At 45.3% G+C, this 144,179-nt stretch overlaps 2 protein-coding genes across 7 annotated transcripts; both read left to right on the top strand.

Moving 5' to 3' along the window:
• The first annotated feature begins 1,563 nt into the window (after nt 1-1,563).
• Nucleotides 1,564-23,266, top strand: MICU1 (Mitochondrial calcium uptake 1). 3 transcript variants are annotated; one of them, XM_089581313.1, is made up of 12 exons: nt 1,564-1,962; nt 3,230-3,407; nt 8,465-8,627; nt 10,369-10,406; nt 10,571-10,615; nt 16,210-16,318; nt 17,340-17,422; nt 18,015-18,209; nt 19,066-19,209; nt 21,550-21,658; nt 22,502-22,591; nt 22,943-23,266. In XM_089581313.1, the coding sequence occupies exons 1-12, from the start codon at nt 1,727-1,729 to the stop codon at nt 23,095-23,097; spliced, it is 1,545 nt and encodes a 514-aa protein (XP_089437439.1). In that variant the 5' UTR covers nt 1,564-1,726; the 3' UTR covers nt 23,098-23,266. The 3 variants fall into 3 exon arrangements, with proteins under 3 accessions (XP_089437439.1, XP_089437440.1, XP_089437441.1); XM_089581314.1 differs by lacking the exon at nt 10,571-10,615; XM_089581315.1 differs by lacking the exons at nt 22,502-22,591; nt 22,943-23,266 and adding an exon at nt 22,348-22,418.
• Nucleotides 23,267-30,749: 7,483 nt separating this feature from the next.
• Nucleotides 30,750-120,333, top strand: LOC149352171 (uncharacterized). Of its 4 annotated transcripts, none has more exons than XM_089581316.1 (22): nt 30,750-30,901; nt 34,037-34,340; nt 44,897-45,364; nt 47,173-47,281; nt 49,797-49,909; nt 51,400-51,481; nt 58,028-58,163; nt 58,325-58,378; nt 61,268-61,371; nt 66,561-66,652; nt 75,857-75,975; nt 76,069-76,141; nt 76,370-76,600; nt 78,782-78,875; nt 78,959-79,105; nt 82,950-83,043; nt 83,144-83,291; nt 84,809-85,020; nt 85,484-85,719; nt 99,631-99,929; nt 111,499-111,708; nt 115,919-120,333. In XM_089581316.1, exons 2-22 carry the CDS (start codon nt 34,152-34,154, stop codon nt 118,625-118,627), a joined length of 5,919 nt encoding a protein of 1,972 aa, XP_089437442.1. In that variant the 5' UTR covers nt 30,750-30,901; nt 34,037-34,151; the 3' UTR covers nt 118,628-120,333. The 4 variants fall into 4 exon arrangements, with proteins under 4 accessions (XP_089437442.1, XP_089437446.1, XP_089437443.1 ...); XM_089581317.1 differs by lacking the exon at nt 30,750-30,901 and adding an exon at nt 30,939-31,087; XM_089581318.1 differs by lacking the exon at nt 30,750-30,901 and adding an exon at nt 31,492-31,637.
• Nucleotides 120,334-144,179: the final 23,846 nt, after the last annotated feature.

Here is a 144,179-nt window from a genome sequence, read left to right on the forward strand (position 1 = left end):
CGCCGCCCTGTCGCTTATTTGCTCGCTTATCCTCTAACAAGTCAAAAAGTCTTCCTGTTGTGGCACGCCATCCATGGCTTACGACACCACGTCTGTCATTCCCCTTCATACTTCAAGCGTTTCTCTTGCTATGAAAGTATTAGCCGTTGCGGCCACCAATTCAAGCAGCGAGAAAAATTTCAGCGCCGCAGGATTCGTAATGAAAGAGCGCCGCTCTTGTTTCGATCAAGCCATCATCAATGAACAACTTGCATATTTAGAGTGATAAATCTATACCTTCATGCGTTGTGTCTTGTGTATAATCCCAAACTGTGATCTGGAATGCGAGGTCAAAATTTGAATGTCATTGAAATAAACTCATTTTCCTGAATTTCCCTTTTTGTGTCGTCGCCGCTTTGCAGGTCGGGCCGAGCACGAGCGTGCTCAGGGTCCTTCAGTGTCGGGCCGGGCTTCCTGTCAGTAGGTTAAGTCCCGGGCCGGGCGCGGGTTCGAAATTGCGGCCCGTGCACAGCTCTATTCAGAAACCTAATCACATTTCCTTTTGTGAAAAAAGAGCTATGTGCAGAGTTTAAATGGTGCAAGTATGAAGCTACAATGAAGTCAATTACAGACTTCTGTGCAACAGCTAGAGGAATTTCAAGAGCATGCTTATACGTGATGCTAGTTGCCTCAGTCACAATTGATGCAGTCAAGTATTATTTCGTATATTTTTTTTTACCCAACAGACATGAAATGTCTGAAGATGAATATGTACCAAACACATCGAAACATCAGTTGTGATGCCTGAAAAAAGATGTACTGCAACATATAAATACTCAAGTCTCGATAAGCAGGAATACTGAAGGGGAATAAAAACAGTTTTCTTTTGTTCGGGCTCACGCACCTGCTACAAACATATTCTTTATACATAGCAATAAAACTTGAAATAACGGTTTAAGAAGCCTTTTGGTCAATAGTATAGCTAAGTATGACTGAAAGGAGTCCGCAAGAAATGCACGGAAGCAGGCATGCAGTGTGACAGCGCAGCGCGACAGGTGCGCTTTTTAATCTCGCGCGCGCACTGAAGAACATGGGTTTATGGTTTATTGGGGTTTTAACGTCGCAAAACGAGTCAGGCTATGAGGGACGCCGTAGTGAAAGGCGTTCGGAAATTTCGACCACCTGGGGTTCTTTAACGTGCACTGACATCGCACAGTACACGGGCCTCTAGAATTTAGCCTCCATCGAAATTCGACCACCCCGACCGGGATCGAACCCGCGTCTTTCGGATCAGCGGCCGAGCGCCATAGCCACTGAGCCACCGCGGCGGGTCGAAAGACATGACGGGGACACGCCGAGGAGGCAACGCTGCAGTGCACGCTGCCTCCTCGCCTCTCGGCTCCTCGCGAGCAGCCCCGTCCGCTGACGAGCGGTGGCGGGGGAAAATCTAGGGAAAACATGCCTGTCCCCAACCGGACATGACGTCATTAAATATCACGTGACCTATGACGTCACGCGTATGACGTCATATTTTTTTGACCAATCAGCGTTTCCAGCCTGCCTACCCGCAAACGCTTGTGGAAAGTCGCCCTTGTGGGGCGATGTGTTGGGCTACAGCTTCAACTGCTTGCTGTCTCGGTTTCTTTTGTTGGAAATTACAAAACTTAGGTCCCACTGAGCCATTATGCGCGCTTATCAACGACTGCTGACGATCTTTAAATAACCGGGTTTGCCTTGAAAGCCGAAGATGTGGCCACTGCTTCGCAGGAGCCTTCCGATAGCTGTGAGGCTGCGGTGTTGCCATTCGTCTCGATACGTGTTTGATGCTCAGCGTATCCTTGCTGCGAACACCTCCATCGAGCGAAGCAGTCTGAGAGCCCACTATAATTTTGGGCATAAAAAGAAGGACACCCCCCCATATGAGAAAGCGTTCTTCGTCGTCATCGTGCTGATGTCGTTTGCCCTTTTCGTTGATTACGAGTGGTAAGTGCATTGTTAACTGCTTTGCGAACTGTTTTTGCTGACATTTTAAAGCATTGTGTTTTAAACTAAGAGCGCGCTTGCGTACACTGGCATTTCAGAAGTGTTGAGTCAAATATTTACGCGACGTGTTGGAACAGGCTGCTTGCCGGAATGTTGTATACGTGCTTCAGTTAAGGTCTTTTTTTATTATTATTCTGCGTGTGTAAATAGCTGCGTATAAGCCACGGAGCGCGTGATGTTTTCTGAAGAGCATTCAATACCACCTTAGAGAACTCGGTCGTTCTGGATGAACGTTGCGCTATTTTTATGGCTGCTTGGCGCGCACACGGTGACGCATTTCATTTATGGAGACGCAGATCATTGTTTGAAGCAGCAGCGTAGCGTTAATAAGCCTGTGTGTGGATGGAGAAAGGAAAAAACTCGACTGCAGTTATGAGAAAGTAACCCTGCACTGCAAACCGGCTGTACACGGCAACAGTCGTGATGTATACTTTCACATTGCACATCCCTAGCCTTTGTTTTTTTGACGTTTAGTGCGAGAGAGTTTCAAAAAGACTGGGCGTCGCTAAGCACATCTTCTGTCACCACTGTAAGTCAACAGCGGCAGCGTTTGGGCTAGTTGGTTGTGGAAGCGCTGAAAAAGACAAGGACACAGGAAGAGACGGCCGTACAGTGTGCACAATGATCTAAACCATTCTAAAGAATTACATACTGCAGAGAGCACCGTCATGTGGAAATGCTGCGACAAAGGTTTTATGCTGCTCATTGAAACATTACGAGGCTTATCAGGGCATGCATGCTTTCAGTGATTGAAGAATTTTAAGTTTCAGTTCTTTAGTTAGAGCTATAGCCGGATACAACCCAAGAACGAAGCGGCTTTTCATTTTCAAAGGACTCCCCTCCAGCCAGTGGCGTCTGCTGATTCTCATGAGCCTGCTATGATGACAATGCTGGGAGTGGCAGATGAAAAGGGATAGTCCCCTCCCTCCATGGTTTGGGATAGTCCCCTCCCTGCATTGCTGCGCCATTCCCTGCATTGTCACCCTAGCAGGTTCATGAGAATCTACCGACGCCATTGGCTGGGACGGGGTCCTTTGCAGGGGAAAAGCCACTTCGTTCTTGCGTTGTGTCCAACTGCAGTTTAAACGTAGCATCGACATCCAGGCATTTGGCAGTCGTCGCACGTTATATCCTTCTATACAACTGCACTAAATCTGTGTGCTGTGACTTACGAGGCCTTTTTGAACTTGAAATTGTACAATTTCAGGCTGGCTGACAAGATGGACGATAGAATCGAGGCAGTTAAAAAGTACTTTCGGGTATCCTCAGAAAGCAGTGTTTCGCACCCTAGTGAAAGTGAGGACGAAGACTCTGACGTTGAAGAAGCAAAAGGAAAAGGCAAAGGAAAGAAAAAGAAAGACAAGCCTGGTTTCCGTGACCGGAAAGTAAGTTGACAGACAAGTTAACCTATATATGCCGAAACATCAGAAATTTGAAAAGATTAAGACGTTTATTTCACTTTAGAATCGTCCCTTTATTGGTGGAAATATTTTTCCCAACAGAGACTTTTGAGCCAACCTACTAGGATACTAGGCAAATTTGCTACCTGTTATGTGTAGTAAAGCTTCAAACATTTTACAGCGACCTCAAAATCACCTTTCTCATCACACACGGTGGTTTTCTTGTGACGATGCTCAAATTTTTTTTTTTTTTTTTTTTTCAGAATCTGAATGTGCTCAGTGGGGTAAAGGTTAAAAATGGCATCTAAAGAAGACTGGCTGATCATGCTGAACACACAAAACACACAAAAATGAATGCACACACCACAACTCTTGCACAGGGAATGCTTAGAGCCTCTTGAACCTATGCCAGAGGGCGCAAGCTTCTACATGATAATTTTTTAGAGCTGCTACGCAAAAAAGCGGCGTCCTTATTTCAAAGCAAGTAAGCAAGGTAAAGCAAGAATTTCAGGCTTGCACGCATATTTCATAATGTCAAGTACCTTGTGAAGAAAGTAACGGGGAGGATGCGTTTCGAATACCTTGCGGGATGTGTGTAGTTATGTGTAGGAACGCACATGCACGTGCGTATACACGTGCACACACACACACACGCATGCACGAAAGTCTGTCAACAAAATGTATCCACCCGCACTGGTTTCAATTTTAAAAGTTTTTTCAGGTGCATGACGCTGTTTCGTAAACTGTATTGCCAAATAAAGGGGAACTGTCTGTGCTGCTGGCCCCACAAGGAGTGGCCCTGTACAAGACTGTAAATTAGTATGGAACTGATTCCACTCCAAAACTGTGGTGTAGGCCCCTTAAGCATTGCGTATTGGATTCGACATCTTTTTATTCGATGCATGTGGTTCTCGTGTATTTTCTCTGCCCTCTTCCACTCTTCCATCTTGTCCTAAAAGTCAGTAAGGGGACTGTGTCGAAGATCCTGAATTCTAGTGTCATTTAAATTTACTTTGAGTATGCCTACGAAGCCACTGGCTCTTTCTATGCCTTCATTTCCAATTGAGATCAAGGTGTGTAGCATTTGTTAATTATCCCACCATCGCCGTTGCACACACTTTTGCTATACCCTGTGGCCAGGAACATCAGCTTTTTTTATTTGATGTTCCTTGTGTTGGAGCTCATGAAAGTAACATTTGCTCTTATCGTAAGTAGAAGTTTTGTCATTGGCAAAAGTTGCCTTGTCATATAGATGGACAGGTCGTGTTGATGCATGGTGTGCCTTTATTTTCACGGAGCCAGGCACGCATGTGCCGGCTCGTCGGACATTTCGTCCAAAATAATAGGGAATCTCTGCATCCAGTTTTTTTAGATGGACACAGATATGAAAAACGGCACCTAATCTTTCTTTCCCGATGGTATGCTTTGACTGCATTTGGAAACCCAACTGTTTAATACTGGCCAAAGCGAAAATGGGAAACAATATTTTATGCTTAGAGCTCTGCCTTCCTTCATGCATAAATCCTGCTGGAATAGGTTTTTTGTGCTTGTGGGGAGTAATTCGGTGGAATTCCTTGAAAGTTATTTTAATAGCAATAAAGAAGTCTCAGCTGTTTAACCATGTCATTAGACTCCCAATTTGCCATTAAGTTTTCATGCTCACTACAAAATTCAAATTTTTTGTGGCAAAAGTTACATCACTTCAGCAACACCTACCCATACCAAAGTTGCAGGCGTCACTAGTTTGCTGACATGCATCGAATCTTCATATTTCGGGGATTAAGGGGCTTTAAAGTCTAGCGCATTTTGGAGTACCACAAGCACAAAGCACAGCTATACCATTTTGCACACCTTTTTGATCTAAAAGCTGGGAAAGTTTGAGCTAAGCATTTTATAAATCTGATGCCATGCCAAATTTCCATGAAATACTTTTGAAGTGTAGCACCCGCCGCGGTGGCTCAGTGGTTACGGCGCTCGGCTGCTGGCCCGAAAGACGTGGGTTTGATCCTGGCCGCAGCGGCCGAATTTCGATGGAGCCGAAATTCTAGAGGCCCGTGTGCTGTGTGATGTCAGTGCACGTTAAAGAACCCCAGGTGGCCGAAATTACCCGGAGCCCTTCACTATGGCGTCCCTCATAACCTGAGTTGCTTTGGGACGTTAAACCCCAATAAACCAATAAACCAAACTTTTGAAGTATGGCAAAATTCTGACTCCCTTTAGCCAGATGTATAGAAGCCATGTGAAGAAGCAAATGTATTCTTGTTTTTGCTTATTAAAGAAAGGTTACAAGCAAGAATATGCTTCCAAGATTTTTTCTGAGATTTTGCCTATGTGCTAACTAAAACGCGATCTCATGCACTCAGTTCGAAGTTGAATTGATGACCTTTACTCTTTTTAATGGAGAATATCCAGCAGTGGTAAGTGAATGAAGTATGGCCTGCATTAAGCCTTCAATTTTATAGTTTAAAACAACATAATACCACAATTTTACTTCATCTAGAATTGCCAGGTACCTAAGGTCTTTCAGGGAAATTTTAAAGACAATTGGCTGCAATGTTTTTTTTTTTAATCTTGGTCGAAGTTTGCCTTTTTTAATTTTTTCGAATTCCAGATGATTTCAGCACCTAATTAAAAATCATCTGATTGGTCTTAAAGTACAGTTTTTGTCTGATAATAGTACAAAGTGCAGATTAATATTTAAAAAAATATTTCAGCCCGAAGTTCTTACCCCTTCTTGTCCTATTAGTGTTCAGGCTTTGTTTCCAAAGGCTCAGGCTTTGTTTCCAAGAAAATGCCTGATGGTTCCTGAGTCCGTGATTCGCCGTGCGTTTCGAACAAAAGGGACTCCCGCTGGGGTAGGGGGGGTGGGCTTCACAGAAACAAACATACAGGCTAAGGATGCCACTGATGAAAACACTTATATGAAAGGATGCACTCGCTAACATGATAGGTGGTCGAGCTGACTGGGTCTCTCGATCGTTCAGTGTGTGAAGAAAATGCCTTAACGCTGTTTCATCATTGCTGTCGTACTGCATATGACCCAAAATTCAAGGAGGAGGATTCCAGGAGTTCAGTGACAACAAAGCAGCAAAAAATGAGGCCAAAGAAAAAATATTTATTCCACAAACTACAAATTGTTTTGACTAGGAATCTGAGGGCTTGCCTATGATTTCCTTTCTATGGGTGCCATCTCTTTGTCTTTTTGTACCCAGCCATTCAATGCAAACAAGGATGGTTATGTCATTTTAACTTAAGTAGCATTAGAGAGAACACCTACAGACTCCAAAAAGACACTCTCTGCAGTTTTGTGTCTTCACGCAAGTTCTTTATTTACTGGGTTCACTAGTGAACATGAAAAGGCATTGCAGTTGCAATATGAAAAGTGTTAAATTCATCTGAAGCGAAGAAATCTCTTCAAGGTATGGCACACTTGCAGGAAAAGCTGTGAATTGGCAGTGTGTATAATTGTGTACATAGCACCTGAAAGGGTTAGATAGGCAGTGCTGAAATGAAGGATGCTTTTATGGATAAGCATAAGCAGCTGACATGCCACTCTCGGTAGTAGTGATGTTTTGTGCCCCTGAAGGAAACCGTACAGCCTGCTCTGCCTTATTGTTCTAAGTCATCACACTGCACTGTGCACTTTATGAGTAAAAGAGAAGGAAATGATTGTTGATCATAGTAGCGCTGGTGGCATTAGTAGGTGAGAAGAGAGAAGGCAGAGCTTACTGTGGTTAGTAAAGAAAAAAAAAAGGCAAGGGGGCATTGGTGAGACCAGGTAAAGTTAAGCTCCATTAATTGTGAAATATGAGCTTTCTTGGTTGCTATGTAGCAAAATCATAATTTGGTTCATGGAAGACTATATAATGTAGTGTTGTATAGGATCATTTTGAGAGTAGCTAATGATTTAGGTAAAAGAGTGAATTTGAAGTGCAGTGGTGCCAGGATGACACGAGGGTAAAAGGCGTCATTGTGACAAACAAAGCAGAGCATGCACCACATAAATGAAACCTTACTTGCTGTTCTGACATTCTCTCTGAGCCATATCAGTGTTTTTCATTTGGTTTCTTTTTTAATCTGTCTTCTTTTATTGTTGATATTTTATTGTCTGGCTACCTCTCGCCTATAGTTTGTTATTAGTGCAAGGGTACTTATCATTCAAGATAATGCTGGCATGTGGGAAGGTAAAACAGTTTACTGCGCTATAGTAGATACAACTTAAAAAAACAGCAGTTGGTTACAATGGGCCATGTTCTACGGCATCCTGTATTACTCCGCTGAGCAATCGCAGCAGCAAACGAAATCAGCTTTTTCATGTTTGACTATATCAAACAAGCCAGGGGCATCGAAATTCTTGAGGTTATAGTAATTTTGGCTTGTTATTAGCCTCTTGTTTAAAAAAAGAAAAGCTTTAATGACGACTACTTCTTTTTGCGTGAGGAATTCTGTGTGGCAGTCCTGAATGTGGGCGGAGCTTCACTGCAGACTTAAGTTGTGTCCAACTGTAATACTTTGTTTAAAATTCAGCATTTTTAGAGCAGTGCTGCATTGATTGCTGCAGTGAATTTTGTAAATTTCTGGATTGTGACATTCAGAAAGCTAACTTGATTTTAATCATAAGATTATGGCTTTGCTGTGTATCTTGCTGTTTAATTAAACCTCAAAAGACAGTGACCTGTATTGAAGAAGACATAATTTCAAGTCAAATGCTGTGTAACAAAATTTCCCATGGATATAAAAACAGTGTCTATAAGAGAGTAATTTTAGCAACCCTTCCAGTAAAGTTCAACTGCATGTTCAAAAATCTGCTCTGATTTCATGAGGGTCTAGTTCTTTTATTAAAACCACTGAGTAGCAGCCTGTGGAATGCCTAATGTGGCTGACTAATGCTGTGAAGCATATGAAGACTAGACGGTGGAAATGTTTGATACCAAACGTTTTTTTTGGCGTGAGTGAGGCCTTTTTCTGTTTGTGAAAAAAAAAAAAGGCAGTTTTGATATATGTCTTCTGTTTGGTTTTCTCACTGTATTTCTTGAATACAGATTATTGAATATGAAAACAGGATTCGAGCCTATTCTACTCCTGACAAAATATTCCGTTACTTTGCAACAATGCGAGTCTACAATGAGGCTGGTGACTCGGAGATATTTATGTCACCTCAGGACTTCCTTCGTTCTATAACACCAGGCACCAAGCAACCTGAAGGTGAGTAAGCTCACTTTTTGGTAGCACCAACCAGGGTGGATGTATTAATTCTTACACATCTGAATATGCTTTACTTTGTCTCACTTGGGCGAATATACTGTATGGTTAGTGCTATTTCTGCAACTTGCAACATTGTTAAAAAATCTTTCTTGCTCACTACCTTGTCCTCCTTACTTGTGCTGCCCAGAATGATGGCGTGGGAAAGCATATTTATGCCAGCCTCATGGTAAAGGTAGCATCATGTTTGGAGTGGCTGATACGTGGGTGTTAAACGACACTATCAATTGCTCCTTGAAAGAGTTTTATGCCTTTAACCTCAGGCTCTGTTTGTCCGCAACTATGCGGAATTATATTGGTTAGCTCTTAGTAGCCTAGAGTAATATTTCAGGCACATAAGAATTGGCCACTGTGTCTGTTTGGTTATATGACAATCCCTGGCTGTATGTTTCAGCTTCACTGCATGGGAAGCTCCTTGATTTCTTTACTGCACTTAATGGGATTGAGAGAGGATATAGACCAACACTGTATTTACAAACATAAGGTGCGTTCGTGACGCCAAAGGTTGCCGAGGGTATCAGCGGTGCTGTCATCAGTTACGGTGCATGGTTCGCCTATCATGCCATTTGAGAACTGCCTTCCATGTAGAGTTGTCTACCCTATCTAGTTTGAATGACTGTATTTGTGAGCAAATGCAGCACACACAGCAGCACGGCGGACTACACAAGAAGGTTGTCCTGTTCAGAGAAATAAATGCTCAGCTTATTTAGCACCTAGATGGTGTGGGAGATATGTCTGGCATCATAGCACACATCATGACAAAAAGATATCACCTTCGAAATAACATTGTATGCTTTTCCATGCTTTTTTTTTAAAGTGCTTGCTAGCTGTTAACGAATGGCCAACTTCTAGGCGGAGTTTCAAAAGAGGATACTATTGCGGAAAGGTTTTTTTGCACGTGTTTCGATGGGCCACACTCCCACCTGATACCTCCACCCAGGAGCGATTTGCTCAAGCATCTTGGTGTATTAAAAATTTGTATCCTCTGAAATTACATTTCATACTTTCACGTTCAGTTCTGGATGTACTAAGACTTTATTCATGAAAGGGTGACCTCATAGGTACACTGAAATCAGTAAATAGACTTTCAAACTTTTATTTACATGTCTTCCTGTAGGGCATAACCGCAGCTTTTACACCCAGCCGGCCCGGCCAGCAATAGCAGCGCTATCTCATCTTGCTTACATAACAGATCGGTGCTGTTCTATGCATTTTTCCATCAACACGATCAGGTAGAGGAAGTTATATGAAACATGTGGCCTTTCTTTGGACGCCAAGCCCTGCTTTTTTCATTTTTTGCACAGGCAGGGGCTGCAAGCCATCAAAAAAACTTTGTGCTTGCCCTTCGTCCCTCGTCTGTTATCTCCTCTTTGTTTTTATACAGTGTTTTCTTTTTGACAGTGGATCAGCAGCTTGCCCAAACTCATTTCCTTTAAAGAAAACTTTCCTGTCTCTTGCAGGGTCAACCATGTTTTTTTGGCGGTAATTTGCAGGCATTCATTATCATACATATTTATGCATCTTTCAGGTTTATCGTTGTGCAAGCATCCTCTGTTTCTGCTTCTGCTTGCTGAGATGGCTTTCAGGTTGAAAAACTTGCAGTTTATTTCCTGTGATCCTTAAAATGATTATGCAATGCTGGGAAACATTGAAACTGTCTTTTTTTTTTTTTCATTCATGGTAGGCTTTGGACTTGACCAGTACAAGAGAATCGACATACGTGTGAGTAGGTTCTTAGGAGGCTGTAGCTTCAGCAGCAACTTGTTTGTGGCTGTCCTTGTAGCTCTTCTGCTACTAGCCTGCTCTCTGTGTAAACAAATTTAACAATAGTGTGTGTGGCTGCTTCACTAACCATTCTTATTCTTTTCTCTTTGCTTGCTGCTTAGACCGATAATGCTTCTGGAAATGGTTACAAGGTGTCTGCTGACATGGTGTGTTTGGCCTCTTTCCCTTTCCTTTCTCATTGCTTTCTTTGCTGTGAGTGATGGGCACTTACTGCTTTGCAGGCTTCAAAACTGAATCTAGATTAGAATTCGTGGTATTGTGGTTGTTTTCTAGCCAACATGCTTAGCCAACTGCAGTGCACGGTACTGCCAACAGCCAGCAGATGGCTCTAGTGCTGACAAGTGCAGTTAGTTTCTGAAGCAAAGTACCAAGACACCGAGAAAAGTATTATGTCTGTAAGTGTTTGCACGTGGACATGAGGAGGAAGTGGGAAAGTTTCTTTTTTAAGTCTTAGAAAATGGCTGTCCCTTATTTATATAGTTACCTGTGATGGTTTCCCGTTGTTGGTTGGATCAGGCAAGATTGTGGGAGGTCTTAGATTTCATTCACCGTAAGAGAGCACAAGCGTTTGAGTAGTTATGTAAACTGACCAGTGGAAGGGTGAAAGGTGGCATGAGAGTGATAGCATTTTTTTTTAGGCTTTATTTCTATGTCATTATGTGTAGCTTGCAACAACTTCATAATCATGTCATGTTCATTTGCTGAACTCTGCATGTGGGTGTGTAATTTGATTAGCTAGGCCTCTATAATTGGGGACAAGCTAGTCATCATTCTTTTGCAGTCAAGTTATGCTCATGGGAAATAATTGTGCATTGAACACTTTCTGTGTTTAATTGCCTGCTTTCTTTGTGGCCGTTTCAAAAAGTTGGCCCCTTGTGCTCTTGTTTTTTGTACTGTAGCCGATGGCCACTCAGCTTGTCACACCCATACAAGAAATTTGTAATGTAACAAATTAATTTTGTTGTTCTGTGTGACCATTCTGAAAGACAGATTTTTTGTTTTGTATTTTTTAGCAAAATATTTATTTGCTACATTTTCTACTTGCATGAACATAGCACACAGCAATAGTTTCGCATATTGATTTGCTTACACCAGCAGCCTTTCCAAGAAGCACAAGGAAAGGAACCCGGCAACCTGGGGTAGGTTAAATAATTAATGTGGATTCATTCACGAACAAATGCTAGACACAGAAGTGGCTTAAAGAGACCATGAAATGATATCTACTGAGGTTAGGAAAAATGCACAAGCGATCAGTATTCCATCACTTGTCACAAGGTTTAGCGCATTAAAGAGAGAGATGTATTTACGTATTTACTTTTCATGACTGTGCGTTGTTTATAGGAATTAATGCTGGTATGAGTGGAGTGAGCAAAAAAACATATTGCCTGCTTCCGTGAAGTTTTTTTGAAAAACTACTGCACTATAAAGAGGGCTTGTTCTACAGCGTTTAGATAAAATGTTAATCTTGGTAAATGCTGAGCAGTTTTTGGCTCCAGGATATAGTTATTCAGAAGCGGCGCTGTAAGAAAACCAAAAACGGCAAAACTTATGCAAATTAGAGGCTTAATGGCTGCCGGTCTAATTGACAGAACACAAGGATATTTGGCGCAGTTGTGGATAATGCATATTCATTAGGTGCACAAAATTTTTTTTAACTGTACTCAGTATTTCTGTAGTCTTCATTGTTCGAAGTTTACTGTCACCACGAAAACACGACCCACGGACGTCTGGGCACCCAGTACTAAGACACCAGTGGTTCACGTTTTTGTGGCGACAGTCAACTTTGAACAACAAAAATTAAAGGTACTAAAAGCAGCTCAAAGCAGTTTTGCACACTGAACGAAATATGCACATTCCACTAATCTACCAAATACTCTTGCGTTTTGTCAAAAAGAAAGCATTTAAGAGTCAGTTAGGCCAAAAGCTGTTGAGCCGCTAATATACATCATTTTCATCATTTTTAGAATGCCAGTTCTAAACAATTATACCCTGAAGCCAAAAACTGCTTATCATTTACTAAAGCTAACATTTCATATAAACACTGCAGAAGCAGCCCTCTTTCTGGTGTGGTAATTTTTCAAAACAACTTCATGCAAGCAGGAAAGTCGAACAGAAGTAGTATTTTATGCAGTACGTTTTTTGATTACTCCACCCATACCAACATTAATTTCTGTTGACAATGCATACTGTTGTGTTTGGATTATAAATGGGAGGGCCATAGCTATCACGCAAACATTTTGATAAATAGCCAGTGGCTGTACAAGCGTGGAACCCCAGCCTTAAAGATTGTTTTCATTTCCTTCAAGCAATTCTCCGATTTACGAAACGGTTTACAATTTTACAATGGTTTACAGTGCAACTCGGGTAAAAATCATGTTAGAATGTAATGGTCTGCTTTGTTTCATAGCTACTTGACTACACATTGGCACCAGTGTTGACACTGTCTTGGACTTATGCATTGCTTGCTTAAGCCCATTTGGCTTTCTTGCTGCAGGTCTTGCTAATTTGTACATCAAGGGAAGTCTTTTGCTCAGCCACTAGCCAACATTGATAGTAATACTATGTGCTGCATGGAGATAGTGCAGCCATGTGTATTTTGGGGTCAAAACAGTCAGACACAATTTGTCAAAATAAAGCACGTTAGCACTACAGCTTCAGCTTAATGTACTACGCACGTGCTGTTTGTAACTGTGACTTGCAGTTAGCTGCCCATCACTTTTTGTTCTCTCTTCATTGTCTTTTCTGAGCTCATATCCTGTCTTTGTTCCTTGCAAGGATTGACCCTAGGCGGCAACTTACACTGACTGGATAGAGAAAAAATAAGTGGTTGTGACAGCTCATTTGCAAAAAGAAAGCATTGTTAAACCAGCCATCAACAATACCATATGCATGCTTCTGTTGGAGTGTGCTCCACACAACTCTGTTGCTTGCTCCATGGCCTCCAAGACTGTGAGTAGAAGTACAGGCGCGGACATAAGTAAACGGAGCACGCTATTCCGTTTGAAGTGCAATCACGCCTTCTCCATTGGAAATTAAGAAGCGTTGTTTGTCTACAAGAAAGCCCACCAACCTCCGCTACCAGCATGCGTGTACCACTGCTGGAAATTTCCATTAGGTGACGCGTGAAAAATATTCAAGGACAGTTGTGTGCTCCGTTTACCTTTGTCCGCGCCTGTACACGTGTTAGCTGTTTCCGAGGCCATAGGGGGAGCGATAGAATCACCATGTCAAGTGTGTCTTGGCTGGAATGTTCATGTCATTGCATTCTTGATGGCTGGCCCAGTGATGCTTCCAGAATTGCACTACTGTTGAAAGAATTGCTACTTTATTTGAATGTGTTGTAATGGTGATTAATGTGCATGGTGTCTGCAGTTATGCAGTGACAACATCAGTAGTGTTGTAGCTGCGCCTGCTAGTGGTGGCTACAAAATTGTTTCCTTTTGCTTATAAATAAACCACAATAACATTCTGTGACATATCTGGTTTTACTTTCCATTTTGCTCTTCGTTACAACAAAAAAAATGTTGTTTAAGTGACTATAGTGCGTTTAAACATTGTTCTGCAAGTGGGAATAATTGCGAGCATTGTATCGCACTTGTTATCTCAACTAAACTGACATAACTACTTCCGCTGCTTTGGCCAGCCAGTATGCACATTGCCAAGGGTCAGTCCTCATGGTAGTTGTTCAGAATACAGCCCCTGCTTTGAATGCCTTGTAGTCGTCCTCTATGCTTTTTGGGTTGTTGCATGTATTTCTGTGAACACTGTCATTCAATAACCGCTCACCGTTCTGATGTGTCATTGCTATATAGCATGTGCTCCTAAAACAGGCTTGTCCAGTGAGTCGTGGCTACATCTTATTTCTTCTAAAATAGTGCTGAAAGAAGGTCCTTTACTTTTATCACTAACTGGCCAATACATTTATTGCACAAGAGTGCATACATCAGGGCATTGATGAAATGTGAGATTCATGACCTTCTCCGTACATCCTACTCCAGCCAGTTAGTCTAAAACAGGTTGACTAGCGGTGGGAACAGGTGGGAACAAATAGCAGGTGACATGTCTTAGTTTTCTTCATTTTTTTATGATATACTGTAGTGTACTGCGACCCAAACACTCACCTTTTCCACGCTTGTTTACACATAAAGCACACCATGTTTGACGTGTTTTTCTGAAGCTCGGTGCTTCTTTCAATGGTGGTTGGCACACAGGAAGCACTGCTGCCTGATGGAGGCGTCGGTCCCATCAAGGTGCTATAAAGGGAGGAAGCATCAAAGAACACCCTCTAGTTTTTTTGTGTTAGAGGGTGCCAGTGTTGCTGCAGAATAAGGTTCATGTTCTGTGCCCGATTTGCAGCCAACTAATGTAAGCATTATTGCTGATTACTTTTTCATGTGAACTGCCAAATGAACAGCACTGCAGAGGTGACTTAAGAACAGTGTTACAGCTGTGCACTGAACACAACAAAGTTGCGAGCGCATGCTGCCTCTTGCTCTAGCTGCTCTAGGATTCATGCTTACTTTTTAACTAGTGCCATCTGTAACTTGCAGACTTGTGTGGGTACTTCTATGCTTTTAGGCAGATAGGCAGTGGCATCCAGTTGGCTGTTTCTTGCCAAACATCCCACACCTAATTTTATGTAATTGCTTAGTCTGAATTTGTTTTAAAACCCATATTGACCTGGGAAGAACATTGAAAAGCCTCTCCCCCTAACCCCCTTTTTGTTTCTTTGTAATGGTTTGTCTGATTTAACTTGTTCATCGGGTGGTAAACACTTTGACACTGAGCCATTCATTACTGGTACAGAGTCAAGCAAACATTTTCAAATTTAAAGATAGAGCAAAATGTGAATTAAAGTGAGACAGAAATAAAGGCACATGTTGTTCCTACCTCTGAACTTCTGCCAAGTGCCACTTCATGATACCTACAAATAGTGAGCTTGAAACAAATTTTATGGGGTAGCTGCTAGGTGGCTTAAATTTAATTATTTGAGAAATTTGCAGAAAATAGGAATTTTTATAAATATTTCAAGTTAGCCTAATCTGCTTGTCTTTTAAGTGCTACAGTACAGGCACAGTGAAAGCTTACCTGCCTTGGAAGTGTTCCCCAAAACAATTATTGTAAAAAGTGTATCTCCTTGACATATGCATTGCACGCCCATTGGTGCTGGTGGTTGAAATGTTGTGCGTGTTTGTCAAGTACATTCCTTGTTAACCTGTCACAGAGCTATGAGGTTTTCTTTTTTTTTCATGTTGCTGAGCAATAAACATGAGTGTAGCGTCTCCATTACTTTTGAAACTGAAGCTTGTGAGGGCCACATGGAAATAGTGTAGTGTCTCTTGCATCTGTAAAAATTTATTAGTGCTCTGATATTTTGCACACAGACAATACAGGTTACCACCAGCAGCCATAACACGTAAAGAAGCATGTTGTCAATGCAACATTGGGTATGTTTGGCCTGAAACAGCCCTACAGTTGCTGTTAAGGTGAAATGTTTGAGCTGGGACCTTATGGCTTGAGGGGTTCATCAACTGTTGCATTGTGTGAACACTTGAACTCAAAAAAGAGACCATGTTCTACCGTTAAGGAGTGTGGCTGGTAAACGAAGCCAACTGGCTAGTTTATTTTAACTGGTTCGGGGCAAGGAAAGCAATACTATATCTAAAATTTGGTTTGCCCTATAGTCGTATTTGATATTTTATGGGCTAAAGGTGATGGACTTATTACACCTTTATTTCAGGATGAAAAGGTATTTTCAGGCCTTAGCGAAGACAGCATTTTTTACAAGCTGAGTTCATCTGGCTTGATCAGCTTTTCGGATTACATTTTTCTGCTCACCATTCTCTCAGGTATGAAATACATTCATAAAAGATCGTTTAGTGAGCTCTGTTGGCTGGTGGATTGTACTTGGTAGAAATGTTTGCATATACATGGAAGCAGTTTGCACTGCTTTCTTTGATAAAGTGTCCTCTTGTTGGCATGCATGTGAGAAATGCAAAGAGTTAAATGAATAAGACCAAAACTGATCTGAGAAACACAAGTTAAGTACATGTTAAATAGGGCAACCCTGAAAAAGTCACCACCAGTTGCTTTTTTTTACTTTTGCTGCTGCTGTTTTTGCAGTGCTTTATGATATAAAATGTGACAGGAGAGTAGGTATTGTTACTCATGGCTTAGTGACTTAAATGCCCATGTTTGCTTTTGGAAGTTGTTGGTCTGAAATCCATTGGTGATGTATTCCAATAAGAATGAGTATATATATGTGTGTCCCTTAGCACTTGGCTTTTCTTCAAAGTATGAGCTTGAAAGAAGCTGTTTGAATCTTGCTAACCCTTTTTTTTGCGTAAGCAGGACCCTTGTCCTCATCTTTCAATACCTTTGTCTTTTGGGTGCCATAAGGGCCCCAATATACAGCTGAGAAGCAAACTCTGTTGCTCGGTTACTTTTGGCAAAAGCGGTAAATCATCAAAGTTGCACTCGTAAGCTTGAGAGCTGCACATCAAGCCAATGTTTCTGCAAAAACTGCAAAGTCGTGTAACTGTATAGGTCATTTTTTTCTGTCTTCTTATGTTGATAGTGGTGCGTGGTATGTTGGAAGGAGGTTCCTGCCACCACCCATTCGGACTGGTTATTGTAGTATATTCAAAATGTTTATATTTGGACACTTTCCAAGACTTGAGAGCAGCAGCAGGTTGAAGCATTTGAATTTTTCAGTGTTCACGACCATAAATACCTGCAGAAAGTGTCATGCATGAACACTCCATTTTCTTCATGTGTCTGTGCTCTTTCTGACCATAAAGTTAAGGTATTCTAGAACAGGTGCTCTTTATCAATTTGAGATTTGTAGGCCTAATCACGTTTATATTTCAGCATCAAAACGTCAGTTCGAGATTGCGTTTCGGATGTTTGACCTGAATGGAGATGGCAATGTGGACTATGATGAGTTTGAAAAGGTAAAGTTATGAATTGTGGTTTGATTTGTTCGTTGGTGTTTACTTAAATCCTTGATTTGTAGGCTGTCTCGTTTCCCCTGCCTGGCTTACACTGAAGGTACCAGGGCAAATTCTTGCAGCTATAGCTGTATGAGGGACTTTCTACTGGGTTATCGGCATCAGCATCAGTGTGTTGTAACTGGAAATACCCCATGTCTACTTGCTGGACACCTGCTGGAGTGGGTATGTTTGTCAACATGAGCTAAGTTGGCAATGCTCAGAAGAAACGAACTTCATTTGATTGGTCAAGAATGAAAGGGAGGGGGGGGGGGGGGGGGGTGCTTGGTAAATCATTGAATTATGTTCCTTTTTGTCTTGCAGTAACAGTTCCATACAAGTTTTCTTTTGGCAGTTAGCAACTTCCATGTAGAAGCCTCGGAATGTTTTGTCCTGTTGACCGTCGTTAGCTTTGCAGCCGCCACTGTGTAATTAATGAAAGGCGTGCTACTGTTTGTAAGCTCTTTTGGTACCATGGCTGCTGCTAAGAGGGTACTCTTTCGGTCTGCTGAACATGTGTGAACATGTGTGATGTGAGCATTGTGCACAACCACAGGTGCAGACAATCATCAGACACCAGACCAGCTTTGGCATGCGGCATAGAGACCATCAGAACACGGGCAGCATCTACAGGGGTGTGAGCAGTGCCTTGTGCAACTACTTTTTTGGCCCCAAGCTTGACAAGAAGCTCACAGTTGAGAAGTTTCTGAATTTCCAGCGACAACTACAGACTGAAATCCTCACTCTCGAGGTAGGTTCATGGTAGCTTTCTGGCTCGGTCTTTTCGGTGTTCACTGGCATACAAAATGTGCACAAGTATGTGTGCTACATAGCAGTGCAGCACAGTGCATATATTATTCATTAAAATTTCAGCATGTAGCCTAAACAGTGATGGTAGTCTAGATTGCAATATGTGGCAATCAAAGGCAGCAGATTCCCTTTGTAAATTGATATTGTATTTATCCTGCTTGTATGTTACGTGTTAGTTGTAGTAAATGCATTACATAGTGCGAAAATTGTAGCAAACTGATCTCGTATCTCAAGCACGCTTTATTGGATAGCTGGCAAAGCGAACGATTCTGCCATATTGGCTTTTAGTGGCAAACTAGAATAAGTGTTGCTATCTTGAATCAGCCTCTTGGCACAGTTTATCCCAATGGCTGGTAATCCTAAGTTCACGTTACTTGCCTCTTGGCTTCCACTTCACAAAATTTGCCTTGAAGAACCTTGTGGACCTTTCGTTGTATTTAGCAGGCTGAAAGGGAGTGGAGATGAACTTCTACTGCTTATAATTCTGCTATTGCAGTTGAGGCATGGCTCAACCTCCTTGAGCTGCACTGGAATGGGTGCAGGTGCATACAGTTCTGCACAGACTATTGTTTGTGCCATGCCAAACATGAACTTCCATTACATGGAATGCATGCAGCAGTGATTCGTGCTGGTTTTTATGACATAAATATATAAGGAATCAAGTGCTTCATTCGCTCGTTTTTTTTGTGTGTGTATGTATGTGTGCCTTAACTGTGAATGGCCTGGCCTACTACTGCCTGTGGTTGCTTGGAAAATTTGCCATTGACCTAACTGTTGCTGTGACAACTTTCTTTCAGTTCATGAGGAAAGAGCCTGATGAACATGGCATGATCAGAGAATGGGACTTTGCTGACCTCCTCTTAACTTACGCTGGACTTAATGACAAGAAGAAGTCTCGCATGATCAAACGCATCAAGAAAAAGTTCAAGAACCAGTCAGAGGTTTGTCTTCCTCCATTTCAGTTATGCAGCACTCATCAGTGCAATACAGCAAGCTTTACATTACATTACACCAAGCTAGTGTGTAAAATTGACTCAATTAAAAATTTCGAGGGGGCAGTTTGGTGATCTAAAGGGCGATGAAACGAAAGCCTCTCCCCCAACGCTCTCCAGCGTCCTTACGCTAGACAAGGAGAACTGCATATGCGGATCTTTTTTTCTAGACTTTCACTACAAATGTAACGGACGGACGGACAGAGTCATGGCCGCGAGTATGAGCCATTCAAGGCTTTCGCCTTAATACAACCTGCCTGGCTATGCCTGGACAAGGGTTCAAAAGAAAACAGATTTGCAAAAGCTATTATGCACTCAAGCCTGTAACCTGCAATCACTAGCCTGGGTATCACAGGTAAAAGTAACCAAGATTTTAAAGAAGACTGAGCTTTCTACGGAGCAATCCACACAAGTGAAACGAACTTAGTCCTTATGGGAATTGCTTGGTGTAGTCCACGGTATGTTTGTTTCACCTAGATAATTAATTAGCTTAAATTAATTAGCTCAGTTTTTGGAATTTTGACTTCAGGATCCAAATGTCAACTAGAATGCTGTAGATTGTCTTGAAAAATAGCCCGCTATTGTGCTTGCGGAAAGGTACCGTTAACATAGGTCTTTTTACTGGCTTTAAGAGAAAGCTTGCGAAATGTAAAAATTGCTATGTGACACCGTCACTATTTCAGTGCTCCCAGAGTGCTTTCAAAAAAATCTTTTTCATCTCAAGAAGCGCTGTACCCAACGGTCCTTGGCATTTGTGGTGGTTGCAAGGTATGACCAGCAGCTGTAGAGTGCACGTATCACGTCAGTGTTGGGTGCAGAGTGAATGGCAGTGATGACAGTGCGTCGTGCTTCTGCATAGCATGGCATAAAACATGTCATTCTTTTTGAAGGTATACTCTGCTCATAAAATCAGGTTGGAATGCATGACACATAAAGCAAAAAAAAAAGGCTGGGGCCCAGTAAAATGTTTGCAATAAATTTTTTGCATGCAGACAAAGGCTGTTGTTCATTTCGTTGACATTCACAAATTGCTGCTGTCAAAAGCAGTGCACAGCACATCAAAAGTTGCTGACGCCTGTCTTGCAGCCACCACAAACGCCAAGGCTCGCTGGGGGCAGCGCTTCCACGATTGGATCATTCAGTGCGTCGAGGGCACTGAAACAATGATACTATCACATGGTAATTTCTTTCAAGGCTGGTCAAAGGAGTAATGTAAAGAACTTCGTTGTAATCACGCTAGCCAGCTGTTTTTCAAAATGACCTGCAACATTACAATCCACTTTGTTCCTGAAGCCAAAATTTCTAACAATAGCTAAGAAGTTTTTGGTAGTTGCCTAACTAGGCAGAATGAAAAAAATACTGCAGACTACGCCAGATGACTCCCAACAGCTCTCGGTTAATCTCAGTTGCATAGGATGTGCATTCTCTTTGATACCTTAATTACATTTAGCTTGGGACTCCCCGTATATAGTTGCAATAAAAACATTACTAAATAATAATAATAAAAAAAATCTGCTCTCTGGCGAAGCTTCCGTCCATAGACATGTTCTAATGGCTGGCATACTGGTGGCATAAAGAGAGGCAGGACTGTATTTGTTCCCTTGCCAGCATGGGAAAAAATGGCGTCAAGTTTGCCTTCCTAACTCTGCCAGGCCGCAGTATTTTCACACAGTACAGAAGGAACGATGACAAGGTGCTGAAATTTTAGTTGGCCAATATCAAAGAGGCAGGAGGGCGAAGCTTTTGTGCCATTTATACAGGTCAGAGGACGGTTTCATGAATTTCTGATAACGGTGTTAAGAAATGGCAGCTTATTTTGCAGACACGTGGTGTTTTTTCGGAATTAATTTTTTCCGCTTTCCATTTGTACTGGCACTCCATGCAACATAAACGTAGAGATTTGTTGAACTGTTCACAGAATGATTTCACTTGTACGACCTTTAGTGAGAATACTGTAAGGTGAAGCTGCCATGCTCGGAGCGTCAAGTTTAATTTTGATAAGAAAATGTCCATGCAAAGCGGCGCAGTATTGAAAAGTACATGAAATTATAATACAACAAAATAAAAGCTAAAAGCTGAAAGGCAGCCTGTGCTAAAGAATATTGGAGCTTTGTATTTGTCAGGCTTGGCTGCGCAACCAAATCATGTTGTTGCAAGAAATGAAAAAAAAAAAAAAAAGTGTGTAGTAGGTGTGCAGTGGACATGCTTATATGTTGTCTTTAACAAGTTTTTCTTTAGGAGGGTCACATAATGGTCTGGATACATATGGTTCTCTTCACTTTAAAACAGGGTATCAGCCTTGAAGACTACCTGCAGTTCTTCCACTTCCTGAGCAACATTACAGAAGTTGACACAGCACTGACATTCTATCATATTGCTGGAGCTTCCATAGATGAAGGTGTGTATTGATTTGATAAACTCTGCTTGAGCAGAAACAGTTGCTTTCTATCGCTAAAATAGGGGTCTGGAATTTGCCACCGTAGTGAGGATTGTTGCTCAGAGTTTACTGCCTAATGGTGCTTTTCACGATTTCATCATATTCCACTGCAAAACCTGAAGGTTATCTTCTCTCCGAGTTCAGTGACTTTCTGGGCTGCTGCCATAGGTGGTATTTACATGTCGTCATGGGCACCATTTTGTGGTACTGCATGCAGTTTCAGCAGTGCAAGCAAGAGCAGGTGGTGATAAATTGATGAGATATGCCTGCAGCCTTCTGCCGTGCTGCATACACCACAAAATGGCAGCCACTGCGACATAGGTGCATATTCCCTAGAACAACTCAATCAATGCTCGCATCATTGTTGATTTCTAGCTTATGCATTCAGTGTCAATCCACTCTCGTTTCCTGTTTGCTGGTGCCTTCAGTGTTTGTTTCAAAATGGTGTGTTTATTGATGCAGACTCGGTGCACAACACAGCTCAAAGCATGCATTTTTATGGTTACCCAAGAGGCATACATTGCCACAGTTTCATCAAGTGCTTTGCAGTAGGCAGGAAATCTTGCCCAGAAGTCTAAGGCTTTAGATAAATCTTGTGCTTCATTTATTTGGTGAACAAAAGTTACTGCTCTTGGTTTTTCGCTTCTTAGCAACCCTGAAACATGTGGCCAGGACTGCCACAGTTTCATCAAGTGCTTTGCGGTAGGCAGGAAATCTTGCCCAGAAGTTTAAGGCTTTAGATAAATCTTGTGCTTCATTTATTTGGTGAACAAAAGTTACTGCTCTTGGTTTTTTGCTTCTTAGCAACCCTGAAACATGTGGCCAGGACTGTTGCTCATGTGGATCTTAGGGACTATGTCATTGATGTCATCTTCACATTATTTGATGAAAACAGTAAGTGTTTGTTCAGTTTCATTGCTTCTTTTGGGATGTATCCATTACTACCTTGTCTCGTGCATCAGTGTATCTTGCCACCAAGTGCTGTCAACCACAACAGCAGAAGCATTGAAGTGTGTTATTCTTAATTTTTCTCTTTTATTAAGCACAAAGTGCCACTGTAACAAGTTCAGTTTGAAGGGTTGTAATGTTACAGCATGCATGCATATCACATACATAGGAGTGGGCAAATTATTGCAGTTCAGTGCTGTGAATGCTGCAAGCTTGGAATTTTGCGAATTAGGCTAGGCATATTGAAGTTCTACCTGTGCAATAGTTCAGTAAGAAATATTATTGCTTTCATTGCAGTGGATGGTCAGCTGAGCAACAAAGAGTTTGTTTCGGTGATGAAAGAGCGCCTTCACCGTGGCCTTGAAAAGCCCAAAGATACAGGATTTGTAAAACTGATCAACTCGGCATGGAAGTGTGCCAAATTGAAAAAACCAGTGCTCCTCGACATATAATAGAAGCTAGTTGTGTGCAAATTTAGTTTGTTGTTGCCTTGTGACAGATGCTGAAAAGTTAGTAAATACTCTGACCTGTAGATTGACTGATTTTTTTTTGAAGCATACAATTGAGAAAGCAGTTTGCAGAACGAAGGTTGTGTTGCAAAATAAAGGCTGATTCATCTTACTTTGGAGTGAACCTTTCTGCGTCAATTTTTATCTCAAAAGAACCTTTGACTGATGAGCTGCTCACAGGAACCATGTTGTTGTTTTGTAGTGTACTATTGTGAGAAAAGCCTCTGCCACCGCGTACCGAACTGCATATGGGTGTTGCTCTTGATGCAGAACTCCAAGAAAGGCGCAGTTCGCACGTGCGCCAGTCTCGACAACAGGAGTGCTGCGTCAGGTGCAACACCCACATGCAGTCTGGCACAGTTCGGCACGCGCTGGCAGAGGTGTTGCTTTTTCTCATGACAGTACATTTGTTTTTTTCCTACCTACATAGTTCCAGTTTGTTCTGCTGAAAAGGCAAAGCTAGATGATGAACACTGGTCAAGCCTTTCACACAGCAATTATGGATCAGAGGGCCTTTCTCTGCCGAAACAGCAGTGCCCTTAAAATACATTAGCTAGCCATTTGCGTTAAACATAATCGCTCTGCATTCAAATCGCTGTTGCTATTAGTTCAAAAGGAACTTATAGCAGAACATTCTGGATTGCATCTTGTGCACTTAACAGAATTCATGCCAGTTATTTCTATGCTAGCTTATCTAGCAAACTGTTTCTATCTAGATTGCAGTGTAGAAAGGTTAAGCATCATTGCTCTTCATGCATGTGTCAACCTGATTACCTAGCGATCAGAGGTTTGCACTGTTTTTGTGCTCCTGCTTAAATTCCCTCTTGCACTGCTACCAAACAGAGCTGCTCTACTTCAGTCTGTGAAAGCACATTTTGTACAGCTTCCAAATTTTACCTGATAAACATAACGGATGAAATGGACAACAAGCACTAACTATTATCATTTCAAAGAAGGCTAGACGACTTCAGAAACGGAGTCTGTGCCAAGTTTCATTCCTAGAAGAAGAATCTCAAGTGCTGCAATGACTCATGTGGCATGATGACTGAAGAATAAGGTAAAAGACCTAATGAAGTGCTTAAACACTACAACCAATTGTCCAAAGAAGCAAACCATATTCAAGCACATTCCATCCTGGCCGCAGCGGTCTCATTTCGATGGAGACGAAATACTAGAGGCCCATGTGGCATGCGATGTCGGTGTATGTCAAAGAACCCCAGGTAGTTGAAATTATCTGCAGCCCTCCAAAACAGCATCCCTCATAGTAGGAGTTGCTTTGGCACGTTGAACCCCATAAACCAACCAATAAGCAAGCACAGCAAGGTGACAAAATGGGGCAACGCTTGCATGCTAATATCAAGATTTAAGGTGTTCCATGCAAACTGAAATGTTGTCATTAATGTAGTAATCAAGGTAGGTCAAGTGGCTGCTGAACCAGTTTTGAATACACATAGATGTCTCAAGTGTTTAAACAGCAAAATGAACTCTGCAACAAAATTCCTACAGTCTTTCTAGGCAACAGAACAATGAAAACATTTGTAGACAAGCAGCTGCCTGCTACTACTGTAGCAAAAAAAATAAAAATAAAAAGCAGGTGGAAATATGCCTGAACAAAGGTGGGTTTAATCCTAGCGCACCAAGGAGACAACTTGCCCACACACTGTGCCATAGCTCGAATAATGTCGAAAGATCATTCCTCAGCGGGGTGCACATCAATAAAAAAATGCAGTTCCGTGCACCGCCCTGATGTTTGTAATTTTCTCGTCTAAAATAGTCTGACATCTGATGCCAGCTTATTTCTCCAAGTAAACACTGTTAGGGTCCAATTATTCATGCTTAATGTCTGTTCCATTTGGCACCATCATGACAATGGTCATCCGTGTTATTTTTGCTTTAAGCCTGCCCCAACGTAAAGGTGGTTTTGTGCGACTGTTGACAAAGGTTGGAGTAAATGTCCACACTGGAACTGAACTTCGAAATTCACATGCCGAATGTGACGAACTGGCAGTGTACAGCAATTCCAGCATTTCTCTATTGTTGGCTGCCTGCTTGTCAACCTGTGTACTTTTCTGCACTTCCTCAAAGAATGCTTTGTCTTTATTACCTAAACAATGATTACCTCTTTCTTGCATGTTTGTGGAGTAGCAGGCCAGGGCCATGTCGCCACCGGCTGACCTCTCCACCTTTTCCTCATTAAAATTCCTTTCTCTCTCTCTCTTTTCTTGCATGTCATTTTGAACAATATAATCCTCAGAGCTCAAAACTAACCCATCGCTGATACCAAGCTCAAATAGTTGCATAGGCACTACTGCTAGCCCAACAAGTATTCTGTTTATCAAAAGCAAAGAAAACCTACTGCTCCAGCAGGTCAACTGCAAGTGACGGATCACATATTTTTGTGTTCACTGAAAATGGAACAGCAACGAAACGCAAGCTGTAGTTCAAGTACTGTAATTAATGTAAACACATTACAAAAAGCATTCTGAAACGGTAGTAAAACTCGTGACTGAGATTATATTTTTGAAACAAAACCAATGTGAATAACGCATTAATTTATTGGTAGTCATGAGACGTAAGCGAAGCTTTTGGTAGTACTTACGAGCAAATAAATCGCAAAAACATAGCCTAGCAGTTATTCTGTCTGCAAAATGAGACTAAAAGATATATCTGGCATTAGAGCAAAAATATCACACTAGGAGCAAATTATTTTTAAAACTGCTTGAATACCAATTATAAGCATGCAAAAGAATTTTCTGCTTACTTTGCACAGGTAATAATTTTTCTCTTCTGCTAAAGCACTTTGACAATTACTGTAAAAAGCTTGCAAGATGTGCTCAGTAACCACTCCATTGTGTGTGTCCTGTATGCCTAACCTGACATCCACTGCTTGGTGTTGGTCTGCCTAGATTGCCTGTAGTAGTCGCCTAGTATTGAAACCATCCACAATCTGGTTCCTATGTCGCTTGGATGCAGTGGCTGCAATAATGTTTATTGTCTGGACCTCATTAGATCAGCAATTCTTTGTTCGGTTTAGTTTATGGTGGTTTAACGTTCCAAAGCGACTCAGGCCATGAGGGATGCCGTAGTGAAGGGCTCCGGAAATTTCAACCACATGGGGTTCTTTAAAGTGCACTGACATTGCACAGTACACGGGCCTCTAGAATTTTGCCTCCATCGAAATTCGACCACCGCGGCCACGATTGAACCTGCATCTTTCGGGTCAGCAGCCGAGCGCCATAACCACTGAGCCACCACGGTCGCCCTCAATCCTTTGTTCATTAATATAACCATCCCCCTTTCATACCCTGAAACAATATACACTGCTTAAAAAAAAATGTTTTCAGCAAGTACATAACTTTTTCAGACAATGTAGAAAATATATTCAATATGCTTAGAATTTGAGACTGCTTGATGCCTATGACATGCAAATTAGACCTGTTAATAGTGTTCATACCAACAATATGTGATTTATCCCTTGAGAACAGCTGTCTGTCATGGAAACTGCAAGCAGTGAAAGTAGGCGAGACTCATAAGGAAGAAGATAAATAGTATGTTAACTACTTTAGGCCACTTTATCCTAGTGCTATCAAAAGTAAAAAAGAAAGTCACGTATGTGAGGCCATATGCCTTTTTATACGAGCACTCCCTCATTTCAACAGCTCGGAACAGTTACCTAAAAAAACCTGCGGAAGTAAGAGAGAGAAAAAACATTGAACAACCCATGTCTGGAAGAGGCTCTTCTACTAAAGAATCTATTGACAACTTTGATGGCAAAGAACTTATGTAGTTGCATAATTTCACAACAGGGTGCACCATGAAACCTCAACTAAACTTGAATAGTGTAATCTGCATAGCAATTTTAATGACTCATTGCATTCAAGCCTTCACCTGCTGGATCACTGCACGAGTCCTTCAAAGCACAATTCTGGGACTTCTTTTGTTCATTAATATTGGGCATTTTTATTGTAGCCAACATGAAATGACCTTGGTATCCTGATGATTTTTTTGGATTGTAAAACGTTTATTGCCAACAGTCTGAAGGGCATATAGGCCCCCCGCCTAAACGACGGCCAGAAGGTCTTGGCTCCTGGCGGCGTCTTCGGCCAGTTGGACGACTGAAAACTTTTTGTAGGTCTGTAAAGCCAAATGAATGGTCTCTCTGGCAAATGATGTACTATCAGGGTCCAAAGTAAGTGAGCCACTCTACAATAGTACTTATGCAAGTGGCTAACTGATCAAGGAGTAAACATTAAAGTGTGAAAAATAAATTAGGGGGGGGGGGGGGGGGGGGGGGGTATAAGGCTACATATTATTGCAAGAAGCATAGATGTGTACAAGTAATGTAAACATTTTGCCTCGATAATGGTGAAATCAAATGGGATGTTGAAAGCATTTGTGATGAATTAAAATGGTTTGGTTTATGGTTTATGGGGTTTAACGTCCCAAAGCGACTAAGGCTATGAGAGACGCCGTAGTGGAGGGCTCCGGAAATTTCGACCACCTGGGGTTCTTTAACGTGCACTGACATCGCACAGTACACGGGCCTCTAGAATTTTGCCTCCAAAGAAATTCAACCGCCACGGCCGGGATCGAACCCGCGTCTTTCGGGTCAGCAGCCGAGCACCATAACCACTGAGCCACCGCGGCGGCTGAATTAAATTGAGTCGCCAGATTGCTAATCAGGTGTTGACCCATCCTACCATGTTTAAGCATGTCTTGTAATTCACAACTGTTATGAACAGTCATGGGCAAAAGTTTACGGGATGCAGATTTGCGGAAAAGAACTTATTCCTGAGTTGCGTCGCTAGCCAGTCAGTTGGAGCACAAATTTCTGCTCATGTTCCTATGGTTTTCATTGACTTGCTTTTCATGGCGCAGAAATAATTTTTTTTCTATGATCCTGCATCCCGTAAACTTCTGACCATGACTGTACATATACTGGATTACTGCCTCATAGCATATAGGGTACCATGTCAGCAAAATATTCACATTTATGAGCCAAAAACATGCTCTTCATCCAATTGATAATTTTTCGCATGCTGCTTATGCATCTATTTCAGAATAAAAAAAAAACATTCAAGGCATCTACTCAGTATTTTTTCCTGCCACTTACCACTCGCAATCAATACCACTCATTCTAGTGGTTTGTTTAATTTACATGGAACCTTTGGCTAAAACACTGATCATTATCTTCCTAGGTAACAACACCCATGAACAACGCTTTACTCCTCATAAAAGCCGAAGAGCCAACGCACACATTTTTACTGCATTTCACATTGGACCATTTCATGACCTACTAGTCCACTACCTACCCCATTGTTTTCTTATCTCATGTGTCTTTTATCATTTTATTTGAAGTGTCACTTTTCTGAGATTTCACTTTTTATTGAGCTGCATGTTTATTTAATTTCACTTTCTATTTTTGAAAGAATAGCAGATATGTCACTTTATGAGCACTCAGACCATTATCTCTTAAGGAAATTTTTTTATCTTAATGGTTTACTTTTCTGATCAATGTGTTTTTGTTTGGACCCACTACGGTGGCTTAATGACCATGGCATTCGGCTGTTAAAACCAAGAACATGGGATTGAATCCAGCCATAGCGGCCGCATTTCACTGGAGGCAAATTATAAAAACTCGTGTGTTCTTTGTAATGCCAGTGCACATTAAAGAACCCTGGGTGATCGAAATTAATCCATCTAGTTGCAAGATTGTAATGATGTATCTTAATTGACCGCTCTGGCTTATATCAGTGGACAAGGTTATGCTCTCCTGGTATTGCACACACTGCACTTTCCACCAGGCTACAGGTGTCCAAAGCTGCAATGAACAGCAATGTGCAGCTTTTTCACCATTGTCTCCTAAAGTTCCTGCAACTTAGCAAAAAAGCCCATAGAAGCCTACTGTTTCACTGCTCTGAAGCAAAATCTTAAGGCTGATAGCACATGGCTGTTATACTGGTTTGGTTTAGTTTATGGGGTTTAACGTCCCAAAGCGACTAAGGCTATGAGAGACGCCGTAGTGGAGGGCTCCGGAAATTTCGACCACCTGGGGTTCTTTTATGTGCACTGACATCGCACAGTACACGGGCCTCTAGAATTTCTCCTCCAAAGAAATTCAACCGCCGCAGCCGGGATCGAACCCGCGTCTTTCGGGTCAGCAGCCGAGCACCATAACCACTGAGCCTGAGCAGGTGCTCATCTGAACTGGTCGAATAGGGACACGCTACAGTTATGTGCTGCATCATACGATATGCAACTGCACTTGGCAAGTAACACACAGAAAAGCTGCTACCTAGATGCGATGAAATCTCGAATGGCTTTGCAAGGCTAGAGATGCCCCTGCCTTCAGCGCCATCGTGAAGCTGTCGTGAATTTTTGCAGGAACCCCTGCAAAAGAAAGTGCACAATACACGTGTGAATTCTGGCCAAAAGGAAGCTCGGCAGATTGCAACACTAAATGAACCAAACTTAATTTCTAGTTTAGCAATAACCCCTCCAGTCTACAAAAGAAATACTATACTCGAAAGAAAAATTTATAAGCAGCGACATCATGAAGCTCAAAGCATCTCCGCACCTCCTAATCGTAACTTTCAGGTAGAAAGGAACAACGTGCCATCAGTTTCTTCGCCGCTAAACAGCTTGTAGTTGTTTTTGCTGATGCACTGGTAAAGCGTTCCAGTATCATGAAACGTAATAATGGATTCTGACTGTTCGTGAAGGGCACACATCCCGCCTGAATGGAAATAGCCGCCTCGAAGGCCAAGCGCTAAAGGCGTTCAGTTGCGGTTCTCTCCTCCCAGCGCCGTTCACCACTTTCGCAAACCTTTACATATGTGCACTACGCCAAGTATCAGCCCTTACACTAACCACATTTGCTAACATTTTCAGCACCAAAGTAAGGTGCACTTTAATTGAAGCGACAGGGTACCACAGGGGAAACTTTTCTGCCTGGCAAAATTGTGCTTAGAATATGTTGCGGGATGGATGCACGTCCAACACCAAGCTTGCAGCACTTAACCAGCTATTTTCAAAGTTACATGACAAAGAATGCCGGAAGTAAAAACGCGGAAATATCGCAAGAATCCAGCAATGAACACAAACAAAATTTAAAGAAACAACTTAGCGTTTCGCACGCGGGAAACGCATCAAGCTTCGACACGCCTCGGAGGTCTCGACGAGGTCGCATGTTCTCATATAGTCGTTCTCAAAATCAACGTTTTTTAACCTTTTCCCGGAACATAACGGCACATTAAAATTGTGTAATAGACGAGTAAACAATTCAGCTACACATCCAGGAAAACTGTGTTTTCAACGGCACGAGAAACAACGCGAAAAAGAAAAAGCCAGCGAGCCCACCTGCTTCACCCAGACGCACGGTACGCACTTCGTCCTAACATTTCACTCCAACTTTCGAGATTAACATCCTTAACGCTTACGAATTGGCCACTTTGTATTGCATCTTATCAAATAACTTTCTAGTTCTTAGAAGCCATATCACCGGCAGCAATAAAGAAATTCGGGCGAAATGAGCAACCTGGCAAGCGGCAAAACGCCTACACGCGCGAGAAAATACATCTACGGCAGCGCTAACTTTTCCCCTGGTGCCAGGAAAGGAACATCAATGGCCTCGTTTTGATTTCTGATCAGCCATATTTACATTAGCTGTGTTTTTTCTTGAAGTATAATTGATTTGCGCGGCTCCATACTGTGCTACATTTGCGCGTGAGTTCAGGAATCATCAGAGGTAAGCCCACCGTTGTTGGTTGTGCGTGCGCCGCGAGGAACATCCTAAAAATAACTGGCAAACACAGGCCACACGATCCGGTCCCCTGCGCTCGCGGGTCGATGTTCGCGGCTTTTATGTCATAATTTGTTTTCGTGAAGGCACCTGATGTAGAGGATTTCACTGCAGCACAGCCGGATTTTTCGGGTGAGCCCGTGACAGATATTTTGTTGAGCTGGAGCCCTGTTGCCGCCATCTAACATTCATCCTCTCGTATGACTGTTGCCGCTGTCTGTTCTTTGTCCGCCATTTTCTTGTTTTAAGCCGCTGTGAGCACCGCGAAATTGTATGATTCGACTTGTTAGCGAAGAAAATGGAGCGCTGGAATGTGTAGAGCTGCGCCCAGGTCCGCTTTCATATTTGTGGCAAACATGAATGTGCATGGCATCGTTCTGAGGTTGGCCTTCGCTTGGAAAGAAAAATGGTTGGCGCTTTCTCTGCCGTTACTCAAATTAAGCCTATTCGTTGTTGCGCTGTTTTTCAGCTTTTCGCAGCGAGCAGCGCAAGAACGATAGGAAAAAATAAAAGTGAGAGGAGAAGCGACGTTTCGTGTCATTGAAATTGTGTGTCGCTGTGGCTGGCTTGTCGTCCATCTTCGGTTTGCGGCGTGGACGGAAATGTGCGGCTCGAGTGACTAGGTTTCCGAGACATCGACGGAGAAACGAGACCCGTTCATTCTCGTGTGGTTGACGCGCAGGTTCGTTGAAATACCAGCGGAGCGGTGGCCGTCTGCTGAAGGGCAGGTAGTAGCGGCGCGGATTTGCTACCGGTGGCTAGCGTGACCTGTCAGTTCGCGTTTGCATGCACTCGGAATCCGCGATGGAATCTGGTGTTTTGAGTCTCGGGGTGTTGCCTGTCGAAAGCAAGCGCGGTTTCTCGGCGTCTGCCTGGGACCTTCGCGCTCGCTTCCGTGCGGATGGATCGATTTGTCCGCTGGCGGTTTCGAAATGTATCACAGATTGAAACTGTTCTCGACGAGCGCTTTTGTCTCGTCGGCACGAAATGGTGTTGGCCCGTCTGTGCGCCGCTTCTGCATAGTCATCAGAACGCTTGGTGTTTCCCCGCGTTAGAAATCATCATAAAGGCCATATTGCTGGGGAACATTTGGCCGCTAACGTCGAAAACACGTCATGTACGCGGGAAAGAGTTTCCGACAACTATGTGGTGTGCTCCCGCCGTGCCGTGGATGTTTTTGCGGTTTGACGTTCAATGAAGGGCGCACTCGAAGATCGACCGAATCCGCTCGGTGCTGGGTTAATCTCGTGTCCCTATCGTGCGGCCTTCGCCTAGCAGTTTTCGTCCATCGTGAAAAGTTACGCACGTTTCACCTGTCTCGCTGGAGGCTTTTACGCAGTTGAATCTTGCCAAGGTTCACTTCCTCTAATTTCATCATACGAACGCATTGGGCTGGTTTTTGCGCATTGTTCTGATACGCCTTCGCCGTAAACTTTTGAGGCAAATGTGCTCTTGTGTAGTTTGTCTGCTAATCTTCGAATGTTGTGTGACTTAAAACGCTAGCTAAGACGTGACGGAATGCTTGTGGTTATTCCATAGGACACTTAGAATTTTACTAGAAGAGATTAGAACCATTTACTTACTGTACCGTCGTGCGCCGAGCCACACATGCCTTTCCCGCTTTTATGGGAATCAGTTTTGTGGTTGCACAGGTAATGCTTTTGCAGCTAGGTTTTGCTCAAGTACCAGTCATATGGTGCATGCTCTTTGTGGTGGTGCACGAAAAGGTAAGAATGGTAGCATGTACAAGGTTTTTTTTTACCACTTATTAACCAATAATAAAGAAAATTGGTGCTGTCAGTTAATCCTTTCTTTGCTCAAGTGCCATGTAAGTCTTCCTGAGTGATACTCAATTGTCTTTTGTTGCATGCCTTGGTCATTTAATTGCCTTTGGAACTTTTGTAATTCTGGATTATGCTGTGTGTACACAGTTTTCGATGTTTGTTAACGGATAGAGGAGTTTTTGTTTGTCGAGCTAAATTGTGTCCAATTATGGTACTTGCCACACTGGTAATGTTGCATTGGATTAGAGTTCAATGAATGCAGGCAGTGCATTTGAACTCATGTGTATACATATAAATGTAGACTGGGTTTGATGTTCTTAATTGCTGTGAAATGGAGATCCTAAGAGGTGTGGAGATCTTAAGAGGTGTTGCTTCATGAGAGATTGCTTAAGTGCAGAAATATGCGCATTACTAAACCTAAACATAGCACCTGCTCTAGCACTAAGGCAAGTTAGGTGGTATAGACTCCAGAAGGTATTATACTTCAGTTCAGTTTTACATTTTGGGCTATCTGCAGACAGCTGCATTGCAATGGGGGCAAAATGCAAAAACTTGCATGCACTATGTGTTGTTAGTATGTGTTAAACAATCCCAGGTGGTAATTGAGAGCCCTTCACTATGGCAACCCGTCTAACCCACATATGGCTTCAGGACGTTGAACCAGCCTCACATCACCATAATTGGGGATGTGCTGGTGGGGACAAATTTGGAATAAACTGTAAAGATAACATGGCCTGCCAACACATTGTAGAGCTGTATCGAGCAATAGACTTGGAGCTTCGGTGGTGATAATAAATGCTGCAGTTGTGTGAAATTTGCACAGACTCAAGACATTACTTAATCATCTTGACAACATGCTTACTTCTTGTTTGTTGCTTATTGCTAAATCATAAATGGTGGCAGAGCATCCATCTATAAATACCTGTCAAATAAGGATAAAAAAGCTCTGTACACGATAGCTAAGGTACTACAGTTCATGTGGGTTAATTATTGGTAATGAAAGCTCTAGCTCTTCTCTCGCTCGGTGCATGTGCACACGTGGCACTGAGTGTGTCACTAAAGGTCTTGTGGTCTTTTGTTCTGCTGAGTGCTTGAAGAAAATGTTTGCCTCTACATAGGTTCCATGGAAAAGTAGTAGTGCATTTCCTGGTGCCGTCTTGGATGAAGGTGAATTCCGGTTATCGTAACTGCACCGTAACTGCTTTTAATCTGTTTTAGTGAACCCTCTATTCCTTTTGAGAGTGGCATGAGTTTGAATGCAGTATGGGCCTTGATTTGATCTTTCTTACTGATGCAGTGTGAGCCCCGGACCTGGGGCATGGAGTTTGGCTAGAGTTAAGGTGGCGAAGGGACGCATCTCGCCGGGCCTGGCGCCTTTGGGCCATGCGGTGCATGCCAACTGAGTGGCGGCCATGAGGGAGCAACAAGACGTGGCCGGCCTGTCCTTGGGCCAGGCCCGGCGGCTGGTTGAGGCCATCCGCAAGATAAAGAGCCAGAAGCAGCGGCCCTCCCTTGAGCGCATCAGCCATGCTCTGGGCCTCCGGGCTGACCTGGTTGACCGCCAGCTGGAGCAGGCCATCACCAGGGGTTTCATCCTCAAGGTGGGCACTCTCGCCTCTCTCTCACCCACTCGCTCTTGTGGTCCAAGGCATGAATAGTGACAGAGGCATCCTAACTCAAAAGAAATACTTGTGTAAATATATGATGGGACTTTCTTTTTGATGACGCATCTGACTGGCCATTTTAAGCCGGCACCTACTTGTCTGAAAGGTTACATTGGCTAAATCTTCAGAAGTGTAGTTCATGATGCGAGTGGAGTGAATCCAGTGTTTACAATAAGTAATATGTGTGATACCTTCCGGTGAGGTTACCAAGCTGCAGTATGCATCTTCAGCATGTGTAATGACCAAATACTTTAGGGCAAAGTTACATAGCATGGCCCCTTGTGAAAAGCTTTGTAGGCTTCTTCGAAAAGCATTGGTTATGGCATGATAACCCAGGGCTTTCAGTAGTGCAGTAAGGTCATGCATGCTGGTTTGTAGCATGACCTTTCTCACACAAAGCCTCTCGTTTTAGTTTTTTTTTTATTTATTTTTTTGGCAGGAGTTTGCAGCTACATTTGTGTTTGTTGTGAAAGTACAGATATGGGACAAATCTGGAGCTTCTCATTATTTATGTGACATTTTGGCACTGAAACGTTGTTCCGAATGATGTTACCCTTATATTCAGTTATTCAAAGTAATGCAAATGCTTATGTATGGTGCCCATGCTGTTGTATCTCGTGTTTATTTAAATACACGAACTATAGCCACTTAAAAGGTCATTTTGTGGTAACTCGCTTGTCCATTGCAAGTGCTTGCTTGCCTGTCATTCATATTGGGCGTGTCCATGAGTAAAAATATGCAAAGGTTACTAAAGTATTTTCTGCATATTGAAGATGAGTGAAAGCTCAAAGTGATTTATATTTGTATTCGTTATTGTTAGTAATGCTGGCGTGCTTGTGTTAATGCTTTAATTTATCTCATAATTAACACCTTGTCTTCCTGACAGCCCATGTGAGGAAAGCTAGCCTCTGTCAGCATTATTGCCAAAATTCAAAAGGGAATTGTTACCTGTGCTCTCCCTGGTGTCATTGATTTTTTTCTTTTTCAGTGCTTAGCGTAGTGAAAGCTTCATTTTGCGAGTTCTTGGTGCTTACAATGGGTTATCTTGTCATTTGTTACTCCGCATGTTGTCGTAGCCGTATGTAGCCTCCTCCCAGTCAAGTCTGGTGTTACTGTCACACATGCACACATGTGGCAATATTTGCTAGTTCGTTTACATGTGTGTGTTGTTGGGGGATTTGTGAAGTGGATATGTTGGTGAAGTCCTGTGATACTACATTCTTTTGTTTTTAGCATCAAGATGTCTGCTCCTCCCTTTTTTTTTTTTTAAATGAAAGGAGAAATAAGCAAAATTAGTCAAAATACGGTATTCTGACTGAGGTGGTAGTGTTGGCTTACGAGGCATAATTTTTGCCATATATTTAAAGTAGGACCGTGCGGCTATTGAGTTCTATAGAAAGCTGTTTTCTAATGTTGGTAATTCACTGGGCGTTATACCTAAGTTCATATGCTGCTTCTTGTTATGCATTGCGAGACTCTTGTGGTTGAAACATTTTCGTACAGGCTGCTCTGGTGTTAATACAGATGTTAGAAAACACAGCGGTGGCCTTTTGGTAAATGATACCTGACAAAAAGCAGAGGTTTCAGTTCTCAGGTATGGTTATTAATAAAAAACAATAAGGGTTATTGTTTCAGATTTAGGGCTGTATGATGAAAAAAATGTATTGAAGCTGGGCAGTAGTTCCCCTTGAACAATTTCGTATTGTCTTCCTTAATTGCTATTGTTTATATATGTAATAACGAGATATATTGAAAAGTAGCATATTGAGCTCTTGTAAGTTTTTGTTAAATATAGGGGCCCAAAAGAGTAAAAAGTTGCAGGAAGCTTGCCTGTAGGTATGAACTTTGAAAAAAAAAAAAAATAGAAGAGGTAGGTTGTATCATGTGTTCTAAAATTTCTGGTCTCGGAGCACCTGGTGCAAATTTAAAAGTTCACCAAGCTTAAAGGGAATATTTGATGCTTGTTAAAAAGAACGCGGCCAAGGTGATATTAGGTTATGAAGTACTGAATCTGAATTCTCTTTTCTTTGGGTGTGCATGTGTGCGTGTTTTTAGGATAGTTGCATTACTATAGTCACGGTTTATGCTCTTTGGTTTTATCTGGAGACATCTTAGCTTCCTGTGCATGAACCATTTCATGGACCTTTTCAAGGTTCATATCAGGGGATGTGTTCCTCTTAGTTTCTTGCCTGGATAGTCATGTAAACCTTTTAACAACCTAGCCATGAAGGCATTGAAGAAAACAATAGTAACTGCGGCATTATTTTTCTCGTAAAGGCCAATTAATTTTTAGCATTTATGCGCAAAATTTTTTATAAACTTTCTGACGAGTTGGAAACCAATATTAAAACACCAGGGTTTACGAAATTAACACCCTAGGGATCATAAGATGCACATGACTCAAAGCACTGTTCTTGCATCTTTTCTTGAAACACATGCCTTTGGAATCATCTTAAAGCAGCGCGAAACACAGGACGTAGTGGAAGAAAACTGTGTCCTGTGTTTCACGCTGCTTTATGATGAATCCGTTCCAACTTGCCCAGTTTTCTGTTCTTGCCTTTGGAATGTCTGGAATGGGCCAAGTCTGACCACAATCATTGATTCCATTCTGGATTTTCCTCCCAAAAATAGCCTGTGAAAGTTAGAAGCACACCTTTTATAGCACTGATGTGCTGGCTACTCGGTTTTTTTTTTTTTTTGGTGAGACGGGCCTGAATTTTGAAATGCTTACTTTATATGTTCGCCTGCCTCAGGTGAAGAGGGCTGTTCATGCTTGTCTGAAAAGCCATTGAAGGGTGACAGTTAGTTTTAAAAGCGTGCATCATTGCTTCAATTAGTAGTGGCATGGGGAGGGAGGAACCAGTTCAGTGTTTTGAGAACATGTGTCTATAAGCAACTATACAATTGCTAAACGGGCGAGTTGGTAATACATTCTTAAGGGTAGCAGCGCAAAAGATAAGGACAAAAGTCTCGAGGAACACAGGACGAGCTCGTCCTGTGTTCCTTGGAACTTTTGTCCCCCGTCTTTTGCGGTGCTACCCTCAAGAAGGAACTATATCTGCTGAAGTGCAAAAGTGAAATAAGGAGTATAATTTAAATTTATTTTGAGGCTTTGCAATTTAGTGTGCTTGGTCTGCATTTTGCTCACAGCTTAGCTCAGTGGCTTTGGCATTGGCTGCTGAGCCCGAGGACGCTGGATTGAATCCCAGCTGTGGTGGCCACATTTTGAAGAAGAGGGAATACAAAGACACCCATGTGTTGTGTGGTGCCACTGCAAGTTAACAAATTCCAAGGGGGTGAAATCAGTCCAGAGCCCTCTTTTACATCGTTCCTCATAGCCGATGTGCCACTCCAGTACATTGAGCCCTACGTTACATAACAATGTTCTGCACTTTCAGGAGATGTGCATGTATGCGTGTGTAGTCTGGTAACAGTGGGATTGCAGCGAGCGTGTACAGCTACAATGCTTGAACACAAATATATGCCACAGACCAAAAGGCCTTCCAGAACCTGATAGGTGGTGGCACAAAAGCTGGCCCTCACACTATGTATCACCTGCAAAATTACTGCTGGAAAAATAGGTGCTTCACGACAAAACTGCAGGCAGTGGGCTGCTCTGTGAGAGGCACTCTGTAGGCACGTGGCTGGGCTTTCAGGGCATGATTCACTTGACGGGCACCCTGTGTTCGTACATGACCAAGCACATTGTTTTTAAGTGCCCTTGGCAGCATCCCAGCCTCCTTTTTGGCTCACAAGCTGGCTCCTGATTGTCTTATCAGTTCGCTGAGTAGCAATAGCTCTGGTGTGCTCACTGTAGCGTTAGGTTTCTGACCTGTCAATATGCACCAGCATTGAGCTGCTTACCTTGAAGACGCGAAGACGCAGGTTCGATCCCAGCCGCGGCGGTCATTTGCGATGGAGGCGAAATGCTAGAGGCCTGTGTGCTGTGCGATGTCAGTGCACATTGAGGGGGAATAGGGTCTTAGAAATAAATTTTTGCTAATTAAGTCACAACCATGAAATCTTTGGGGAACATGCATTTTCGCGCGCTGATTCCAAATACGCAGCTGAATTTGATGTACAACAAGTCCTTGTGCACTTATGCAATCTGTTGGGTAACTTTTGCCGAGAATTTGAAAGAAATTATACTGCAGAGAACTTGTTAGAGTGCATGCCATTGGATTCTCTTGACATCAAGCTATGCAATAAGGGTAAAATTATCAACCTGTCTGTTATAGAAGGTGAGTTATAGGATTTTGAAATCATCAGTTTCTTCCCGTTTGTGAAGTGGCAAATTCAAAACCCTGTAACTCAACTTCTATGATAGGCAGGATAATAATTTTGTCCTTATTCCATAGTTTGATGTGAAGACAAGCCAACGGCATGCGTCCTAGCAAGTTTCCTGCAGCAAAATTTATTCAAAGCTCTCGGCAAAAAGTTACATAACATATTTTATAAGTGCACAAAGACTTGTTTTACTTAAATTACACATTTACAATCAGCATGCAAAAATACAAGTTTATAGAAGATTCCATTATTGTGACTTCATTAACGAAAAATTTTTTTCAACAACCTGCTTCCCCCCTTAAAGGGGCTCTGAAAGGGGCTGTATAAATTTGCAGTATGCCTGGGATGATAAAGGATGCCGCTTCGCGAATATTTTCCAGCAAGAATTTTATAATGTGCTTTGTAGAAGCTGAGTTGTCTGTTGTCAGAATTTGAGTTTCAGCGTCTTCGCGCCTTTCCCTCTCCTCTCGTCACTTTTTGCACGCTGAAAGGTCGGTGCTGCTCCGCTGGCCCCACCTCCAGGGGCGGTACTTCCTGACCCACTGGAGCTACGCGGCTTACTGGCCACGGCCTTGGTATCTGCCTGATGTCTGAAAGAATTTAAAGGTCCACTGTAGAGGAATCTGAACTCGTATTTTTACCGCTGGAACTCGATCTACACGTTCCGAGCGTTTTTAGAAACTTCGAATTATTGCCCTGTGCGGCCAATTTCTCTAATTTAAATCTGATTAAGCACCCGGCTCCTGCCTTTTTTTTTTTTTTTTTTTTTGAATTCCCCACACACGGTGGGAGGAGTCGGCCAGCCTTTCAACCAGTCCCGTGGCGGCTTGCTGCTCTGCCATCGGCGGAGTGATACGTAGTGATCGGCGAGAGCAAAGAGCCCACGCGTATTTTTATTTTCGTGGGCTTAATTTGCAGCTATGTAGTCTCTGACTAGACCTATTTATTCACGGAAACAAAATAAAAGCGAAAGCAAAGCCGCCACGCGACTGCCTGAAAGGCACTCCATGCGTTGTGGGGAATTAAAAAAAAAAGGTGGTAGTCGTACGTTATAATCTTATTTATGAGGGAAATCGGCCGCACAGGGCAATAATTCGAAGTTTCTAAAAATGCTTGGAACGTGTTGATCGAGTTACCACGGCAAAAAGACTAGGTCAGATTCCTCTTCAGTGCACCTTTAACCAATAGCCACCTCTGACCTGTTATGCACAGATGCGAGCGTTGGAGAAGGGCGTGAGCATGAAAAAGTTGCCGGAAAGGGCTCGTCAACTTTCGCGCGTGATTGTGGGTCCTCTGCTACGTGTAGAAGTGTATTACTTGGCTCAGGTGTTCTGACAGCACAATGCAGTGATTGAGCAAGTTGATGAGCTCTACTCGGAAGGAGCCCCTTTAAAGAACCCAGGGGGTCGAAATCATCCAGAGCCCTTCACTACCGCGTCCCTCGTAGTCTGAGTCGCTTTGGGACGTTAAACCCCATGAACCAAACCAAACCTGTTGACACCACAAAAAGGAGACTTGAACACTAGAGCCATGATTGGGCAATCATCGTGCAGTAGAAAGTTTTAGAGCACAGCTGTAATCATCCGTAATCCGAGCACAGCCGTAATCATTGGCGTAGTTGTCAGCATCGGCTAACACGTCACCTGACAGATCACAGCTTACCCTGTCACCTGCCACGGCGAGAATTGTCTGTCAATTTTTTGTGAACCTTTTTTTCTGACCACTGAGTTTTCCCCTTTGCCGATTGCCTTTAGGGCAGGCCACAAGCTGTCGTTACCGCAATCATCAGCATGGGAATGACCAAAGTTATTTCTGTTGACACACATGAATAATTTCTGATTTTTGTTTCTGATTGGTTATTACTGTTCTTATTGAGCTGGAATCTTTCCATTCACTCAAGCATTGCTTCCTTCGGGAACTGATGTCTAGGGGAAAATTCCTTGCCATAGTACTCTTCCATCAGTTGTGCTCATCCTGCTAGGACTTCATTGCAGGTGAAGGGCTTGTAAGATCAGGATTAGTGTTTTGATAACTGTATGGCAACCATAGGTATGTATGTATGTTGGCAAACACTTATCAAAACACTAATCCTCATCGTATGTTGCCAAACACAAAAATTAATAGCTTGAAAAAATAACCTGGTGAAGTCGGCAAATATGCAGGCCTCAGACATGGTGGCTATTATGGGCACATGCACAGTGTGAATGAGCCTTGAAGCCCCAGGGAAGCCAGAAAATGTAATACCAGTGATACCACTTCTGAGTTGAGGTACTAGTGCCCTCCGAGGTACATTGCACACTGGCCTCAATTTGGCTAAATTTCACTTTCTCTTACACTGCTCACCTTCATTACGCAATGGTCGTGTATTGTCACAGATAGATGAAAGCAACATGAATAGTGTTGTTCTCATTTTCTAATCGGGCAGGATATGTGCTATGTGTATTTTCAGTCTTGTTGGATTCATATGCACTCATTTCATCTGACTGCATGAAAGCTTAATTCTCGCATGGTTGCATTTCGTGTAACCTTAATACCTGGCCAAACTACATCATCTGGTGCAGTGATCTGTTTGTTGCACCAAACTGTGCCAAAAGGCAGACCCTGCTTCGTGCTGCTGCATTGACAAAATGCAAGTGGTCTGCATCAAGCCTGTGCCAAATGCCCTGATTATTTTCAGAAAAAAAAAATGGGTGGTCCTCTGGCACAGTGTGTAGTACAGTATACAACAACGTCGCTCTAGCACTGCATCTCAGATGTTTCTTAGGCGGCACATTCTGCGATCCTAATTATCCCTAGAATCCATCATCTAGCCGTTAGTATGTGGTTGAACACATGTTGACTGCAGCACACCGGCATCTGTGGTCATGCTGAGGTGCAGAGGGCAGGCCAGCAACATGCGTGGTGCTAACATTCGTAAACGGAGCCGGTGTTGTGTTTAATGTCTCTGACTGCATGCTACTAATACTACTTACTGCGAAATTCTCAGTTGGCGTGGGTGTTAGGATTTGTTTCTCTGCCCAGCCTAAAAGGGATGACTGTGTTGCAGGTTTCAGAAACAGCAAGTGTTTGTGCTTACTGAAACTAATGCTGTTTCTTTTTTTTTATGCTGTTCAGAGCAGTGAAGAGGTGGTATACTTGCGTTTGTAGTGCTTTTTTCTTTTTCGTATTTGTAATTATTCAAGGCATGGAATGGTGCGAAGCTCGTTGGTGACTAAACCAAATGGAGCGAGAAAGCAATAGAATGTGCACGAAAAAAGCCTCGGGAGGTTGGTTAGCAGCTGCCGGGTCAGTCCTGTACTGGAGACTCTGCATGCATGCACGCTTGCACACACGCACATACGCACACACATTGTCTTTTTACTCAATACAAATTTTGCTTTCAAAAGCCATGGAGGCAAGGTAACTCGGTGTGATATTGTTTTGCAAGGCTGATGCTCCGTGACAGTTTGCAGGTGAATAATAACTGATCAACTAAAATGAGGTAATTCCATTGGGAGTAGACTGGCAAAAGTGCTAGAGGCTTTTCGTTGTTTTTCTTTCTTTTTAGTCTTTCTTTTCTTGTTGCTCTCTCTCCCCCCCCTTTCTATTTGTGTTCTGTTGTAGCACCTTCTTTCCAGTGCCAATAAATGCTGGCACATAACAATCGTTTATTCTGATGAAGACTGGTCCTCAGTCAAAATGTCAGTAAACTTCTGTAGTGTTTTTCAGCGTGTGTCAGTCTACTTTTAAACATAAACCTTTGGTTCATGATGCTTTTTTCTGAAGTATCTTTTAAATCATTACCTATATACATGATACATACACGCACACCCGCTCCAGATGTTTACTTAAAAAATTTTGGCTGCTCCAAAGTTACTTGGGCCGGGCCACTCACATCACTGCTGATGTGTTCACCTGTCACCTGTGTTCACCTGTCAACAGTCTGGCAACCAGTGCAGTTAGGCCAAGCCAAACTCTGCAGTCAAAAATTTTCATTGCTTCTTTCACCTTGCAGTTGACAGCACAAATACTTAAGGGGGGACACTGGTCTTGAAAAGAAAATTTTATTCATTTAGTCATAGTTATGAAATTTTCAGGGCACATGTATTTTTGTGCGCTGATTCTAGATATGTCATTTAATTTCATGTAAAACAATTCCATGAGCACTTATGCAATTTTTATGCAAGTATTTTGCGGAGAGTTTTCAAGAAAATTTGCTGCAGGAAACTTGCTGAAATGTATGCCATTGGGTTCTCTTGACACCAAGGAATACAATAAGGGTAAAATTATCATCCTGGCTCTCATAGAACTTGAGTAAAAAGGTACTGAAGCTGCCACTTCACACACAGGAATACACACTTTTCTTCTCATTTCTGAAGCGACAACTTCAAAACTCTATAACCGAAGTTCTTTGATAGGCAGGAAGACAATTTCACCCTTATTGCATTCCTTGGTGTCAAGAGAACCCAATGGCATACATTTCAGCGAGTTTCCCGCAGCAAATTTTCTTCAAAACTCTCCGCAAAATACTAGCATAAAAATTGCATAAGTGCTCAAGGAATTGGTTTACATGAAATTAAATGATATATTCGGAATCAGCACAAAAAAATACATATGCCCTGAAGATTTCGTAACTGTGACTTCATTAATAAAATTTTTTTTTTCAAGACCAGTGTCCCCCCTTAAGGGAGGAGCCTGGTCTTAAAAAAGAATTTTATTAATGGAGTCACAGTTGAGAAATATTCAAGGAATATATATTTTTGTGTGCCGATTCTAAATATGTCATCTGATTTCATGTAAAACAATTCCTTGAGCACTTATGTAATTTTTATGCATGTATTTTGGGAAGAGCTTTGAAAAAAATTTATTGCACGAAACTTGCTGAAATGTATGCCATTGGGTTCTCTTGACACCAAGGAATGCAGTAAGGGTAAAATTGTTTTCCTACCTATCATAGCACTTAAGTTATAGGGTTTTTTAAGTTGTCGCTTCTGAAATGAGAAGAAAAATGTGTATTCCTGTTCCTGAAGTCGCAGCTTCAGTACCCCATAACTCAAGTTCTATGATAGCCAGGATGATAATTTTTTTCGTCGTGAGCTTTTTTTTTTATACTAGTAGCAGCAGTTGAGCCTCAGGATGATATCAAATAGTCTGGTTTTAGTTTTGACGAATACTGAAGTGAAGGTTTTCTTTTGTAGCTGGAAATGTTATTACTGGTATGCAGCTCTATATTTATACTTAACCTTCAGTCACTTTAATGCAATTTTTTTTGGCACAAGTTACTTATTAGCCAATTTTTTTCTTTTATCATATTTGCATTTCTTTCCAAGTTTTGTTGTCATCTTCACCAGATTTTTCCATTTGACAGTTTTTCTTGTGGATTGCAATTGCGAATTTACTCTTTGAACATCTATCATGCAGGGGAGCATAAGTGTCATTAGATGTGCTTTTGCTAGAAAGCACGAGCACATCTAATGAGTTAAAATATTTTGGAAAAAATAGCTTTCGTAAAATAGCTTTCGTGCACCTCCAAAAAAGCAAACATTTTTCGTAGCTTGGGATATTTGTCAACCAAGGAATTGAGACTATCAGGTGCTTTGTGCAACAAAGCAAGCAACATTTTGTATATTTCACAATTTGGAGAATATTTTTTTACTTTCGTATTATAAGCCTAATGTTATAAATGTTTACCACAATTGTCAGCTGAGTTTTTATTAGACTAATAAAGTTTTGAGATTACTGCCTAATATTTGTACTTGAAACGAATGCTGTCAAATAGTACATTTATTTATCCTCATTTTGATATGCTGCATGTTAATTTAACGATTTTTTGTGTCAAAAATAAGAGAACCTACAAAAAAAATGCCCATTTCTGCCATGGCATGGAAAGAGTTAATTTTGAATGTTTGTTTATCTTGTATCTGGAAGCATGCCTTATTTTCATATGTGTTTTTCATTGCGATATAATCCAAGGGGTTTAACAGCTGCTCGAGAGCACCAGTTCTGACTGCGCTAAGCACTTCTTGGTCAAAACATTTAGCTTGTGTTGCTGCTTTACCATTTGTCTCACCTCGTTTAGGACAGCGGGGAGAATTGTGGCAGTTTTGTGGTGTTTCCTTAAGTGCTTAATGAAACTGCATCTTGAAACTCAACTCAAGCAGAGCTGTTGGTCCTATTCTGTTGGCAAAGCAGTGATGGACTTTTTGCTCTTTATTGCTGCCTGGCAGGTAATGAACAAAGGCCAATGCTCGTACAAGGATGCTGAGACGCTGAAGCTTGCAGTCAAGAAAAAATGTGCTGCTACCTCCCTTGTGTCATCGACGGCGGCTGGTGGGGGGCGGGCTCGTGCTGCAGCCGTGGCAGCTGCTGCCGCCATTGGGGCAGGCATCCATCGGCGCAAGGACCTTATGCACTCTGCAGTGGAAGCTGTGCGTGCCTTGGGAGAGAAAGGTGGCTCAACCTTCCCTGCTATTGTCAAGTTTGTGCGGCAGGCACTGCGGATGGACCCTGGCATACGTCTGCGATTGGCCATCAAGCGTGCGGTCTCGGCTGGCCACTTGTTGCGTGTGGGTCGTCTCTACCGGCTGCCGTGCAATGAAAGCAGGTCTGAAAGCGACTCTGATGACGAAGTTGGCACCAGTGACCGCCTGGGGGCAGGCAAGAATGGTGACTTGGCAGGGAGGATGGGCCACAAGGTGGGTTTGCAAGGCTATTATGAATCTCCGGTTCTTAGTTTTGTTATGGCTGGTGGTGGAACGTTTGGCATCTGCTGGTTCCTGCTTAGGGCTCTGCCGCACACATTAAATGAACCTGGTGTTCGTAAGTCACAAAATAGGAGAAACTTCAGGGAATTTAATGACAGAAAAGTGGCTTTATACACTGACTACTTCATAGCCATCTTGTCCACATCTCTCTGTTGGGCACCTAAGTGCAGCACATAGCAGAGTGGGAGATCGTTTGCAAAAATAAAGCACCAGTGTTCACATGACTATGTATCTTTCCTGTAACCAGTTTGTAGTAGCAGCTCTTTAAATATCCTGAACATTGTTTGATATTTTACTGAATATCAGTTCAAGATTTTTAAATCATTTGGTTCACTTTTAAGCCAAGCACAGTTTGAGTAAAGCATATTTCATTATGTGTTTGAGTGATTTGGCAGTGACCTTGGCTGTACGCAAGTAGTTTTTATTGCAATATAAAGAAATATATTGCTCGTTTTCAGAAAATTACTCATCTTAAGTTGTTGGCATCAGTTGGGGTGTGTTATTGCATTTCAATGTGCAGTCGAACCCACTTACAATAGTACTGGTTAGAACAATATATCGGATATAACAGTCGACAACAGCTGCACCGTCACCTTTACCCTGTGTTTCGTGGTAAAATAAACAGTTTATTACAGTGCTGTCATTGCACACTACCGGTTATAACAATTAAATCTGGTCACTGAGAGCCAACCTTGCATGAAACAAGACCACTGTAGCATTGCGACCAGGCCAGCCAAAGGATTGAGCCGGCGCAGCAAAACCGAAGAGAGCATGTGACCACACACTTGGAGACTCCAGCCACGTTGGGGGGGCTTGCATGCCAACGCGATGCAGAGAAGGGGAAAAGACAGATACTTCCGTTGCACTGAGGCGAAGGAGGAGTTTCTTTCCATGAAGCAGTCCATTATTAGCATTTCTGAGGGTGTGCCACTTGTAAAAAACTCACCGGCGGATGTTTGTTTGTTTTTTTTTCACGTGAGGGCTTGCAGTGAGAGCATGTGTGCTACCCCGTCCTCCCCTTTTCTTCGCTAACTAGACCATGCCTCCTGCTGTCCTGAGGGCAGGCGAGCTATTGTGTCGTTGCATTGGCCACGTGCTCGTAATCGGTCGGTGAGGTGCACACGTGTTGCCAGTGTGTTTTTCCTCCTGACGTCTGTCACTGTTCCCTGAGTTCTGCAAGCTTCTCGGATTTCCAGTCGAATATCGCTTCTGGAAAGTGGGCTTCGTTCGGGATGCCAGTGATGCAGAGGCTTGCAAAGCTCCCGCCGAATCGGCGACGGTGCTTTGGTCATCAGTGAATGGTGATGATCGCGGCGTGTCGAGACAATTTTTGCCGCAGTCGTGACAAATTAAGACTTCACTGACGAGGCGATCATCACAGCTCTCACTGGCACGGACAACGACGAACAGGAGCCTATGCAAATTGTGTTGTATCAAGAGGCCTTACGAGCAATGGGGTCGCTTCGGTGCTTTGTTTTTTCCAACGATCTCCCACTCTGCTATGTGCTGCACTTAGGTGCCCTGCAGAGAGATGTGGACAAGATGGCTATGAAGTAGTCAGTGTATAAAGCCACTTTTCTGTCATTAAATTCCCTGAAGTTTCTCCTATTTTCTTTTTGCGTATCCCGGTTATAACAGTTACTGTTTTTAACGATATTTTCTTGGCACTTCAATATTTTTGTAAATGCATTTGACTATATTTTCTCTTTCTACTTGTCTTTTTTTTTTTTCTCGTGCAGAGGAGATCTGCACACCAGGGACGCTGCTCGGTTTGTCATGGAATGCCAAGGAACAACAAAAGTGGGGTGGCTGAGGAACTCCTCTCTTGTCACTCATGCACGTTTTCAGGTGAGCTGCTAATGCATGCCACATTGTGTGATGAAAAAAAAAAAATGGAAACATTTAAGGGGGGACCCTGGTCCTGAAAAAAAAAATTTTATTAATGAAGTCACAGTTATAAAATTTTCAGGCCACATGTGTTTTTGTGCGCTGATTCTAGATATGTCATTTGATTTCGTGTAAAACAATTCCTTGAGCACTCGTGCAATTTTTATGCAAGTACATTGGGAAAAGTTTTGCAGAAAATTTGCTGCAGGAAACTCGCTGAAATGTATGCCATAGGGTTCTCTTGACACCAAGGAATACAATAAGGGTAAGATTGTTTTCCAGCCTATCATAGAACTTAAGTTATAGGGTTTTGAAGTTGTCGCTTCAGAAATGAGAAGAAAGGTGTGTACTCCTGTTTCTGAAGTGGCAGCTTCAGCAGCCGATAACTCACGTTCTATGATAGCCAGGATGATAATTTTACCCTCATTGCATTCCTTGGTATCAGGAGAACCCTATGGCATGCATTTCAGCGAGTTTCCTGCAGCAAATTTTCTTCAAAACTTTTGCCAAAATACTTGCATAAAAATTGCACAAGTGCTCAAGGAATTGTTTTACACGAAATTAAATGACATATCTAAAATCAGCACACCAAAATACATGTGGCCTGAAAATTTCATTACTTTATCTAGATTAATAAAATTTTCTTTTCAAGACCAGGGTCCCCCCTTAAAGATGTGGTAATGCTTGAAGCACTACAGTATAATGTATCCCAACATTCGTGGCTTTGAAGCATTGTGTTCCCTGGTCAACGAGTGCAGAATGCAAAGGGGGTAATTTTCTAATAACGTAGGCTTTCAGTCACCTCCCGGGTTGCACTGTTTCAATTTTAAGGGGGGGGGACACTGGTTTTAAACCGTTTTCCTTACTTTTCAACCAAAAATAGTGGAACTTGGCCTGCTTATGCAGTTATTATGCAGATTCCAAAAATTCACTTGTTTGTGTGAATCAGTATGTAAAGATAATTATAATCAATGTGAAAACAATAGGGAATAACCTCTTAATAAAAATTATTAATGTATTGCTGGATAATGGAAACAATGAGGAACACAATGGTGCAAGCACTTTTTTGATTGGATAATTTTTAATTCTATTGCACACTGAATCTCAGTGGTAAAAACATGTCAACGCAGTGGGTAGTACAAAGTGCCATTCTGGAAAACTTAAAGTGAAAATTAAAAAATCTTTTTCCAACTTGGTGTGCTCCACAAATTTGACTTCATGCTGAAAAAAAAAAAAAAGTTATTGCTCTATCTTCAGTAGGTGTTGAGGTATTGCATTTGCAAAGCTTGAGGAAATTAGAAAACAAAATTTTATGCAGTAAAAGCTCATGAATTCAACCCCCGTTAATTCGGAAATCAGGATTATTCGAGTCTGGGGTGTCGGACGCTTGTTGGTTCGGATGCTATGGGTCTGCAGTGGTTAATTCAGGTGGGCTCCCAAATAGAAGATGTGCCCAGGTGTGACTGGCACAGTAAGCGATTGACAAAATAGCCACACTCAAACCTGAATTTCATGCTGCAGAGTTGCCTGTGCACCTCTTGATGTGCATGCAACGGCAGGCATAGTGCAACCACTTAGTTTTGATTTTGCTTTTCTGAGCTTCGCATCAGACCGCAGGGACGGCAGTTAGCGGTCATGCGTCATCCGGCCAACCGAGCCCAGCTGCTCGTTTCCCTCTCTCCAATTCGCGTGGTTCTTTCGTTTTTCCATTGCCTCGAAATTAGTCACCGTTGCCGTCGCTCTCATCGTCATCTGATGCCGTCTCCAGCCCACAAATGAAGGGTCACTGTTGGAAACGAATTCTAGATCCTCAGCAATGCTGCTATCAGAACTGCTTCAAAAAGTAACTTTTTTTCTCAGGACATCACTGCTGCCGGCATTCTTCATGTATGACGCCATTATGGAATGATTCTTGTCGGCTCAAAATGCGTGCTTAAAAGCGCCAAATGCGTTTTTTTTTTTTTTTTTTTTGTGGTCAACTAATGCCATCTATTGTCAAAAAATTGCAAGCTACACAATTGTCGGCCGTAATTCGTCTGTGGTGGTCGGAGTATTTTTTATTGCAGAGTATTGCACATTTTGCACATGTTGCAGAGTATTTTTAAATTTGCACATTGTTCATTATTGTTATTCAGCGATTAATCTCTAGGGATATCTGGAAAGTTTCAACAGTTACAATGTTGTAGAGCATCAAAAGAGAACCAAAAAGGGTATAGTTTTTCTAGCTATAGCCTTATTGCAAGATTTTCTTTCGTGCGTTTCAGAAACCATCCAGATCTGGAATGTCTGTGGCAGGGGTGCATGTTTTGTGCATTCTGCACCTGGCAGTGTGAAATGGACTATGTGCCTGTGCATGCTAGGTAGATGATAGCAAAGCAGTTGATAAGCATTAATACAGCGAATTACTGGGTAAAACGAACTGAATGCAAGATTTAGTTGGTCCGTGCTTGATTCTCTGCACTCTGTTCTGCACCAGCCCATCCGTCCTGTCTGAAACACATGAAGGAGGTGGCAGCGGTTCGTCTGAACTCCAAATGGCACTGCCCCCAGTGCAGGACGTGCTCTCGTTGTGGTACTAGGAAAGAGGAGGTGAGTGAGGAGCATTGTCTATAATAACTTGTAGGGGTGTCAAGAGTGGTTCCATGGATTTTTTTCACCTGTAGCTTTAGTTAAAGAACGCTAGATTATTGCAAAAGAAACCTCAACTATTATTTGCAGAACAAAGCTTTACCATCTTTGCCCTTTCTTTTTCAAAGTCTCTATGAGCAAGGGACATGCTAGACCCTGTTTGCACAACCATTCTCTGGCTTGTGCCACTGTCGTCATTGTCGGGATGGCGGAGTGTTTGAGCAAGTGGTAGCAGTGCCTGCCTGTTACTTTTAAGGGGGGACATGGGTCTTAGAGCATTTTTTTTTTATTTACAGACCAAATGCAATGAAACTGCACAGACTTATTCAGTTTTTTTCTGCTGATTTCAAATATGCAATTTGTTTATTTCTAGACCAATTAGTTCCTGAGATATTAATATATATCATGCCATTGTCTGCTGAAACAATAGAAAAGAAATGAGCCACCAGAAATTTAATTTTAATGTGTGGGTAGATACTACAATGTGTGAGGAATGCAACGCTGGAAGCAGTTTTCAGTTTTTTGTCTGTGTGGACAAATGGGCTTAATAGTTCGTTTTCAAGTGAGTTGACCAGACATACAGTACCAGAAAACATGACACACATGAAACTAACTATTAAGCCCATTTGTCCACACGGACAAAAAACTGAAAACTGCTTCCAGCGTTGCATTCCTCACACATTGTAGTATCTACCCACACATTAAAATTAAATTTCTGGTGGCCCATTTCTTTTCTATTGTTTCAGCAGACAATGGCATGATATATATAATATCTAAGGAACTAATTGGCCTAGAAATAAACTAATTGCATATTTGAAATCAGCAGAAAAAAACTGAATAAGTCTGCGCAGTTTCATTGCATTTGGTCTGTAAATAAAAAAATTGATCTAAGACCCATGTCCCCCCTTAAATGGTAGCTGGCTGATTCATTGCTTCGCCAGGCATGGCTCTGATGAACCCTTTTCATGATTTGTTACCGATGTTGCATTTTGCGGAAATAATGGTGTCACTTGCCGTTAGTGGGTCAAGGATAAAGTGCTGAAGATGCATGCGAGTGCTTGACAGGTGCGTGTGGTATTGTCACAGGAACCACCTTGACATGCTCTATTCACAAAGCACACAACTATGGCTGTATAATTCATTTTGAAATTGTGCTCTCCTGCATTTTAGATGGGTATTTAATGTTGAGGTGAAGCTGCTGTAACATTTGTGAATGGATGTATTGGGTCGGTGCATGTTAACATTTTCTTTTGCTTCATCAAACTGCTAAAAAAAATTTGCAATTATGCGCAGCATGTTGTGCAACAGCCACGTTAATGTGCATTTGTGGGAGTAGTTACTAACATTGTTCTCAAGAGTGCACTGAATTTAGAGTGTGTTAACGGGTTATCAAGAAAAATATCTGAAAAATGTCGTATACAATACTGAATATATTTTGTGCTTGTTTTCAGGAGCATTTATTGTGTTGTGAAGTCTGTGATTCCCATTTTCATCTTGGATGCCTGAAGCCTCCCTTGCTCAAGGCACCGAAAGGTATGCTATTTGTTACATGGAAACATGAATATTAGACTTGAGCCAAATGCGTGGCGTAATGCCTTGTTTGTGATTTTCTGTTAGCAGTCTTACAGCCGTTTGCTGGGTCACATTTTTGGCTTTAGCGTCAAAGTTTTGGGGTTGACATTTTGGGATTGGGTTCTCTGTTCTCGGTCCCAATACAAGCACTGCCAGTGTGGCTAGTGAGACGTGTGCAGAAGTGAAGTGTTGTGAATGCACTATTGAGCATTTTTGTAGATTAAAAAATGGAATATTAGAATGCTGAGTTGTTTTGTTGCCACTATGGCTTTTGGTGCCCTTCCACCGATAGCTGCTCAGGCAGACGAGGGACCGTCACAGGGCATTTTGTGCATGCAGAGATCATGAGAGCCACAAATCCTTGCCAACTCATGAGAAGCATGTTGTGCATCGGGAAATAAAAAAAAAAGTGGCAGGCAACACTGATTTTTTCACCCGCATAGGTTGAAATAAACTGTTATTAAATCTAATGACACCGATGTAGTTTTCCTTGTGGTTACTATGTCTCCTGACTAGTACATTTTTCTGTGATCTCATGATAAATGTAACAGCGGGGTTCTAATATATGGGATTCTAGTCAGTAACCCAGTTCGATGTAGCCAGGCTGAGAAAGTAAGAAAGGGCCGTAATACTCATATTGACTGTAAACTTTCTTATCAGCAACTGAAAACAATGTCAAATAACACTTTGCAATACAAAGTTCAAACATAAGGCTTCGTTACTTACCAGTAATACCTGCCGGTTAGAAAATTTATTTTTGAAAGATGCATATGTTCCTGTCAAATGAGATCAGCTGTAAGTATCGCATGTGTTTGAAGCATGAGCAAGATGTACTTCCAAAATAGCTTTCTCCAGTTGTGGTTTGTTTCTTGAAGCTGCAAAAAGTTTCGTTCTCGAATCATTTCCCTGGTTTAAATAGGGAGCTGACTGGAGTTTTAATGAGCTCCTAGCTTGAGGAATGTTATGTCGCTACAGCCATGGTAGGCTGTTAGTGTGGTTTTTAATAAAAAAGACTGGATTCATTGGTAGCTGTTGTTCTGGAGGGGAAGCCAGCTGCAGTAGCCCCGTGCTACGTGCTCATGCAGACCACGAGCTGGTGCATTGCTGTTGTCTTCGTCATCGTGTGCACAGCAGACATAGCAGTCCTTTTATTCTCGGAGGAATTCTCATGTCGGTCTGGCAGATGTGTCATCTCTGGTGGATACAGTCTTCGCTTACTGTGAAAAGTGTCTGGTTGTTGTGGAAGTAAATCTGGCTTGAGCTTGCGTTCCAACATGCAGACACGCCTGTTCGAGGAACTGTAGTTGACTCAAAATGTTGCTATGGCAAACCCCAGTACATTGCTTGCAATAGTGCCTTTCTTGTTTAAGGGGGGACACTGGTCTTGAAAAAAAAATTTTTATTAATGAAGTCACAGTTATGAAATCTTCAGGGAATATGCATTTTTGTGTGCTGATTCTAAATATGTCATTTAATTCCATGTAAAACAATTAATTGAGCACTTATGCACTTTTTATGCTAGTGTTTTGCGGAGAGTTTTGAAGAAAATTTGCTGTGGTAAACTCGCTGAAATGTGTGCCATTGGGTTCTCTTGATGCCAAGGAATACAATAAGGGTGAAATTGTCTTCCTGCCTATCATAGAACTTAAGTTATAGAGTTTTGAAGTTGTCGCTTCAGAAATGAGAAGGAAAGTGTGTATTCCTGCTTCTGAAGTGGCAGCTTCAGTGCCCTATTACTCAAGTTCTATGAGAGCCAGGATTATAATTTTACCCTTATTGTATTCCTTGGTGTCAAGAGAGCCCAATGGCACACATTTCAGCGAGTTTCCTGCAGCAAACTTTCTTCAAAACTCTCCGCAAAATACTAGCATAAAAAGTGCATAAGTGCTCAAGGAATTGTTTTACATGAAATTAAATGACATATCTAGAATCAGTGCACAAAAATACATGTGCCCTGAAAATTTTGTAACTATGACTAAATTAATAAAATTTTCTTTTCAAGACCAGTGTCCCCCCTTAAGTTGTCTTGCGAATGTGGTGAAATGTGATTCAGTCTCGCCTACCATCCACTCCGGCCTCATCTGAAACTGCCTTATCACCACTCATTCCCCCTAAAAAAAGCTGCATGCTTCACTTTTCGGGCCTTGGGTTTGTCTGAATGCTTCCTTGGTCTTGGTCTTCAGATCAGATTAACAAGGTAAATCTGCTTAAGAATAGCTTTGGTGGGTGTTGTTCCTGTGGAACTGTGAGCCACTGTATGCTGCTGAAACAGGAACTAGGTGATTCGACTTTGTATCATGCCAGTTTCATCTTGTTGAAATGTCCTCATCAGCTCTGTGACAGTGTTCAGCTCTTCATGGGATGGTTAAGTGCTTCTGCACTCCATTGGGTGTGTAAAAATCTGATGTCTTTTTAAATGAACACTGACACAACTTTCATGGTGTGCCGAATCTCACGAAGAGGTTTTGTAGCACATCAGTGGTGGTTGCTGATGTTGCTTTTGACATGTGTTGTACCTCAACATACTTTGTGTGTGCATCTGCGACAAGGTAGGTAGGTTTGTCCTTCCTCCAAAGTCTGTATGCAGTGTGTGCCACTGTGTCTCGGAGCATTCTCAAAGAGGAATTTGAGCTTTAAGACAGGTTCATCTGAGTGGCTTGGCATTTGTGGCTGTGCTGCCCCGACTCTTCAATCTGGTTGTCAAGCCCTGGCCGCCATACCTAGCTTCTTGCAATTCTACATAGCTGCCATGCCTCTTTAGCTAGCATACGGCAACTGCAGGGCATGAGGGCATGAAGTGGTAGGAATACAGTAAAAGCTCGTTAATTCGAACTTCAAGGGACCGGGAAAAATGTTTGAATTATCCGACGTTCGAATTATCGAATGGCCTCAAAAAAACTGACAAGAACCATTTGCATTACAGTATATGTACCGTACTTACTCGCGTAACGAACCCACCCACCCTCGATTTTCGCCTAAGAACTTGAAAAAAAAAAAAGGCGTCGGGCGTTAACGCTTTCCTCCATTTCGCACCATCACGGTCCACAGCGCATTTCTTGGCGGCGCGCCAAGATGCTGCGCGGCGATAACATCGCGGTGTGTTTACTTGACGTTAGCTCCAGCAAGGGGGGAAGCGAACTTCACAGAGTGCCAGCGTTTGTCCGGCTGTGCAAGCCTGGTTTTCAGTACGTTCGCCTCATCGGGCCATGGGCGATTGGGGGCGTCTACTGCCACTCAATTATTGGAATGCGTGATAGCAGCAAACGCCTTTTGCAGCGAAAGATGCTAAAAGCCAGCGTCATGATCACGGCTGACCACGTGCTTCTGTTGGCAGCCCATCCTTCCATTGGGTGGAAGGATGGACGACACTCGCAAAGAAAAAAAGTTTTCCGCCCCTAATTGGTAGCGCCCGTCCGAAGTCAGCCTTTCGTGGGCGTTGGCTGGGACCGCGCTGACAGAACTTATCCGTATTTCCGAATTAACAGGGCTCGAATTAACGAGTAGTATTTAGTTTTCGGAGGTTGTGTGGAAAAGAGGGTAGGCAGCCGCCACCGTGGCCGCCAATCCCTACCCTCCGGCACCGCCGGCCGCCGCGCCGGTGATGGCACCATTTAGACTTTACCCACTCTTCCATGGTTTTATCTGGTTCCATCTTCTGTCCCTGTTTAGGACGTGCACAGCCACTAACTATGCGGAGGTTTTTTTGTTTTTTTTTGGCCACGTGCTGTGTGCCAAGCCGCCCAGACGCGGCGGCGCGTAGTTCGAATTATCCGTAGCAGAACCGACTCGCTTTCGAATTAACGAGCTTTTTTATACACAGATCTCTATGGAGCTTGGCCGTACCAAGTAGTGTAGTTCGAATTATCCAGAAATTCGAATTATCGAGGTTCGAATTAACGAGCTTTCACTGTAATAACCTGAGGCTCTCGGGTAAGGCATTCTCATTGCAATGCCATTGCTGCGTATCTCCATTAGTAGGGCATGAACACGTCCTCGTATGAGTTTTGTCACAGTGTCTCTCTGAATGATGGTGTAGAGCTCTCATAGCATGCTGTCTTGCTGTGTGTGAAATTCGCTACCCTTGTTGCTGTGAATGGTAGTCGTAACAAAGTTTCAAGCATTGATATGTCTTCAGATTGCCGTGGTTTGTTGTTGATGTGTGGTTGTGGCAGTTAATTCATTGCATAATTTTTTTTTTCCTTGCCTATAGATGATATCGCAGTCGTACATTGATAGCTTTGTGCACTATCTGGCCAGTCAAGGAAAAAACACTTGTGCTGTTAGTCTTCGGGCCCAGTATGCTTAGCAGTGGCTGATGGTCCGCGTCTAAGGTCACCTTTCTGTCCACAAATTCTACTGCTAGTTATTTTCTGTCTAGCTGTGCATAATTTTGCTCTGCTGATTCCATCGTCCGAGAAGCAGAATCGATCAGGCCCTTTTAGTCATGGTCTTCATGTTGCGAAAAGACTGCTCCCATGCTATAGGCGAAGAATTCCGAGATAATAAGAGCTCGTTCCCTTCTTCATATTGAGCCGGTACTGTGTGCTTGTGGAGCCAATCCTTTAGCTGCTCAGAATTCTTTTGTTGTCTGTCTTCCCATCTACATGCTTTTTTTCTGGGCTAATTGTAGCCCAGTCTTCCAAGAGTGTTGCTGAATGCAAAATTTTTGTAAACCATTTCAGCATCTATTTGTAGGGACAAAAAAAAAAAAAGTAAGGGATGTTACATAGCTTAAGTGGGATTTGGCATTACATGAATAGCCCAAGCACGTTCTGTTTTTATGGACCGTATTTTCTGGTGTATAAGTCACTACTATTTTCTTCTGGATATTTCGTCGGTGAGTCTTATAACACAGTGCGACTTAGTGCGGCAAAAAATGATGTGCCTACGCACGCCTAATTTTGCTGTTCCAAGCAACGATGTTTGAAAAGAAAATTGATGTGTAAAAGAAAAAAGAAATGTGTTATTTGACAGCTTTAGCACAGCGTGATTCACTATAGTGATCTGCTTCCATAGACACCCAGCTGTGCCTGTGTGTGCTCCTCGCAGCCATGTGCACATACTCGTATAGCTCCACGGTTCATGTTAGCAGAACACAGGCCCCGCCGCGGTGGGGCACTGGTTACGGTGCTCGGCTGCTGACCCGAAAGACGCGGGTTCGATCCCGGCCGCGGCGGCTGGAATTTCGATGAAGGCGAAATTCTAGAGGCCCGTGTGCTGTGCGATGTCAGTGCACGTTAAAGAACCCCAGGTGGTTGAAATTTCCGGAGCCCTTCACTACGGCGTCCCTCATAGCCTCAGTTGCTTTGGGGTGTTAAGCCCACCAGAACCAAACCAAACCAAACCAGAACACGGATCTTGCTGTGCTGAAACTGCCAATTTTTAAAATGTTGTTTGAGGGGTAGAAACACATAATCTCGCAATAACTGAATTGAATGTGGCAATGGCACGAAGCATATGCAGCCAAGTCCAGCAACATTCTCGAAGATTTCGATTTCAGCGTCGCATCCATATGGCTTCACATGCATCTTGCATTGTTCTTGCTCAGCATGATGTTGACTGCGAGGCAAACACGATGTGATGCAAAATTCGGGTTGTGGGCTGTTGAATATGCTCCGGAGAATGAAAACCAGGCAGCCGGGAGACATTTTGACAGGAACGAAAAAAATTATTTGGAACTGGCACTAACCTGCATGAGCACTGCTGTCCATGAAGGCAATAAATAAGGCAGGCCATGTGTTAGAGCTCGAGGGTCGTCTGTGCATGGCAGCTACCACAAGCATGGATTTCCGTTGCACCCTCCAACGAAGAGATCTTCAGCACCTTTTTATAATGCTTAGTGGATGAACGGTACGTCTTTACACTGGTGCAACTTATGTGTGATTTCTTCCGGAAAAACTGCCATTTGGAAGAGCGTACAACTTGTACGCAGGTGTGACTTATTTTATACACTATTGCATAGGTTGCTGGGGCAAGAAAATGGGTCAGGCAAACTATTAGTGTACCAAAGGCTTAATGTGTACATATTATGACTCCATGGCAGCTCATTGTTGAGAGCATTGTGGCTAGCTACTGCAGGTTAAATATTAAAATTTGTTATTTAAGATTATTATTTGTTGATATGAAGTAGCCTTTCTTGACAAGTCTTTAAATCGGATCCTTTCTCTGGCTGTGTTGCATTGATGGTATCAATCTAAAATATCAGCCTCCCATCTCTGCTGTTTTGCAGCGCCCACGAAACATGGGAGCTACATGAAAAAAAATTATATTTTCTTGTGACTGCCGCTCAGAGTCTGATTTAAAGGGGTATTGGATTAGTAGGATTTCAGGGTCAGGTTGCATCGTTGAATTCCAGGATGCATGCATGTGCTGGCTATGAGGAAGTACATTTATTTTTTTTACAACTTGCTTTGACATTGCTTAAGCGATGCACTTGGTGACAGCAGACGTTGTTAGTCACTTCCTTTGGCCTTGTAACACTTTACTGTTTTTTTTTGTTCTTTATAGGTTCTTGGAAGTGTGCATCTTGCTCAAGCAGGAGGCTGAAGAGCATCAACTTTGTAAATAACTTGGCATCAAAAATCAAGCAGCGAAACAAACGTTATCACAATGGCATGATGCGAAAACAGAGGATCACCACGCTGTGAGTACATGAAGTGGCATTTGTTTGTTTGCTTGCTTGTTTGTTTGTTCGTTTGTTTGTTTGTTTTCCTTGTGTCCTCCATTTCGTTACCCTTGGCATGTGTGTGATGGAAGCTTTGCCTGTCTCTTGCCTTCCTGCCTACTCTGTGCAACGCCTCACAGTGAAAGGCCTACCACAGATGGTGTGAAGGTTTGCCGCTCTAATTTGCACAAGAGGTACGTAATGCAAGCCATTACATCTTGGTTGCGGTTGTGAAAGGCTTACTTCTATAAGGCTAGTCCTTGTGCTGACCAGTATTTCTGCTGTGCTTGTCGGGACGATGGAGGTGGCAAAAGTAGCTGCGACGACCTAACTGAAGGCGGTTCCCGTGGACAACTTCCAGGGTGCCTTCAGTGATTGGGTGAAGCATTGGCAACAGTGCATTGAAGCAGTTCTGCAAAGATTGTGAACTAATGCTGAATAAATGATTTACAAAAAAAAACAATTCCGGAAACTTTTGGGACAGACCCTGTATGTGCACTTGTATTGCATACCAAAAGCATACAGCTCATTGAGCCATGTGGCCACTTTTGCAGTGCAGCAACCACTGCCACTGAGATCACCAGCGATGCACTTTTCCTTGAAATACATCTCTGCCAAACCTGCTGAGTGTTCCTACATTAAAATTGGGCCCAAAATTAAGCTCGCGCTAGCTAGCCTGATAGCGTGTACTCAACGAGGGTAGGAAACCCAGATAATCGTAGGTTAGCCTCATCGCATACCGTGTACTTTGAAAAAGTGTCATTTATATTTTTCAGTTCCTTAGATTTAGTTTTCTTGTTTTAAACTGCGGTACTGCAATTCTTTCCTTTTGCATTAGTGATAAGAGGTCAAAATATCAGAACCACAGAGAAAAAATTTGTTAGCTAGGTAAAGAGTACTTGCAAAGAAGGGGAAGGGAAGTTCAGAGCTTATTCAAGGAGTATGCTGTCGCGTTGATTACATTACATAACAAACAATCAGAAGGGATGGTTAAGCGTTATCAGAGAGTTTTAGAATAGTGTGACCCAGTCGGTTGGAGAAATAGGAGAATAGCAGGCACTAATGCGCATGCGCAGAGCACATGCACAAAACGCATGCGTAGAACACAAACGCCCCTTGAGTCTTTGTGTTAGAAGGTGGCACTAACCCAAAACCTGCGAAATAGCGTACACCAGATTGGGTTGGGCAACACAGCGGCGTCAGCAGTGGAGGCTGCTCGCCTGACTACCAGTTTGTCATTGCTGCTTCTCCATGCCTCCCGATCGCTAGGAATGAAGGGTGCATGAAGCTTTTTATTTGTCTCAAGGTGCCCGCACCAAAATACTGTAGTCATCAAACACCACAAATTTTCTGATCGCTTCTTGCTGTGGAGAGCAGCTAGGCTTAGCGAGTACGTTTCATTGCCATGGAGATGCATCGAAAAGTGCGAGATGTTGAAACAGGTTGATGTTGCTCACTTAAGAAAGGTTACAAAATATTAAATTTCACATAATATGTTGCTTTCATTATTTATTACTGCTTTTGGCTTATGCTGATGTAAAAAGTAAATAAAATTAAATTTGCGAGATTTACAATTTAGTGTTTCTCTCTAGCTGAAATGGCGCTGTGAACAGCTAATGTAATCCACATGTGGCCGGCCCCCTATCTAAAGCTCTCGCAAGTATGTACTGCATGGCTGCTGTACCCAGTGAGAATAGCTTGGTTCCCCATTTCTAAAACTGTTGCCTCGCATCATTTTCCTAGTCTTGTTAACTGGGGAAATTAAAACTTCATCTTTGCTGCTGGCGTGTACCTGTCATGTCAAGTATTGTCATGTCAAAATTGGTTAACTTCATATAGGTGTTTATATCATAGCCTGACAGATGTTTTTTGTATATTATAGATGCATTTGGCTTGTGTGACCGGCCCTGTCACTAGAGATTCTCTCACAGCAAGCAGGGATAACAGCTTGTGGTTGTTCTTATGCTTTGTGGTGCTGTTTTTGGCTGCCATTTAAATTTAGTGCTTGACACAAGTCAGTCGGGAGCACAGTACAGAGGAATAGTTTTGAGGACGGGTGAAGAAGAGTTAACTCTTTGCCCACCGCACCCATTGAACATCTCACTAGCGATGACTTCATGCACTGAGTTTGGAACCTTCGGCATTGCATATGGGTGTACAGCATGTCTGACTTGTAGTCAGAGAATTGAAGTTTCATTTTCGATGTAGTTTTCTTTTCCCAAGAGGCGGCATTTTTCTTTCCCTCAAGAGAAAAGTATACAACAGCTGTATCTTACCGGTACTCACCTATGGGGCAGAAACGTGGAGGCTAACAAAGAGGGTTCAGCTTAAGTTAAGGACAACTCAGCGAGCCGTGGAAAGAAAAATGATAGTTGTAATGTTAAGAGATCAGAAGCGGGCGAAGTGGGTGAGGGAACAAGCATCGGTCTAATGACATCGCACTCATACGCAATAATTTGAGTATACATGTAAAATAAGCCGCAGCGGTGGCTCAGTGGTTATGCCACTCGGCTGCTGACCCAAAAGACGCGGGTTCGATCCCGGCCATGGCGGTCGAATTTAGATGAAGGTGAAATTCTAGAGGCCCGTGTTCTGTGCGATGTCAGTACACGTTAAAGAACCCCATGTGGTCAAAATTTCCTGAGGCCTTCACTTCGGCGTCCCTGTATAGAATTGAATTTTGCACATTACTGTAGCTGGCCTAAGCTGCTTTAGCAGCTTTTATCTAGCTACTACATAGAGCAAAATTTCTTTACTGTCTTTATGACTGTGTTGTGGCGAGCTTGCTATATGTTGGGGCTTGACCTGTGACATAAGTGACATTGAAATAAATCTTTCCTCTCTTAAGCCTGTTTCACATGCAAGTGAAAATGCTAGCGAATCCTGGCGCCGCGGCGGAAAAACCTGTTTTGAGTCGCGGCAATGAGTGGAGAGGTTCCAACAAGTTGGAAATTTTCGCTGCGACGCGCCACTCAGTCGCTTGCATGTGAACCGGCCTTCAGATGTGTTCTTTACAATGGTGTAGTGCAGAGAAAAATAATTGTATGACACTTGTTCTTTTATTGTGCACATCTTGCTAACAGGAAAGATATCAAGCAAGTGGCATCATTGAGGGCTAGACAGCCTGCAAATTGTTTTGCTCCATCAAGGTCTTCCTCAAAAAAGGAAATTTCCAAGCCTACAATGAGTAAGTGTAGTCTTGACCCTATTATATTTGAGGGTTAAATGAGGAGGTGTGTTAAAACCATGTATTAAGTTGCACAAGTACTTTTTCTCTCAAATAAGAGACTACAGTATAATCTCAATGATGTGATTTCGGCTGATATGAATTTTAGGATGGTACAAAGTCATGAAATTCCCTGGCCAACTTGCATTGTCAACAGTGTGCAAAATTTCAGGTGTTGTGAACACTGTTCCTCACCACAACAGATTATAACCCTTTAAGGCGCCATTTTTTGTTTTATTGTAATCGGTTATTTTTTTCACCTAAGTATTATATTCAGGCCTCAAGAAAGGGAATTTGTTAGTTTTTGAGGGTGAAAGACCGGCGGGTAAGTTTTTACAACGATGTGGAGAATTCCATACAAAGTATCAGATTTGTTAGAAATAGTAACATCAAAATGTTCTCATGTGTCAGGTAAGCACCCTAGGGATCAGGAATCACTTTGTGTTTCAAAGGTGCACATTACGCCCGAAATTGAGCAAAAGCAATCCATGTTTTCACTTGCGACAAAATCCGTCTGCACAAAAATGGTGGACAAAGTGCTACCTAGCTCACTGTTGAGTGAAATATTATTTACTGCGTTCGCCACATGGCACAAAAAAACAAAACATATTTGCGACAAGAAGGGTGCTCAATTCGACTGAAGCAATGAAATCACTGCTAGGTGCACCAGTGTCAGAAAAAGCTGTGAGTTTGCTGTACAGTCCAACCTCGTTATAACGAAGTCACATTTTGCGCGGAAATTCGTTCGTTATATCCAATATTCGTTATAAAAGTATGCACTCAAATTCCCACAGAAAAGGTCGCTAATAAACCCAGGTAAAGAGTACTTTAAGATGGACAGCACAGGGTTGAAAAAATGCACTATTTTTGAATTTAACGCGTGGTATAAGCATATGAAACCTCGCCTTGCATTTCGTACTGGAAAGCAAGAGGAAAACTCACAAATCGGGCTGCTGGCCAGGTGCAAAAACTAATTTATTTAAAAAACGACGTAATCTTCGTTTGGCGGCACTTCACACTGTTTGACAGGTTGTATTTCTCGACGAAATCAACACAGAGCAGCGCTTTCCCGATGTCAGCTTATTTGGCCACAGGTAGGTTCCCGAAGTACCCCCTGAACTTCCTGGCCATGTCAGCGGCCTCGGTGCTGCTGAGAGCTCGCACTTCGCCATCTTCACATGCATCGCTGTTTCTAGCATCATTTGCGGAAACCACCTGATCAGCAATTTCTTGGTCGGTCAGTTCGGGCGCCACAGCCAAGTTGTCTGCACAGATGAATTCCTCGAACTTAACTTTCGGAATCGCCAGCTGACGCCATGTCGTCTCGCCGAAATTGTCCGCTTGCCTCCCAGTTGCATGCGGAAGCTTTCTGCCTACTTCTCGCAGTTCTCTGCGCCAACGGCTGCTTCTTCGCCAGACAAGACGTGGCAAACAATCCGATGGTGGTCATTAAATCGCTGCAGCCAGCCACTGCTTGCATGAGAGTCATTGTGGCCTCAGAGGGAAGTGAGACTTCTCACCTTCATTTGAAGGACGGCACCAGACACAGGCAGGTTACGTGCTATAACGTCCTTGAACCATGCAAACAAGGCATCTTCAACATCCTGTCTTGCTGTCATTCTTCACAGCGCCTGCAGAGTGGGCGTTTGAAATCTGCCTTGCGCTCAGGACAACCATCTTATCTAGATAGATAAGAGTGCTAGGCGCAACACCGAAGTCCGCGGCAATGACTTTTCCTTGCGCCCGCTGTCAACTGCCCTGAATATCTTTATCTTCGTTTCAAGCGAAACTGCTGTTTGTTAAGATGCGTTCCGCTACAGCGTCTACAGATTGAACTGCAGAGATAGCGCGCGCGGGGCGCGGGTCGGAAATTGCGACGGCGGGGGTGGCCGGGGAGCGGGGGAGCGGAGCGGTCGTCGGTTCGATCACGTGCCAGTCACGTGCTAGGCAGCCGTTGATGCTAGATTCATTCGCTCTCCCTAGATGGCGCCGCGTGCGGAAGCGCGGGTGATTCAAACACATTTTAGGTGCGCGCGCTTCAAAAGATCAAAATTTAGCGTGTTTTGAGATTTCTTCCTTCTTGTTTGCGCATTTTGAGCCCCGTGAATACAAAAACTGCTTCGTTATAACCGATACAGTGTCAAATTTTGAATTTTTCGTTTCGTTATACAGATAGAACTCCCTTAGAAATAAAGCATGTCCAACCAAACTTTTCTTTCACTTCATTATATCCGATAATTCGTTGTATCCGTGTTCGTTATAACGAGGTTCGACTGTATATACACGATTGTGTACAAAGCGCCTGAAAGGTATATAAGTGTGGGAGCCACAAATTAGTCAGCTGCACTCAACGTATACGTTCACCCTGTGAACCAGTGAGGCACCCAGTTTTAAATGCTGTTAGCCAGTGTATTGCAGGCACTAGCTCCAGTCTGTCCTTCATGGGTGTCCTTTGCAATAGAAGATGGACGCTGTCATGTCTTTTGCCACCGTGACAGAATCGGAAACGAAAGTGTGGTGTTTGGTTTGTGTCTACTACCCTCATACCACTGACGCCATGATGGCAGGGTTGCTGATAGCTGGGTTGGTAGGGGGATGTGGTGGCGTAGTGGTGTTGCCTACCCTACGAGCGGGCACTGCCGTGTCCACATGTGCTGCTGCCCCGATTGCACGATTCATGGTTTGAAGTGCTGAGCGGTCTTGGTAGAATCATTCTTGCTATTGTACCAGCCTGAACAGATAGTATGTACGCATGGGTTAAGTTTTGCAAATATTGTGAGTGTTTATGAAAATACATTAGCCCACTTGTACAGCTCGAAATTTTTTATGGTTGGCCCCATGAAAAACGATTGGAAGAACTGATGCGACTTTTCCGGGCATAAATAAAATTATGCATCTTTCATGCTTCAGCATATGAATGTGGTTCGTTTTTTTTATACAAATTTCAGGTTAATATTTTCGCAATCCTGTGAGGTTCATATCATCAAGATATTGCTCCTGAACATTTTATTCCCTTAGTAGAATTGGATTGTTGGACACTTTCAAGTTATCTTTCTCTTTGTTAAACACAAAGGGCTTTTTTTTTTTTAAAAAAAAAAAGCTGAGGAACTCGCAATTACGTAAACTGCCTTTTGTGCCACAGTGGTTGAATTATTGATGATAAGCATGACCGTTCATGATTGCACGTTGTGAGTGGGTTGTACTTCCAAGTGGAAAAGGACCACAGTGCATCATTGAAAGTTAATGCAGCTGCTTTGAACAAGTGAGCAAAAAGCAATACCTTGTTTTGTAATCCTATTGCTCGCAAATTGTGGTTTGTTATGGGCACTGATGGCTGTGGACAAAATGTGTGATCCTCACCAGCGAGACTGCTTTGCATGTGACCAGTGCAAGCTGTAGTGAATGCAGGATGTTTCTACATGGTTGAGCTTCCAGAGTAGTGGGGCTGTAGCGGCTCTCAAGTGGATGTGGAGCTCAAGCATGAAGCTTTGAGTGGGATGTAAGTGTGGGCGTCAGGTAATAAGCGCTGATAAGAACAAAGGAGCTCTGGAAACAACTGAACTCATTGTATGTGGAAGTGCCTGGATTGCACCTCGGCAATTTCTGAAGCTAACAAAACTAAGCTCACATGGATTATAACTTCAGTCGCGTGAAATACTAGTAAGTCTATTTCTTTCAGCTGTCTTGTGTATGGCAAGGAGGCTTTGAATCACAATGACAGTAATTGAGAATCGTACTCATTACATTGCAAACATAGCTTCTACAAGCTGGAGCCTATATTGGATGCAGTGTTTGATTGCACAGCAAATTCATTTTTTTTTTTTTCCCAGTGTTTATTCACGGCCTTAATCACACTTGTTCTGTAACAGCTGTACTTGAAAGAAACATGAAACTATTGGAATCGTACTCTAACCATGCAGAGCTAAGGCCCAAGACTGCAGCTTTTGTGACTACAGTAGGGGAGTCTTGTTCTCTGTTTCTCATGGCTTTTATGCTTTGCATTGTATTATTCAAACCTCAGTCAAGAAATACTATTCTAAGCCTTAGTGTCCAGTTTTCTCAAGCCATACATGCCATTTCTTAGTTTACAAAGCTCAGCCAATTGATTTGCTCATTGTAATGTTATCAACATCGTCACCAGTAGCGCAAATAAGTGTATGATGTTTCTACTATTTTTTTCATTAAAAAAAATCTCTATGCTGGTAAAATTTGAATGCAACTTTTTTTTTTTTTACATTGACCTAATAATAAGCTGTGCTGACTTAATATTTGGGTTTCTAGTCCCTGTGGAGTTTCACAGTAAACGTAATTGCTGGGCTTGCTTGCCTTTTTATGTGATGCCAACAGTGTTGGGAGTGTGGACCACCTTAATTGACTCGATGAAACTAATTCAAAGAAAGGTGTATATTCTGGTTCATATTGAATAGGAGAATGGTAAAGTTGTCAGCTGCTGGCGATACCTGATTCATGCGTATAATGTCGGGAGTGTATGAAGGACCCAGCTGGCATTGGCTTGTGGTGTGGTGAGAGTCTGGCCATCAATGTGTTTGGTACTCCACCCATGCAACTCTGGCAGCCGTGGTCCCTGTATGTTCTGTCTGAGACAAAAGTGGCCAGGGCACGCATGGTCTGGCCGAAGTGCAATGCTGTGTCACCTGCCAGTTCACCACTCTGCTGTAAAGAGGTGTGGTCGTATGCAAGTGTCTGTGGAGTAGTATTCTGTCATTTGGCTTGATGGAAGAAGTGCTGCTGGTGAAATTCAGGGAGTGAAATGTTGCTGATCTGAATTATTGTTGTCAACACCCTACCAGAATAGCAGCATATGCCAGGAGACTGTCCAGCTTCATTTTTAAGTTGTTGGGGTCTCTTCTTAACTCAGTTCCAGAGAAAGTAGAGCAGAGGCTTCTAGATGGGCACTCCTGTACTCATAAGATCATGTGTGGGATCGATTCAGCCGGTGCTCGCACGTCCTGGGAACTTTTGCTTTCTGTAGTGTTTGTAGAGGCTGTAGAGTGTAACACTATGCTTAGCAGTCGCATAGCACTAGTGACATAGCAATTTATTTCATAAGACTTAATGGATACTAGTAGTCATAATTGTTGTGTGCATAGGTAACCATCTGCGTTGTTAGTAATCGTGCTTTTTCTCAGGGAGTGCACGTGATACGCCATCAGATTTACCTCCATCTGTCTCGGAAAAAGATTTCAAAATATTCAAGAAGGCGCAGCAGAGAGCATTAAAGGTGAGTAATGAAATATTTCTCTTGTTGTCGGGCAACTTCACATGCCTCTTTACCAAGTAATGGTTCTGGTGATAGGTTTTCGTATGCTGAAGCAGCGCTCTGGGCTGTTGTGCGTGCTGTGATTGAGAGGTCTGAATTGGTTTTGGCCCTATAGTGTTCAGTAATCTGTACCACGGTCACAGTTGACGGACATTTTGAAGGCAAGATGAGGCAGAATTCATTTTTTTCAAAGGTATGGCCTGCCAGTTATTGATGACCTGCATCTATTCTGATGGAAAATTGTATTTTTGGTCTACAATTACAATACCTTTAGTTGCTATGATATACAGTCAAGCCCCTTAACAACAAACGCCATCACAGCTAAATTTCCGCTACAATGAAGTATTTCCGATTCCCCGTAAACAAACCATATGCGGCAGTGCAATTATTTCCCCCCACACCGAACAATTTTCAGAGCGAGGCTTTGCTTCAGCAAAATTTTTCCTAGTAAATGGCCTTATCTCATTAGGTTTCATCAAGAACGGCTGCCAGAGACAGTTAACGTACAGCTAATATTTCTGCAGGATCGGAAACGGCGTAACGCACCACTCATGGTGGGCTTTCAGTTGTCGACAACCGTCGAAAAGGCGCCAACAGAGCCGGTAGGCAGGTTTTAATGTGCACACTTGTGCACATAAAGATGCTTGGTTTAGGTTTATTGGGGTTTGACGTACCAAAGCAACTCAGGCTATGAGGGACGCCGTAGTGAAGGGCTCCGGAAATTTCGACCACCTGGTGTTCTTTAACGTGCACTGACATCGCACAGCACACGGGCCTCTAGAATTTCGCCTTCATCGAAATTCGGCCGCCGCAGCCGGGATCAAACCCGCATCTTTCGGGTCAGCAGCCGAGCGCTGTAGCCACTGAGCCAGCGCAGCGGGGTGCATAAAGATGCGGTGCAGTACATGACAGCCTGCAGCGGTTTTGCAGAAGGCTTGGACTCCGCACTTGTGAAACGTGACTGTTGATGCGAGGCAGCTTTTCGCTTTTTCGCTCACTTTACTGATGCAGGAACAATGGAAATCAGTTCTGTGTTCATTATGAAGCTGTTGTGCCGACGGAAACCAGTGAAAACATTAAGTTTTTATGAAAAGTGGAGGCTAGTTCCAAAGCGCTTTTTCCAAGGCTTCGTTGCGGAGCATGCTAGGCCTGGCAACACTGAACAAGTGGCTTGCAACGATCCGCAGACGCCCGGCGTGCCACTGGGAAGCACGTTGTTGCAAGAGTCCTGACGCCAACTAGTCGAGCTTTTGTACCGCAAGTGAGCAGTGTGACGGTGGTTCTAGGTGGAGTCTCAACAGTATGACATTCGACGAGTATGTTTGCACCGCGTGTCGTAAAACATCTTCAAAGAATCGGAGCAATCACATCTCTGGTACATCGTCTAAAGCGTCAATTTCGAGGTGCATGCGACCCCTGTTGAACACACAGTGACGCGAGAGCGCACGCTCCTAGTCCACGTCGAAATGCCTCCAGGCAGCGCAGTTTTGGTACGGGTACTCGCATGACTAAAGCAGGGGCACTTTTATAACACATGCAGAAAGAAATATTAGCTTTTATAGCATATGTAGCGGGTGCGTTTATTACACGAATATACTTCCATTGTTCGAGATTTCTGGAGTACCACGAAATTCGTGCCACGAGGCCGGTTTTGAAATGGCAAAAGACCAAAGGTGACAGAATTTTGGAAAATGTTGTATTTACTTGCTTAATTTGTGCACCCATAACTTGTTTACCCAGATTAAAAAAATATAATGATTATCTTTTACTCGCATATTTTCCCCTCTCTGCTGCTCCACACCACCTGCATGTACTACTTGGGTGTGCACAATGCAGGCTTGGGAACATCGGCGCAGCCACGTCACGGTGTGCGCTTGCGAAAGGTGCTAGTGGAAGGCACTAATTGTGCGCCGTTTGCCCGGCTTGCTCGCTCTGGTGGTCGCTTTCCCTGACGAACAGTTGCCTGTGTCCCGATTTGCTGCTGCTAGTCAGCGGGCCGCACGCGAAGGTGGCGTTTTATCATGCCCGTTATCTCCTTTGCCTCCCACAGCTGGCTTCGCGATTGTATCGTTGCGCGTGTATTGCTTTGAGCTGGCACTCGCTGACGTGCCATCCCGCGGGGAACTACCGTATTTACTCGCTTAATGATCGCACCCCTGAATTTTGTTGTCAAAATTAAGTTTTTTTTTATTCCCCGCGTAATGATCGCACCCCGAACTTGCCGCTGCGATTCGTCGTGTGCCAAGTCTAACCGACGATGATCGTATCATCTTCATCGAGGAAAAAAAAAAAGAGGAGGGAGCATCCGGCGACTGCCTTGAGGCCTAGTCATAAAAAGTAAAAATGTAGTAAAAAGGAGAGAGTCAGCGCAGACTAGCGCGGCAAACTGACTAGATAAACCTTCTTGCTGTAGACGCCCGCGCTGCGGGCCGCGCAGATGCGGGCACTAAAACATACCAAACCAAAACATAAAGGACTGACTGGGAGAGCTAAAATGGGGGAGGGAGTGGCTTCACGAGGACTTGGCTTTCGAAGGCTGGCCTCTTGACGTCGCACTTCATTTTTTTTTTCTCCATGACCTTGCTCTGTCAGCCGCCATTTTTGTCTTGGATGTCCCGCACGTTACAGCGGCAGCCGCCTGTTGGTTGACCTGCAGTCATCCTGCAAAAGAACGCGTTCCGACGCCTTGTACCCTTATCACACTGGCAGTAAAACGCGGTTATGCTGGTTATCCTTAACCGCGGTTCACCGTTGTCGCAAGGCTCGCCACCGTTCTCGATTGCCGTGCAACGAACGAATTGACGCGGTGATCGGAGCGAAGCAACATTTGCAAATGTCTTGCCGCGCAGTGTCGAGAGCATAGCTTCTTACTATTACCTAGAGGGAAAGCTGGCGGCGCTGCACTTCAGCTACCATGGACGCTCAAAGCATCACGGCGATCATGGGCTGGTGAGAGACCTAGTGCGGGACAGTCGGGATTTTTGAAGCGAAAAGCTTCACTAGGCTCGTCAACACCGCGCTTCGTGTGGGCCATAGAGTTTCTTACTACTACCTAGAGGGAAAGCTGGCGGCGCTGCACTTCAGCCAACATGGACGCTCAAAGCATCATGGGGCGGTGAGCTACTTGTTGCGGCACAGTCGTAGTTTTTCGGGAACACAGAGTGGCAGTACTAAGGCGTTTCATTCCGAAAACGTAGTTCGTCTGTGCGCAGACGACTTTCGCGCGAACGCAGTGTGCAAAAACCATAGTAGTGAAGACGCGACGACACACGACGCCAATAAAAGGTTTTACTCTTCCGAAATTAAAAAACCACTTAAAGTATCTAAACAACAACATTTTTTCTGAAAACATATTTACTTTTAAAAGTGCGCCTGTTAATTACGAAATATTAGTTTTTATAGTGTTCAATGCTTGGCCAATAGGAGAGCGAGTCGTCTCTTATTTTGGGCAAACTTTGCACTTAAATGCTTTTCTGCTCGTTTGTTGCAATCATTAGACAAGATATTGAATGTGAGGACGTTTGTAGCTATCAAACAGCTTTATTTTTTTATTATTTTTTGGCCAAAAGTTACAGTTCCGCAACAAGTAGCTCACCGCCCCATGATGCTTTGAGCGCCCATGGTGGCTGAGGTGGTCACGTGGGGTCTCCATGCAAACTCCCATAGACGGCTTGCCAGCTTTCCCTCTAGGTAATAGTAAGAAACTCTATGGTGTGGGCCACCCCTGGACGCCGCCGCGGCGCGCCCTTCCTCCTCCTCGCCACCCCCTCTCTTCTCGCCACCTGTTTACCCTTCGCCGCTGCTAGCGGTTCTTATCGCGTTATCGCGAGGCGTTGCGATAACGCCGGAGCGGCGGCGGCGGACATAAAAGAGGCCGCGGCGCGCGCTCCATCGCCACTTCTCCTCGCCACCGGTTTACCCCTTGCCGCTGCTGCGCGGTCTCCGCCGACGTTCCAAGAGAAGGTTCTTTCGCAAGGCGTTGCGAGAACGCATGTGGCGGCGGCGGCCGTAGAAGAGCCGCAGACATTCGCCATGAAAGGAAGAAAAGAAGACCCAGAAGTGGTAGCCAGGGAGTTGGCTCAAAATCTACACCGCTATCGTGGTGCTCCCAGTGCATTGTGCGCGAACTGCGACAGCCATGACGTCAAACGATTTCAAAGCATAACTGCAGCTTTTCGCTTGTATACCCAGGCTTAACCAGAGTAAGCCACTGCCAATTTTTTTTCGGGAACACGGAGTGGCGTTAATGAGATGTTCCATCCTGAAAACGCTGTTCTCCATGTGTGCGCGCATACGTGCTGCTTCAGAGAAGAGCCGTCAAATGGCACGCCTCGCGCGCAGACGACTTTGGCGCGAACGTATTGTGCAAAAGCCATAGCGAAAACGCAACAGGACACGACGCCAATAAAATGTTTCTCCTTTCTGAAAATGCCATTAAAAAAACCTCTTAAAGTGTTTAAGAAACAACATTTTTTAAAGACATTTTTCTTTTTAAAAGTGCGCCTGTTAAGCACGAAATTTTAGTTTTTGTAGTGTGCAATCCTCGGCCAATAGGAGAGCAAGCCATCGCTTATTTTGGGCAAACTTTGAATTTACATGTTTATCTGCTTGTTTGTTGCAATTTTTACACAGGATATTGAATGTTAGGACATTCTTGATTATTGAACAACGTTTTAATTTTGCATTATTTTTTGACCAAAAGTTGTGGTTCCGCAGTCGGTAGCGCACCGGCCTATGATGCTCAGAGCGCCCATGGTCGCTGAAGAGAAGCTCAACTTCCATAGACGGGGTACCAGCTTTCCCTCTACCTAATAGTAAGAAACTCTGGTCGACGGCGCTGTCCGCTGACAGGACTGCCTCCACAGCCGAATACATCGCCGCGCCGCCCGCAAGCCTTCCGTGCCAACGGAATACCTCTACGGCGTATCCCTTTCGCCATCGTCTGGAAACCGTGCTAAACGTTTTTGTTCTCGTGAATAATAATCCCTGGGATTCGGGAATGTCAACAATGAATCCTCCTTGAGGGTCGCTGACCTGTACCGAGTTGCTGGCAGGAGTAATAACTGCGATACAAGCTACTTTTATGTTCTCAGCCGCGTAGCAGCTGCCGCCCGTTGCAGCGCGGCTGACCCGGTCTACTTGCACGCCAGCTCCGGTGCGAAGACGCCGCTGAATTCGATCATATATCTTTCTTCTAACATGACGCAATGAGGTTGTCAGTAAGGCAGCGCCATCCGCTGTGGCTCTCGGAAACAAATTAGGCCTAGCGACGACGGGAGTAGCGCACCAGAGCAACGTCATCCGCCGCGCTCGCGGGCGGCGCCGTTGCGGCAAGCTCGTGGAGTCCGGTGTTGCGAGCCTACTTTAACGATGCGGCACGCACAGAACATTTTTCGGCGTAACGGCGGTAAAATGCGTAGCTTGAACACCGCGGGACGTTGCTGCGCCTTTGGATGAGCTCGAAGGCTGCATAAAAGCGCCGCGCACGGCACTGCCTGTTTTGATGCGCTGCTCTTGAAGCATGATTTAGTGCGAAGAAAGTACGTTCTTGAAGCGGGCCAGCTCGTTCGCTTTTCGCAATCGGACGCCTACGGGCATTTCCTGTCAGACATTTTTACCTTGTCACGCGGGCGTGCTTAACCGCGGTTTCGTGATAGCTATTGAGAGAATTTACCCGCGTAATGATCGCACCCATAAATTTGTGTCAATTTTTTTGAAAAAAAAAAGTGCGATCATTATGAGAGTAAATACGGTACGTAATGCGGCGGGGGGGGGGGGGGGGGGGGGATGCGTCTTACAATTGGAGTCAATTTTTTTTTTTTTTTTTTTGGCCAGTGAGGGTGCGAGGTGGGGGTTCTGCATAAAGGCATCAATATACAGTATATAGTATGCGTTATGACCTTTGTAGCATTTTTTTAGGACGTGTTCACAAAATTTTTGCATAATTTGTCCACTTCTTTTTTGAAGCCATAAATAATTCAAAGAAAAAAAGTGCGCAAATTACGCCAGCAAATGTGGTAAATGTTCATGAACTGTCCAGTACAATGTCAGTGTTCTGGTTCGATTTCACAGCAGCGAAGCTTTTACTTCGGCAATTTTTTCGCGGGTCCCATGAATTTTGATGTATTGCAAAACAACACCAATTGTGTTGATTTGGCAATTAGAATTGCTTTGACTGTTTGTCAGATTTGATCACACCTGGTGTGTGTGTGACTATTACACTGGTGTCTGGACAGATGTCAGCAGTAGTCATTGGGGTACAGCAGTAGATGTCCTCATGCTGTGATTCTTCAGATGAAATATAACTGCGCTTAACAGACACGGACTGAAAGATGGAGACACACACACACAGCGCTGGACTTACAACTGAATTTTTATTCGGGAAACACTGCTCTTTATACACACCAGCAGCTGATAAAAATGGAAGATGGTAACACCGGATGATAAAATCATCCGGTGTTCAGTTGTAAGTCCAGTTGTAAAATTCAGTTGTCTGTGTGTGTGTGTCTCCATTTTTCAGTCCGTGTCGTTTAAGCGCAGGTATATTTCAATATGGTAAACCAACTCGCCCAACTAACCACTCTGCTATTCTTCAGATGTTTTGGGCAACTTGTACGTATTCACTCCAGCATGTTCACAAAGGCCTATTTTGTGCAGTAAAGCCATTAGCTCTTGAACATGCATAGTGTTCACATCTATGTTATATTAGCATCTGTATATTAGCATTATATTAGCATCTGTGTGAGCATATCACCTTTATGTGGTAATATGCAAACTATTTTTCCAGAAAGAAATTTTCAAGAAATAGTCCTGATTAAAAGTAAAGGTCATTTACATCGCATTTCTCAGGTACTTGCTTATTGTGCTGCTAATTATCTCCCAACTCCTGTGCAGAAACAGAATCATTCTTTTTCTGCATTTGTCTGTGAACTGATTGTGGGAAGTGCTGAGGCTAAACCATATTTATCACAATGTTAGCCTTGTCTTAGATCGAATGTATTGTGAAACTTCCAGCCTTTCCTTTGGTGCACAACACCTACTCTTCTTTTTATTTTTATTGCTATAAACTGAAATCCTGTCGACCAAAGCCAAATAATAAAATAGACTTTAGCAGGCCAGAATATTTTGGCAGAAATATTGTGTAATGAAAAAAGTTCGAGGGGCAGGTGCATTGCTGCACTTAAATAATTACACTCATTTTCATACATCAGGTGCAACACTGAGAAGGGTAGAGTAAAACCTCATTAATTTGAAGTAATCGGAACCGTGAAAAATATTCGAGCTAACCGGGTTTTCTAATAAACTGACACAGCAGAAAAATTGGACCCAGGCAAAAATTTGTCTTGTGGGAACACACTGCCTTTATTGGACAAATTTTCCGATCACCATATACTGCCACACAAGTCCGACGCATACACCCCCTCCCTGCTTTTTCCGCCGCCATACATGGTGTTGTAGTTTCCCGAAGGATGGCGTTACTTTGTGCGCGGAGCTCAAAGCAACAAACATGTAATGATGCAATCACAAAGATAACTGCCAAAACCAATGGAGGTAAAAAAGAAAAACAAAAAACTACTCTACCCTCCTGTCTGCACTCACATATGGCCTGATGGACTAGTGGCAAACCGATCTGCGAAGGGTCCTGTAGTTTCGGATTCAGACGTGATGCAAGCCTCGGAGATTGCTCTCACGCTGCGTACCGCTCGTCGGAGCAAGCGACTGCCAGCTCGAACGAGCTTGGTGAACGGCGCACGGTTGGAACTTTTAGCGGAACCGATTTGCGTACGAATTAACTTTTTTTTGTTGTTGTTGCTGACGCCTGGAGTCCTATGCGTCCTGCTGGAAATGGATGGTGGCACGGGGCGTGTGCCGTCCTCCGCTTGTCCAAAATTACCTGAGACTCCACAAATAGGTCGTGTTGGCTCTGTTTAACAGCCCAAGCTGGCATTGCACAGTCAAGCCATCGCTTGTGTTGTGGATCAAGCGCAGGCACTCGTTTCGGCAGTCCACACGCCATAGCATAGACTAGTTTTTGTACTGGGGAGTGCTGGGGCTGGGGTGCTTCACATATCAATCATTGACATCGTCGTGCGGTGCCACCTCGTGGCTCCAAGGGGCCATCACTTCACCAGTTTGCGGCGTAATCAGGAATGAGCAATTCCCGCATAACACCCCAGATCTTCACATTAACTGGGCCAGTGCAGGCCGCCGCTTCGAATTGTCCAGTCATATTTGCATTAGAAATTACGGGACCAAAGCAATTCTTTGAATTATCTGGGAGTTTGGATTATTGAGAATTTACTGCACCGATGTAAACCGCATGAAAAAATAAAGGGAGGCGTGTTACTCTGTGCTTGTTTTGCATCTGAGTGTTTTAAGGTAGAAGAAAGGCACAGTGTGCCATCCATAATAAGAGCGCATTTAATCAAGCTCGTGGCAAATGTATCATGAAGTAAACCTGCAGGCAAAGCATTTATTATTTTTCGCTCACCACAAGGGGCGACTACTTTTTGATCTGATGTAGGCAGCGCAAACAAAAGTGGTAGCCTTGACAACATTGCACCTGATGCATGAAATGGAGTATAGTTTTGGTATACTGGCATTTATTTTTATTGTCTGGCTGCAAACATCCTTTGAATAAAAATGCAGCTTTGCCTGTTGCCCAAAACTTCTGACGCAGCTCGTAAAATATGAGCACCTGTCTTGTTTTATCTTTTATCTCTTGCTTTGGTGGGATTGAGTTTTTATGTAGGGAAAGAATTCATTAATAATTCCGTAAAATTAAAGTTCGTGGGTAACCGATATTCATATCAGGATTCAGGCTTACGCCAAGTAATGAATTGGAGGTTGACTGGCAACGAGCATGCTGTTTGAACTTTTTCTCTTACCCATTGCAAATGTGTGGTAAATACAGTCAACATGCTAAGCTATTGCCTTAGAAGTGTTCTGCATAGGTTTTGCTAAGGTTACAGTTTGTACAGATTTTAGGCTGTATTTGAGCAATGCATAAAAGATGTGGGTGAGAGCAAACGGGACAACACAGGCACCTTTTTTCAACTGAACGTTGATTTGAAGCATGTGGAATTAGTGTACAGAAGATAGAATGCTTGAGTGAATGATGCTGACAATGTTGCTCCTTTTTTTTATTATTATTATTATTTCTAGGAAATGGGCCAGGACCTGCTTGTGCCTGACCATCAGACAAGGTGCCCTGCTGCTATTGAGTTTGGCCAATATGAAATACAGACATGGTACTCATCCCCCTACCCTCAAGAGTATGCCAGGTGGGGCTGATGCACATTTGAAGACAATTTCTCTTTCTTCTGCGTGTGCTTTTTGGCTTATGTGCCGTTCTCTTTTCCCACGTGTCACTTTAGACTTCCAAAGCTCTTCCTCTGTGAGTTTTGCCTCAAGTACATGAAGAGCCGGAACATATTGTCTAGACACATGGTAAGGCCTTTTGTAAGACGTGTATTTTCTTTTTGTTCATTTTCATCTGTTCTTTACTGTATGCAGCAACCCCTCTGTGTGTTACTGAAATGTGTGTTATGGTTAATGCAGTGTTATATTTGTACATAATACAACAGTGGCATCTTACAGGAATTTGATATTTTTAGCCTACTTAAATCTTTTGACTTGAGCTGTCTGCTTGAAGTGAGCCAATATTCTTGTGTGCAGCGCAAGTGCACCTGGTTTCACCCACCAGCCACGGAAATATATCGGAAGGGCGAGGTGTCTGTATTTGAGGTGGATGGCAATGTGAGCAAGATCTACTGCCAGAATCTGTGCTTGCTGGCCAAGCTGTTCTTGGACCACAAGACCCTTTACTATGATGTGGAGCCCTTTCTTTTTTATGTGCTGACCAAGAACGATACAAAGGGCTGCCACCTGGTGGGGTACTTCTCCAAGGTATGTAATGTACCGCTGTGGCATACAACTTTCCTGTGATTTGCTGACTGCTCAGATTACCTGGTGCAATTTTCAAAACAACTTTGGATACCTCATAATATCTGTGAAGTGACTAAGGTGTCAAACCACTTTACAATATATTATAATGGTTTTACTGCTCGTGTATTGGCGATTTTCACTACCTATCGGAGGCACGTATATTGAGCCAGTATATGGTGGCATTAAGGACTGCTAAGCACCTTGGTCAGCCTAGGTAGAACCGTGCTTATTTTTAAATGACACTATTTACGTGCACTTCTTTGCTGATGGTAGCAACCTCTTATGTGCCAAACAGTCTTTCATTGCTTAAGGGTATAAACTATAAAGGAATAACTGGGTGAAGGGATAAACGAGAGGCATGGAAGAAATCGCTTGCTGGTGTTTGAAAACTTCTGATATGAGAGCGGAGCAGCAGGTGGTTGACGTGCGCTGTGGGAATTCAAGCTCATTGCTGTCGATGCTTGTGCAGTATGCGAATAACAAAATGAGAACCTCAGTTTCGAGCTTCATTGTAGAGGTGAGCAAAAACCAGCGATTGTCATGTTGCTTGCTTAGAAAACGAGCTAAAACAGTTTGCCTGCCACTATCACTAAAGCTGTGCCCTTTGTTGTTCACACTCATGATTGTTATCACCCTAATGCAACTGAATATTGGTATAGATTTCTAATCTATACTCTATATCTATATAAGCGAGAAGAATGAGGTTGCCTTTTTCGGAGCAGCCATGCCATGCAAACTCACTTTGTCCATAAGGATTGGAAGGAAGGCATATAATGAATAAGGGTTTATACCGGGTGTCCCAGCTAAATGTAACCAAGCTTTTAAAGAACACGGGATGTCCTAGCCGTCTGAAACCAAATGAGGGTTGTTTAGAGTTGCATGACCTAGTCTGCAGTATTTTTTTCACTCTTCAAGGTTGAATAATTAGTTAAGCTTAATTAACTAACTTTTTAATTATTGACTTGAGGAACAAAGTGTCAATGGAAAAGTTGTAGATCGCTTTGAGAAACAGCTTATTGAGACATTTGCAGCAAAGTAACATTTACGTAAAGTAGTTTTTTGACCGGCCTTTAACCTTAACAGAAATAGCTTCCACATGACAACTGTGCCACTTCCACATCCCAAGACGCGCCTTAAAGAATAAAAGTCCTCTCCTCGATGAGACTTTAGGTGCACATTGGGCCAGAGAAGTGAGCAAGCATCTGGTCACGTGATCACTTTCTTTTAAGGCCAATAAATGAAGCTACGTAAATCGTAACTTGACGGAAACAGCACTACTAGCGGTTTTTCGAGGCGATCTAAAACTTTTTCATTGACGCTTTCGTCCTGAAGTCAATAATTAAAAAGTTAGCTAATAAACTTAACTACTTAATTAACTTTGAAGAGCGAAAAAAAATACTCAAGACTAGGCCACGCATCTATGAACAAACCTCAGTTGGTTTCACTGGACTAGGACACTTCGCCTTTTTTAAAAGTTTGGTTACATTTAGCTGGGACACCCGGTATAATGAATAAGGGTTTACTGTGAATGTTTGCTAGGTCTTTCTTCTATGCGTATTTTTCATTTTGGCCTCTATTCTGCACAGTCCTTTCAGATTTTCATGTGAAAACTGGATGTAATGAAAACCTGCATGTAACGAAGAATTGCGGACTTTTCTCGATTTCGGTATATCCCGGTTTATTTTTATTAGATGAAAATTAGCCTTCAGGGAAAGCAATCTGCATTGAGGTAATCTGTGGCATGCCACCTTGTCTTAATGAAAAATCCTGATAGCTTGTGGAAACCAGTGTAGTGTGAAAACTTCCTGTTCCCAACACTCCGTGTCGCCTGTTCTTAACAACTCATGCAATAATACTTAACAGCTCTTCAGTCTTGTTACTGGGCAAACATCGATGTAAGAGCGCTTCCGTAATTAATTTTTACTGCAAAACTCTGATAGCATGACCAGTCGGACCAGTCATGGAATGGATGGAGCAGGTGACGTGATTACATGTGCACCAATCCTCCATGGACTAGTTTTCAGCACTGCCGCAGTGGTGTTGGTTTCATGAAAATCGCCAATACACAGACTGATTGTGCATGTCTGGTATGTATGTCCGCGACTGACGTTACTTTTGCGACACGTATCTGTGCCTTTTTAGGAGAAGCACTGCCAGCAGAGGTACAATGTGTCATGCATCATGACCATGCCGCAGTACCAGAGGCAGGGGTTTGGACGCTTTCTCATTGACTTTAGTAAGTGGAAGTTCTCTTGGCAGTGTGCAAGTGGTGGCGCCCCCTAAGAGCATTTCCTTGAGATATTCAAACTGCTTGTGCAGGCTACCTGCTGTCCCGGAAGGAGGGGTTGACTGGGACACCCGAGAAACCCCTCTCTGACCTGGGCCGCATCAGCTACATGTCTTATTGGAAAAGCATCCTCCTTGAGTTCCTCAACGACTACAAGGAGACCGACATCTCCATTCAGTGTACGTGTCTTGTGGTGAGGTTGCTGTGCCAAGCTAACCCTGCTGCAGGTTTCTACATTCGGGTGCTGCATTTTTTTTTTTATTAGATGTTGTTTTTGCTCCACTGATCCTTACTCTGACATGCTTGTAGTTGTAACAGCTGAGAGAAGAAAAGTCATGCGCACATTTTAAAACCAGGTTATCTTGCAAGGCTGCCGTTGCACATTATACTTGTGAGCAAACATTCTTAATTCTGATTGTTCATATCCTAACAGCCACTTTGTTGATAGGCCTACCAGAATTTCTGCTATTATTTAGATAATGCTTAGTTTTCATTGGGTCACAGTGTTGTAGAGTGCCTTGGATGTCATTAAAAGGATGCTTTAAATTTGATCCGATTTTGATTCTGCAGTGTAAATTTATGAGAAGCACTCAGATTCCTTTATAGGCATTCGAAAACTGATTCACTTCAGTTTGTTATACAATAAACTCCCATTAAGACAAAGTTGGTTAGGACAAATTCTTAATTCTTGGATAAGGTGAACTACGTGAGTTGGTTGGTTTCTCATAGATTCATTGTAAAAAAAAAAGGATCTTCTTAAGGCGGTTGTTTCGTGTGTATTTCGGACGCGCAACCACTAACTGCGGTGACCCCCCAAGACTGTAGTCATAGTGCATATGCTTGGCACTGTTGAGGAACGAAAATATAAAGTGTTTCCATGCAAGAAAGTGTACACCTTCACATGGAAGTGTCTTACGGAGGTGCGCTTTCTTGGAGGGAAGGTTTTTTTGCCGGTACGGGTAAGGCGGCACTCCTGCTGAGATCTGGTATTGCCAGATCATGCCATCTTGCGTATTTCACGTGCCCAGGGGACTGAAAGGCGCATAAGCACAGGGAGCACCTGCTTGCTAACTTCAGGCTTAAACTGTTGGGCGCACAGTGTTCAGCCGACGCTGTGTCACAGCACGTTATCGCAACGCAGAGATGGTGAGATACTGCTGTGTGCTGTGCTGTGTGTTCAGCGGAAGCCGCTGGACATGGTGGTGGCCAAGCAGCGATAGTCTTAGAGTTCCATTTTGGCCTTGTTGCCCTTCCAAATTAGCTAAACTGAGGCTGTCAAAATGCTGGCACTAGGTGAATTGCTTTTGGAAAGGGACATTCGCGACATAGCTTGCAGGAATGCTGCCACAGTTGCGACATAACAGTCGAGTTTATATTACATGGGTTTCGATGAGAGCTTGGACAGGACTGGCTCACGAAAACGTAGCCACCGGGAAAATGCAGCACCGAAGAATGTAAGAGCAGGGTTCTACTGTAATGATCGCAGCGGAAAAGAGAGAGAAATAGAGGCAATGAAAAATGGAAACTAGAATAGTAGTGTCTTTTTCAGGTAGCATTAGCGAGCTTCTCCACGCCTTCACTGTTCAGCTCACTTGATACATAGGGTAGTAAATATTCCTTTTGTAATTATCCTTTTGCTGAAGGTTCGTTGTATTCATTGTTTGTGCGTAAAATATATTCAGACACACCTAGCGTGCTTGCATATATTTTTGGGGGGCATTTCTTTTATGGCAAACTTCTGATAAGATGAAACAGATTTTCATGGTCCTTCAAGTTAGTAAGGAAGTTTACAGTATTCTGAGGGAAAGCCTTACTAGTATTTATTACCGTATTTACTCGCGTAATAGGCGCACCCCTAGTTAGGGCGCGAAAAATCAGATTTTTTTATTTCCGCGCATAATAGGCGCACCCCGAACTTGGCACTGTGATCAATACTGTATTTACACGATTGCAAGCCGACGCCTCGCCACCCCCCCCCCCCCCCCCGCTCCCCAATCTTTATTTTAACAAAGTTTTTGCTGAACTGCCGCACTTCTCGGCCACGTCGTATTTTCCGACCTGCCGCACGCTTGCCGCGTTCGAGAGCAAACTCCCAGCCATGTAGCTGTTAAGGTGCTTGCCCGTCGAGCTAAAAACATCAACGCTCTCCGCGGCAAAGCCATAAACCACGATAACTATCGCGCTACCGCAGATCCCGGCACTTGAAAGCAACAAAAAAAAAAACGAGCTGGAGATGCTGATGGCGATATAGATAGCGAAAGCTCGCGGCGGAGGAACGCGATGATGATGATGATAAGCTTGGCCTTGGGCGCCCTCCTGGGCGGCGTCTGGAAGCTCCTGCCCGCGTGTGTGGCCTCCGCGATCAAGCGCCCGTTGCGCGCAGCCGGAGCCGATCGCGGAGGCCTCGGCGCGTGCATTCCTAAGGCTATTCCCGCGTGTGTCGTGGAAAGTTTCGGTGCAACCCTTACACGGATCTTTTTTTTTTTAACATTTTCTTCGGGAAAACGGGGTGCGGCCCGTACACGAGTGCGTTTACGCGGTGTGTTCAATTTTGCGAGTCGAAAAATTTCCGGAAATTTTACCCCGCGTAATAGGCGCACCCCGAACTTTGAGCCGGATTTTCTGGAAAAAAAGTGCGCCTATTATGCGAGTAAATACGGTATTACACCTTGCCCCGATTGTTCATGTGATTGCCGTTCATAGAAAGGACTAATTTCTGTCAAACGTTGGTTCCATTATATAGAGCACAGCGTGCTTTCAATTAATTCTGGTGCAGTGAATTATGCTCAATAATGAACTCCTACAGCAGTATGAAAACACTGCGTTGCTCGCATTACGCTTGACTTTTGCACGTTTTCAACTTGGAGCATGTTCTGCTTCTGCTGCTTCCAAGGTGCATCTGCTTTTCTGTTGTCTTGCTTACGAGCATATCCAGAAATTCGGGTGTTCATTGGTGTTGCCCGTTGGTGAAATTCTTGAAACTAAATTCTTGATGAAACTAAGCTAAGCAAGTGCACCCCAAATTATTGCTAGCTCTACCTGATGGTATAGGCTGTTGTCGAAGTCCACACAGTGTGCATATGTCGTTCCTTATCTACTGGCCTGCTGTTTAATGCACCTGTTTGGTTCAAGTGGGGCAAGGCTGCACTGCTGCGACCTTTTGACAGAATACAATGGAGTGTATTTATTTTAAAAAGGTTAATGTTAAAATTTATTGCAAGCTCAAACTGTTCAGGGCAACCATATTGCTACACGCTACGTGTAGACACAGAGGAGTCTTCCATGCTACCAGTGTTGTTTTAGATGGAACACAAGAGCAGCTAAGCCCACGCACGCGGTGGCAATTGCCACCACCTGCAGTTTTCATATCTTTCACCAGTTTTTTCCTTCCCCTCAGCTTTTTCATTGCCTTCTTTCTCAGTGGTGGCCACTGCCTTCGTTTGATATTCATAGGTACTCTCTTTTGCTCGTGCATGCTATCCACTTTGTCTCCATGGGCAGAGGTTGCAAAAAAAGTTGCCTTCTCCTCGCAGTGAACAAACCTGGTGATTGAGCCATCTTGAAGAGCAGTGAAAGAAAAAAAAAAGCTATTTTCTTATTTTGGTTCTGATTGTAATGCAACTTGCATTAGAAGCAGATGATTCTAGAAAAATAAATGTAAAGCTCACTGTATATTTGAACAAATACTGTATTTAGCAGTACAGTTTAAACCACACGCTTACTGCTACATTGTGCCACATTTTTTTTCAATTTTGTTGCTTGCCAAGGTATTCTAAGCTTCAGTTAGTAATCTAATTTGTTTATTGTTATGTGCCGAGCAGTTTGAGCTTGATTTTTTTTTTTTTGCTTTTGTATATCCACATACCTATGACCAAATCTTAAAATAGAGCCAAAAAATGCATTTCTTCCCATTTCTGGAAGTGCTTCGCAGCCTTTGCAGTAATTGCTTCATTGTTCTCTTCCTGTATATTTTTTTTGCTTTGTCTGAAGAGTTGTGTAAGTTGTTACTGTTTCTTTTTTCAGGTCTGTCCTCGTCAACTGGTCTTAATATCCATGACATTGCAACTACCCTGCAGCATCTTAACATGTTCAAGAAAATGGGCTCTGAGAAAAGCCGGTATGTAATCTTTGCAATTACCCGCAGATTTCCTGGGAAGCTAGCATTTGAACAGTGCTCAATAGCTAGCTGCTTCTGTGCCTCTTGCATGCTGTTCCAGCATAGTCATCAGCGTTGACAAGCAGATGCTCAGTGAGCATATGGCAAAGGTTCACTCTGGAAAGGACCGGAGGATTGTCTTGGACCCTGAGTGTCTTCGCTGGACACCCCTGGTCACTCAGCCACAGTTCAGGGATGAAGAACCCGAGGTTTGCCAAAAGTTTTACTACGGCTTTTCTCTCAGGTTTTGTGGCGATAGCTGTATAAGTGACTTTCGCTGTGTGAATGGGGATGCTGCTTGTGTTGGCATCGTGTGTTAAATGGCAAACTTACGCATTCACCTTCTAGCCAGTCTGTATGTTGTCCAGGGTGTCTCACGGGGGTGTGCTGTTGCAAATTATAGCTGGGTGGTGATGTGGTTCAGCTAAGCCTTTCAGGGAGCTAAAGGGGAGAGGATTTCTTTCGTGGGAAGGGATAGAATGTATCCTGCTCTCACTTTGCTCGGAAGGAGGTTGAAAAGTCTGCAAGTTTGTATTAATTGCTTTTTCTAAGTTAGTGCAATTAGTGGTAGTGTGAAGTTATTACACAATAAGTTGCATGCTTTATTTTTCAACAAAAATTTGCTTTCTTGTCAGCTTCTATGCAGATAAAGGCTATTTTAATAGCTTCTGTGTGCATGGCAGCTAGAAAAAGTATCACGTTTTTTGACATCATGGCTATCAGCTTTGATTGCTTAATATTTGCTCGCCATTCTTACAAGAGCTCAGCATATTTGTGCACTTGAGGCATACTGTTACTCTTGCGTCATTGTTGTTTCTTTGCAAAAACTGTGCATTTTAGCATCATTAGTAATTTTAACTTAATAATGGAAAATGTGGATTCTCAGTCTAGGACAGGAATGCAGTCGAGCGAAGGAGCTGGCTGATAGGAGAAGAAAACTTGGTTTATTTACATATTGTACATACAGATTTCCCAAGGAGGGAAGTCTGCATCAACTGCACTTGTCAGCTTTTCTAAAAGGGTTCACATTCCCTAAGAGTCCCTAGAGGGAGGTCAGGCTTGCTGAGAGAGCATCCAGTATAGTTCGTATGATTAAATGCTCACACCCACTCACACTTTTAGACACCCTAGCGAAGATTTGAACTTGCAGATGAGGATGATGCCGTTGATGCTATGCAGAATGCAGGTCAGCACGTACTTCCAAGGCAGTCACTTCGTGGTCGGTATGTGTTCGACATGCACATGATGAGCGCTCAGCCAGGAGAGGTCCTTTTGTTCCTAAACTTTGGTGCAGTGTTTTTGGGGATAATAAAAGACTGTGCAGTGATGAGGCCAGACACATCTCTTGTGGCGAGATTGCTTTCAGCTCCTATCCCGGTGGTCCAGTAGGGCAGCTCACAGCTGCATCTTCATTAGTGTGCATTCGGGCACTAAACCTCATGCTTGTTTTCCAGGTGGAAAGGGCGTTGGCGCCTTTGAAGCGAGACTCCATAGATACCATTCTTAATAATATTGTAACTCTTCTGTTCAAAGCTCTTGCAAGAGTAAATATGTTTTCTGCCTTGTCAATTTTTGACTGATTATGTAGACTTGCAATGCCAAATAATGTGTGGTATGTATGGTGACATGCAGTGAGGTAGCTACCCACAATGCTAGGCTGCAAGCAAGCCTTCATTCTAATGGCCACAGTTCTCATGGGTGCACAACTTGTCGTGATTTTCCTTAGGAGGAAGAGCAGCAGCAGCAGCAGCAGCGTCACCATCAGAGGGAAGCACCTGTGGTTGAAGAGGTAAAGGAGAAAAAGCGACCTAAGATGCTGTCGCTCGCTGCTTCTGTGGCTGCTGAGCAGCGCACGCAGAAACAACCAGCACCCGTGAAGAGACCACATAGACGACGCAAGCGCAAGATACCTTGGCTAAACAGGAAGCCAGCCAGAAGGTAAATGTTCTGCCTTTTTTCTTTTCTCCCCTTTTTCTAGCGATAGTAGCTGTCATAACCAAAACTCACTTGTCCATGTGCAGGTAAATTGATTCAGTCGTGTTATTATTCATTCTCTTTTTCGTACCACAGGGAAGAGCCCTGCATTTTTTTTTGTAAATTACAGACTCCTCTGTGAAAGGCCGGATAGGAAGGCTGATGTTAAAGGCTGTTTTTTGGCAAATGTGTTTTGAAATGTTTTTTTCTAATCTTAACTGGCAAGCAACAATTTGCTGGGAAGTGTTTGACCCATTTGGTTGTTTCACTGTCAAGGTTACATGTCTATTACTATGCATGCGTAAGCAAAATATTCAAAAGCCTTCGTGAAGTAAAAAAAAAAATAGTGTCCCTGTACAATCAGTTTTAGGTGCATTGTCCCCATGTAATAGGTTCGTAGTAATCGTTCTTATGATTTTCTGCCAAGCGCACCACGGGTACCTCAGGCTGTTTCTAACGGCAAAGAGGAGAGCGGCTCCGAGACTGCAGCAGTTGTCCAGGAGGTGCCTCGGCCTCCAGCCCGGAAGTTGAGACGCCTCTCGGAAGCAGCCAAGGCCGCTGAACCAGATGCCACACGGGAAGAACCACCTGCACGTAGGCTGAGGACTAAGGAGCCTGCCCAAGCACCCACTGCAACTGTTGAAGTTCCACGATCTGCATCTGGTAAAATCCCAAGTCACTCTGCTTTCTTTGTAGAGTTTGCACTCGAACCATTCGAGATTACAGCACCATCCAGGCGCAAAATTTTTCGATTAAGAAAAAAACAAAACGGTGCTTTGTGTTTGCAATAAAAGCAGTTGGTTGTGCCCGTTTCCCTTCTGCCAGCCTGCAGCTCAGTCCACAACTGATCGCAGTTTTGCCAGCCAAACTGCCACTAGGTTTAGAGAGCCATGTGATTTTTTTTTTTCCTGCACTGTTTTTAGATGAGAGCAATCGATATGCCACTTGTTAAGGAGAGCAGATACTGTTTCGATCATATCATACTAAAGATTGAAGTTGGTTGGTGTTACCCTATAAGTAGGCTTCAAACTTCTCACTGAACCAGTTATGTTGTAGCATGAATGCAACTTTTACTGCTAAATACATCTTAGGATCAGAAGCAATGCCGTATTTATACAATGGTAAGTTGGCCTCTTTTTTTTCTTAATTTGAAAATCCGAATTTGGGGGATCTCCTTGCAATCGAAACCAAAGCGTGACACTATAAATAAAGCGAGACAAATGAGATGTCGGGGACGCCACGCCATGGTTGCGATTGTATATTTGCTCTACGCCTCAGCATTCGGCTATTCTGTGCACTTTTAACTTCACACTCGGCACTCATGACAGTGTCGATGGTTGATGGAAGGACAGCTGTTCCAGTTGCGGCAGCACTGCCACTCAAAACTGCAGCGCTTCCGGGGAGTGTCAGTAGTTGTTGGAGGGCCGACGCCACTCATGCATTCTATTTGATGCATTTGACTTGACTGCAGGCCATGTTTATCAGTTTTGACTGTCGTGCTTGGCCAATTGTCATTAGTGCTCCGGGTCCTCGTTCACAGCTATATTCAAGATGGGTGTCGTTTTTTACGCCGTAGAAACTAACTGCGTGCTGGGCTGCAAGTCGGCGCTTTGGGACGGATGATGCAGGTGTGGTAGCTGCAGCGAGGCCAAATTTCCAGCAGTTCCCTGCCATTGTGGCGCAGTTGTTTGCGAAGTGCAGGACTTCGCTGGATGACAGCGTTAGAACAACGTGCGGTGGGAGCACAGCAGCGATGATGATGGCAGCACTAGCATGGCCGTTCAATTGGCACTAGTGAGGATGATGGCACAAGTGTAGATGAGTAGTCCAGTGACTAGTAAAAGGTCGCTAATTCGAATTTCAAGGGATGGCCTCGATAAAAGTGACAAGAACCGCCCAGATGCGGCAGCGCATAGTTCGAATCGTCCGTAGTGGAACCGACTCGCTTTCGAATTAACGGGCTTTTTTATACACAGCTTTCAGTGGAGCTTGGCCGGACCAAGTAGTGTAGTTCGAATTATCGAGGTTCGAATTAACGAGCTTTCACTGTATTAAATTTTCATTGTGGAATGTGCCCACAGGCACGCCCTTCTTTTTTTTTTTTTTCCTGACATGTGGTATGGGGGGACAGTCATGTAAATACGGTACATTTTTACTCCCCCTTAGACAGTGCAAAAAGAGAAACCCTCTGCAAGGTGCTTAATATGAGCTACTATGTCGTGGCACATAGAAAGATAGGCACATTGAAAGACGTGACCACTGTGGTTTTTTGAGAGAGAAAAAGACGTTTGGCTGCAGTTATGGTTTGTGCATGCAGCTCACAAAGCTACAACTTTGCAGAAAATACTAGTACCATAAGTTTGTGTATGTAGTTCACTATTTTATTTATTTATTTATACATACTGCAGCGCAATTATATGCGCTATGGCAGGAGTGGGAAAAACACAAAGTGCAGCAAAATGTACAAAGTGAGCACTACAAAAAAGTTAAAATCACAAACGAAATATCAAACAAGAAAGGAACTGTTAACGACAGGGTAAGAATACACAGCTATTATGAGTCTTACACGGCAAGTACAAAGTTTTGAAATGGACAAGAACGAATGGACCCAGGTAGAGAATTCCAGGCTTCTATTGATTGGGGGAAAAAAACTGAATTTGAACAAATTAGCATGCGCAAAATACGGTATCAAATTAAGCTCGTGATGACTTTTTTTGTAAATGATAATGGTGCAAAGTTAATGTAGTGGTTAGCTGAGAGCCTTACTGAGGAATTGACGATACAATGTAAGAATTGATGATGCAATGTATTGGGTGTTTGTATGTTTACATTAACAATACAGCTAGACTGGATGTGGCAAAGGTGTAAGCAGAGGGACAACAGCAGAGAAATTGTCTATTGCCACATATAAGTAAGGTCTTTATTATGATTATTTTTAAAATGACCAAATCAAAAATGGGGTGGTTGACCTATAGGCAGAGCCCACCTAGTTGCACAATCTAAGGTAGATCTGACCGAGCCATGCCTTGTGCTGGTGCCCGTTCCCAGTAGGATGCATGGAGCTCCACGTGTAAAAAAAAAAAAAAGTACCGTAAAAACCCACATAATAGTACGAGCTTTTCATCCAAGTTTTAGCTTGTCAAATTTCCACCTCGTGTTATCATCATCATCAGCCTGACTACGCCCACTGCAGGGCAGAGGCCTCTCCCATGTCTCTCCAGTTAAGCCTGTCCTGTGCCAGGTGCAGCCACCGCATCCTCGCAAACTTCGTAATCTCATCCGCCCACCAAACTTTCTGCCGCCCCCTGCTGCGTTTGCCTTCTCTTGGAATCCACTCCGTTACCCTTGCTGTGATGGCGTAGTGGTAGAGCATCTGCCTCGCGTGCAAGAAGACCGGGGAGGACCGTCTGAGCGTTTCGCGCATGCGCAGAAGCACTCCCGCTTGCTCTCTAAGCTGAGCAGGTGCACAAACCCGCTCTGCGAGCGCCATCACCATCACGCTCTCAGTGAGAGGAGGCACTTATCTAGCGGTGGTGTAGGTCAGTAGTTGCCATTACGATGCCACTTCACTACACTGACCTTCACTACGCCCAGGACAATTGCACCTCGCATGACATTCAGACCGCGAAAGCAACACTTGGCTGCTTTTAAAAAGAAAGTAATCGTTGCTGTTGAAAGCATCGGCATTGCGTCAAGCACTGCTAGATTGTCTGTACGAGGTAGGGAGAGCCTACAGTTACTGCCGCCGGACACAGGCCTCTCCAACCACGCTATGCATTCGGATCGCAGACGCTTGGGCCAGCATTTCCGAGGAGCTTGCCAGTAGTTATTTCAGGAAATGCAGAGTATCTAACGCGCTCGACTGTACCGGTACACCAGCTGGTCACGATCACCACTGCTCTGACGGACACTTCCAAAACATGCACGCCAGCATGTATGCCGGAGCCGGTCTGCTCATACTCGTGGCTTAGGACGTGGTGGGTGCCAACACGTATGCTGAAACTGGTCTGCGCAAACTTTTAGCGTAGGACGCGAGTGAGCGCGAGCGCGGCGCCTCTGTGCGTGCCGCTCACGCTACACACATCATATCCGGTGCACCGGCATTCACAAATAATCGGAGGGCATTCGGCTTCCGCGACTTCCGGTTCGCATTCGAGCTGACTGCCCTTCCTTACTCAAGCATTATACATGGATGAAAACTTTTTTTACCATTTTTGCTATCCCCAAATTACACCTGCGGGTCCTTATTATATGTGGGTTTTTACAGCGATTCATAGAAAAGTCAGCTTCATTAACGAAAATTCGAATTGTGCGCTATTTACCCACCTCTATTGTGCTGGTGGCCATTTTCCTGGAAGGGTGGTAGTAATGCAACTGTAACCTCCAAAGTGTGCGGGACTGCTTTGCTCTGGAATTTGAAACTGCAGGATTTCTAGAGTTGCCAGCTTAAGGTCAGTGGGGACACAAGCGAGTGAGGAAGGAGCACTGTTTTATTGCCTTTCATCTACATTTTCCTGCAACTTGCGTTTGCGTCGTTGGGCGTCTGGTGCATTGAGCTACACGCTGCCATTCTGCGAGGCACTATGTAACAAAGAATGCGCTGTTGACACGCAGTTTTTGTCAAAAGTTTAGAACCCAGGAGGTTTCCACCTAAGCCATGTCATGGGGCTTCTGTACCATTCTTGAAAGTCCTTCCCATTGGAGGAGACAGGACCAGAAATGTTTTTACATTCAGGAGATTTGGAACACTGGGAATGTATTGCAAGCCGCACGGTGTGGCTCAGAACAAAACCCCCTGGGCCTTAAACATTTAACAAAGGTTGTACTGTGCATTTGTTCGTGGCTAGCTGGGGGGTAGGGCTTATACGCAGCAATATATGGTACTATAGTCTGATACAACTTAAAGGGACACTGAGGAGAAATTGAAGTTGGCTTGTATCGACAAATTACCCGCTCCCGATTACAAAAATGCCACTCATACTGACAACAAAGCTCTTCTAACGTTGAAAAGAGCAAGAACCAAATTACAGGTATCGCTGCCACAGGCCAAACTCGCATGTACAAGCGTGATGATGTCATAGGATAAGTGTTGCTAGAACAAATCGTTCTAGCAACAGAGGGACACGAGAAGCCACGAATCACTGAGGCTGACAAACGAAGGTTGCGCAGTTGAATAGCGTTGGTTCTAGCAACACTGGTACACGAGAAGCCACGAATCACTGAGGCTGACAAACGAAGGTTGCGCGGTTGAATACTGAAGTGAGTTTTGTTTTGAAACCAATAGTGTGCTTTTATCACACAAGGAAGACCGACAAAAGACAACGTGAATGTTGTAAGCGAAGAAAATCAATACTTAGCGGCGCCACAGGTGGATGAGTTTCGGTATATCATGGCGCTTCGCGTCTATGCGCTCTGCATGCCCGCGTGGTTTTGACGCGCCTAGATTTACAAGTGCGGAACAGCAGAGGAACTCCAAGTGCCCCTCCAAATGCTAGTTAACTTTCGAAGGAGCCTGTTAAGGTTGGTCAGATGATCGCAACGGTCGATGGAAAACTATGACGGCACGATTTTCGGTGATCGTACAAGGCAGTTTGCAGTGTAAAGAGCACCTTGAGTCTTCATATGCTCGCCCGGCGGAACATTCCCGGCTGTGCCAGTCAACTTCCAACTAAGTAAAAGCTCATTAATTCGAACTTCAAGGGTCCGGGAAAACTGTTCAAATTATCGAATGGCCTCGAAAAAACTGACAAGAGCCATTTGCATTATGGTATATGTACTGTATTTACTCACGTAACGAACTCACTCGCATAATGAACCCACCCAACCCCGATTTACGCCTAAGAATTCGAAAGAAAAAAAAGCGTCAGTCGTTAACGCTCCCCTCCGTTTCGCACCATCACAGTCCACGACGCATTTCTTGGCAGTGCACCAAGATGCCTTTCGACGTTAGCTCTAGTGCAAGGCGCAAAGCGAACTTGGCAGAGTGCCAGCGCTTGTCCAGCTGTGAAAGGCTCGGTTTCAGTATGTTCGCCTTATCGAGCCATGGGCGATTGGGGTGTCTACTGCCACTCAATCATTGGAATGCCCAATAGCAGCTAACGTCTTTTGCAGTGAACACTTCTAAAAGCCAGCGTCATGATCACAGCTGACCGCGTGCTTCCGTTGGGGGAAGGATGGACGACACTCGCAAAGAAAAAAAAAGTTTTTCGCACGTAATGGTAGCGCCAATCCGTAGTCATAGCCTTTCATGAGCGTTGGCTGGGACTGCACCGACAGAACTTATCCGTATTTCCGAATTAACAGGGCTCGAATTAGCGAGTATTTAGTTTTCGGAGGTTGTGCGGAAAAGAGGGCAGGCAGCCGCCACCGCGGCCGCCAACCCCTCCCTACTCTCCGGCGCCGCCGGTGATGGCGCCTTTAGGCACTCTCCCATGGTTTTATCAGGTTCCATCTTCTTTCCCCGTTTAGGACATGCGCAGCCTCTAACTATGTGGAGGTGTTTTCTTTTTCTTTTTTGCCACGTGCTGTATGCCAAGCCGTCCAGACGCGGCGGCGTGTAGTTCAAATTATCCGTAGCGGAACCGACTTGCTTTCAAATTAACGGGCTTTTTATACACAGATCTCTATGGAGCTTAGCCGGGCCAAGTAGTGTTGTTCGAATCAACGAGCTTTCACTGTACTTGACGCTCTGTGGGGCTGAGGTCACCGTAGTGCAGGCCGAAGTTATTAGACACTTTTAGCATACCGTGTACCCGTTACCGGTATCAGAGTTCCGGGAGCCCGCGCGCAGCCAATGCATGCGCAAATCTCCTTGACGTCGCCAGATGGCGCCACGTACCTGGCAGCTATGCGCGCGCCTGCAGCATCGAGACCAATCAGCGCCTGCTCACCGGCGGTAGGTGGGCTCCCGGTACTCCGCTAACAGTAACAAGGTACACGGTATGCTAAAAGTGTCTATTTGCGAGAACTTCGTTGACGACTTCTGGAATGGGATCCATCATAACGCTGGCAGAACGCTGGTGCAAACGTAAACGAAGTGACGGTAGCGACGGCCGCAATAGCCGATAGATGCCTTCAACGTGCGGCCGGCGGTAGCTTTCATTTCGGCTGCTGCTAGGCCACACCGCTAGCCGCCAGAAATCAAGGAGCCTGCATTACGTCATGTGCATGTCATGTTTCAAGTAACGTAGTCCTGTGTCATCATAAGAGAGTCCCAAGTTTGAATCAGCGGCGGGAAAAACTTTTTCAACTTCAAATCCAATTTCTTAGGAATAAATGCATCTTTCGCTGCCGGCCAAGTGGCAACGAGGCCATGAAATGCCGAACTATCGGATTTTGCTATAAAAAATAATATTAATAGAGCTCTCCTCACTGTCCCTTTGAGAACGAAGCAGGAAATGACACTCAGCAGAGGCTCTCCAGCTAATGGCCTCGATTGATTCTCATGACGTTGTGGTTAATCTTCTTGGACCTGTTAGCATGACATCGCAAGGGGTGGCAGATAAAAGGGAATCAGCCAGATGACGTGATTAACGCAGCATCATGAAAATCTGTCAGTGCCTTTGGCTGGAGGGCCTCCTTTGAGGGGTATCTGCCGCTTTGTTCTAGAGTTTGCATCCGACTGTAGTTGGTAGTTAGCATTGCTGTTTTCCCTGCGCGCTCCTTTCCAGACACTGTGCCTTTTAGCCAGCTTCAGGTCTAAGAGCAGGGTCCCCCCTTATATGAGCTGTTTGGGTAATAGCTTTTTTGCCTTGGAACAATCTGAGCCAAGCCAAGTTCAGCTTGTAACAAGCATGCATGAAGCTGCACCTTCATGTGAGTGGGCAACAACCACCACTGACATTCGTATTGTCACAAGGCGCTGTGGTGCGAGAGTTGGAACTATGGACATGCTGTTTGCGGAAGAATACAGAATAAACCACTTGCACTGCGGTTGCCGCAGTGGCTGGTCGTCCCTTCCTTTTGGGCCACGCAAGGCAAAGTGTAGCATGTATTGCAGCATATTTTCTCTTTTTAAGAAGTGTAGACGCCTAAGCTTAGTTGCGAGTTTTCTTCTTTGTAATGATGCACAGAACATTACTATACATGAATCACTGCGTAATGTTCACCAACAACTCTAAATAATTTGCAATCAAATTTTTCTCTCACCTGTTTTGGTTTCAACAGCCAAGCGATGGCTGCGACGTCATCAGAGGTCATGTGAGGCATTAAGAATACAACAATATCGCTGCTTCGTACGATATCTTAACTTGGAATCATGTGACGTTTGCCAGTAAAGTGATCTAGCAACCTGTTTTACTTAGTGCGGGGAAGTCGCTCTTGTCGTCGGGTGCACATTCCATCATCCATAACTTAGGAGGGTAGATGTGTAGGCCAGTTGGTGAGACATGAAAGAGCTAGACACCACAGCGGACACGGGACAGAGAAAGAAGACGACACAGGGCGGTACTTGCAACTAAAATTTTATTTGAAACTTCATGGCTTTATAAAGACGGTGTCTAGCTCCTTCATGCCATCATCCATAATTTCAGTGCCGCCGCGGTGGCTCAGCGGTTATGGTGCCCGGCTGCTGACCCGAAAGACGCGGGTTCGATCCCGGCCGCGGCGGCTGGAGTTTCTTTGGAGGAGAAATTCTAGAGGCCCGTGTACTGTGCGATGTCAGTGCACGTTAAAGAACCCCAGGTGGTCGAAATTCCCGGAGCCCTTCACTACGGCGTCTCTCATAGCCTCAGTCACTTTGGGACGTTAAACGCCATAAACAAAAAACAAACCATAATTTCAGTACATTATGTATTTGAAGGATTCACTGGTACTGCACTAATTTTGCGTGAAAATGCGCGTTTCAGCATAAAAAAAAGGGACGCATAATCGGGGCTTCGCTATGGTCGGAAAAATTTAATGGAAAAATAACAAATGCCGGTCCATTGTAAGGGCTGTACCCCGTCAAAATCACGAAAGAGAAGTGCAGCTTTTGCACAAGTATATACAGTATTATGAGACAGTTGACTGATAGAAAATGCTCAAAAGTTCAACAATTTTTCAAAAATTTTCCCTGCCAAAATGGGCTGCATCAAACTGTACACCTGCTTGTGAAACACACACAATACCAAGGAGGCCTATTACATGGAATATAAAATGATTTGTTTGAAAGTTCTATACTATTCAGCTCACAAGATTCGGTACATAGGAACACTACTGTCTGTTTGCTGGCATGGGACAACATGCGTCCCACTATCTTACAAAGTCTATCATCCAGAAGCACATTTATGTTACTTCATGTGCTCACACTTCCTAGCATTTTCCAATAAAAATGCTCAGAGAAAAATATTGCTTTTCGTAACACATAAAAGAAACTGCTTTTTGAGGCGGCTAACAAGCAAGAAAGCTTCAAGCGCTTTATGCAATGAATCAAGCGATAGTGTGTATTTTAGAATTATATTTTTCTTATTACAAGCTGAACTTCAAAAACAGCTATAGTGGACTGTCTAAACAAAACTCAAGGGGCTAGGAAAATATGTTCAGTTTATCAGGAGTTTGTTTGCAGAAAGTGAGCAGATTGGCGCATTATCAAACTTGATGTAAGAGGAAGGCGGAAATTTTTCAGTTGTGCAGTCACTCCTCCACCTGCGAAATAGCGGAAATAGCCATTTCCAGCTGTGAGAAAAGATTTTACATTTGTTTCAGCTCTCACAGCTATTTTTTCAGAATGGTGTCATCCATACATGAGAGGTTGCGCATAAACAATTATGAACCTTGCTGTCAGTGAAAGCTCTTAAGAATCTGTACTGCCGCTTCTGCCTGTACTGAAAAAGGGAAGCCAGAAAAAAAAACGAAAATGGAAACCAATAACAATGATGCGTAACGTAGTGGCACTGAACTTTCATTATTGCCGTACTTACCTGATTCGAACACATGCTTTTCTTTCTTTCTGAAAACACGAAAACCGGGCCTCGAAACAGCATGTGCGTTGCAGTGGATTTCAAAATCGAAACCATGCTATGACCAGCTGCAGCATCATTGCCATCACAAGATCGGGGTTAGGCTTTTCTCTTGGCATGTGGGAGGTGTTTTTCTGTAGGCATAGTAAGCAACTTGTTGATGTTAGGCCCCGGCTGCATATACTGCCACGTAAAATTTATCCCATTTTTAAAAAAAAATCATCAGAAATTTGGTGAGCGAGCCGCGGGTACTAAGCCTCCCGTACTGGTGCCTGCTCCCGCCAGGACTGCACCCTTTGTCAAAAAAAAAAACACAAATATGTGTGCAAATTGGTTCAACTAACGAAATTTCAAACTGCGCGTCGTCTGCTCGCTCATCGTGGCGGTCATTTTCCCCGACTAGTAGCAGATAGCGTGCGAAAAAACTTTCGGTTAGTGGCTGCATTTGGTAACCTCTGGAACCCGCAGCATGTGTTTGGGCTGAAATCCGGCACATGTGATAAGGAAAGCTTGAAAGGTGCACTATGTTATCGTCTTTGATCTGTATTTGCCTCCGACTGCTCGCGAATGCTGCTTGAGGTGTACTTACCGCAATGACAGCAAAGAACTGTCAAGAGAGCAACAAGTAAAGCCTGTTTCACTTGTAAGCATAAACACTCGCGATTTCTGCCACCGCAGCACAAAAACCTGTTCCGAGCGGCTGCGACATCTCGAGTGGTAGAGTAGAGAGATTTCAACAAGTTACAAATTTTTCACCGCACCGTGCTATTCAGTAGCTCAATTTGCAGAATTGCTTGCATGTGAAAGAGCCTTAACGCGCATTGGGGGCGTATTAGTCTCCCGAATTTTGATTACATCTCCCGATTGTACGGACGCGACCTCAAATCACCCGAAAAGTGGCCGCCACAGCGCAGTTTTTTTCTCTAATTTTTCTTATTCTTTTCTTGCACGCTATAGCTATAATCCCATAACGTTCTATTATATAACCATGCCGGAAAGCAGCACGCGAGCACTCAGTCATCAGCATGCACATTGAATCGAGGTAGCGGCCGCCGGCACCACCGCGAACGCGAGCAACCGACGGGAGCTGCCATATTGAATTTTCCGGATTGGATCATCTCAGGCTGGCTCGCGGATTTAGCAATCCAGTTGTTATATGATGGTAGGTGCGCTAGCCACGCTAGGCTTCAGCTGGCTTTCTCAGGTTGTCGAGTGAAGTGCGGAACGCCGAACTACTCTCTGTGTTTCCCCGAGAACGGGAAACTACTCTTTGTGTTTCCCCGAGTTGGAACGATCGATGGCGCTTTCAAAAGCCAAGAAGAACTACTTGCAAGTATTTCGGAAATCGTACACAACTGAGTTTCTGCGCTTTGTCAGTTCGCGAAAAGGTGACAAGTATAGATTCTGTACCACGTGTGCCTGTGATGTGAGCGTTTCGCACGGCGGCAAGGACGACATTAAGGTACACATCGCTTCACAGAATCATAAGAACTGTGTTCGTGTTGCAGAAGTGCAGGCATCGGCAGTTTCTTTCAAAATAATGGCGAAGACAGTGTGATCCGTGCAGAGTGCCTTTTCACGGGATTTCTTGTGGAACACAACCTGCCGCTAAGCGTGAGAGATCGCGCGGAACCGCTATTTCAAAAAATGTTCCCGAAATGAGACAACGTGAAGCGCTACGGATGCGGACGTACCAAAGCAACTGCCATCGTCGGGGAAATGGCTGCGGACGCCGAAAGGTTAATGCTGGAGTCTCAGAAACACCGTGCTTTCGCAATTGCTGTGGATGGAAGCAACGATAGCGCGTTGCAAATGTATCCCATCGTGGCATCTTACTACGCCGAGGAATCGCAGCGTGTATCTTTAGCACAGTTAAGAAGACGAGAACCGAATTCCGGTCTTCCCTTTCCAACGAAACTCTCGGCGACCTCCTCAAGGTGAAGGGTCACCAAACCGGACTTTGTTTTGAGCAGACGTATTCTGACAAGTTCTTGAAGCTTGCGAAGTCGGTGACTGCCAGGTCCCTGCAGTCCTGCAACAACACAGAGATCAGTTCAAAATAAACTATAGTGGGCCACAACTCTCACCTCTTTCCGATGTTGTCAGCCTCAATAATTCCCGGATTGCTAAACTACCCCCCCCCCCCCCCCCCCCCCCCGACTTTTTTTTTTCACGGTATGTGGGCTCCAACAGCCTCTGTGCATTTTGACCCTGTCCAGTGTCCGAACAGCAAGTTTCTGTATTAATGAGGTTTAAATACATTGAAAACATTCACTCCCCTGGAAATTGTCTACTTGTCTGTGGGCAGGAAATTGTAGTCTAAGGGCACGTTCACACTAGTCCAAAAATCCGGCGAGCAAAGCGGATTCACTCGCTGGAAAAACTAGGACCTGTTCTCATCTGTTGACGCCCGGGCGAGGCCGCGCCGCTGCTATTTCTCACTTTTCCACACCACATCACCACTCACGGCTTACACAGATATAGTGAGAAAAGCGCATAAATTTACGCTGTCTGCGTACCATAAGCATATGCGTATAAGGTAAACGCAGGCGCATTCCCACTTTCAGTTCAGCGTATGCTAGCAGAGACGCAATAATAAACTCAGCCTAGTGGCGCCATCTGGTTGTCAGGACAGGAACCATTGCTGTCAACAAACCGACTCTCTTCTTATGCCTAGGAGGGGCAGAATTATCACTCTAAATAAAAAGTAAAGCAAATTTATCACTTGCACATTTTCTTGTAGGCGAGGTGAGACGAAGCGAAAAACCGGTGCCCCATTTATGGCCAGTGAACGCACTGAAAAAGGCAGAAACAACGACAGAATTCAGTCCGAAGCGAGGGATCGAGCTTGAAGGGTGCCGGCATGTTTGTCTCCTCAGAATTTTTCCGGCAGCGGAAATCGGTCTGGACCGATCGGCCTCGCCGTGCCGCTCTGAGCCCCGGTTGGCTTCAAAAACGGCTAAATCCACTCGCTTGCCGGATTTTTGGGCAAGTGTGAACGGGCCTTAACCCTTTAAGGCGCTTTGTACACAATTGTGTAGACAGCAAACTCACAGCTTTTTCTGAGAGACTAGTGCACCTAGCAGTGATTTCATTGTTTCAGTTGAACTGAGTAGCCTTCTTGTCGCAAATAAGTTGGTTTTTTGTGCCATGTAGCGAACGCAGTAAATGATATTTCACTCAACAGTGGGCTAGGTAGCACTTTGTCCACCATTTTTGTGCAGACAGATTTTGTTGCAAGTGAAAAAATTGATTGTTTTTGCTCAATTTCGGGCGTAATATGCATATTCGAAACGCAAAATGATTCCACAATTGCTAGGGTGCTTACCTGACACATGAGAACATTTCGGTGTTACTATTTCTAACAAATCTGTCACTTTGTACGGAATTCTGTACATCGTTGTATAAACTTACCTGCTGGTCTTTCACGCTCAAAAACTAGCAAATTTCCTTTCTTGAGGACTAAATATACTACTTAGGTGAAAAAAATAACCGATTTCAATAAAACAAAAAATGGCGTCTGAAAGGGTTAACAGAGAGGCTTGATAGAAATTAAGTTCGACACTGTAGCAAGCTATCGAAAGGAAAACGATAAGTTTAATGTTGAGATAGGAAGAGAGCATAATGGTTCAGGTAACAAATGCAAGTTGGTGATATCCTCGTTGAAACCGAGAAGAAAAGGGAAAGGTGCATGCGAAGACAAGATAACTGATAGGCCCTTGGGGTAACAAAGTGGACTTGGATTTGAAGAGAATTTAAGCATACCAGGGGACAGCAGAAAGTCTGATGGGTGGATGAAAAAGTTTGTGGCGATTAATTAACCATTGTGATGTGACAGCCAAAAACAGTTTAAATGAACCTCTCTGTCTGTTATGTTTGTTTATTGGGGTTTAACGTCCCAAAGCGACTCAGGCTATGAGGGACGCCGTAGTGAAGGGCTCCGGAAATTTCGACCACCTGAACGTGCACTGACATCGCACAGTACACGGGCCTCTAGAATTTCTTCTCCAAAGAAATTCGACTGCCGCATATGAAACATTGACAAAATGTAAATCCAAAACATGCTGCACAGTGGCAGGCACCGTTGTAAGCAGCTGCACGAAACGTGCAATGAGCTTTGTTCAGTGTATTAGTGAATGTCTTTTGAAAGAATTTTCAGCTTTTGAAATGTCTTGTAGTCTGAAAATGAAACACTTTTGCTGTGAAAAGGAATTGTAATCAGAGCTTAACTATACACAGCTCAGTACAGCACTGAATGAAACACAAGGTAGCACTGTAACTGTCCATGGATCACATAATGCTCAGTACATACATTTTTTTGTTTCTCATGTTTTCTTGTCTTCTATGTCCACTTGCCTCTGACTGTCTTTAACAGTTTTTTAAGTAATCTGATGACTCAGATTTTCGGATAATTTGAACATTTTTTTCGTTGCGTTGAAATTCGAATTGACAGGCTTTTTACTGTAATTAAATGTTTTGGCCCTGGTGTGGGTGCCTTGTTAACAATTGTGATCGCTGCATAATATCTTTCTGCCGTGCCTGCATTGCATGCCACGTGATTTAGTCACTCATCTTGCTTATGGATTCAAGTGACATTACATTGAAGGTGTTTAATTTCTTTCTCTCTCAACTGTAGAAACGGTGTACACCCACCCCAAGAGTACTCCTGGTCACAAGGGCATGGTGCTGCCTCCAAAGAAGTCTCGCCGCGGTGTCCGCCTGATTGGCATGGAGCCCCAGGAGCAGCAGGAAGCACCTGCTGTGGATCCAGTGGTGAAGGCTGCAGCCAATTTGGGTGCCCAGGAAGCAGAGCAAGCCGCCACTGCATCCTCATCTGCCACCCAGCAGCAGCCAGTAGGAGCCACGACCAGGCGCAGAAGCAGTCGTGTGGAAAGTCAGCCACAACTTCGGCCACGGCGTACCCGCAGTGTCGAGGCAAGTGTCTCTTTTTTTCTTTGCTTGGTGAAACCCTGCGGCGCATGTGGGGTCTGCTTTATTGTGTAAGTTTTTAGGTGCATTTCAGGAGGTGTACAGGCCACACATGGGCCTGCAGGTGCACCTATCTGCAGCCACCTGTTGCTGATGGATCTGTCATCTGTCAGCAAGTGGTGGTTGAGCAGGCGCCAAGTGCATGGCCTCTCGGTGGAGGCTACTCACCACTTTGGCCCTCACTTCTAAACAGCACCCCTGACCTGACCCAAACAGAAAAATCGGCTGTCCTGGGCGGTGCGGGCTGGGCAACATTATTTTTCTTTCGTTTTTTCTCTGCCCACACCAATATACGTCACCTATTCCTGTCATCCCCTTCGAACTTTTTATTTCCCATCTTCCTTCCTGAATCTTTCCTCTCTCCTTTCTTCCTGGTTTTTTTTCTATCTTTGGCTATCTTTGGCAGCTAAGGGTAACTTTTTATGGCATAACCAGCCCTGGTGATGTCATATTTGGCTATAGCAGTGATGTGCAGCTGGCATGGGTAAAACTCTGAAGTTTTTGTCCCACACCTTCGTTGGGTTCCATTAAAGGGGCTGTGCAATAAATTGAGATTACGTAAAGCAGACGAGAGAGGCATTCCGTCACTCGTCACCCGAGCGCAAGAATTTTTCAGTTAGCATCAATAACAACGAAGATATAGACGATTCAAAATTGCGCTCCTCCTCTCCTCCCCTCAACTCGTACATGCGGGGCACCAGAAAAAAATGAAGAAAACAGCTCTGGGACTGGGCCCCACCCATGAATACGTCATTCGCTGACGTTCGGTTTGCGACTTCCGGTTGTCGCGCCCAGCAGCAGCATCGGCAGCGTCTCTCCGGTCTCTCTTCGCCTTCCTGGATTATCGCGAGTGGCTCCCGAACTCCCGACAGAAAGAGGCGGCAGAGGTAAATTGAAACCATAAGTGTGAAGGCAATGCACTGGCTCGTGCTTGCTCGAAGGGGTCGCGCAGCGGCGCAAGCAGATGATTTTCATGGCTACCGGAAGCGTGCCCATGACGTCGTGGCTGCCGTGGCTCCAGCGAATGGCAGCGTGTGGTGGCCTGCCGACGTCACGGGACTAGTGACGTCTATTTTCACGATTTTAGTTTCAGAATCGGTCACTACGAGGACACCAATCGGTCCGCGAATTTTAAAAATTTATAATAAATTGTCGGCTCAGCTCCGAAGACTCATACTTGGTGTGAATGCTTCTTAGCATCATTTCTAAGCATTGAAAACATTTACAAGCGGCTTTTAATTCATTCCATAGTCCCTTTAATGGGCAGTTGGCACTGCCATTGAACAAAAGGTGAAGTTTTGGGGCTCACCTTTCCTTCTCCTTAAATGATCGTCCTTCCAAAAGAGGGCATACAGAGACAGCTGTTAAATTCCTTGTTGTGAACAAGCACAAATTTCCACAGTACCAAGTGGTTGATCGCAAAAACTGCAAGCAACAGCACTACTTTCTCACCTTTTGTAGTTGCAAAAACCTTAATGCCATAGGTTGCTGCTATAATATTCAAAAGATAGTGACCGGCGACTGTCTTTTGGAAGTCCATGTAAGTAGCAGTGTGAAAAACTGTCAGGAATTTCATCATTTAGAGACATTCTAGTAAAATTGAGTTTGGTGCACTATAGCCTTAGTTACCTATGTGCTCTAAACACCCAGTGCAATACGACACATTCCAGTAACAATTAGCCTAACCCCTCATTGAATACTGTTTGTGGAGTTCATCTCAGACAGTGATCTGGAGTATAGTGGAACCTCGAGTGTACAACTTCCAGGGGAGTGGTGAAAACTGTTGTACAATCCGGGCGTCGTATAATTGGAAACCTTGAAAACAATGGACGCATTCGCGCAATAAACACACCCACTACTCTGGCTGCTATATTTTTTTCTTGCACATGATAAAAGAGCCCTCTCGTTTTCATTTTACGACATTTAGTACTGAGACCACGCTCTTGTCACTGCATGTTAAGCAGACATCACATGTGCCTCGAAAACGTTGATTTGGACAATGCGGCAAAAATATTATTGCTCCGACTCTTCGAAGTCATTTTGTAACATGCGGTGCGACCATGCCAGCGGCATTTCTCTCTGCTGAGACTCCATCTAGAACTGCACTCACTCCGCTGTTTGTTTTTTAAGCAGCAGGCAGCAGTGCCTGCATTAGGTATTCACACGCAAAAAAAAGGGGGACAGAATCGCGGTGTTTGCCTGTGGCGCAAATGCCACGCTGGAGTGCATCCATGCTGGCTGAGTGCACGCTACTCACTTGGTGTCACTAGGCCTAACGTGCTCCACGCTGAAGCTGCAGTGGGAAGTGCTTTCGGACTAGCCACCACTGATCAAAGAAACGTCTCATCTTTACCACCTGCACGATAACTTCCTGCTGGTATGAACATAACGTTTTTTGCTGTGAAGCGAGTGGAAAAGCGAGCGTGACAAGAGCAGTCTTGCATTGACAGCCGCAGGTCGCACGTGCGAATTCTGAGCCGTCCATAGAACAGTCATTACAGGCCGTTGTGTGCTGATTCGCATTATTCCGCGCACATGCCTCTTTGATCCGATTTGGAAAACCCTGCGGTGACGTGACATCTGCCAAAAAAAGTGCTCTGCCAAAAGAGTGCTCCACCAGCCTCTCATTCTGTACAGTTCCCACTACTCGTCATATGATGCGGGCCGTGCATAATATTCCGTCGTATAATCAAGGCTTTTAATGCATTGTCTCTGGGGGATTAGCCAGGCCCACTCCAATTCATTGTAAAATGCGGGTTGTTGCATGAACGAGGGACGCATAATCGAGGTTCCACTTTACCTGAAGAGTTTCTGCAAGGACTTAAAATGTCACTAATCTCCAAAGAATTAAAATTGGGTGGGGCAAAAGGGAAATACTTACATTGCACCTTGACCTTACCTTTGCAACCAGCATACTGACTACCCCGCAGGGGGGCGTCTGCAGCATGCAGACGTCGGTGAGTGGCGACACCACGGGTTCCTGAGCATCCGCAAGGACATCCCCGCAGGGGGATGATGGTGAGCAGTGTATCACCACGGACCTGAGCATCCGCGCTTAGCCTTGCGTGGCACCGCCGTGTCTGGGGAAAAGGGGATCCTGGTGGTTGAACCGATGCCGAGCATTTGGACCTTTAAGGCCCCTCGGCAGAGGCAACACACCACTTTGGCCCCAGCTTTTTATAGATGGCACTTCTGGCCTGACCCAACTGGGGGGAAATCAGCAGTCGCCTTTTCCTGTCCTCTACATCTTTCACTTTCCTATCTCCTTTCTCACAACTGTCCTATCTTCTACTCTCTTCTTGGTTTTCCTTTTCCTGGCTTGTGTGGCTGACAACCCTGTGTTACGCCATATTAAGTTATAGTGGTGATGTACAGCTGGCGTGGGCAGGGCTTCTTCTAAGCTCCTGTCCTGTCCCCTTGTTGGGCTCCATGGTGGGTGGTTGGCTCCATTTCTGAACAACATACCCATTTTATGGCTTCCAATTCTGCAAAAACTGATTGCCCCGACAAAAGAAGGCGGACCGAAGTTACTGCAGATTTCATGCAAAAAGCAAAAAAAAAAAAAAGCCTTAGCTAAATATCATGTAATACACTCTGAAAACCAGCCCGAATCTTGTCCCCTTTCCAAAAATGTCTGACTGCCCTAGGCTTAAGGTACAAAGTGAGCAAAACAGGCAGAGGAGACCTGCTACTCAAACTGGATAATGAATCACAGCAAGCAAAGCTCTTGAACATTCAATCTATTGGGGATGTCCCAGTCACTATCTCTGCCCATAGATCGATGAACACCGTTCAAGGTGTAATTTCTGACCCTGACTTCCTCCACATCACTGAAAAGGAAATGTTGGATGGTCTCTTTGACCAAAATGTGGTAAATGTCCAGCGAATAACTATCCGTAAAGATGACAAAGAAATCCCTACTAAGCACCTGATCCTCACATTCTAAGCAAGCACTTTACCCGAAACAGTAGACGTAGGTTATCTGTAAATTAAAGTCCGTCCATGTATACCCAACCCCCGCAGATGCTTCAACTGTCAAAGATACGGCCATGGATCAAACAGCTGCCGCGGTCACAAAACCTGCACGAAATGTGCCTCGAAGGAGCTCGCAACAGAGAACTGCGAAGGAGACCATCCTGCATACTCCAGATCTTGTTCAAAATGGAAAAGAGAAAAAGAAATTATAACACTGAAAACAAAAGAACACATAACTTTCAGAGAAGCCAGGAAAAAGCTGGCACTCCCCAATCCATTTGTATTCACTGCAAAGACAAGCTTCGTGGATGTGGTGCGCAGGAGCGGAGCACCACGCCCGGCTCCGGCCACTTTCGAGGCAAAGCCTTTGGCAGGGCCATCCCCGCCCCCGGCAGACGCAGCGAAGGCTGCCCTGCCACTCCAGAAAAAGGGCCCACCGGCATTTCAGCCGGTCACGCGCAGGGCGTCCCCCAGTTGGGAGAGGCCTCTAACCGGACACCCGCGGGCTCCCCGCGGCCGTCCAGAGCCTCTAGTGAGGCAATGGACACAACACAGAACCCGCCCCCAGTGCAGCAGCGGCACAACTCTCATGGGTGAAAAAGAAAAGAAAGGACCCCTGTAACATGACCCTCAAAACCGGGAACTTAGGTTTTTAACTGCACCCCCAAACCTTATCCAACATGGCGTTCCTAATTGGTTGGAACTGTCGGGGACTTTTAAAGAACTACAGTGACGTGACGGATCTTTTAAACTCGCTTTCTCCTGTGGCTTTATGCCTACAGGAAACTAACCTAGGTTAAAGCATAATAACATCTTTAAAAAATCTCAAGTCTTTCGGTGTGACCGAGAGCAAGCGAGTAGGCTCTCTGGAGGTGTTGCGATTATCATCCAGTCCAATGTTGCAACCCGTGAAATCAAATTAAAAACCAAATATGAAGCTGCCGAAGTCACTGTTATCCATTTTAAAACTATCACAATATGTTCCATATATCTACAGCCGCACTTAAGTTACTCTTAACGACTTAACACTTCTAGAACAGCGAGCCATATCTATTAGTCGAGGATTTTAATGCCCACTCCTATTTCTGGGGAAGTGAGGAAACTAACATGAGGTCGCATTTTAGAAGCTTTTATTCTATGCAATGATGTCTGCTTACTGAATTCAGGAAAAAGCCGCCGCGGTGGCTCAGCGGCTATGGTGCTCGGCTGCTGACCCAAAAGACGCGGGTTCGATCCCGGCCGCGGCGGCTAGAATTTCTTTGGAGGAGAAATTCTAGAGGCCCGTGTACTGTGCGATGTCAGTGCACGTTAAAGAACCCCAGGTGGTCAAAATTTCCGGAGCCCTTCACTACGGCGTCTCTCATAGCCTTAGTCGCTTTGGGACGTTAAACCCCATAAACCAAACCAACCAATTCAGGAAAACATGTACTACTCCCCAAGCACCAGAAAAGTGAGCTGTTTAGACTTATCATTTAGTACCCCATCTGTTTTTACTGATTTTAAATGGGATGTTCTGGATAACCCACACGGAAGTGACCATATACCAATAATTATTAGCCTGTCATCCTCAGCGCCAATCATCCTGAGCAAACCTCACCGGGTGGAAGTTGCACTTGGCTGACTGGGCACTCTTTCATGAAAATGCCAGTCTAGAAAAACTTTTCTAGATGATCTAGGCATTGACGAACTGAATAATATGTTCACAACCTGTATAATTACTGCAGTGTGGTTATCTATTCCTCAGTCTTTGGGCGTAGTGAGACAAAATCATAAGACATGGTACTCAGAAGAATGTAAAACAGTAATAAAGAAACAAAATAAAGCATGGGGAATTTTCCGTAGATACCCAACATACGAAAACCTTGTAAATTTCAAAAAGGCAATAGCCAAAACGAGGCATATCCGTAGAAACACTGAAAAAACATTATGGAAAAACTACATATCATCCATAAACAGTTCAATCACATCAAAGAAAATGTGGGAGCAAGTGCACAGAATAAATGGCAGCTATTCCCCCTTCACAATACCTTTTCTCACGGCCCCAGGTACACAAACAAGTATTGAAGAACAGGTAGACGTTCTAGCGGAACATTTTTCTACAATTTCTAGTTCAGTGCATTACACAGTCATTTTTAAAGTACAGAAACACTGCTGAAAAACAGACTTCCAACTAGTGGCAGTTCGAATGAGCCATATAATAACTTAATTACACTCGGAAGAAATCCGTACAGTACTGTCGGCCGGTAAAAAGGCAGCACCCGGCCCTGATGAAATACATTACGAGATGCTGGCACACCTTTCCGAAGCTTCAGTAGAAGCACTTTTACAATTCTTCAACAAAATATGGAAACTGGGAAAAATAGCAGACGCTTGGAAAAGAGCAGTTATTGTGCCATTCCTCAAACTCGGAAAGCCCGCTACCTCTGCTGGTAGCTACAGACCCATATCCCTCACAAGTTGCCTCACCAAATCTTTAAAAAGTGCATTGAATATTAGGTTAATGTTTATTCTTGAATCCCGTGAACTTCTTGACGTCCATCAATGTGGCTTTAAAAAAGGATGTTCAACAGCTGACCATCTCGTCCGTCTTGAAAATACAGTACGCGAAGGATTCATACACAAACAACACTGTCTGGCAGTCTTCTTTGACATAGAAAAGGCTTACGACACTACCTGGAGGTTCGGGATTCTCCACGACCTAGCAGATCTCGGTAGCCGTGGAAGGATGCTTGACTGCTTGAAAGATTTCCTGTCTAACCGTTCATTTCAAGTACGTCTGGCACTTTCTAAAAAATTCGTTCAAGAGAATGGAAACCACAGAGGTGTATTTTAAGTACAAATGAATGAAATGAAATGAAGTACAAGCGCAAAAATGAATTCGATAGCAAAAATAATTCCCAAGACAGTGATGTACTCGGTGTATGTTGACGACCTTCAAATTGCATGCATATCATCCAGCTTAACAACCTGTGAGAGACAGATACAACTCGCATTAAACAGAATAGCAACTTGGGCTGACAGAAACGGGTTTAAGTTCTCCCTACAAAAAAACAGTAGCAGTCCTTTTCTCGCTCAGAAGAGACTTGCCGAATGACCCCATCCTACACCTAAATGAAACGACACCAATAAAGCAAGAACATAAATTTTTAGGCGCGATATTCGATAAAAGACTCACATTCCTGCTGCACATTAAAACACTGAAAAAGAAATCCTCCCAATCTCTAAACATACTCAAGGTGCTCTCAAGGAAGCATTGGGGCTCTGATAGAACATGTCTGTTGGACATCTATCGCTCTTCGGTACGCTCCTCATTAGGTTATGGGTGCATTGTGTACGGTTCAGCAAGACCATCATACCTTAAAAAATCAGACCCAGTACACAACTCAGGCCTACGCCTCTCATGTGGCGCATACAGGACATCCCCCATAGCAAGCCTCTATGCAGAAACAAATGAACCCTCACTAGAAATCAGAAGAACTGCTTTAACCTGTGCATATGTCTTTAAAGTAAAATCTCTACCAAAACACATCTGCTATCCAGTTGTAACGAAATGTCCTTCTAGAATAACATTCACCAACAAAACCCATGCAACCCGGCCACTAGTCTTGCGTTTCAAAGAGATATGCCAGAACCTCAATATACAGGACACATTGCCTGACATTGCCCAAAGACAGGATCGACTACCTCCACGGTACAATTTTCCTAAAGTTTGCGACTTCACTCTGACAGAGTTCCGTAAAGAAACAAACTCCGCAACAACACATACAAGAATTCCTTGCACTCCAAGAAAAATATAGTAGGTATACGGAATTTTGTACTGACAGTTCAAAAACGGATGTTTACATAGGAGGGGCAGTGGTGCGAGGGAATTGGAAAGAAACAGCAAGACTTCCACAGTGTGCATCCATTTTCACTGCCGAATGTTATGCCATTTGTGTAGCTGTAGAAAAAATATAAACGAGAACCTCATGAACAGTATCATTTATACGGACTCCCTAAGCATACTTACAGCTCTTAAATCTATAAATGCAACCACTCCACTCCTATACTTGGTGACACCATACACAACATAGTAATAATAGCCACAGCTCAAGGACAAAACATAAAACTCTGTTGGGTCCCGAGTCATGTCGGAATAAACTGCAACGAGAGAGCAGATTTATGCGCTGCTCAGGCTCATGGCAAGGAAATAAAGTAAATATGCCGTTTAAGTATTGCGTGAACTTAATACAGCGTAAATTAAGAGAAAAATGGCAGTCATCTTGGAATAATAAGATAAATAACAAACTACACTTGTTAAAGCCGGTTTTAGGTGAGTGGAAGTCGTGTGCACCAGGAACGTTTCAGGGAAGTGATTCTCTGCCGTCTCCAAATAGGCCACACACACCTTACGCACAATTTCCTGCTAACCAAACAAGACAAACCTGTTTGCAAAGAATGTGGAGATGAATTAACGATTAACCACATCTTATTCTCTTGTGTGAAACTTGAAAAACTAAGAAGAAAGTACTTCATTCAATTTTATAACGAACATATTCCATTTCATCCAACACTGGTTTTAGGGGATAATGCAATCATTGACATGTCTTGCGTTTTTAGCTTTTTAAGAGAAGCAGGATTTCTCAAGAATCTCTAAATTCTGACCAGCCGCTTTGCTCGTATTTTGGTAGACCTCAGCCACTTTCTCATTCTTCAGAAGAAGGCTGAGCTCCTTATATGGGTCGTTGGGAGCCTCGACATCCTTGCACAGCCAAGGGTAGCTGCTGAGGTTACCCGACCCTCTTTTAAGCTTTTACTAGTAGCCATTTAAAAAATTCTCTTCCATGTGAACACTAGGTAGTACTAACGTCTTAGGCCCTCTACACCACCAATGATTTTTCACATCTCTATACAATTCAGCGCAGAAATTTTTCATGCATACCTTGTGCTTGGCGCATGATGGCCTAAGTCGCCTATGTGCCATAAAACACACACACACAGCACACTTACTCTGTGGAAATGGGGTGCACAAAAATCCAGCTCGGAATTTGCATACCAAAGCCACATTGCTGCTACAAGTGTCAGAAATAGAGCCATGGATCGCAGAGCTGCTGGGCCAGCATGTGCCAGATGCACCTCTCATGACCATCCTGCATACTCGTGATCCTGCCTAGCATGGAAAAAAAAAAAAGAAAAGGGGAATTGTGACACCAAAGAGTAAAAAAAAAAAAAAACATCATTCAAGGAAGCATGAAAACATCTTTCATTTGTGCAAAAAGTTACGGCTCTATGGTGCGACAGGGCGTAGCAATACAGTAACCTTCGGAGCCTGCCCAGGCCTCACACAGTGAGCCACCCCCCCTGTGGAAATCACTGTTGCTACTCTGCCACTTCCAAAGCACAGCCAAAGCAGGCTGCGCAGGCCCCTAGGTCGGTGGATCTCAAGGCCTTTCTCCACAGGGGGAGGTCTTGCACAAGACTACAGGCGCCCTCCGAATGGTTTTCGAGTGCTTTTGAAGAGGCGAGGTTGTCATCTTTAGCAATTTTGTCCATTGAACAAATGCTCAGAATTTCTAGCGTTATGAGTGTAACATGTATTATTTATAACGAAGTACGTTGGATATATCAAGCTCTGAGCACCCGCAATCTGTCGCCAAACACTCGCCGACACGCTGCAGTGCCGCCGGCCCCGAGTAGTCTTTGGGCAGCCACACTGCCTGGCCATGCATCAGTAAAACTCGTGAAACGGAGGAGGAGCGGGAGCACCCCTTTGAAATTCGTGCTGTTGGCCAGCCTCGCTTTGCAGCGCTCCTATTCACCAGCCACCTGCCACATTCACATAGACGCGAGCAGCTCCGGACCTATTGCGCTGACTTGGTGAGAAGGCAGCCCGGTAGCCTACAAACACTATGAGACGTCATCCTCTATGCTTTCTTTCTTTGCGTTTTTGAGTCGTGCCGCTGTTCTGCTTTCTCGACTCAGCTGTGCCTGCATTGCTGTGCACTCCAGCTCTTCATCCTGCAAGATGACAATGAAACAACGGCAAGCCCTGCAGCTTTCCGAGAAACTTCATGTTATTTGCCGCATAGAGTGTGGCGAAAAAAGGTGGTCGTTGCAGCGCATTTCAAGAATCCGAGGAGCATGCTAAGTACTGTTTTAAAAAACAAGTCTGCTATCCGAAGCAACGTGCAAGAATGCCCAAATGCTGTTGGCTGTTGCCTCGTGCCTGGCAAGATGGTGACTCGAGACGCAATCCGGAACTGCTTCATCATGCTTCATTGCCACACTGTGGCAATGTCACTGTGGGAAGAACTCACTGATGTTCCAGATACTGAGCCAACAGAAGTTGCCTTAGAGGATTTTTTTACTGTTGGCGATAGAATAGCTGTGACAGCGAGCTTGTTGGACTCAGAAATTGCTTCCAGTGTGCTGGCATCTGGTGCCTCTAAGGAGACCGAGGAGCCACAGCCGGAAGATGATCGCCCTCGCCCAATGCTTCATGAAGCCCTTTCTGCTACCGATGTGCTGCGACAATACTGTTTGTAAATAGAGGGAAGTGGTCCGGAGTTCATTGAAATGATGTCGTGTCTCGAAAATTTGATTCTCATTTAGAGTTAAACATAGTCTTCAGGCAAAAAACACTGCCTGCTGTAAATAGGTGTACATTTGTCACCAATAAATTACTTTTGGAGTAATTTTTCATGGTGAGTGGCAAGACTTTTTATTTTGCCAGTGCTTTTTCACTCTACTGTTCACAACCCCTGTATAACAAATTTGGTACTGAAGTTTACTAAGTTCATTTTAAGCAGGTACAGGTATATTGAATTATTTCATATATCGAACAAATTGCATAGAATCACTCTCTTCGTTTTAACTGAGTTTGACTGTATACATTCTTATGTCATGCACACCACCAAAAAGAAGAAAGCACGCAATTAGTACCTCCACTTGCACCACCAGTGTTTACTTTTAATTATTTTCCCTGGCTGGTACAGAACCTGAATGTGGGGGGAAAAAAAATCCCCAAAGAGTAGAAAAAAACGGGGCTGAAAGGGTTTATGCACGTGATACAAGTAATCGCGATTAAAGCGTTTGCGGCAACTGGTCACAGGTCGGCCACTTCATCTCCAGTCCTAAGCAAAAGTTGTGAGGGTGCGGCAACAAAGCTAACGCAGTGCACATGCAAGCAGAATTTACTCTCTTCGATGTACATGCTATCTGCATGCAGCAGCAGAAAAGGTAGAGAACCGATTAGACCATGTCTTATGACAGGTTGGACCTGCAAAGCATACCACATGACTTGTATTCAGACTTCTCGAATCATTTATTGGTTGATATACTGACCGTGTGCTGTAATTTTGAACGCCGCCCGCCTCGCACCCAAAACGCTTTTGCTTCCATGTAAATGCTCGGCCCAGCCAGCACACACACCAATTGACTTCATAACCCGCTGGTGTGCTTGGCTGGCAGTTAACTACAGTTACAACACCACCTTTCTTTATCGTTTTTTTTTTTTTGGAGTCTCCATATTCTTATGGGTCCATATTCTTGTTTTTTGCAGGTGTCTAAAGAGGAATGTGCGCCACCTGTCCTAGCTCCAGAGGATGCCCCACTGCCCGCTGTCAGGGCATCCAAAAGTCCTGCTGCTGCTGATGATGCACCCAGGCCGCCAGTGTTGGAGGCATTTGAGAACAGCGGCTCCACCGGGCCAGCCACACGAAGGGGTACAAAGCGCCTGAAGAGGGTGCAACGAAGAGGAAGGCCTCCGAAGGTAACTTCTGCATTTTTCAGGTGACATGCAAGCTGGTGCATGGTTTCTACCATCCTTATGAGCTCAAGAATATCCACTCCCTCATCAGATTGGTTGTTCATACCTGTCTCTAATTCACCTATAAATATTCACACCTCTGAATGAGTTTATGAGCACCAAAGTCACCGAAATACATGGTTAATGAGGGAAATCTTGCAGCCTCCAGCAGCGACTTATCTGGACAGCATGGCAGTCATGAAACATACTGGATGGAAAAAGGAAGGACACAGTGTCATGAAATAGAAATTTAATCTAATACTGTTTGCTTGTTTGTTTGTTTATTGGGGTTTAACGTCCCAAAACGACTCCGGCTATGAGGGACGCCGTAGTGGAGGGCTCCGGATAATTTTTACCACCTGGGTTTCTTTAACGTGCACTGACATCGTACAGTACACGGGCCTCTAGAATTTCGCCTCCATCGAAATTCGACCGCCATGGCTGGGACCAAACCCGCGTCTTTCGTGTCGACAGCTGAGTGCCATAACCACTCAGCCACCGCAGCAGCTATAAATCTGTCATTGCACAAACGGTTAGTGTTACCCCAGTCGTTGCAGTGGACAAACATTTATTCTCATGAATAAATTACATTAGCCTACAGTTCAAAATGTCTGTTCAGCTGAATAAAGCATACTGTAGTCTTATTAATGCTTATTAATTCATGCTGTTTAAGACAAGAATAAGTAGCGAATTTATCCAAGTCCTAAGTTGGTGAAGCATCAGCAAGGTGGTAAAATGAGATGCCATGACTTGCCGTACAGTGTGCTTGCATACATTTCTGCCAAACCTCAAGCAGCTGCAGCTATATTTGTTGTCTCTAAGATACTGTTAATCAGGATGCACATGTCAGCAGCGTATACAGAGGTCCTTTAAGACAGCAAGGCATTCTGCAGGCAGCCTATCTAAGTATGTACTATCAGCGTCAAATGAAATGCGAACAAAACAACTGAAACGCGAGCAGAAAAAATCAAGCATATTAGATGCTGGAGGTGAAATACAGTCGTGGGCTATTAACATTTCAGAAGAGTGGTCTTTTCGGCTTCAATGGCGAAATCAACTGCTCATGTATTTTGCCTCCCTAGTATAATATCTGCGAGTTGTGCTGTTCGCGTTTCAATTGGCTTGTTCGCGTTTCAATTGACGCTGATAGTACATACATTTAATGTACATAAGCGGGAGCCACTCTTGTCAACGAAGAGACGTTCTTGTTTAGGCCTTGGAACAGCATAATTGTCTCTTTAAATAAAAAGTAAAGCAAATTTATCGGTCATATGTTTAGTTATAGGCTAGATGAGCTGAAATGAAACCCCGATGCCCATTTATAGCCAGTGAACATATTGGAAAATGCAGCCACCATGACGAATTTACTCAGAAGTGAGGGATTCTGCTTCAGAGCATGCCGCCATGCTAGCAACAGGGTTTTAGTGTACGGAAGAACCACGCATGCTAAACTAATAGTGTACGCTAAGGCTGAATTTGAAATAGCATTTGGTACGTCCACGCTACGGAGCATGCTATTTATAGCATGCGCTATCTTGCGGCGTTTGTCTGCGTACACTATACTAAAACTGCCTAATTTTTTTAACTGCTTCCTTTTTGCATGAAGTTTTTGCATACTGCGTTTCAACTAAGACAATGTAGTCCTCATCACATAATTTTTCACAAGGATTTACTGAATAATCACGATGCACTGTGGGGCCCCATTAGACAAGTATAGTCAATCAAATCAAGTACGTGGCTTTGGCTGTACCACTTTGGCTGTACCACTTTGGCTGGCATTGCAATTGGAGCAGCATATTGAAAGTTCACAACATGAGAGGAATGCAGCCAGTATTGATTGCAGTGACAGTCAGCACTGCTCACTCACAGCTAGACATTGGGCACACACATAGCTGTGCATCTGTGCTCCGCAGCAACGAAGAAAAAAAAACGTGATGCACTGCTGGCAAAGAAAAAAAAAGGAAGACTATAATCCATGCTGCAGAGTCTGCATTAGTGCTAGTGTTCCCCCTGACAGTCGTGGGTGGCGTAATCCTTCCATCAATCCCCATGTGACACACCGCACCCCTCTCCCCACTTCCCCCCCTGCCTTCTCCCTTCTTTGTCCTTCCGTCTGCTCTCGTTGACGGACGATTTGCGGGGTTAGGCCAAATGCGAAGTTTTCACTTCAGCTCCAGTGTTCGGATCCATTGTCACGAATGAAAGTTGTTCGGATAGTGATAATGGCTTAATGCCCATATATGTGGAAACTGTCATTCTCCACTTCGCATTCATAGATTCCCGGGAGTCCCCATGCCACTCCTAGCATTGTGGTGCAGTGGTTAAGCGATGCGCCACTTCCCAGTGAAGGGAGAGCCTGCCATCGGTGGGGCTTGTGAGCCCCACTTTGCTCTTTCCGAACAACCTCTCGCAGCCAATCATTAATTGAACTGCCACCTGCCATGGTGGGCAGTATATATATATGCAGGTTGCCAACAACCCGTTGGGCAGCCTGCCACAAAGCAGGCTTCAGACAGACAAAAACACACAATGGCTAAATGCGGGGAATCACCACTATAAGCACTGTCCTAAAGTTTGAAGTGCCATTATCATGAGCACCTGACGATCATTGCAGCCATCCTGCCACCTGGTATTTGGTGGTTTAGTATTGTGAGCGACTTGGCACCGGTTGAATTAACCATTTGTGCCAGGCTCCCTCTGAATAAGTGGCCAACCTTCACTTTCTTATAAGCACAGGCATTGATCAAGCTCTGATTCGCTTCTTTTCATGCACACATAAATGGTGGTAAGAGCGCAATGCTAGAGGACGCAGCCTTTGGCTGTTGAACGTGGCCCTACCTTCTCACGGTTCTGCTATGGTATGGTACATGGGGATAACAAGCTTTTCTTGTAGAGTTGTGTGAAGAAGGATCCTTTTGCAGTGTCGTCTGAGAAAAGATTTATAATACGCAGAATACACTATAGCCTATGCGTAGGGATTGGACTTTTCAGCTTGAACCGGTAAAAGTACGTCGAATTCCCTTCGGTTTTAACCGAAGAGGGTCAGTATTTTTTTTTGGCTTGCAAGACATAGCTAGCTGGCTGCTGAAGGCAAGTTATACTCACTTAAAGTTGAAAATTAACCAAGTAGGGAAGCGGGGGGCATGATGCAACGATGGTATTGCACGATAAGCAGCGCCACTGTGCGACTTCGACGTATTGCTCCGCTAGCTTACACGCCTCTGCAGACCGGGAAGCATCATATCCTCGCCATCTTCTAGCTAAGCACTGTTTCTTCACTATCATCACCTGCTTAGAGCAGATAGTCGGTTGATTAGGTTAATCAAATACATGTAGGACATTGACTCGAAACCGTGACAGGGCGTCACGAAAAAGTGTGTTTTGGCTATCACGACAATTGAGCGGCAGTTCCGTCGCTGCCATCAACATGCAGACCACGTGATACCCCGCCCTCGCGCTCTGCCTAGAGTGACAACCCAAAGATAACATGTCAACCTGCTTCATAGAAGTAATTCCACTCACGTTTTTGTCTGCCGGCTATCTCATTTAATTTGAGTTACTCTTTTCATGAGCGCAACAATTTTTTCTATAAGTACAACTCCAAGTACTGCCATTTACATGTTGATTACTAGTGAAGAAATTGTTCCAGATGACAGAAATACCGAGACAGACTTTAAATTACTTTTGATCACACAGAATTGCTCCATTAAGCCACCAAAAAAGAGCCGGTATTTCATTCTTCGAAAATAATGGTGAAAAAAAACCGAAAGCAGTGTCCTGAAATAAAAACTGAAAAAAGGCCGCCAAATTTAAAAAAAAAATAACAACCGAAAAGTCCAACCCCCCCCCCCCATCTATGCATCAATAAATGCAGAAAACTAACATATTGCCTTGCATTATATGTTCATGAAGGATGCAGCTCTTTGGAATACCTTGTCTGAACTCAAGCAGAGCCATCAGAAAAACCTTCCTTTTGTGCCTATATGATACACTTTGTTGTGCAGTGATACCAATTTGTAGGGCATTCTTCTGTTTTGCCTGTAACAAACTTATTGGCTCGGAGCGCATGGGAAAAGGGAACATATTTTGTTTATAGACACACGCAGCACTAGAAGGGTAAAAGTTAATTCCGTTTCTGAAATTTTGTTTGCACTTATTTCTTTTTTTTTTTCAGAAACAGTACATTCCTGTTGAATCTCCCAAGCCAGATGAAGTTCCAAACACTGAGAACAGTGACACTGAGAATACTGAGAGTGGCAAGCTGGAGGAACCAGCTGAAGAGAGGCACATACCAGTCGCCACTGAAGAAGGCAGTGCAAGTCCTATTCCACAGCAAGTTTCATCCAGGCCATCATCACCTGGGGATATTGCTGAGAAAGAGCAGAGCACCGAGCCACCTGCCATTGTTGTGAGCGCAGAGACCAACAGTGAAGAGAATGAAGTGAGTATGGACGCCAAGGAGCAGCCTCCTGACCAGGATTCCTCTGCAGATTCTGAGGTGGTCAGTCACAGTGGGCAGTCAGAGGAGGATGTATGCAAGGAGGAAAGTACAGTTGTCCAAACAGCTAAGCAGGACAGTAGTAACAGTGAAGCCCTTACTGAAGTGGACAGTGCAGAGGCTGAGAGTGCTGCGAGTCCTGTGCAACCACCTTCTGAAGAACCGAGAGAATCGATGATAGTCGAGGGGACCCAGGACATTCCTGATTCAGCGGTTACATCTGTACCGGAGGTACAGTCTGAGGAAGAAAAAGAAAGTGAATCATCAGTGCCCAAGCAACAGCAAGAAAGTGTCATCGAAGCTTGCCAGTTTGAGCAGAGTCCAAGGGAAAGTGGCAGCCACCAGGATGTGCCAAGTGTGCCAGAATGTGTGGAGAACGACCTTGTGGACTCTTTGGAGCCTCGTCCTCAGATAACACTGCTTCCCAGTGACGCAATAGCAAATAATGCATCTGTTGTCAGCACAAGTAGCCAAGAAAGTCAAGACATTGTGGTAGACAACCCATCACCACAGGTGCAGATGCCTCCAACGCCCATCACCCCTCAGACACCTGGATCTAACCCGCCATCTCAGCAGACTTGCCTCTCAAACCAGTCCAGCTGTGGTGTGGAAGAAGGTGCCCCCACAGGCAGTTACGATTCCATGCTGGGCCATAGTCCTGCCAGCATGATGGGCTGCTCCCCTCATGACCTCTCCATGGACGCCAGCAGCCTTAAGGCCGCCCCTCCCGTGGAGCCCCATCGCTACCAGGAGCCGCGGGAGGTGACCAGGGGCCCCCGGGGGGAGCCCATGGAGACGGCGCGCATGGAGATGATGCGGCCAGGCCGGCTGGCTGCCCCATCCAAGCCAGATCTGAGCTGCCTTGGGGTCTACACTCCAGACTCCTCCAGCAGCAGTGTAATGTCCAGTGGTGGCTACACTCCAGTTGACATGGAACAGTTGCGCGAAGCTGGCCAGCTTCGTGAAGTGAACCAGCTGCGTGAAATGAACTCGTTAAGAGAAACTAATCAACTGAGGGAAGTCGGTCAGCTGCGGGACGTCAACCACTTGAGAGAGGCAAACCAACTGAGAGACATGAACCAGCTGAGGGACGTTAGCCAACTGCGTGATGTAAATCACCTGCGTGATATTAATCGGCTGCATGATATTAACCAGCTGCGTGAAATGAACCAGATGCGCGAAATGAACCAAATGCGCGAAATGAACCAGATGCGCGAAATGAACCAGCTACGCGAAGCAAACCAGATGCGCGAGGTGAGCCAGATGCGCGAGGTGAGCCAGATTCGAGAGGTGAGCCAGATGCGCGAAGTGAGTCAGATGCGCGAAGTTGGCCAGATGCGCGAGGTGAACCAGCTTCGTGACATGAACCAGTTGCGCGATGTCAGCCAGCTGCGCGAGATGAGCCAGATACGTGAGGTGAACAGGCATGAAGTGAACCAGCTGCGCGACATGAACCAGCTGCGAGACCCATTGCGTGAAGCCGGTCCCTTATGTGATGTGAACCAGTTGCGGGAGATGGGCCAGCGACGCCTGGACTCTCCTGCAGCCTCTTTGGCGGCTGGGGAAGCCCAGGGGACCCTGGAGCACTTGAGCAGCCCATTTGCTGACTGCACACACACGCGGCCCCCACAGGCACACCACCGGCAGCAGCCGCAGCCCCACCGTCAGACACCGCAGCAGAGCTACTGCCGGCCGGTGACGAGTGCACCCCTCTCACAAGGGGCCTTTGTGGCGGCCCAGGCGGCCGTGGCTCAGGCCCAGGCGCAGGCCTCGGCCGGGGTGCCTGGTGTGATGCAGAGCATGGTGCTCATGCCGCCGGCTTCCAACTACATGAGCATCTCGGGTCCGGGGCCCGCCCCTTCCTATGTAATGGGTGTGCCCGTGGGCGGCATGATGGCCGCCTCGGGGCCCCCGCAGCGAGGCTTTTCGCATGGCTATGCCTATGGGCCAGGCTCCAATGCCTCGTGCAGCCTCGCCAAGCTGCAGCAGCTGACCAACGGCATCATGGACATAGCACCGGGCTCCCCGGGGCAGAGTGCAGCCGCCGCCGCCGCAGCTGCCGCAGCCTGCGCCATGACGCCTCCAACCGCACCAGCTGCCTCACGGGCCTTGTCCCAGTCCTATGGATCCCCGACAGCTGCCCCACCAGCCGGCTCAGCCAAGTACGCCCCACGCTACCAACGTGGGCCTCTGCTCTCGGGCTACCAGGGGGCGCTCAACGGCTACCGGCAGGGAACGCCTACGGGACCCTACCTGCAGCAGCCGGCCCCCATGCAGATGGTGCAGCCTCAGTACCAGGAGCCCTCCCAGAACCCCATGTATACCTACGGCTACCTGAGTGGCAGCCTGCCCCCCCAGACACTCAACTCCATGATGCGCCGCTAAGGCTCTGTACATAAACACCTGTGATTTCTCTCCTGGCCCCTTCAGTGTGCACGTTGGCATAGATGTACATAATGTAGATGTCTGCTTTAGTGCTGGTTGAGTTGGCAGCTTCGGATGGACCAACCACCTCCTCTGTGTGCTTTGGGTCAATTCCATATGGGAGGTGTGGCGAGGAGGAGGCTGGCACTGGTCTGGCAGAGAGCCAGGCACCAGTTTCAATTGTGTGCATTTTGCGGGTAAACAAGCTGTCCACTTGTCAGACAACTTTGTTTTAAGACCAGCAGTGGTGGTTGACATGGTGGGGCCCTATTGCTAAGTATGTTGCCCTCTATGCTTGCATTGTTTTGCACTGTAGTATGCTAACCAGCTGTTATTTCAGCCCTTTTCTTATTTACAAACTGTAGTAGCAACATTTAGTGCTCTTTCAAATTTTACTGCTTCGTTACTTAAGGCATACGATTTTAGTTTTCTTCTGTGTTAGTCTTGTCCATAATGTATCAGTCCCCTCAGAAACAGGCACTTGAAAATTGTGCATTTTTTGTTAAGGTCATAACACTATCATGCATTCTATCACTTCTTGATTAGCAAATGGTCTGGTGGGTGATATCTACCTCTGACTGACACCATAGTGTCTCAGCAGAATCCTGCATTTCAAGATCTTACAAGGCACCTTGTTGCCACTCACTTTTCATTTCGCTTTAATTAAAAATTGGGTTGGTTGAATTCGATTCTCTTCTGTTTTAATTGTTAGTGGTACATTCGTCACTCGCTAAAAAAGTACACCACAAGTGCCTTGTTAATTTTTTGCAAGTAAAGCCTGGTATGGACAAGCATGTTGTCTGAGTTACATTTCAAAAGGTCATAATGTGTTTGCTTGCAATAGTTGAGACATTCTCTGGCATCTATACCACATTAATCTCAGTGATGTGTGTGAAATGTGCAACGCTGAAAACATACATATTCAGATAGCCTTGTGGTGTCGGATTTAAGGGGTTCAAGAAAACTGTAGGGAACTAACCTGGAAGCTGAGTTATGCAGGATCTATATGTTTATATTGTTACAGTGGTGATTTAGCGCACCATTCTAAGTCGAGCACCTGTTCTTTTCTGTTTTCTTTTTGCAGACTCCGTGAACCTTATATTTGTATATAAAAAAAGCATGCTAGCCATAGAGAACAGTAAGCCAAATTTTGACATGGCAGATGGTTGGTCCACCTAAGGAATGCATAAGAAATTTCTTTGCATGTGTATTTTTGTAGACTGAAAGTGTTGAAATCATTGCTTCTCTGTGACTTATTTATTTCGCAGCTGTCGTGATGCTTGTAGTTGGCTTGCAGTGATCATGTAACCACTTTCGGTTGCAATTCCTTTATAAGTATAATTTAATACTTCTTACCCTGCTCCCTTAATTACACTGTGACTGTTATCATGCTGTAGGGTGTACTGGAAGTATTAATTCTGGGACAAGAGAGCATAGAGAGTGTCAAGTTGTTGAGAAACAAGTCTAATGGAATGGCTGTCATGTCTGTCTGTTTTCAGTGCAGATCTGTTATTGAGTGTCATTTGCACATCTGTTCTAGACAGGTTCTCCTCCTCACTCATACTTTCAAAAAGAATATTGTTGCGTCGCCTGTTTCTTATACCCGGGTTTTGCTGTAATAGCACGGCTACTACAGTTCAAATGAATAAAAGCAAATGAGGAAAGCAGCTTTTGTTTGAAAACATTTTTGCATTTGAATGCTTTGTGCGGCCTGTGTGCGATAAGGGCTCATAAAATAGGTGCAGGTATGTGAGCTCAGTTCGCAGCCGCAGGTGGGAGTGGGGGGCAGAGTGCCACCAATTCCAGTGCAAGACATTGAAAAGCCTCGTAATCAAACAAAAGGCTGTCAGTGTTTCCTCCTAATGTAAAGCCGCTAAAGTTTGTTCTTCCTGCATAACCCTGGTACTAAGTCAAGGTGTGCTGAGTCTGCAAGAGGTGTCTTCTGCACAGCTTGAAGGTCATGAAAGCCGAGGAGAAAGGGCAGTGAAATCATATTGATGTGTGCTTGCTTTAAAAAAAAATATGCGCTCGGCAAAGGCACCTTAGGTCGGTTACACTACTGCCTATGGGCTTGCACCTGACTCTTGGGAAAGTTTGCTCTTAAGAATTAGCCAAGTGCCGCATATTATGGTGGCATTCAATTTTTTGTTACGAGGTCAGATGGGTTTCGTTTGTATAGCATGGCTAGTGATGACTTGCCATCCTAAAGAATATGCAGTCCAGTTCCAAGAAACAACTTTCATTTAAGGCTACAGAAAAGCGGATAGCTAAAAGAACGGTCTTGCATGTTTCGTGGCTGAACACCCGAGTGTCCCTTTTCCTGCACCACTCAAAATCGTGCCCTCCTCGGCTGCAGTGCAGGGGCCCTTCCATAGGTCCGTTCGATTCGCCTGCACTACGTGAACTGGTTCTCGCGGTGCTGTACTTCACCATTCGTTTCAGCGGTGCAAGATCGCGCCGGCTGCACGACGCCATTCATTTCAAAAAAGTGCAGACGTTGTGCAGGTCTAGTTCAGGAAAACTGTGCACCCCCTCAGTGGTCGGTGCCGAAATGGTGCAGCTGCAGCCGCCATGGAAGCAGACGACGGCTTGCGCAACAATGGCTTGCGTTCTGCGTTAAACGGCCGAGATCCTCAATTTATTCCACTCGTCGATGAGAACGGTGCCCCACACCAGCCAGACTCTGATGGAAAGTGATTGGTCACCCGAGAAGGCAGTGACGGAGGTGGGGATGGTGGCCGGCCCTCGCTGACACGTACCGTGCACCTCTCGACCACCATGCTCTCGAAAGACCCGTTAAGTTATAACAGTACTTGAAGCCGGTTATGTAAACTAAAAAGTATGCACGTGCATGCAACATTATGCACATTGTTGCAACAACCACTTAACATGCAAGTCGGCGCGCGCACACCTAAGTATAGTGTTCAGTAAAAGAACCCACGTGCGTTTTGCTTAGCTGCCGCGAGGTCGCATTGAGGCTGATTCATGACAACACTTCGCTGCGATGTTCTGTTTAAAAATTATTCACATGGTTCGGGATGCTGGCAGCCGTCGATATATAGGCGCTACGCTGCTGGCTGCAATTTGGTGGTCACACCAACGCCAACAGGCAACCAGGCCTGCACTTGAACTGCAGGAACTGGCGCTGCACGCTCGCGGCACCGCCGTGGAACTTTACAGAACTAGTGCAGGCGAATCGAACGAACCTCATATCTCTTGTGGGGTGTTTCGGGTCCCACTGTTCGTTCTGTCACAGTTCTTCCTCTAGCCGCCCCACTCCCTCTGGCATCTTTGCTTGGGTGGCAAGCGATGCAGCCTACATTAATCTCTGCATTCGCCTTGGATGTTCACAATCCTAGAAGTTCAGACATTGGCAGTGCGGTGGCCTAGAGCAGCCACCGCAGAGAGTTTGCGGGTGCCCTGCGTTAATATGTGATAGCATAGGAGCCTCACAGGAGCAAAAAGCCGGCGGCGATCATCCAGCGTTTTATAGAAAAACACTGGTTAGCTAGCGGGCAAGTGATGTCGCTAGAGCGAAGAAATCCCACTGGAGGGACCTGACGTCGCCATACCAGGTTCGTCTGTGTGAAGCCTCTACCTGCCAACCGTGGCAGGCGGTTTACGGGAAGAGCTCCGTGAGAGCAACCTGGGTCTCGCAAGCCTCACCATTCCCTTCCGGCAAAGGCATCAACAGCTTCGAATGATATCGCACTTGCCAAAACAGTGGAAATGAGTGTCCCTGTGTTTTTTTTTTAAGACTACAGCTTTAAGGGTAGTTCAGCAGCGACCCCATCACGCGGCATGTCGAGAAAAGCAGGTCCACCTAGGTTACATGACCTTGTGACATCACAACCTGCCCACCATGGCAGGTGGCAGTCAATGACCGGTAGCAAGAGGTTCCAAGCCCCACCGGTGGCTGTGTCAAATTTGAAACAGCCACCTGCTGGGGCAGTGGCACATTGCTTAACCGTTGCACGAGAAGTGGTATGAAGACCCCGCGATCTACGAATGTAAAGTACAGAATGACCAATTCTGCATATATGGACGTGTAGGCAGAACGTGGGCAACAGAGGACGACTTGTGCGGGAGGGTTCTCTAATGTTATCGTATCACAATGTGATAACATTGGAGATCCCGCTTCAAGGGTCCCTGAAAAGGGCGTTTGAGGTTGGCTATAAAATGCTGTAGGCTATTAGGCTAAGTTTAGGCTATTAGAAGCGTAACATTACACTATGTGCAAGAGCATAAATACTTAGTCTTCAAGAAACAACGTAACCTTACCCCCAAAAAGGTGTCAGCTCAGTGACAAGTGACTTACCCCCCAAAAAGACTAAAATCACTTTTTTTTTAGAGTGCACATTTACGACATTCTGCCGTAATGCGGGAAAAAATGCGCGCACTGGTGACGGCGGCCTTCAAGCTTCTCCGTAGCACACAGCACCAAGTGGGGACGCAGGACGACGTCATGTATGGTACCGGTACATTTACACCACTTGCTTCAAAGGAAGAAAGTAAAAGCCACCGAAGGCAAAGCCTGATAAGCGTTGCTTGACAGCATCAAACGATACACGCCAGTAGTTGACTTAGCAGAACTTAGAAATCTGATCGGCCATGACGTCACACCGAGCGTCTCCGCTCTCCATCGGTGCTGTGAGGAAGCCTGGAATCACTGTATTCGATCCAGTTTTGAAAAAGTATACTATTCGCACGTGCACCCCTAAACACTAGTACCCGCACTGAAGTCGCCGTATTGGTCTCACCGCCTAGAAAATGTAGCTAAATTTGTGAACAGATCTCTCCCTGTCACCTACAACATTCTTTCACCAAAACCAGTTTCCTAAGTGCTCAAGCCAATGCGGGCTGGAGAAAAAATTGGTGCGCGTTGACGAGGCTGACATATTCGGTTGGTGCACCAATATCTAGCTGCGTCAAAAAAATTGGTGGTTTTTGAGGAAAGGCAATGGTGCAGTAACTGTCACTTCATGGTGGACACCACAACCACGCCATGAGGGAAGGGACGAATGTGGGAGTGAAAGAAGAAAGAGATTTTGTAGTGGTGGTGGTGTAAAACATTTATTTATACTATGTACAAGAGAGGTATTGCTAGGACCGAGCCTGAAGGGCCTGGCCCTCACAATCACTAGGAGGGATCCCTAGTCCTGGACCTCTGTGGCCTTCGCGGCGGCCCAGGCTCTTGTCGCCAGGGCTTGTTGGTCCTGGAGATTGAGCAGCCGAGCAGGGCAGCCTACCAGTCCTCTCGGGTGGGATGGGGGTGGGGTGGGAAAGCAGGATTGGCAGGGCATGCCCACACCATAAGATATGTGTCCGCAAACACTTCCCCACAGTGTGGACACTCGCCCGAAAAGACCGAAGTGAAATGTTTAAGCACTGCCGGGCACAGTACCGTGTTGGTGTAGAGGCGAAGAAGCTAACGCTCCTCCGCCTTCTTGAGGCCTTTACAGGGGGGTGGGTATCGGCCGTGAGCGGTTTGATACAAGAGAGAGATCTCCCGAAAAGTAATAGCCAGATTAAAATCAGTAGCCAGATCAGGCAGTGAGAGAGGCGATGCCCGGTGGTTAAGCGCGCGGGCGGTAGCATCCGCTACCTTATTTCCCTCTATCCCCGCATGTGCTGGGGCCCAAATGATGGTGCGCCGGGTTGGGAAATCCCGGTACTCACATCTATGTAAAATTTGGAAGGCATAATCTGGAATTTGTCCCTGTTAAAAATTGCGGCAAGCTCCCCTTGAGTTGGTGATAATGGCTCGGGATGCTAGATCTGTGGCTGCAAGTGCGATAGCAACTTCCTCCGCGAATATAATGTTGGGGGCACGGAAGGTGAGGCCCTGAACTGGGATGTTTTGGTGGACAATGGCAGCCGTGTACCAACCCCCATGGTGTGGACCGGCCCCGTCCGTGTAAAATACCTCTGGACGAGCACCATAATGCTCGAAAATTACCTCCGCTCGCGCGAGGCGGCGGCGGCCATCATGGGCATCCTTTGTCATGTTATTGGGGAGGGGGCGAACCTGCAGGGCGAAGCGCCAGGCCTCGAGCAGGGATACCCGCTTCTCCTGTTGGGTTGTGTAATTGATGTGGAGGTGGGTCAGAAGGCAGCTACCCGCATGTGTTTTGCTTAACCGCAAGTATTCATTGTTGAAATGAGCCTCGCACAGCTCCCCAAAGGTGTTCGTCATCCCCAGGCCAAGGAGACGTTTTGGATGTTGCAATTCGGAGGTCGAGAGCTCTCTTATAGATTTTGCGGAGAATCACTTTGAGAGCGTTCTCATCGCGTTTGCACAGGTGGAGGTACGGTGCCAAATACAGGATTCGGCTGGTTACGAATGCATTGGCCAGCCGCAGGGCGTCTTTGCATCGCAACCCCCCTCGTTTGTTTGATACTCGGCGGACCATACGACCCACCTGATCCCCCACCTTGCGGAGCTTCTTCAGCGTGGTGTCAATCTTGCAGGTCCTTGGTATGTAGAGTTCCAATATTCTGATTCTGATTGAGAGGTTTGCCTGGTTTGGGTACGAATGTGACGAGAGCCATCTTCCAATCCACAGGGAGAGGCGTACCTCCTGTCCAGATGGTACCAAAGTATTCGAGCAGCCGCTCTTAAGCCGGTTTGGGTAGGTTAGCGAGAAGTTTCACCGTCGCTTTGTCCCTGCCTGGGGCTGTCCCTCGTTTCATTTTGGCCAGTGCCGCTTTGAGGTCGTGAAGCTGGAACGTTCGATACAGCTCTGCGTTCTCAGAAACTGCATACGAGTATGCCGGACGAAGCGAATCCTGGTCTGTGTACAGATATTTATCTCGCAGCGCGTCAGCCAGTTTGGCTGTGTCTCCATTGAAGGTGTGAATTGCTCGTCGAAGATGTTTTTGTGTTTCGGTGCGGGTTGAGTCTGATCAATGAGGGCGCTTGAAAAGGCGCCACGTGCTCCGGTTTGACATTTGTCGAGCAGCGGTGTTGCATCGGTCTACCCAGTTCGAGTCGGCGAGTTGGGCCGCATACTCTGCCGCTTGTTGAGTGAGTTCCGCGATGCGGATTTTGAGTTGCCGATTATGCTTCTTCCGGCGCCATCGGTGGACGAGGCTGTGCCGGGCCTCCCAGAGGTGAAGGAGGTGGTTGTCCACCGCCGGGTTCGCCACTGAGAGCTGAACGTGCTGTTCGGTATGTTTGAGTTGGGAGATGAGGTGCTGTGACCAGGTAGTGTAACATTGATCCACTATAGGGGTAGGGTTAGTGTACCGATTTCACAAAGCCTACTGCGCATGCGCGCGTTTACCGGAAGTAGCCAGCCGCCATCATGGTTGTAGTCCTTCGTGGCGTCGTCTGCACGACAGCCCACATTACTTTGCGCCGTGACAAACATTATACCCGGCCGCACTTTCCGCAGTTTCGTTTATTGTGTTGAGCTCTATAAAGAAAACAGAGGCTCCACGGCGGAGTTTCGAGGGGTGCAATGCTGATCGCGGTAGGAGCAGCGCAGAGAGGGTGGTCAGTTGCCCCTTGAAGTGGAGTGAACGTGGTGGCGACACTGCGCTTGTTACTAGAACCTTGCTTTGGAAAATGCTGCAGGTGACGATGCAAACGCGCTTGACCGCCGCTTTCGTTAATTTTGTCAGCAGAATATTTCAACGCATAGCGATGCACGCGATTTTATTAACGTCTTCGGACAGTATTTACATTCATACTGGTGTGGCACCACAGGGACAGGGACAGAGACAGAGTGACAACAACACAAGTGCTCTGTGTTGTTGTCACTCTGTCTCTGTCCCTGTCCCTGTGGTGCCACACCAGTATGAATTCGTACCAACTCGCCCAATTTTCAACCCTTTTGAGTATTTACATTTCTTGCCACCGCATTTAGCTGTTCCAGTATTCGCTGTATTTTTATTGTTTCCTCAAGGGTCCACAGGGGACATTACATTCATCTAGGCATTCATCATAGGCATTCATGTATTCATCTAGGCATTCGCTATAGACGTGTCACACAGCGTTTGTTGTATTTATTTTTTCGTCATAGCCCTTGCTGAAAACTGGCCATGCGATAGTTTTTTTTATTCACATAAACACATAAGTGTATTCACGACGTGCTCGGCGGGTCACCAGCAGGAAAGATGAGCATTCAAGCGAGCTATGCCGTTTTTCTAAATGGAGATGTGACAAATGCTTGTGTTCAGTACAAAATGAGAAAAAGACAAGCCAATTGGGGAGCTTTTGAGTACGCTTAATTAGCGTTTAGGGGTTTTTAATTTCGTGACCAATAGTTTGATTTTGATTATTGCTACACTAATTACTTTTTTATTTAGGTTAATATAATCTTCTGCCAGGGCGTCTCCCGTACGACTCACTCTCGCTATTTTCGCAGTACGAGTACAGTAGATGGCCTTTTTTTTTTTCGAAAACAACGGGCAAAATGTGGATGATATCCCGGCGGGCATAAATGGTATGTGGCTGATACTGGAATGCCACTTATGCTCAATGACCAGTGAGCTGGAATTATTCCATATTTCTACAATTTTATAGCCTCGCTTTCTCATTCCGTGAAATAGAGAAAGCATTATCCCTAGTATGGCAGCTCGAGACATCAGGAGTGAAAAAGTGTATCAAAAGAACATTGTGGGTTCCTGAATATGACAATAAATCTGAGCACACTTGTTCCCTTACAACCTTGCACCGGGCAGAAATCTCTGCAAGGACGGCTTGGCGACGCAGCACGAAGGCAAATCCGATCGCCTTCTTTTTAATAATTTAAGGGACCGCGTCAAAGCTGAGCGGCACGTAAAAGACATTTCATACAGCTTCAGAACTTGAAAATTTTTCGATGTCCACTGATCAACAGGGACAATACGGCTAAATGCACTGAACAGGACTTCTTCACCTGCCTTTCGTGAACAGCTTCTACGCAATGTCTTGGGTACTTTTTCTCTTCTATAAAACGGAAAATCCGGGACCCTCTGCTTCGCACAGTTGTCGGAGCTCATGACACCCCTCAGGTGTCCACAGTGCCGCAAATCTAGCATTCATGCAGAGAAACATCGTATGGCGACGCAAACAGGGCTGCTGCTTGCGCGTGCGCCACGCACCGCGCCGACGCGGCCGCCGGCCGGAGTACCACAACTCTCAGAGTGCATCGCGGCGGCGGTGGCGTAGCGCAACTGCTTGTGAAATCGGTCTATTAAGGCGGAAGCCTTTAATGCCTCATCGTTGTAAGCAGGAGCTGTCGACAAGAAATGTCACGCTTTTCAGTTGGTCGAAACGGTCGTGACGTCACAGTGCGCGAATTTCAAACGGGGCCAATTGTACTTTGGCTACTAACCATGCAACCAATTAAAGGGATTGTATAGTGATGCTCTAAGTAAGTGAGTTTAGTTAATTTCTTACTTAACCAATTAGTCCAATTAACCTTTCCAGTCAGACCAGATAAATAAATAAAATCGAGTAAGAAATTGGCCGAGCTTGGGAATCGAACCCCGGTCTCCGGAGTGCGAGTCGAGCACGCTACCACTCCGCCATGCCAGCTCGATGGTTTGGAATGAACAAAGGTGCGTCTAGTGAATACGGTGTCTTCGTTCACTCCCATCTTCCTCCCTTCCCGTTACGGCGAGGTTCAGGTGTGCACCGAGATATGCGAGACAGATACATTTCCTTTCCTCAAAAACCAATCTACTGACGAGCAAGGCGTATTTGTCCGCGTTTCAGATTGGTCCAAATTGTCGTGATGTCACCACGCGCGAATTTTCACGGGTGTCCACCGAAATATGTGAGACAGTTACTGCGCAACTTTCTTTCGTCAAATACATGCAATTTTCGACTAGTGTCTACTGAGATATGCGAGACAGTTAATGCGTAATTTCCTTTCCTCAAATACAATTTTCATTTTCTTCATTACGGCCTCTCTTTCTTCTTTCACTCCACTTCCTCCCTTCCTGTTACAGTGCGGCTCAGGTGTCCACCGAGACGACAGAGAATTACTGCTCCATTTACTTTCCTTAAAAAGCGTGGCGTTCAAAGGGCAAGGCATCACGCCGAACGGGTGGTGGCGTTCAATGGACACCGTGGCAGCGCTACAACACGCTGTCGCGTTCCACTCCTAAAGGCGAAGCTTAAGCGTCATTAATTGGCAGTTAATGCACCAACAAAATGTGAAGTGAACAATCGCGTAGCAGAATGCAGCACTCAGGCTTTCGCCTTTCAGCACTTTAGCCGCTAAAGTTCCTCGTAATTTTTTCCACGACCTAATGTATCGTGGTCTATTCGGTCCAGTCAGGAAGAGTTGCTTTAGTGGGGTCTTGTAAGAGGTCGGGTGCGGATTGTGTAGCGGAGGGCTCCGGAATAATTTCGACCAGCTGGGGATCTTTAACGCGCTGACATTGCCCAGCACAAGGGCGCCTTTAGCGTTTCGGCTCCATCGAAACGCGGCCGCCGCGGCCGGGTTCGAACCCGGGAACTCCGGCTCAGTAGCCGAAAGCTTAACCACTAAGCCACCGCAGCGGGTGCACTGACATCGCACAGCACACGGGCGCATTTAGCGTTTCCCCTCCGTCGAAACGCGGCCGGGTTTGAACCCTGGAACTCCAGCTCAGTAGTCGAGCGCTCTAACCACTGAGCCGCAGCGGGTGCACTGACATCGCACAGCACAAGGGCGCCTCGTTTCGCTTTCATCTAAACGCGGCCATCGCGCTGTGCGATGTCTCTGCACCTGCCGCGGTGGCTTTGTAGCTCTCGGCTACTGAGCTGGAGTTCCCAGGTTCGAACCCGGCCCACAGCACACGGGCGCCTTTAGCGTTTCGCCTCCATCGAAAAGCGGCCGCCGCGGTCGAGTTCGAACCGGGGCGTCCGGTGAGAGCGTTGAAAGACCTCTCAGTACCGATGGCAGACTGACTGCTAGCTATAGGTTCTTCTCGTTCTACGCTGTGGTACGACAGTTGCGGCCAAGGTCACCTACAGCTCTAACGAAGCAACTGCCACAACAAAGTCATCGCGGGGCTCCACCGACTTCTTTACAGCGACTTTGAGCTCTGTATAAATTTTAAGACAACCCAAACTTTTCAGAGCTCGAACGGAAATTAACAGAACCGAAGTATAATTAGCCAAACCTCGTTACAACGAAACGGTTTACAACGATACAACGAAATAATGGATACGAGAAAGGAAGTGCTATTCCCGTTGGAACCTCCTATAAAAACCCATGTATTTGATATTTTGGCAATTTCCTCACTGGCGTCCCAGAACCCTCCTCGCAGCGCCGCCTCTCCTCCTCCGCTCTTTTCTCCCTTCTCCTCTTTTTTTCTTTCACGGCTGTTGCGCTCTTCGGTCTATTCCTCCGACGAGTCTGCCTCCGCGCACCGCCGCCGCGAATCTGCGCGTCTTCTGAACCGCGGCCTGGTCAGCGCGCCTCTCAATGTGCTGACGCATGAACACGTAGGTGGTGGTGGAAACGTTTATTGCCAATGATGTAAATCGTAGGGGGCGCCTGGTTTGCCGCAAAAGTTTGCATGATTACGAGAATTGGTCTGGGTATCGGGCATGCAGCAGTATTGGGTATTGAGCAGTCCGGGTTTGTAGTTGTCGCCAATGTGCAGCCTGCGCTATGGTGAGGGACGGAGCGGGGGGTGCGTATTCCCTTCTTTTGTCTCGGTAATACGAGAGAATATCACGGAAGGAGATCAGGTAGTGCGCGGGCCGCGGGCGAACGGACCGTCGTGTGAATCGCCCTTTAACGCCATTTTAAGTACGTGCGCAGTCGCCTTCTTTGCGCGAGGAACGTGCCGGCCACACAAATGGCTCGAAGGGCAACGCGAAAATCGCGAGCCGGCCGCCCTAGAAGCTCGCCAGGAGCAGAACAGCTGTGAAAGACAATACGAGCAGAATCGCTTTATTAAGGCGAAATCCTTTAATGCCTCATACTGTCGTGAGCAGGGAATGCACTACCTGGTCTGCTTCCGTGATATTCTCTCGTATTACCGAGACAAAAGAAGGGAATACGCACCCCCCGCTCCGTCCCTCACCATAGCGCAGGCTGCACATTGGCGACAACTACAAACCCGGACTGCTCAATACCCAATACTGCTGCATGCCCGATACCCAGACCAATTCTCGTAATCATGCAAACTTTTGCGGCAAAGCGCTGACCAGGCCGCGGTTCAGAAGACGCGCAGATTCGCGGCGGCGGTGCGCGGAGGCAGACTCGCCGGAGGAATAGACCGAAGAGCGCAACAGCCGTGAAAGAAAAAAAAGAGGAGAAGGGAGAAAAGAGCGGAGGAGGAGAGGCGGCGCTGCGAGGAGGGTTCTGGTAGAGTTACTGTATATGCTAGCATATACAGTAACTCTAGGTTCTGGGACGCCAGTGAGGAAATTGCCGATATTTTTACGAAGCAAAATTTCTAAACGAACCCCCATTTCGCTTTGAGTTCATCATATTTTAACCGTGCGAAACAATTCCGAGCTCTTTCGTTGCATAATCCTCCCTGCTCCGGCCCCTCCTCCTCCTCTTTTATTCTTCCAACTCCTCTTATTTTTTTTCACACCTGTCGCAGCCAGAGCCATCCGGCGCCGGGTCATGTGACACAATTTCCCGCCCTTTTCTCCCTCTTTAAGCGGCATGTTCAGCGGCGTGACGCGAATACGCGTCAACGAAATCTCTTGATATATATTATTGGTGGAAAAATGGAAAATTGTACGAACGGTGCATGGAGGAAGAAAAGAAGCCCCCTCAATCCGAGCCGATGCGGTAGACAAATTTCCGCGCATAACCCACTCTGTCGAGCGCTGCGCGAATCATGCACCAAGCCTTTCCCGCTTCAAGCCGGGTCTGCCTGGAACGTTTCTCTGAATGATGTGTCTGCTTCTGCGCGACAAATTTTTGATGCCGGTGAGCCCAAGTACAGCGAAACTATATAGCACTAAAGTCGGGTGCGCTGCCCGCTCGATGCCAGGCAGCGTGGCACACGCGGCCCGCCGCGCCTCGAAGGCGCTGCCAAGACGGTGTTCATACATTTCCGCCGCCAACGGAGGGATGTGGAAACCTAATTGTCATTCGTCACGACCTTCAGCCTGCTCTAAATTCATAGCACTTCAACCTCCACGGCTTCTCTTTTAAATTTCGCTCAAAGGTCTCTCTCATATATGCGCTGATCAAGCTCAAATATCCCAAGCTTTTTTTTTTTTTTTGAAGCTTCAAAGAGGTCTAAACTTGACCCTTGAGCGGAAAGAGCGTAAAATGTGTTACCTCTGCGAAGCTTCAAATCACAAAAGAAAGGGGATTTGGAAACATGTACTGTCAGCGTCAAATTAAACGGAAACCGGATAACATTAACCGCGAACACAAGAACACAAAATTATTAGTTGCTGGAGAAAAAATATAAGCAGGATCCATAACTCCCACGCGACCGTCTTTGCGCCATCGAAGTGAAAATCAAGTGCACTAATATTTAGTCACCCTGGAGCAAAATCCTCTCGCTTTGCTGATTCCGTTTCACATGCCTTGTGCACCTTTCACTTGACGCTGACAGAGCATTTTAAAGTTGTGTTAGCGTTTAACATCCGTTTTTCAAAAAATATCACATGATTCTTCCGTGCGACAGTCGAAAAGCCACAAAATAGCAGCGAAAACAACATGCTAGGCCACCGTTGCGCGCTCTCTCACAAGCAGCAAAAGTTCAAATCCCGCGAAATGGACCCGCACAGCGGAAAGAGACGGGCGCAATAATACAGCAGTGGTAATGGAAATTAGATACGCTAGGATTACCACACCAAACTAAACTGGGCAGCGCGTAAGAAACAAATGCGCTCCTCTTACCTTGACGTCCCAAACGGCGACGCTTGGAAACACCACGGTGCTCGCGTTTCGAGGCATGGCATCCGGGGCTGTCGCGCCACTGCGCAGACGTTATTTTCCGGGCACGCAAGTACTCCGGCAGACAGATATCGTCGCTCTTGCAGGAGACACCTAGTGCATTTCAGCCGCGTGAATATCGTTCGAACAACTGACGCTCACCACCACTGCGAAGTTCTCAGCACAGTTGTAGTTGTATGCCTCCGATAGCTACAACCAAGACAAAGCTCTCAACGGTCGCTGCAACACAAGCGCGGTGTCTTCCCGCCAAACGTGACGTCAGGGCTCTCGGCGCAGCCAATGGAAGAGAAGGGCGAGAAGGAAGATGAACAAAAAAAAAGAAAGAAAAAAGCGAGGAGGGCCGCCGACAGTTAGTTACTATTCGGATATATATATCTGCGCGATGGAGAAAATGGCGCGACGCGCTCTAAACGTGCACCTTGCGTTTTTAACGCTTGCCGTGTCATATGACGCGCGCAAGAAGGCGGGACGGGCTCTGCTCACGCTTGGATAGAGTAATATCGCGCCAATTTTTGTCATGTGCTGCTCAAAACGCCAACGCCTCCTTTTAAAATACTCATCACGAGGGTTCGGAACTATAGGCATTTGCCTAAACATACCTATAAATCCTTAAACGGGGGATTTTTGCACTTGCCTGCTTATTAGTCATTTTTTTAGGAAATACTACTTATTTAAACGTAATTGTTGCCTATAAATGCCTACATCCGGCATTTCGGTATTCGGCGCGGACCGGCGCCGTCCAGCCGGGGACCGTCTCCTCAAAGCGCGCAAGAGTCGCACACTCGCGCGCTCACTGCTCGCTCGGTCGACTCGCAGCCGCCTACCCCCCCCCCCCCCCCCCCCGCGGAGAACTTCCACTTCTTTGCCTGCCGCTTCCAGAACACGCGACATTGACTTGAGCGGGCTCGCAACCTTTGCTTCGTCAGCGCTCTCCATTTCATTTCGTATTGACACGCCGAAAGAAAAGGCATTGAGAGGCGCTCGTTGCAGGCAGTGGGTTTCGCAGTTTGGAGATGCTTTTTCCTGCTTGCTTTTCTGCAACGCGTGCGAAACTTCAGTATCAAGTGAGATGATGATGATGAAGAAACTTTATTTTTGCCAGAAGAAGACGCGTGCCTCTCCGGGTCCGCACGCAGGCGTCCGGGGAGGGGCAGCGTCGCAGCTGGAAGACTAGCAACGATATAGTCGGGCAGCTTCTGCTGCCAGGCGGGTAGCGTATCGTTGTATGCTAAGGTCGGCACTTCTGAGTATGCTCTCCCATTCCTCTGCATTATTAATTCTGCCATATCCTGGGGCACTGGGGCATCTCCATAGTATGTGTTCGAGTGTGTAGTGCCACCTCACGTGCCAGCGTGTAGAAGACGATGAAGTGAGAGGCTTCGAGTGAACGTCCATGGCTGCCTCGCAGAGCTGACGCATCGTTCATCTCCCCGCCGCTTTCTTCACCAAGCGTCATGGGGCTTCCTCAATAAATGTGGACAACTCTTCCACAACTGGTGACTCCGGACGTCCGCTGGAACACCCGCTCCCACCATGGCCAACGCCGACGACAACGCCTCCGCCATGCCTGGTGACGGACCCTCCAGCGCAGTCCCAGCCTTCCCTTCGCCTTCCACAGTTCTCGGCCGCCGATCCTCAGCTCCGGCTCGCTCAGGACAACTGGTCACCTGGACGTGACACGTCCGGAGTCACCAGTTGTGGAAGAGTTATCCACATTTATTGAGGAAGCCCCATGACGCTTGGTGAAGAAAGCGGAGGTGAGATGAACGACGCGTCAGCTCTGCGAGGCAGCCATGGACGTTCACTCGAAGCCTCTCACTTCATCGTCTTCTGCACGCTGGCACGTGAGATGGCGCTACAAGTGTAGCGGTATGCCCGCAGAACTCGCACACCTCCGCATCCTCCCTCGTGTCACCTCCTGTCCAGCTCCTCCAGAGCGGGGATGCAAAGTTTCTAGCTTGGAGTCTTCTCCAGTCATAGGCCTCAGCCGAACTAAGCAATCTATCCGGAGGAGGATAGATCCTTTTGCTGTTTTTCTGATTGTCTGTGATGCTATTAAAGGTGTTGGTTTCCTCTTTAGTGCTGAATTCGTATGAGGTGTCCACGGCTCCCCGGGGTAAAGAGGAGCGGGTGAGCCTGTGGGCGGCCTCGTTTACAACCAGACCCGAGTGGGCTGGGGTCCAGATGATTAGAATATTGTGAGCTGGGATGAAGTCTTTTAGATATTTAGCCGCCATTTCGTGGATGCGTCCCTTACTGTAATTTCTAATTGCGGCTTTGCAGTCGCTTACTACGTACTTGGTACTTGGAGCGGGCGAGCCTGTGGGCGGCCTCGTTTCCAACCAGACCCGAGTGGGCTGGGGTCCAGATGATTAGAATATTGTGAGCTGGGATGAAGTCTTTTAGATATTTAGCCGCCATTTCGTGGATGCGTCCCTTATTGTAATTTCTAATTGCGGCTTTGCAGTCGCTTACTACGTATTTGGTACTTGGCTGAGTTAGAGCGATCGCTATTGCAACCTCCTTCGCCACAACGGGTTTTAAGTCAAGGTCTCTTACAACGCCTAACGTTCTGCCTGTGTCTCCGACGGCTAGGAGACGGTGTCTCCTAGCGTGCCTACCGCGGCATCAGTGTAGGCCACGGTTACCAGTGGCATCTTGCCTAGCTTAGCAGCCAGCTGTGCGACCCTGCTTTTCCTTCTGCCTGTACAGTTGTGGATGGGATGCATGTTTCTGGGTACGGAAGCGATAATAAGATGGTCTCTTATTTCTCTTCCCAGATCTGTTCTAGTGTTCACTGTGTTATCTACGCCATTTCGCTAACTCTAGATATTTCCTTCCTGCGGGTGTGGATGTTAGCCTTTCGATTTGCGATGTACTAACCGCTTCAGTCAGTTCTCTCCAATTGTTATGCAGGCCCATTTTCTCCAGTATATCATTGAACGTGGAAATGGGCAGCCCTAGCGCTCGTTTGACACATTTCTTGATGATTGTATCTAATGCATTTTCTTCGGTTTTGTTTATTTTCAGGAATGGGGTTGCGGAGCATTTCCTGCTAACGATGAAGGCCTGCGTGAGTCTTAGTTTGCTGGACTCTGAGAGTCCTTCCCCCCTTCTAGATACCTTTCTGAAGGCTTGACGACAAGTTCAGCTTGCGCTTTGAGCTTGTCCAGCGTCGTTTTGTTTTTCCCTTTTCTGTTAATATACATGCCTAGGATTCTTATTTCCTCGACATTTGGTATCGTTCTATTTTCAAGTGTAACCTCGATTGCCGGTATCTTTTGACTGCGCTTGCTCATTGCTACAAATAGCTCCGACTTTTGCGGAGAGCAGCTGAGACCCACGCATTTCACATGCTCTTTAATGATATCCGCTGCCTTCTGTAGCTTTTCTTTCATTTCTGATTCACCTCCTTTGTTTAGCTAGACATTTACATCATCTGCGTAGAGGCTGATGTTTAAACCTTCTATCTCTCTAAGCTTGCGGGGAAGGTCCCTCATTACCAGATTAAAGAGAAATGGGGAGAGGACAGCCCCTTGCGGGGTTCCTCTACATCGCATGGGGAACTCATCGGATGTGATGCCCTGAAAGGTAATGAAAGCAGTCCTGTCCCTTAGGAACGATCGGATGTAGTTGTAGGTGTTTTTTCCTACGGCTATCTCATTTAGCCCATCAAGGATGGCGTCATGGCTTACATTGTCAAATGCTTTCTTAAGATCTATACCTAAGATCGCCTTCAGGTTGCCGAGGTCCAGCTGATCTACTATATCTCCATAGAGTCTTAGCATTGTATCTAGGGTGGTGAGCCCAGGCCTAAATCCGACCATTTCATCTGGCCAGAGCCCGTTATCCTCCACATATTTGGTCAGTCTGGTCAGGATGACCTTGTCAAGCAGTTTCCCTACACATGATGTTAGTGAGATCGGCCTGAGGTTCACCAAGCCCGGAGGTTTGCCCTGCTTGTGTATAAGCGTGATCTTGGCCTTTTTCCACTCTTCGGGGACAGCGCTCTCTTTCCACACTTGGTTGAGATACCTAGTGAGGCTATTTATTGATTCTTCATCGAGGTTTCTCAACATTCTGTTATCTACTCTGTCGAGCCCCGGGGCTGACCTTTGTTTTAGCTCCAGCAGTTCCATTCTGACCTCGGCTCTTAATATGGGGGATCCAACTCTTCATTTGGTTGTCCCTTATAGTCCTCATATTGAGCGGCCCCATGGGGAGCAATATACAGTGACTTGAGCGTGTCAATAAGTTGCTCACCTGTGCCATTAAACTTATAGTGAGAAGCGATGCCATGTAGCGCAACACGTCACTAACAACAAGCATATTGCTAACCTGAAGCGAACGAAAGAGGGCACATCGCAGATCCTTCTGGCAGAGGTTTCAGCGGTAGTTCGATAGCAAAGGAATCGTCATTTTCCAAAGAAATGTGTCAAGCATTTTTGGCGGCATACATGGTCTGTTCTGAAAGTAGTAGGACTTATTTTTTTAAACAAAATTTATTCAAGAGAATAGTACAAACGATTACAATTTTTCAAGGTAGCACCCTTCCGCACCTACACGCTGCTGCCAATGAGTTTTACAGTTTTCGTACGCCTCCAGGAACGCCTGGACCGGAATGCTGTTTAGCTCCCTCGTCACGGCCTGTTGAACCACCTCTACCGATACGTGATGTTTCCCCTCGAGCGTCGATTTTATTCTCGGAAACAGGAAAAAGTCTGGCGGGGCCAAGTCGAGGCAGTAGGGGGGCTGAAGCAGCGTTGCCGCCTTGTGCTGGGCAAAAAATCGGGGTCCTCATTCAGATGATGAAGAAGATCCTACCGGTTGGCCTTTTCCTCCTCTGACAACACTCCCGGCACAACCTTCGCGCACGCTTTCCTCATGGATAAGTTTTCTGTCACCATCTCAAAAACTTGGGTTTGAGGAATGCCCAAGTCATCAGCAATCATTCTGATACTCATTCTACGATCACTGTTGAGTAAATGTTTCCCTCGCTACTCATTTTCGTTGGTCTTGCTGGTCGAAGGGCGTCTGGAGCGGGCGTCTTCCTCCACTCTTTCCTTACCTTCTCGGAAAAGCTTCTGCCACTCAAAAAACACCTGATCTACCCATGGAAGCGTCACCGTAGAACTCCTTAATCATGTTGTGAGTCTCTTTGCCCGTTTTACCAAGATTTACTCAAAATTTGATCGCGTATCGCTGATCCAGTAAACGCTCGACGATTCTGCGTGACGAGACGTTTCGACAGGGGTTCACAGTACAAGCGACCTCCTCTCTTCAACGGCCGAGAGCCGACTGCCGATTTTCCCCAGCATTCCCAATATCCCCCTTCAACGATCCTGCACGCGCAGACCACCTCTCGTCCGCCCGTTCGCCCAGGAAAAAACCAGTCCTACTACTTTCAGAACAGACCCTGTATATCCGTTGTGGAAACTAAGCAACAGATCTTCGGAGCTTTCTGGAAGAGTACACCAAGCAGGATGTCAAAGATGAATCAACGCTTCGTAAGAGACAGGTGAAAGACGGCTACTAGGATACTCTCGCCAAAATCAGAGATGAAATTTGGCAGTGGCTTAGCTGTGGTTAAGCCTAGATATACAAGCGAAAAGGTTCAGTTACGCTTGGTTTGACGTCATGGTTGTCGCATTTCGCGCACATTGCACTGGGAGCACCACGATAAAGGTGGAGGCGTACGGCGTCCACACACTGCCTGTACGGAGGCGGAGGGGGAGACGCGCGTGTAGTGAATACGGTGCTGTCTGAGAAGGTTGCTTTAGAGACATGTACTGTGGTGTTCATTCCATTCGGGGGTACACCAAGATATGAGAGACAGGCATTTCCTTTCCTTAAAACCAATTTTCGTTTCATTTCATTTTCCTTAGGGCCCTTACGGCGCCGTTCGGGTATCCACCGAGATATGAGAGAGACAGGCGTCGTTCCCCTTCCTTAAAACCAATTTTCTTTTCATTTTCCTTCCCTTACGGCGCGGTTCGGGTGTCCACCGAGATATGAGTTTCCTGGCGCACTGTTTGTCTTTTATTTATTTTTTAATTTTTGATATTTCATTTCTTTCATTTATTTTTTATTTTCGTTTCTGTGCTTATTTTTATTCTTTTTTATTACGGAGTAGGCAGCCACCTGCGCTGCGCGTGATTTCACTCGGTTTCGCGCATGCGCAGAACATGGCTTTTGCAGTATACATACGCGAAGCTCGGCTCCGACCCTCGTAGTGAAGCTTTTCGCTTCAAAATAGGGGACAACTACATTTGGGTGTCAGTAGACGAAACTCCGGACGCTAGCGGACGGTATGTGGCCAACTTCATCGTCGGAACATCGAGCCCGGAGAAAGCGGGAAGAGCAATCCTGCTCAACACAGATGTTCTTGAAAAGATAAGCTATTCGACCATAGCACATTTTTGTTGCGAAAGCAACACTACTGGAGCCCAGCTCGGCTCGTCGCGTATGCTGGTGGCGGTGCGGCTACCGAATGACCTTGAGTCGCCGTTGCCTAGCAACCGCTTCAGCTCTCCAACAGGTGGCGCCGCGCCGCTGCCGCCTAAACACCCAGAGGGCACCACCCTCGCGCAGGTGCTGGGTTTCACAGCTCATGACGGCGTCGTGCCGGCCAGGGAGCCGCCACGAGCTAAACCAAACCACAAGCGTATTGGCCTAAACGGCACGTACGATCTTGTGCCGTTGCCTACCAACCCGAGTTACTACCCGAGCTTACACGAGTTACTCGGGTAAGCTCGGGTAGTAACTCGGGTATGCTCGGGTAAGTTCGGACGAGCATCGCGCCATCTGCGCGAAAGGTTGCCCGGGAAGAGCAACATGGGTCGCAAAATCCCGACGGATGGCTGGGATAGAAACAGCCACCTGCCGGTGCAGTGACGCATCGCTTAACCGCTGCGCCACTGCGCTGGTAGTGGCATATGAGGACTGCCGACCCGACGGCTGCTGGCCCGAAAGATGCGAGTTCAACCCCTGCCACAGCAGTCGCATTTCGATGGAGGCGAAATGCTGGAGGCCCGTGCATTGTGCGAGGCAGCGCACGTCAAAGAACCCCAGGTGGTAGAAATTATCCAAAGCCCTCCACTACGGCGTTTATCATTGCGTGAGTCGCTTTGAGCTCCATGTACGCGAAAACTCGCGCGAGAGCGACGGCGGCAAGGGACGCCGTAGCGCGAAATAGCACTCGGAACCCGTTTCATACCGCCATGACCTCGCGCAAGAAAAAAAATTTTAAATGCGAAAACCTATTTCCCTTCCATGTAAATACATCCACGCTGCGTATCATGCTGCCGCGAACGGTATGAACAGGATGGAGAATTCAGCTCAAGTGAACTTTAGTTCCGCGCCACGGTGCAGCCCAATCTAGTGGTGGTGTTCATAATCCTGATACTTGGCCTCAGAGATTGGACGACGCGGTAAGGCCGCGTAGGTTCAGCAACCCCGCCTTTATGCTTGACCTCGGAGGCTGCTTCATACGCAGAGCTTTCGCCTGTCTCATGCACTCAGATGTGGCGCTAGTTTATAATCTTCCATTATCAACAACAAAAGGTACATTTCATATGCGCATAACATGGCAATGAAAACTTAATCACTCATTTTGTATTGCGGCCTGCCAAATGGAGATCAGTCTTGCGTCTTTTAACAGATAGAGCTACAACTGCGAAAACAGCGCTTCGCTGTTTCTGACGACCGCTCATCGAATATTCGCACAGGCCGCGAATATTTGTAAAATTATTCGATCCGTATTCGATTCGGTCTTGAGCTAAATTATTCATGTTCGATTCGATAGCAAAGCGTATTCGTATACGATTCAGTTTAGAAAAAGTACTATTCGCACACCCCTGGTAATATTAATTGTTACGCAGTAAAAATGCCGATATACAGGAACGTCATTCATCCTGCCACTGACGTGGAAACCGACCACAGGTGAAAACCGTATGCGAAAAAAGATCAAACGAGTCCAGAGCGTACACATGTGTGTCTCCGATTTTCATCGCTGCTTGGCTCTGTTATATGCGAAGAAGAAACGATATACGCATTGAAAAAGGGACATTTTAGCCGCTCCACCAGAAAAATCTTGCGCCCGCAAAACCTTCAGCACATACTGAAAGGATAAGAAAGCGCTCATCGACGAGGTGTACCGCAGAGGGCCCATGAAAGCCCTTTTCAGATCTTCGTCTTCAGAGGCAGCGAAGCGACGACGAAGCTGCTGAACAAGGATGCCACGCGCAGCGCCAAACCATCGCAGCCCCGGAAGCTGACGCGACATTCCGAGTCGGGGTGGTAGAGCGTCTGCACCCATCTGCTGCTGCAGCCGTCGTTCGGTGCGGCCCCATGGCGGAGACGTACGTCTGGGCTCGCCGGCGTCGCAAGGAGAGGCGTCGTGCAGCCAGACGCGGAGACGGAGGGCTGCGAGGATCTGTCCAGGACCATCGTAGTGCTGGGCGTCTTCATTCTGCATGCGTGAGCGTCCCCGCCAGCTTCACAGCCCAAGTGGAACGCCGAGCAAGTACGCTACTTGGAATTCGCCGCGTATCGGGCAAGGCGGTGGACCTGCAGTTCACCGACGTCGTTTTGAGGTATGCCTCCAACGCCCGTTCGTCCACTCTCAAAGCCCTGTACCACCGGATACGAGGTTAGGATAGATACATGGAGCTCCGTGCACAAGCGACGTCTGTATGGAGAAAAGCGACCACGACACTGCCGTGGCACGGCAGACTTCCGTCCACCAAGCGATCTCAAGACGACGAAGACACGTCTCCGCCGTTCTGCTGCTGCCACGGCGGCAGCTGCGGCCTCTTCCACGGCACCGCTAGCGCGTCTTGATTGAAACGCACCAGCGTACGCTTTCAACACATGCAAGGATCGGAGCAGCATTTTTTTTTCTTTTGCGGTGACTGCGTGTGACGACGGAACTTTTTGCCTATAGTTATCACAACAGACAGTTGCCTTCTGGTGTGAGTGTGTGTGTACGTGTGTGTGGTTCGGCCTGCAGCACGGACCGAAAACTGAGCTGCTACCTTGACTTATTTTGAACTGACATTGTCGTCATTTAATTGTTTTTTTTTTCCTCGTACGTCATTGGAACAGGATGCACACAGAAACATACGACATTCAGAACAGACGATGACAAGGCACACATTTGCAAGCAGCAAGATGCAGCGGAGGAGGGGCATAAGGAGGCACATAATGTCAGATGTGGTGACGGTTATCTGGAGACGGACATCAACAAGGGGAGCCAGGATGAACCTGCGCCCAGGGACCAAACCATTCGACGCCAATCATTATTATGAGCGTCTGCGGTCAGTACCTTCTCTTATCTCTCCCGGATGTGGGCCTCAAGTGAGCGGCATTGAGCGCCTCGGTGGACGAGGTCAAGGGGAAGTGTGAACTGCGCAGCGTTTTTTTCTTTTTGCTTGTGGAGCGTTGAGGCAACGCTTTCTTCCAACGGGTTGAAGTGGATAATTTTGTGTAGAGAGTGGAACAGAGAGAGGTGAAGGTAGGGACATGCAGCAGCAGAGCAGCAGCGGCAGCAGCACAAGATAAGAGAGAGCACATTTTGCCGAAGGGTGGGGACTATATGGTGGCAGGCATAGTAGCACGGGCTGTCAGGATGAACCTGCACCCAACGCAAAGATGAGGTTCCGACTGTAATGAGCCTCCTCGCTCATTACGATTTTTTTCTTTTTGTGTTAACCGCGTCTTCGTGGTTTTGTAACCTTTACCTTGTAACATTATTGCAAACTTAACATTTTTTCTTTCTCTTTTTTTTTAGTTTCACTTAAATGTGTTCTTTCGAGAGAATTTTGTACTCATTCTGGTGTGTTTCATTAAAAATTTAAAACAAAAGAACGCCCCATCTCTTCGACCGCGACTTTTTCGTCCTGTATAGTGTGGGGACCCACTTTGCCCCTCTCTCGCCCGAGGCATCTCTCCCTCTGTCGCTCGTGTCCTACCGCGGCCCTTCCCCTCTCGGCGCCCTCTGAGCGGCAGTGGAAGATGCCAGAAAGAGGCGCCCGCCTCGTCGCGTGGGCGGCCCTCCTTTCCCCCTCGAATGTTCGGCGTCCGTGTTGGCCGTGCACGTAGCGAGAGCTTGGGTTTGGGACTTGGGAGAGCGATGACGGGCGAAGAGGAAGCGACAATAGACCTCTCCTCGGGTACGTCACGCGAGGCGAGTGACGTCACGGCGATGACGTTTCCGGCTCACGCCGGGAACCCGATGGGCAAAACAGTCCTCCGTTTGCGTGCGATCCCTTATAGTTTTGCTGGGCGAGCAAGGAAGCTATCGCAGTGCGGGCGCCGGAACCCGTGCATCGACCCTGTCTCGTGATGCCTGCGAGCTGCTGTGCCGTGGGATGCACTGACCGTGCCAAGAAAGGGACCGGCATCCGCTTTTTTCGTTTTCCGCTGGTCGAATCTCCTGAAGGTGTGGGTGCACGCAATGCGTCGAGATAAATGGAAGCCAAGACCGGCAGATAGGATATGCGGAGAGCACTTCATCTCTGGTGGGAAGCATTCCTTTCTTTCACTTGCTGATTTTGAAGAGCTAGCGAGGTGAATGGCACTGTGAACTTTTTTCTCGTCTTATCCGCCAACGCAGGCGCCCCGTCCTCGCTACCGGACCGGGTGCCCAGTGTTTTCTCATTCAAGAAGAGAAATCCCAGCACAGATATGAAGAAGTGTGGTCGTTTGAGCGGACAATGAAGCGAAAACGCCGTTCAAGTACAAAAGTCCTTCATTACGAAGGCTCTCGGTCGTTGCTTGTTGCGTTTACGCGTGCGGCCCGTGCAGGGCGCCGTGTTGTATTTATGGTAATTTTGTCCACATAAAGTAAGCAAATGACATTTGATGTACTAGTATGCGCTGCGTCCTTAATAACAGAAGTGGATTTATTTGTCACTCACGGAGGATGCGTTGCGGCACCCTAGTTGCGGTGTGGCTGGCGGTCATGCTCGCACCACGGATGCAATAAGCTTTCTGCCAAAAAATTAAGGGCCAGTATGATTTTCTCTATACATTTCCCTATAAAGTCGGCTGCCAAAACTTGGCGCACGTGCCTTTCCGCTGCAAGAACGTACGCCTTCAGCGAACGGTAGCACTTCATGCTCTCAGTAGTGTAAGGGCCGGGCGTCTGAACGAGATAAACGTATATGTCGCCAAAACGCACGTTTGGCCACAATTTCGGGTCGTTTCTCCAGTCCTTCAAAACGAAGGGGTCAGGGTACTGTTTCCCGTCGACTTTCAACTTTTCAACATATCGCTGCCGGGCGATTTCAGGCAGTGATTTCGTGTACTCTGACAGCTCCATCGCTTCCGAGGCACGTACGAGAGCGCTGGATGCCAGCCGAAGAGGGAGCGTTTTGCCCATCGCCGCTAGGAAGGAGAGCGCTGCAGTCGCTGCACGTGCGTTCCGTGACGTCACGTTGTTTACTCGAGGGAGAGGGCCCAGGTGACACTAGCCTACCTCGTGCCCACTGCCTGCCCGACTGCTGTGGCCTGCTGCCTGCGCACGACCGAGGACGGCCGTCATATACACAATTGGGACTGCCCAATAAACGGTACCCAATAAAGCTGCGGGCTATTCCTCGGTGTGTTGTTCTTCGCAGCCACAGGTGTGGTTCCAGCTAGGGAAGTGG

The sequence above is a fragment of the Amblyomma mixtum genome, chromosome 3, assembly GCF_055824585.1.
Source record: "Amblyomma mixtum isolate Tamu chromosome 3, ASM5582458v1, whole genome shotgun sequence".
Classification (NCBI taxonomy): Eukaryota; Metazoa; Arthropoda; class Arachnida; order Ixodida; family Ixodidae; genus Amblyomma; species Amblyomma mixtum.

Excerpts from the sequence above, each read along its gene's own strand:
- MICU1 (XM_089581313.1), top strand. The coding sequence starts at position 1,727 with ATGTGGCCACTGCTTCGCAGGAGCCTTCCGATAGCTGTGAGGCTGCGG. Across the intron at positions 10,407-10,570 it reads ACAAGAGAATCGACATACGT|ACCGATAATGCTTCTGGAAA; the intron begins GTGAGTAGGTTC and ends CTTGCTGCTTAG. Across the intron at positions 19,210-21,549 it reads AGTTCAAGAACCAGTCAGAG|GGTATCAGCCTTGAAGACTA; the intron begins GTTTGTCTTCCT and ends ACTTTAAAACAG.
- LOC149352171 (XM_089581316.1), top strand. The coding sequence starts at position 34,152 with ATGAGGGAGCAACAAGACGTGGCCGGCCTGTCCTTGGGCCAGGCCCGG. Across the intron at positions 79,106-82,949 it reads GACCGACATCTCCATTCAGT|GTCTGTCCTCGTCAACTGGT; the intron begins GTACGTGTCTTG and ends TTCTTTTTTCAG. Across the intron at positions 99,930-111,498 it reads GGCGTACCCGCAGTGTCGAG|GTGTCTAAAGAGGAATGTGC; the intron begins GCAAGTGTCTCT and ends TGTTTTTTGCAG.